The sequence below is a fragment of the Oreochromis niloticus genome, linkage group LG20, assembly GCF_001858045.2.
Source record: "Oreochromis niloticus isolate F11D_XX linkage group LG20, O_niloticus_UMD_NMBU, whole genome shotgun sequence".
In the NCBI taxonomy this organism is placed as follows: Eukaryota; Metazoa; Chordata; class Actinopteri; order Cichliformes; family Cichlidae; genus Oreochromis; species Oreochromis niloticus.
Genome location: NC_031984.2, coordinates 28,531,377 through 28,656,107, shown reverse-complemented (window position 1 = coordinate 28,656,107; position 124,731 = coordinate 28,531,377). Strand labels below are relative to the sequence as shown.

Sequence of the window (124,731 nt, the reverse complement as noted above, 5' to 3'; positions counted from 1 at the left end):
CACATTCAGTCATTCACACACATGGGTGGATGACTGAATCGTGACTCAAGAGTTGACAGTTCGTCTTATAATTGGAAGGTTGCCGGTTCGAGCCCCGGCTCCGACAGTTTCAGTCGTTGTGTCCTTGGGCAAGACACTTCACCTGTTGCCTACTGGTGGTGGCCAGAGGGCCCGGTGGTGCCAATGTCTGGCAGCCTCGCCTCTGTCAGTGCGCCCCAGGGCGGCTGTGGCTACAATGTAGCTTGCCATCACCAGTGTGTGAATTTAAATCTAGTTATGCTAAATATTGGCTGTGCTCTAAACCAAATCTGGCTGAGAATACATGAAATGTGCAAACTGCAGCTACACTACAGGATCAGATTGTGGCTCCATAGACAATGCTTCTTTAATCAGTTTATTGATTAAAGTTTATTTTTCCCCCTATATTAACAGCATGAAAAAAGAGCATATAGACGTGGCTGAACAGGTTGCATAATTGGCACTGAATATCAACATCCACCTTTACCCAGCTGCCCAATGACTCTCGGCCAGTAACCTTTAATTGCTTACCCAGTCTACACAGTCTCTTTTCCAGGGTCCAGGACATTTCACCAAAGTATTGCCCCCCACAGCTGTAGCAGCCACTGCAGCCCCTTAAATATCCTAATATCTCTGCCATTACAATATACAATGTGAGAAATCAAACGTAAAGCTGAAGTGAACAGTACAGCAGCGAAATGTCAAAGACCCTGGTGAAGACATGAATAAACACAAGACACTAATAATATCAATGCTAGCTTGCCAGTTAGTTTCTCTGAAACCCAGACCAAATCCAGTGTCAAAGATCTTGTAATAATACATTTGGTGAGGAAAAAGTACACATGTTATCATGTGGCATCTGTTGTTTCATAGATGCCACATGTTTCATTTAAAATCCACTGTGGTGCTGTCATTATTAAATTTACTAAAAGAAACAATGCTAACCTTCACAGTCTTGAAAGTGTGTGAGGGATCTTCCTTTAGAAAATGAGGTCCTCTGTCCTCTTCCTTTGTGTAGGGCTCTGGTCAAAGAAGTCAAAAAGAAAACAAAAACACTTTTTAAACAGTGTTTATGAAGCATGTAGACAGCTCCAAATTCACAGCTTTTTGATACATAATTCCATCAATATATGATTATCATTGGAGATTTTGAATCAGGCTTATCAGGACATTCAAGTAGAATATGATATCCAACCTACCACCAATATACATAGATTCTGTAAAAGTTACCACACTAAATGTCCAGTTGTGAAATATGATGACAGACTTTACTTATCAGCTTTCTTTCAATGAGTTCATCAGTTGAACTGGATAACCTAAAACTTAAACAAAGGAGAACATTTCGCAGTTGAACACTTACATCATCTCCGAAGCATTTTATGAGCCTAGTTAGCCCTCCTATGCCGCTCTTGATTTTGTACAGCTCCACGAACCTCTCCATAATGGTCAAGCACAGCAAAAAGGAACCCTTTCAGGTCAACAGATGTAAGACGGGCAAATTCTGCTTCAACCTGAGCAATAGAAGAAGAGGGGTGGAGAGTACAGGCAGAATAAAAAAAAAGATTCTTTGAGACCCAAATTTAAGCAAACAGTCATCTGAGGCCCATTAGAGAAAACACAAACACACAAAAGCAAACAAACAAAAAGATGCACTTTACCTGCCGTTCAGCAAACAAGGAAGTTCAGAGAACAATAAGCTCTGTCTTGAAATCTTTTAAAGTAGAATGATTGTGAAAATGACTTATGTGATGTAAAACTTTAGTAAACGTGCGATTAAAAGAACACTGAGTAAAAGGACAAGTAACAATTTCCTTATTCCTCAGATGTTTACCTTGATGAGCAATACTGTTTTAGTCCAACTGCCTCATTAAAGTTACACAACAGGCTTTTTACATTAAAGCCAGCAAGTCCATTACATACTCCCTTTTTAGATCTGAAATACTGTGCACATTCTGTGTATATGTAGTGGACAGCAATTTACCCAAAAGAGTGCAAAGTTTGCAAGTCCACCTCATTTAAATGACAAAGACAGATGTGATCATCTAGACCTGTGAAAATAAATTAATGACAAACTTGCAGTTATGGATGTTATTACAACAACAAGAACCTAAACAGTCTGCTCCATTGCTTTTGTTAATGAATCACTTGTTGGTAACAGGTCTGAATATTTAGTTTATGCCACCTGCATGTGATCATCAATAGTGCCATATTACTTCTTAAGAAGTACCCTGACACTACAATCTTTATATCATTTGTTCTACAGAGCTATTAAGTTACAATATAATCTGTGGTGTTTCCAGTATGACAAAATGCACAAATTGTAACTTACCATTTGACTCCACTGACAAAAATAAATCCCCAGCATCAAGTTTGGCTTCACAGACCTAAAATAAGTAAAATAAAAATATATGTTATAATTATATTGTTTTCGCCATTTATTCATGTTTGCTAATTTTCTGACATATAAACAATGTTAGTTTTGTTACAATACAGAGAATGCAGTTTAATTAAAAGGTAAATTATGCAAAAAAAAAAAAAACTTCTGCAGTATACCATGCCAAAAATCAGTGTCTCTGATGCCAATTATTTTATCACTACAGCTCTTTTAGTATGGAAACTCACACAAACTAGTCATACTGATCACAAGAGTTCAAAAATAAGTCAAAATAGTGAGCTGTTGTTAAGCATAAAGCATTTCAGGGTAACAAATAACTGCACAATAGAATTAAAGCAAAAACTAAACACACTGGAGGACTATCTGATAAAAACTAATATAATGCTGGTTTGTAGACCATATTTTGTCTCAGTCCTCAGTGCACTCTTGCAGCTTAGCATGCAGCAGTTCATAACAACTTAAGTGATTACATAGGGGTAAACAGATGACAACAAGCATCGGAGTCCTGCCAAAAAGTTCTTTTTGAACCCAGTCAGTTATTGGAAATATTGCCAAAATGAACTTCCACCAAAATACAACAGCCTGTGAACTTGAAAGAAATTTACAAGTACAGAGACAATATGAAATAAGCTTTATTAATTAGCTGAGTTAGCTTGCTAATATCGCAACAGTGGTTGAGTGCACAACCTTAAAGCTAGCGGCACAATACTTGTGATTTGGTCAGTGCCACATTAAACCCATAAAAAAGGCCATATGTCAGTTTATTAGCTCAAGTTTGGTCATGACATACAAGCTGGACCTTGTCCGCTAAAGCTACATTAGCTAAAGCAAACATTTCGGTAAAAGAGAAAAACACACATCATGCCATAGATTCAAAACATGTTCCAACTTTTGTAGCTCTCTTTCCTTATAGTTATAACCAATGTTACTCACCTTGAAAGCATATTCCAAAGAAGACGATTAGAAAACGTCCAAGTAAAGTGAGCATGTCGTTAACCGCCAATTCCCCATGATGCACCTCGGTAGCAGTCACGTGAGGCAGTTTTGAATCCTGCTGTGCTCAACTTACCCACATTGTCAAGTTCACATAAGTTGCTGATTTAGCTGGACATGAGTTTTCAAGTTAGCTTTTTTTGGTGTAATTGGGACGTTTTTAACTTGTAATTCTATGTTATAACAACAACTTCAGTCATCTATCGTCAAACTGATATAGAATAATATGTTGAAATAACAAACATCTAGAATTACATTTTACAGTGTGCCTTTTGGGTGCTACCGCAGGTGCCTTTGACGGTGCAAAACGTTTCGTTGACATTGTTGTGTTTGTTGGGGAGAAAACTTACAAACATACAGTGCAGCACTTCAGAGTCACACACATCGAAGATTTATGTAAATTTGACAAGCTGAACGCATTCTGTACTGTACAGGAGACACGGCACAAGACTGATTAACAATGGTCTCTACAGCCGATCAGGACACAGAACAAAATGCGCTGTTAAAAAAAAAAGCATGCCATATTGCACAAAAAAATATCAGCGAAACAGCGAGGCCGCGATAGGTGAACCGTGTTATAGCGAGGGACCAGTGTATGTCCAAATCTGTAAATTAGTCGATTCTTTCTTCTGTAGTTTTAATCATAGATTTCCTTATATCACTCACTTTCCCTTAAATTTGGTAAACTAAAAGACTTCATTCTGACTGTTCTTCTAGCTGAAGACACTGAATTTAAAATGTATTTGTTTGTTCCAAAGGGCCCTATCATCCACCAAAGCAGAAACTGCATCCCATTCCCTTTTAAATTATTGAGACAAATAATAGAGATTCCTTGCGATGTTTAATTTTCAAAAACCAATTTCTTCAATACTTTTTGCTTATTCAGACTTGCTTAAGTCTTCTGCTTAAAAAAAGCCTTCCATCCAGTCTTTGATACCTAACTAACACGGCTTAATCATTAATGTTTGGTTATCATTCTTACTGTATCACATTATTGGCCAGAGTTTAACTATAAATGTTTCCATTATCATAAAAATTGACACATTTATTGCCCCTAAGCCCTTTAAAACCCTTCATAAAACCGTACTTTTTTTTAAATGCCTGTTTCCTCATTCTCCTTCTCACATGAGCAGACCCCACCTTGTTATGGGTAATACAAAGCCTTTGAAGTAAATAATTTACTTTGAAGCTTAGGTGACAAAAGTAAGGAGCTAAATAACTCTGTTCTTTTAGGCCATCTCATCTGACTGAGGATTTATGAAATCATGATTTTTTATTAAATCTCGAGATGGAATCTAAGCGAGCCCCATTAGATCCCCAGTGCAGATGGTGTTCATGTGGGTATTATTTTCATTTGGGATTCACATCATAAATAATAGTACTGCAGAATTTCTCAGTGGTACACGTGGATTGTTTAAATGTGTATTGTTCTTCAAGCTACAGACTTATAAACTGGAACCAGTGAGGGAACTGGATGAGTGGTGGAGAAGATGGTGGAGACAGAAGGTCATTTAATGAAGATAGGTGTAAATTTGTGGTGTGCTATTCATATGGTAGCCTGCTAATGTAGATACTCCAGCTCCACATCAAATGTGTTTTTACTGACATTAATGACTCTGTAAGATAAAGGCAGATTATTTATGATTTTGGAGATTGCATGAACTTTGTGGTCAATATTAAAGTCAGGTCACAGAAAGATAAGACAATAAGACAGCCAATGAACCAACTTACTTGGTTTTCAAAACAAAGATATGTTAATCGAATTTTAATAAGAAGAATACTACAAAGCAGTTCTAAGTTAAATGTTACGTCATGGTGTTAAGTGTTAAGAGGAAGTTCAAAATTAACAACAAATTAAACAAATTAAAAAAAAAGACAGAATAAATACACAGACATACAAGGAAGGTAACAAGGATTAGGTAGAGACAATTAGGGCCTGACAAATAATAACAAAGGTGGGATAAGAACAAAGACAGGAAGAGAAAACACAAGATGAGACACAAAGGCAGTGACTTCCACAATAAGACAGGACGTAACTGAAAAGAGAGACAGAACTCACACACACTGACAAACAGGAAGGCACAGGCAGGGAAGCACATGGAAAAGGCAAACATCCAGAAACACAGAACACAGAAACCCAGAACATGGCGGGATGTTCCTGTCTCGTGTGCAGATACTCATCTAGTTGATGCTGAAGCTGATCAGTAAGATCCTCCAGTCAGGATGTTGTCCTAACATCTGGTGTAAAGGTCTCATTTCACACATTCATAGGAGAGGAGACAAATCAGACCCCTACAGCCTTAGCATCAGTGTCAGAGACTGCTGAATCATTCAGATGTATTTCAACAGACAAATAAAATCAGTGTAGCTTCAGGCAAGGACTCTATTCACACCTACAGGTGAGTGGACACTCTTTCACTGATGAGGATGTACAAATCCTGGACAGGGAGGAATGCTGGTCTTAATCGAGGAGGGGGCCTAAGGGTACATCTGTTGCCATCTTACAATGTTCGGAGTGCAGCCATTCCCCAACCCTGTGAATGGGACTTATGGCCATTGATCAATGGTCTTTGATCAGTGGTTGTTGGTCAATGGTCATGACAATTAGCATATAAATGATCAAGAAACTGACCTCACAGCCCATTGGTTGCCAGTTTTAGTCTTTCTCTTTCTATCACTAAAACGCTACATCCAGATGAAAAGAATAAACTTTTAGGGAACTATTCACACTGGATGTTAAAACTCATTCATGTCTTAATGTTTTCTCTTACAGGTAGTCTTTAGTAAATTCTACAGAGCAAGGGCTGCTATAAAAGCTGGACATAATAAAAAAAAAATAGTTTGGCCCTGAAAAAGAAAGAAAGAATATGATTTGGCAGAATATTGTTTTACTACCAGGGATAAAAATGAAAAAGACATATTCTAGCCAAGTACAGATTGAACTAGAAAAAGAAGATCCTGGCAACCAACAGATAAAATGTTGGAATGAAATGCTGAGATAGAGATTTGCTCCCTCCTATAATATAAAACATTCAGTAACACAGGAAACATTTCACTCTGGACACTGGATTCAGTTGGTTTTGATTTTGTAAAATAAATAAATAAAATAAAAATACCCGGTCTACACAAGCAGACCGGGTATTTTTTGCTGTCCACTATATACAATCATGCCACAGCCCGAGGATCAGATGCATTTAGTGTCTAAATTCACACACATAAGCATGCACACAGACACTTTAAATACTATACATCATTACACTGTTAATTTCAACATTAGTACTATTCAAATAATTATTATAGATAATAATATCATTTAAAATTTGATGCTAATAAAATGTATTTGAATTCAATCTAACTGGGCTGAACTGACGTGAGAGAAACAAGAAGATGCAAAGTGTTGGTAAAGGAGGTGGAGTTACCCACAAGGCTCAAATCCATACATTCTTGTGGACTCGTGCACCACACCACTGTTGACGTCACTACTGCAAACGCAGGCTCTGCGAAGAGCTGCAAGGCATCGTTTAGGACGCATCCAACCACACTCTTCTTTCGCCTTCTCAACCAGTCAGCATTCCCTGTGCTGACCCACGTTGTGCTGATGATTATCGGCAGCTGTAGGAGTAAGAGGTGTCCTCAAACTGTGCCGATGTACATATATATATTGGGTTCATTAATATATTTTACACATCTTAACTACATATGTTTAATTTTAAGTGAAATTTAAATATGTCAAAGGCTTTAATTTATTACCACATAAAAACTCCTGACAACAGTTAAACCCAGATGTAAACCAGATGTGCAAATTACAAACACAACCTCTTGCCCATTCTCCTTCTCTTTCTGTCTATGGGACAAAAGTAATATATTGTGATGTTTACGCAGAAACTGCTAGCAAAGTTTGTGGCTCAAAGTTTAATCGGCTGTCAACAAACTTACAAACTTGTTTGTTAATTTGCTTTATAATATTTCTCTAATAACGCCTTTTTACTTAAAGTGTTTCAGCTCATGCACAGATCCCAGATTGCATCACGTGTGCAGAAAAGCACAGGGGCGTCGACGTCATGACGTCCGCACGTACTCCTAATTCGAGAAGTTACGCAGGATGTGCAGCGGTTCTAAGAGGAAGGAAGATGGCGGATAACAAAGGCGAAGAGGATATGGAAACGTCTGCTAAGTCGGACTCCGTGCCTTCACTGCAAGATACCGAGCCGCCAGAGACGAAAAACGATAATGCAGTAATAGTCATAGAAACAAATACAAAGGGGGACGAAGAAAGCGAGTCACGTGAGAACGCAAACGAGGCTCCTACACCCAGCAGTGAAGGTGGAGACGTTAGCAGCAGCAGCAGCAGCAGTAGCAGCGGGGCTGCTGGTGCGGGAGGAGAAACCAACGGTAGCGCTAGCCCGGCTGGGACCAGTAGCACTAATGCAGAGCCGACTGCGGCTGAAGCTGTCGGGGATGCTCCTGTCGGTGGACTCGCCGCTGAAATGTCCCCCCCTCCCGCGGCTTCTGCGGCCACGCCGGTATCCACTCCTATTAATTTACTGGATACGTGCGCAGTGTGTAAACAAAGTCTTCAGAGCCGAGACTGTGAACCAAAACTTCTGCCTTGTCTGCATTCCTTTTGCCTGAAATGCATCCCGCAACCAGACAGACAGATAAGCGTACAGGTTCCTGGACCGCACGGGCAAACGGACACGCACATAGGTGAGTTTATCCTCAAGTAAGCAGGCCTCGCCGCTTTTTGGGTCGGTCATCTGTTCTCAGTTAAGATCAACCGCTGTCCATCGGAAGTTTGGGATTCAGCACCTGGAAGGGTAAACGATCGCGATTGATTGTATGCTTATTTTGACTCTTGACCTTTCAAAACTGTGAGCTTGTTGTTGGGTAGATAGCCAGTCTGGCCGTGGTGAGAATCCTAAGTGCCACGAATTAATAACGTCCACCTTAACAAATATAGCAAACGGCAGTAAGCAACACGAATTAAAAGCGCTTGAATTACAAGAAGAAGACGGCGATGCAGGGGTCTCACTTCCTTTCAGCAGGCTCCTTTCCATACTTATCATTAGACAGCAGCTAAAACATAGGATGGATGCTGATCACAATACTGTGGGCTGCTGCTTCTCATGCACCACTGCGTACTCTGTGCATAAGAAGCATAACAGGAATGACTACTCTACCGTGGTGTTTCCATATGTCCGTGTCTGTGTCCGCATCCGAGTATAATCGAGGCTTCAGTTACAACTTTTAACAAAGAAGCATTCATCTGCAGAGAGTTGGAGTTGAAAATGTTTGTACACATGTATTCTGATTTCTAGAAACCCAAATGTTTATCGTGTGTACACCACTTCATAGACATGTGCGTGCTAAGTTGTCATTGAAATGCAACTGCAGGGACTGCTATAGAGTGTGGAATTTATCTTTTTATGTATTTAGGAGCTCTCTTGATAATGATATTTTCCCTTATCTTCCCTGATTAGCTCACTTAGTACGTGATGTAAAAATCATAATTCCAAGATAAGGTCTTGTAAATGCGGTGCAACATAGTGATGCAGGAAAGGTGTTTCTTGTCACCATATTTGCTACCTTTGTAGCTGTAAGAGTGGACACATCCTAAGGTCTGACTAATGTAGGCTCCTGGGTTCTGATAAATTTTTGGTAAGCCTGATTGTCAGATGCTTGGCAAGAGCACCCCAGGGCTGATCGCTTCAGCTGGTGTACCAAAAGCTTTATCCTGAGAGCAGAGTTAGACTTTAGATCAAAACTGCAGCTGTGTCACGTCTGCATAGTGAAAACAGGCAAGCAGACCAGGCTTTGTGTTGGTAGACTTTGGCTAATGATACCTTGATGGACAAGACTCGCTTTTCACCCGCTGGTTTTTATCCACAGTCACGAATCAGCATGTGAGGTTGGCAGTCAAATAATGTTCAGACACAGTTTCCTTGGTGCAAAAATGTCATAGCTTGTCAAGGGCTCTGGGTTGGCTGGTCTTTCCAGACTAACACTGTAACAGCTCACTGTATGCTGGTATACAGCTGTAAACATGCTACTACAGCAAACTATATACAGGATGTCAAGAATTTAACAACTGTGTGTCTTTTCTGTCATTGTTTGACATTTTGTGGGATGGATTAACTGGTAACCTATTGGATTGGACTGATTTTTATATTAATTTGAAGGTCACCCATGAGATAATCTAATTACTGGAGTTTACTGTGCAACAAAATACACTGTGTGGGGGAAAAAAAACTACTGAGCCACCCACAGTGCTGCTCGGCCGTGGAATCCCTTGCTATGATGCTCCAGTGCAGAGTTTTTGTATTGCTGTTAATGCCTGACAAAGTTTAAAAGTCTGCCGTCTCAAATCTTTAGGAGTAGTGATTTCTTTGTACTATGCACCGCAGCACTGTGTGACCCTGCTCTGTAACTTTACAGTCTTCCCCTTCCCCTTTGTGGATAAGTTATTGTGGTTCCTAAAACCTGCTACTCTGCAATAATATCATTTACAGCTGATCGTGGAATGTCTAGGAGGGAAGAAATTTCACAAACTGACCCGTTGCAGTGGTCGTATCCACATACAGTACCACACTTTAACTCACTGTGATCTTTTTAATGACCCATTCTTTTACAAATGCTTGTAAAGGCAGACTGCATGGCTAGGTGCTTGAGTTTACACACACATGGTAATGGGATTGAAACACCTGAATTCAAACCTAAGGCAACAGTGTTGGCCAGTACTGTTGTCCATAGAGTGTATAACTAAACCAATTACTTTCCTGTCAGTCTATGCTAGACAAGTGTTGTATTTCTTGCTTCATCCAAAAGACCTTACAAGTTATACTCATATAATTCTTCATTTATCTTTAGCTATGTGAGCACAGTTTGATCACTTACAATACCTGTCACCAAAATCTTTTTTTTTTTTTTTTTTTTTTTCCTGAGTCATTAGTCATTAGGAGTGACCCTAATATTGCCTTCTGTATCACATGGCCTCTGACTCATCAGGGAATATACTGTTGTTCAGTGGGACTTTTATATTTTCAATTCTGAATGTTCCTTTTGTGACTCTAGCTGCCACACTCGGTCATACCTGGGCTGGTGTTTTGGAAAACAAAGCAGGGTTGCTTCCCCTTGTTAACATATGGTGCCTTTTGGATCTTTTGTTAAGAAAAGGTTTTATAGCATGTGGAGGAAGCCCCCCCCCCCCCCCATTTCTGTGTCTGTGTATTGGAGGAACTAGGAATGGTTACAGTTCTTAGAACCCTTTTTGTCAGGGGGAGGTCCTATTTTAGCTCCTTCTTCTGTCCTTCTGCTGTCCTGAACAGGAGGAACTATTGAGAGATTTAAGTGCATGTTCAGTGATGCAGTATAGGCACCTCTTAAAGTGACCACTGTCACTTTAAGAGTTACATCCTGTAAAATTTTCTTAGTAACCAGATTTTAATCATTGATTAATATGATATTAATATATGAAACATTACAAATGTCCCCTCAGCCCCAGTTACAACACTGAGCCAGGCTACTGACTGATGGATAATGAACACTTTGCTGTTAGTGGTTGCTGGGAAAATTCTTACTAACTACCAAATATTTTATAAACTTTGAGGTTATTACATTGCATCAAAACAGTTTTTTAAAGAGATCAAAGCTACAGAGGGTTTTTCTTTTTTTGTTGTTGTATTTATTTATTTTTAATTGATAGTTTTAGTTTAAAAAAAAAAAAATCCATTTGTTTCAGTTATTTTCCAGATGATTTCAGTTTTGCTATTAATGTTTAAAATTGTCTACTATAAGCTAGTATTTGTTTTTTATTTTTGTTTATTATCCTCCAAAGGAAAGAAGTATGTAATTGGTTGTATTTGTTCATCTGTCAGTCCGTCAAGAATCCAGTTTTTCTAATTTCTCCACTCATTTTCAAATTTTTTCAATAACAGCGTGAGGTGATTTAATTTAGGTAAAAATTGGGTCAAGGTCACACCAAATGTGAAAATTGGTTACATTTCTTACCCAGTGTTCTTCATGGATCGCCTTCAAACTTCACAACAATATACTAAGCCTTGGGGGACATGAGTATCAAGGTTGGCTAAGGATTTGACCTTAATTGTCTGCACAGAAGGTCAAAGTTGAACTTGAAAGAAAATTTCAAGAAACCATATTAAGTAATCAGCAAACTACCTCATATGAAAGGTCATGCAGAATCTGTATGAATCAGTTGTTGTCTATTGTTATCACAGTGATTTGTTAAGATCTGTTCTTTTTGTGCACAGGGTTACCCATAGGGCCTGATTCATGAAAATGACTTTGTTTACATTTAGCAGGCTGACATCAGTATATTGTAATAAAAACAGGCTGACAGCGTGCTGTCATAAAAACGTAATAAAACATCATAAAACATCAAAGTTTTAATTTAGGCATTGCCCTTTGGGGCTAGTTATGCTGTCCAAATGCTCTTGTATGTAGAGGTTACAGTATATGCAGGGGGTAGAGATTTTAAAAGTTCAAAATCGGTGATACAAGATATCGTTAAATGACAAAACTTGCTTAAAACAGATCACCTTGTTTTTACAAGTTTAACTATAGCTGTAGTAAATTACACATACAGGAAGAAAACAGATGCTTCCAATCTGATACAGTTAACCTAAACATAAACTATAGTTTAAAAATGTATTATGAATTTGTTATTATAATAACAATAGTAATAATTGTCAACACCAGTTTGCTTAATGGTGAGGTGGGTTTCATTCAAAGCAGTGGGTAAAGGAAAAGAGTAATTGGTTTGGCATGTCTTGAATAAAACACAGTGCCCGCACTCCCAAATTTTTGGGACTGAATTGAATTGTGACACATGGGATGACAGCTGTTCCTGTTCCTCTTGTTTTATTTCCAAAGTCAAATTCGCTAATGTGGGGAAAGTTAATAGTTAAGTATGCTGATGAATTCATTCATTCATTCTTGTGTCTGAACCTCTATACTTCTTATTTATAATGCTGGCTGTAATAGCTGTTGTAATTTATTATGAATTTTTTTCAGACATGAACGTGAGACATCTTTGGAGAATCAGTTTGGGATAGTATCCACAGTTTTCCTCTGTCATATCCAGCACATAGCAAGAAAGTCTGGTTTGTTTCAGATGTGGTCACACATTACTGGAAATACTCGATTTAGGCGAGTGAGCTGCCTGGATACAGCTTTAAGGAGGCAGGACACAAGATGGTGGCTGTGCTGGAGTGTTGCTCTAGTCTCATATCGATACAGACTATGTACTAGTTAGCTGGCAGACCCAGTAATAAGACCCGATAATTTCAGACATTTGCATTTCAGACCTTTGTTGGGTAAATTGACCTGAACTATGTTTGTGTCTGTAGGTGTTTCACTCTTCAGAGTGACTGATGCAGCCAATGCAAATGTGCTTGAGTGCGGTTTTCAAAATAAATAACACAAAACAAACAACCGGGAAAAATGATGACGGCAAAGCTCATATTGAAGAGGTTTAGTATGAAAAAGTCCAAAATGCCAAAAGTCACATCAGAAAGTGGTTACAGTGGACTGTGTTTTTTCTTGCTCGGTTTCACTTCACTGCGAAGAAGTTCTTGGTGCATTATGACTTCTCTGTTCTCTGTTGCTCTTCTGAGCAAAAACACAAGACGAGCCAACATTAAGAGTTGTTCATATATATATATATATATATATATATATATATATATATATATATATATATATATATATATATATAAATAAATAAATATATAAATAAAATTTTTTAACACTGCCCCCTGCTGACAGTGCACGTGTAGACGATGCTCTCTGCATGGCACCATTGCCAAACCATGCTGGCACCTGCAGTCTGACAGAGGGTCAGGGCTGCAGTACATGTGTGAACTGTGCTGTAGTGCTTCTTGCAGATGTAATTACTGAAATATCCAGAAGTAGCTGACAGTGTTACTCAGTAATGCTTTATCTGATGTACAAAGTTAGATGTGGACTATTAAGCTCAGCGTTGCTTCATACCCAGACTTAATTTTCTTGGTATGGATCTGTTTTGCCAGGATCACTTGTGGTTAACCTGTTGTTGATTTGGATAATTAATTTAATTAGTAAATCAACCTGTGTGTGTGTTAAAGCATGCTGTAGCTTTATTTTCCCCTCGTATTTTCTTTAGCAGAGAGCCCTGTCCAGTTTAAAATAAGCTTCTACTTGTTTATGCATATATAGAGTTGTGGAGCTGAGCTCCAGTTCAAAATGACATCTGTGTGGTGCATTTGTTTGTGTGTGTGTGTACTTTTGTGTATGGTTGTGTGGGTTCCTCAACACAGTTCTAGTCCATCTGTTCTCACAACCAATCACACAACAACTCATGCAGCTGGAGCTCACACGAACCGGCCGTATGCTGTTCAAGCCAGTGTAGACCAGCTCAAACCGGTTTACACTGGTTTTACCTCAGCTGGCTTGAGGGAGGCGGTGGGGGGGATTTATGTTTATGAGGTAGAGGAGGGGCATTATGTTACACTACTTAATTTTAAGTTTAATTTTGGGACTAATATTAGATTTTAGAGATTAAGTGGAAAAGTGCTGAACTAATTATTTGCTGGCGTCTGATTATGGCAGTAATTCCATTAACAAAGCCAGATAAAATGATTAAGTGGAACAGTCGTTGTTTTCTGGCCATGTGATTTAATATGCTAATAAAATGCCAAGAATGATGAGATTGAATCTTCTGCAGACAGGCACTAAATCAATTAGCTTCCATGAATAGGCATGGATATTCCAGTGTGCCAAGAATTCATAATAACAACAGGAATTCACCTAAAAGAAATTATAGTCTGCTGAAGGACAGTTATTATTCCCTTTTATTTGAAACAGGACTTTTCTTAGTTAATAGTTAAAGAGCTTAATAAGCCAGGTAATAAATTGGATATGGGCCTGTCCTTGATGGTGACTGCTGCTTTGGCTTGTTTCCATTTTTTTTCCCTAAATATCAGCCAGTATCACTTGTATTGCTTAACACTTGATCTGCAGTCCAGTGTTTGAACGTTTGACTTTCTTTGACCCATGTCTGTCCTTGTTTTCTCTCTTCTGTCTTTAGTTAATGTCATGCGGTGTTCAGTTTGCCACCAGGACTACAAGCAAAGTGATATTATTGACAACTACTTTGTCAAAGATACTACAGAGGCCACCAGCACATCAGATGAAAAAGCTGCACAGGTATGTAGACATGGTTGGTTTGTTTGTATTTGAACCACTGCTTGAAGACTTTTTTTCTGCTGTTTGGCAAGATCTCAGCTGAGGTTGACATTATTTAATTTCTTTAAAATAATGTCAAAAAGCATCTGGTCCTTTTTGTTGTGAACATATAAAAACTGAAAATTACATCATGCACATACAGTAACACTAACTCAAGTGAGTTGGTAAACATGGATAATATAGATTCATTACTCATTTCTCATTACACATTTGCTGGCTTTAATGGATTGTATCTCAGACCCATATTCAACATGTTATATTTTGCTCATCCTGTGCCACAAGTTCATCTGAGTAAGAATACATATTCAACAAGTGGTAAAAAAGTTCGACTGATTATGCAGTGTTGCCTTCATTACACCAACTCATTCCTGTTGTCTGCATTTGGTTAAACAAAATAACAGAAATATTTCAGTATCGTACAACCATAACTTCCACTATCCACATACCTGTCCGTTTAAACAATTTCACATCCACCACACCTTCCACTGTCCCATTGCCTATGGATCTTGATTCAAAAGTTATCCATAGGCAGCCGTTTGCCACTGCAGCAATAATTTGGGCCAACTAGTTGCAGATTTCTTCCTTTTGCAGGTCTCTCCTATCTGACCTAGTACCCATGTTATCACAGTTGCACTTCATGCCCCTCACTGTTCCAAGTGCAGTCCTCCTTCATGCACTATATTGGATGGACATATTCAGTTTGTCGTGTATGAAAATGTATGATCTTTTTCTAAGCTGCAGTTCCTAAACACAGTTGCTCATTGATGTTTATCAATAAATAGTTGGAAATGTCACATAAGTAGCTGTAAACAGTCCTGAGGTGGCTGCCAAGCAACAGTTACACAGATCAAGACGTGCTCTGTTTAAGGCTTGCAGACTCTAAATCTCCACGCTAGCATATCCACTTAAGGTTGCTGTCATCTGATTGCTGTCTGTGCAATCAATAGCATGGCTTTTTAAAAATCTTTTGACTAGAAGGATAGTTAAGGTTCATTAAAGTTATATACATTGACACTAGGGCTGTTTGATATGACGATATATATCTGATGACGATATTAAACATCTATCATTTCGTATTATACGCTATTGTTTGTAGTGTCGCAAAATACACTGTTTACGGCAATATTTTTTCATCGTTTTGATGGTCACTGTAGTGGCTATATTAATTTATTAAAGTTCTCTCTTTCTCTTATATTTAAAATAACCACACTACGGATGGATAAGTGACTGTTTTTACGTGTCGGTTTGTTAGCAACAAAGACGGTAAAACCATCGTGTGCCGTCTACTTGTTTATTTTCCACATAAACCTTTCACAATAAAGCTCAAGATCCTGTTGAGATTTTTCAAAATAAACTGAAATGATGACAAAATACATTATTCTCAATCACTGAATTTCAGAATATGTATCAAACAAATTACCTCAAATAAAAACATTAAGTAACTATAAATGGCTCCTACAGTCACCATGTGGATGCAGGCATCGGAGAATACCAGCATGGCCAGTGAAGATGAGGAAGAACCAGGTAGCTCCAAACAGAGAACCTTATTTCCAAATGGGGGGCTACCTCTGTAGCATGGACATGGTTTGGTAATGAAAAGTCTGACATGGACCAGAAAACTGTACTATGCAAATTATGCCACAAACTGGTCCCCACCACAGACTCAAACACGGCAAACCCTTCAGTCACTTATGCAAGAATCATGTGAAAGAGCATAGAGATAGTTTACGGATGAGAAGCAAAAAAGAGCTGTCAGGTGCTAAAAAATAAACCTTAGACTCAAATGTTAGAACAGGCTTTTCCCCCAGCACGCCCTGTAATAAATACTCACAAAGAAAATGGCGGCCGTTACAACTTATGTCTAAAAATATATAGTTTCATGCATCGGTCAAAACACTCAACTCCAGGAAGACGGCGCTGAAAACACAAGTCAAGTTGCCCAAGATTCACTGAATTTACAGAAAATGTAAAATTTTTATGATATATATCATTATCGGGATAAGACCTGTTTATATGGGGATATGAGATTTTGGTCATATCGCACAGCACTAACTGACACCTGTTCTTCTGGTTCTAGTTAATGTTCAACCGTCTGTTACCCACTTTGGTGATTTTGTTTTTTCTTCTTTGTTTTTGTTTTTTCAAACCACTTATCCAATTTGGGGTTGTAAGTGTGGGAGCTTGAGCTTATCCCAGCTGGCACTAGGTGTGAGGTGGGATTTACCCTAGAGAGGTATCAGTCTATCACATCACTGATAGAGAGAGATCCATGCTCACATTCACACTTGCAACCATTTCAGAATATCCAGTTAACTTAACACACGTGTTTTTGGATGGTGGGAGTGATAGGTTTGTAGCTTAAACCCATTCGCTGGAACGTTGAAGACAATGTAATTACACAGCAAAAGCATTGAACACCAAGCAGAGCTCTTCATGATACTCGTATACGAGGGAGACCAACTGGACAAACGCCGTTCCTTAGCTTGACCCCAGTTGCTCTCGTCCGCTCCCTCATAACACTGCTCTTTTATTGAGGTTACATGAATATGCATAGGTTCATTAACATACGACGTATACATACACACAAAGAGTACCTTGCCTGTGCGTTGTGTAAGTGTGTGGCCGTTTATCAATGCCCAAGTACGCGAGTACGTACTCGCGTTCTCGGTGAGTACGTACTCACCGAGAACGCAAGGGAGTACGTACCCGCCAAGAACGTGAGCATGGACTCGTGGGCCGTTTCTCAATTCTCAAGTACGCGAGCACGGACTCGTGATTTGTACAGTCGGAACACCAGCGTACGTGATGATGTCACAGGTCCGGAGTTTTTACTGCCGTCCCCTCTTAATGTAACTGTGAGTAACATGTTATGAAGCCTAACTTTAATCACAGCCAAACCGGTTTACTCAGGAACAAATAAAACACTGAAATAAACCAAACATTAACATTTAGAAGTGATCTAAGTGACTTATATATCATTTGTAACCACACTAGCGAAACCTCTAATAATAAAAATAGTGCACATGTACATACGTGTACATACCTTAATAAAAACAAGCAGGTGAGATGTTAGAACGCTTTTATTTCTATTCTAGTGGACACTCAATACTATAGACAGCTGCTGGAGTTTCTTTAACCTGAGTAGTGAGACGTCCGCAAGCGGGGGGGGTGAAAACGATGTGCCGGGAGTCCGCTGTTGAGTTTTGGACGAAATGCATTCTGGGATATATAGCTGTCCCAAGTCCACACCGATGCATGCTCGATAAAACGGGCGGATCGAGAACACATCCGGGACTTTTTCGCGTTCTCGGCTTGATGCGTACTTCGAATTGTAACAGTACTTGGTCTCCGACTGATGACGTATCACGAGTACACGAGAACGCAAGTACGCACAAGTACGCATATTGATAAACGCCCTGTGTGTGTGTGTGTGTGTGTGTGTGTGTGTGTGTGGGGTCAGAGTGTGACCCCATAAAGACTTCCCTAAACCTGCTGGTCTGGAAGTACAACAGTTCATCTAAACAAAAGGCACTTAGACTAAAACTAACATAGACTCGTTTATCCTGCCATAAAACAATAAGAGAAGGTACGACCTCTCCCATGCTCCCAGAATGTGGGTGTGAAAGCCAGAACACTCTGGAATGCACACAAAGTTTGCAGACTGGTAGAGGTTTGATCCTTAATAGTCTACAACTAATTATAAAACTCTAAGCATATATGAGTAGATATTTCTAAGCATAAATGACAATCATCAATACAAATCCAACAGGGAGGAAATTGGAGGAAAGCCAAGCAGGCACAGGGAGAACATGCTCCACACTGTGACCTGTGACATGATGAAAGCCAAGTAAAAACACCAAGGCTCCTTTCAGAAGCTTTATCTTCAGATGTTAGGGAAGTTGTAAATATCAGATGGATTTTAAATTTTCCCTACCAGGGTCCAGTTGTTCATAAGTAATCTGGTAGTATTAATCCAATCAGACAGGATCAAATCCTGAAATCTAGTTCAAAGGAACAACAGGATCATGTAATCAGATAGGATCAGGTGACCCAGCCAATTTAAAAAAAGAATAAAATATCCAGATCGAATCTCTAGTTTGAACAGGATAATGATTATTGTGATGCAGAGTATCAAGGATTACCATGATCCCTGATTCACACTGGATTACAATGGGGGGAAAAAAAAGAAAATCAAAAGGTTGTCAAGAAAGAAAACTAGAACTCTTAAACGGTGTTAGAAGAATGTCAAAATGATACATGTTCTTTAAATGCTAAATTTAAAGGACATGTAAATAACGGACATTTTATTTTTGTTCAGTGGTTGTCAGCTCACTACACCGAATGTTAAAAAGAAATGTACCTTCACAGGTCGTCTTTTTTTCCCCCATTTTGAAATAAAATTTCTTTTAGCAATATTACGCTATGCTAGCTGTTGTTCTCCTCAATATTTTCAACTTGAATTTTTGTATTTGTATCATGACAGAATAGATGCGTTCCAGTTAAAGTACTTGTAATCTGGGTTTGGTAATATTTAAAAGTCTGTGCGTGAATCAGAGTGATCCTATTTAGTTCTTGTTTTAAACAGGCAAAAGTGACAAAACTGAGCTACATTACATGATCCGTGGCTTACCAAAACTAGGTAATTTTTATCTGGATTATACCTTTTGAACAACCATGCCCTAAAGTTCCAGTTTCACTCTGGCTCTCCATCCTCGTGCTGTTAAAAACATATGAAAATGGTCTTGATTTGTTTCAAAATTACACCATGACAGCATTAGTTCAGTCTCCCAAAACAAGTCTCAAAGAGTCATTTAGATTTGTCAAGCAGGAATTTTGCCAGCATGTAATTGTGGAAGACTTGGTTAGTTGTAATCCATATTATTTTAATTTTCAGTTATTTGTCAAAACAAATGCGAGTATCTTTCAGTGATGACACAAAAGAGAAAAAAGCACACAAGCAGAAAAAAAATCAGCTATTGGCTAAATTATTTTAAAACATGTGTATCAGCTTAAAATTTGACTACCAGATCATCCTTAAAACTTAAAAATACCGATTTATGTTGCAGTGAAGAAGCTGAATATTGTTTGAATTCATTAGTTTTCTTTTACTGCTGCAAGTAAAACCACACTCCTGCACCTTGTGACCCACTAAAATGACCCACAACATTTCAGAATTAGATACCCCAATATATTTTAGAGTTTACTTGTGTATAATTCACACTTTTCCCAGATTAAACCTTCACTTATTTTTAATGTTAATGTTAGAAAAATAAATTGTAAACTATTGTCAGTTTTAACCAGTTACCTACTAAACAGTGACTGTGAGAATAATTCTGTATTAATATATCTTTGGTGTATTTGCGCCATAGAGCGAGAATTTGATAGTTCATGTTTTGTCAAAATATGTTTTATAATGGTGGATTATTTATTTATTTTTTTGGTAGCACAAAATGTTACATTTGTTTTAGGTGTTAATTGGTGTTGTCTTTCCAAGGTGTGCACAAGTTGTGAGGACAATGCAGGAACCATAGGGTTTTGTGTGGAGTGTGGAGAGTGGCTGTGTAAGACCTGTGTGGAGGCCCACCAGAGGGTGAAAATCACAAAGGACCACAAAATTCGTACAAAGGAGGATGCTGATGCTGCGTCTGGTAAGAATCAGACCCTTACAGTGAAGTTTTGGCTGCTGCTTAGTGAGGCTAAAATTACAAAAGACTGAACGAGGCAAACTGTAGCTGACATGCAGTGAATGTGGTAAAGCTGATTGGTTGTTGCCATGGTAATAGTGCAGATCTCATTGATTAGATGGAACCCCTCAGGCTGGAGAGAGGATCCAATCTCTAGTTTCTTATAGCTTCTGTCTTATTTTCTCTTTCTTTGCAGTCTTGTTTGATCTTCCATTAAGTTGTTTTGTTTTGTTTTTTTTCCCCTTGTGGTAATTTTCACTCCTTGCCCGTATCACTCTTTTCCTGAGTGTTCATGATGTCTTCTTCTGGTGTGTATTTACAGAGTCTGTCAGTACCTCAGGACAGAGGCCTGTTTTCTGCCCCATCCACAAGCAGGAGCCACTGAAGCTTTTCTGTGAGACATGTGACACTTTAACCTGTAGGGACTGCCAGCTGCTGGAGCACAAGGAGCACAGGTAGCTTAGCATGCACATGCTTTTTTTCACCTGTCAGCTGCTTGTCTTTCAGCTTTCGTACGTGGTAAAGTGCCTCTATCTTGTGTGACTAATTGCACAGTGTGTTTTTGTTTTTACCCCAATAATCCTAACATTGGGCTACCGCAGTAACCCAGTACACATTAAGGTTTAAGAATGATTGTCTATCTGCAGGCAGCCACTGGTGTCTGGGCATTTCGCACCTCTTTCATGTTGACACACCAAATTTAATGTCCATACTGCCATCAGGCTTTAAAATGTTTTGTTTATAGGTTAGCAGGTTAGGATTCAGTAGTAATATAATGAGAATATTGTTTTTGTCTCAAATTATTATTATCAGGTTTAATTATTCCAAAGAGAGACTCATCTTTAGGCACATCAACCTTTTTTTTTTTCATTCATTTCATTTTCATTACAAAGCTAATAAATCCTCTGCCCTCTAATTAATTGAAAGTTGTTTGCAACTTGATGGTATCAAAGTCTATCTAGAACAACCGTTCCCACTCAGCAGCCATCTTGGCCATCTACACACTTATTTTGAAGCAACTGTGACAATGAATGGGGAGCGATACTTTTAATGTCAGTGGTCATAAAACAGGACATGAAAACATGAATAGAATAACTTTATTAATAAATTTATTTTCCCCACAAGGGAAAATCCAAGCATGTGTAGCATCCTTGGAACTACACAACATTATGACTTTATTAATACACCAATCCAGAGATCCGAAATAGTCAGCGTCTCTGGCTTCTTCTGATGACCTCTGAGCACGTCATGCTAATTCACTTTAAAGATGCAGTAAGCCAAGAAAAACGAAAAGTACACAGGGTTCATGGTGGTTCAACCTGCCATGAACCCTTATTGTGTGCATCTACGATTGCAAAGGGAAGACTGGCTCATTTGTTTCCTGGGGCTAATTAGTCAGTTTGGTGTGTCATTTTGTGTCATTTTCTCTTATGTTTTTTTTTTTTTCTGATGTTATGTTTCAACTCCCAGGTACCAGTTTCTGGAAGAGGCTTTCCAGAACCATAAAAGCATCATTGAGACCACTATGGCCAAACTACAGGAAAAGAAGAACTTTGTCCATTATTCTGTCTCTCAGGTGCAAAGCAGGTGCGACTTTTTCATAACCAGTGCTACCTGTTGATACAGTTGGGGGATGTATATACTTCTGGCTGGTATTTCTATGTAAATCATTTGTGCCCTCTTTTTGCTTACCTTAACCCAGGTTAAAAGAACTGAATGAGACACACAGGAAGGTGGAGCATGAGATCAAAATTGCAGTATTTACTCTTATAAATGAAATCAACAAAAAGGGCAAGTCTCTGCTGCAGCAGTTGGAGGTAAGAGAATATCAGTGGAAGCCAGTCTGGATCAGAACTTAATAATGTGCTGCAAATTCATAATTGGTTTGGTGGAATGGATTGAAATTACAGCAGCAGTACTCGAACGTATTTATGAGAGCTCAGGCTGTGCCTGTCGACTCACTGTAACATAGTAATTTCACTGAAATTGCACAGTTAAAGACATGTGGTTGGCAAAAGGCTTTTCGAGAGTTTTTATGTCTGGACCCCGGCCCATAGAACCTTTTTCACATTGTGTTTCTACACTTCATGTCTTGTGCCTATTTTCTTATTTTTTCTTTGCTATTTTCTGTTAAACTCTACCGCAGTAACCCAGGCTCCCTGCGGGGATTGTTAGATTTTAATCTAATCAAATCTAAGGATCTAATCCTTTTCCATGCATGTGCTTTATTTTTGCCTAGAGGGGGATTTGGCTTGATCATGACTTATTCATTCAGCTGGAGTGTTTAGACTCTTTGAGTAGCAATTTCTTAACCACTATAATCTCTCTTTTTGTCTTAGAGTGTGACCAAAGAGCGCAGTATGAGGCTTGTGTCTCAGCATAAAGACACTACCCAACTGGCACAACAGATTCATCATGTGCTCAACTTCTGCCACTGGGCCATCACTACTGGCAGCAGCACAGCACTGCTCTACAGCAAGAGGCTGGTATGTTTCTCAAGAGCTCCAGATGTTCAGCAGTGGAGATGGTGGAGCTAACTGTATGGCCTGAACAAAGCGGACTTGAAAAAGCATTGCATTTGGCTTTAAGCGGATGCCAAAGCCCTGTACATCCAAAGAATCATACTACCGTAAATCCCGGACTACAGAGCGCACCTGATTAAAAGCCGCATGCTCTAATTGTAGAAAGAAAATACATTTTGTAATTTTGTACCGCACCGGATTTTAAGCCGTATGCGTTTCACTTGTAATATGAGATATTTACACAGGAATATCACACGTGAGGATTTTTAACGTTTAATTTAATCCGTAAGGTAACATAAACATGGTAACATAAACGTTATGGTAACATAAAAAAATACATACTGCAGATTTTGTTCCAAAACAACATTGCAACGTCTCTTAACAACCGATAGAAATATATACCGTATATATACTACTTATCATTTTGATTGGTCTACTGTTACCAGGCAAAATGTTTTTGGCCGCATGAAAAAAAATATGCATTAGCTGCACGTCAGTATAAGCCGCAGTGTTCACAGTGTGGGGAAAAAAGTAGCGGCTTATGACCCGTAAACTACAGTATATAAAGTGTTTGATCTTCTTTTAATGAATATTTTAGTCACGTGATCTAATGATAGTTATCACGTGTGACTTGCAATTAACGTATGTAGGTAGGTAGCTTGTATGTTAGTGTTTTTATTGCCTGCGGTTCTATGTAATGGAGCAATTTAAGAGTATTTTGTCCCTGTTGTACCCTGCTGGCCAAGCTGTATTGGTATAGTTGCAAAATGAATCCCCATGTATGTGGATGGATGCCTCTGCCATGTGAATTTAACCGCCTACCACAAGATAGTCAGCAAATGAGATAATTGAGATAAATTTGTTGTGGGATTGTTGAGTAATGCTCCCAAAGGGCCTGCTGATAAACATAATATTTGTTGCTTGCTTAGCCAGGCTCTGTAACTGAAGAACAATATTCTCTGTGTGTGCATGCATGCATGCAGATCCTGTATCAGCTACGCCAGCTCTTCAAAGTTAGACTGGAGCCAGCACCCCAGGCCAACGGAGTTGTGCGCTTCTTCTGTGACCCCACCTTCTGGGCCAAAAATGTGGTTAATCTAGGTGAGAGAAATTATACCTCATCAGCCACCATGTCAATGCATTAAGTATTTATTTGTTCTAGTGAATATTAAGACAGTTTATGTCTAATGTTTTTAGAAGCTGTTTATTTCTACGTGACAAACACTGCTGTATAGTAAAGTAAATAAAGGGATCATTTATTCTTTGGGCTTCTTTAAATTCAGCTCACTGGCTTCCATGCTCTTGTTTTAGGTAATTTGGTTATTGAGAAACCACCTTCACCTGCACAGCCGCCTGGCACCGTGATGGTAGGCGGACCGCCTATATCCCCAGTCCAAGGTCACCCCAGCAAACACCCAGGACAGATCAACCTGGCACAGCTCAGACTGCAACACATGCAGCAGGCGGCTTATGCACACCAGAAGCAGCAGCAGCAACAACAACAGCAGCAACACCAGCAGCAAATACAGCAACAGATGCGCATCGCATCCAGGCAGGCAGGCCCACCCATGGTTCAGCAGCAGGTATGAAATCATTCCCAGCTAAGGTGCCATTTCGGATTAAACTGTAAATCTAGTGTAGCAAAAAATAATGTGTTACTAAACCTCTGAGTCAGCAATGTGGATGGATGCTGCAATACCTCTTAAATACTTTTATTGGCTTCAAATCTGGCAAAAAACATTCACGTAGACAAAAAAGTTCAGTGAGACTTAATTCAAAAACATGCTTCCTGCTGGGAACAAGTAGAATTCTCGAAGTTTGAGAAGCTGTAGTAGTTGAAGTGTCTCCATAGAATAAATGATTGAAGTGATTGCATTAATCATCATTGACATCATTGACATGACTCTGGCGGCCATGTTTGCTAGAACAGTAGTCAGAATATGTCTGTAAGGTTTTTGTTTTTGTTTTCCACCAGCCCCCAAGACTCATCAGTATGCAGCAGATACCAAGAGGGCCTGGGGGTATGAATGGGGGCCCGGGCCCCCCATTGTACCCTTCCTCACACCATATGCGTCTACCTGGCCCATCGCCGGGTCGAATGCCCACCAGTCAGCCGAGACATAATGGACAGCAGTATCCTCCTATGATGCAGCCGCAACTACAGAGACAGGTCAGTACAAAACACACTCTAGTTTCACTACATGGAAATAGCTGAACAGGTGTAATTTTATTATGTAAGGCACTTTTAGATTGATTTACTACACGTGACTGGTAAGCAGCTGTTTGACCAAAAATGCCATTCTTAGTACCGTTCGTGTATAGATACACAGAGTGAGGCTGATATTAAGCAGCCTGATAGTTGACTTAAGAAAGTAGTTTGAACAATATCCAGTATATTATTTGTGCAATCTTTTCTATCTAAATCATGCAGTACCTGCAGTATAATATATGGGAAAAGGGTCTTATTTGTTTGTATTTGTGGCTGTGGAAAGTCAGACGAGTTTAGCTTGAATCTGACATGAATGAAATAGATTATACAGACTACAGAGTCTCACTGATATATTCAGTATAATATATATCGGAAAGTATGGCAGTATCTGCATATACACCTACCAGCCACTTTATTAGTTACACCTTTTACCTTCAGAACTGTATTAATTCTTCATGGCACAGATTCAGCAGGGTGCTGCAAACCTTTGTCAGACATTTAGATCCATATTGACAAGATAGCGTCATACAGTTGCTGAACATCCTTGATGTGAATCTCATGTTGCACCACATCCCAAAGGTGCTCTGTTGGATTGAGATCTGGTGACTGTGCACCCAATGCTGGAAAGATCCATGCTTTCATGTTGTTTTATGTCAAATTCTGACCCTACCACCCAAATGTCACAGCAGAAATAAAAACACATCAAATCAGGCAACGTTTTTCCAATTTTTTTATTGTCCGATTTTGGTGAGCCCCTGCAAGGACATGACAGGAGTGGCATCCAGTGTGGTCTGCTGCTGCAGCCTATCTTTGAACCTAACCAGGTTGTCTACACTAAGTCTGCTTGCCTGAGCACTGAGTTGCTGCCATGTCTTTCACTGATAAAATGTTGTGCTAGCAAGTGGTGTAACAGATGTACCTAATAAATTGGAGTGTATGCCAGCCAATAAGTAAGAAACTCTAGTATAAAAAAAAATAAAGAAATAAAGACATTTTTGAGGTAAAATAATGTTTAAGTTACTCAAACATTATTAACCTCATTAACCTCACCGTGTTTTCTATAAGACACTAGCAGGACATCCTGCACAATACAATTATGGACTTGAACCTTTACCGAAGAAAACATCAGCCCCACCTTTATCAGTCACAGTCTGAGTTTAGACTGATCTTGATGGGTGTCTTTGTACCTCTCACCCGTTAAAGGCTAATGGGTTATTGTTGTTGTCACCCTGCCGGGTCTGCCTCATGAACTGTGACAACTCCAGAACGAAACGACATAGGACTTTCAAATTGATGCCAAAGGTGTATCTACAAAAAATCTCTGACTACTTTGAATATCAGTGACCTGGGCCTCTAGATCAGGGAGTCACCAAATCTCGTGAATGCAATAACTTGAGAACAAGGTGACGTAAGATTCATAGAAGTCTGAGGGGTACCACTGGCAACCACGAGTATTTTTGTAAAAGTCATAGATTCATAAATGCATATTCATTTTAAATTAACAGCCGATGGTGCTGCCGTCTGTCTTCACTCTTCTAATAGTGGCATGGCTAAATTACATCATTTAATCAAAGCTGAAGTTCAATTTGCAGTATGTGCAAGAAGAAACTGAATTAGAAAAATGTAACTACAGTTTTCATGTAAGAATATGAAATATTAATAATCTAATTACACTGAAAACTCGACTGATCAAATTGCATAGAAATCTCTTCATTTTTATGTCACTCATAAATATAAAAATGGACATAATTTCACAGATGCTACTTTTTTTTATTGTGGGGAAAACAAAAACTCTGTAATCTATTCAACTATAAGCAAGCCACATAGAAGATAAGGGCAATATCTGTGAGTACCAGATATTTTTTTTTCTTCAGTTTTTTTATTTTGTATAATCATCATTTAACCAGATGAGCCCAAAGAGAGTGGACAACCATTTCCTTTTCTTTTTTTTGAATCCAAATTCACTTCATCCTTTTCCTGCATTGTTCCTTCACTGGTTTCAGACACCAGACTTGATATATTGTGTACTTGGCCAATTTGTGATGTAATGACACCTTTTAGATCAGTCATGATACCAGTCTCTGCAGTTAAGACTGGAAACAAGATTGAAATCTCAACAAAGGTTCCTGTGAGGGGAAACGGGCTGTTAGATGTGTATTTTCTGCCATCTGCTTTCATGTATGACTTTAATAACGTTTGTCTGAGTGAATAGTGGCGTTAATTTAAGAAATTTAAACTCTGTGGTTTAGCAAAATTCAAAAGCAAGTGTTGTGTATGTATGTGTGCACTATTAAATTTAATATTTATTTGCCTTGTTTGCTAAAATGCATAACGTATTTTATAGAAGCACAAGGAATTCACCTTCAGGAGAAAATTCACATTCATTTCCGTCATAAATAAAAGATTGTCTCCTCAAAATAAGAAATTTGCTGTTGGATGATGTTGGATTTAAGATGCAAAACCCCGACATAAACACTCATTTAGTTGTGAGTAGAGCTCCTGGATTGTGACCAGAATCATGGTTATTGTGGTCGATGTTAAGAGCATGAATAAGTAAGGCAATTATTGAATTGCTTCTTTGACTTTCTTTTAGAGATGTTACTAGTGTAGCATTGTGGTTAGCACTTTGAGTTTTAATGTTCTCCTTGTGTCAACTTGGGTTTCCTCTGTGCACTCGTGCGTCCTCCCACAGCCCAAAGACACACATATTAGGTTAAATGGCGATTCTAAATTGCCAGTAGGTGTGATGTGAGTGTGAAAGATCCCCTGTCCCTCTGTATTAGCTTGTCACAGACCTGTCCAGAGTGTATCTTGCCTCTCTACCTCCAGCCTCCCTGCAACCCATGGACTGCTCTTTTACAGTTGATTTCCTTGAACTTTGAAAATAAAATTGAATATAAATAATAATAAAACTCAAAAAAGCAAGGAAATTGAATTCTATATGACGAACATTGCAGGGTACAACTGGGTTTTTAGAGAAGGGGTCAAAGCCACTGTAAAGGAAAGGGACACATTAGATTTTTAACAGATGCACATGTAAAACCTTTTTTCATAAATTTAACAATCTTATTCATTCAGAAAAGCAGTGAAACATTTTTTCTGTCCTCAAGTGAATGCAGTTAATTTTGACTTTGATTTTCAGAATAATTAAGGCAGGGTTATTATATAAAGTCCATTTAAAACTATTTGTCATTCAGGTTTCAATTTCAAATTTAGCTGTGCGATTATGAAAAAATGAATTTTTACTTCATTCAATTTTCTGCACACAAATGAAAATCAAATTTGATAAAGTATAACATTCAAATACATCATTAATGATTCATTGAAAAGTAAATCTGAAACTGTTGTTTCAGAGAAGGCCGCAAAGGACTTCCTTCAGCTCTGCTTAACACTGCCTCTCCAGTGTATCTGTACACATGAATTTGCTTGAATATCATTTACTGTACAATAAGAAAATGTACATTTGCTGCCTGCATGCACGACTAGGTAAGAGAAGCTCCACTATATCCAGCCCCTTTTTCTTTGTGTCCAGATGTCTATAGAATCTGAGATGAGCCACCAAAGGTTTCGTTTCTTACTACAATCAGGGGTTTGGCACTTTTTTCTTACTTTGTCATTAATTTGTCTTGTGCAGCATGTGTGGTCATTCAAATGCATGATGATGCAGCCATGTTGTTTGCACAACAAAGTTTTGTTTTTTTTCTTATTTAAACCTCAGTGAGTGACCTGCTTCCCTCCTCCCTCCTTTTCCTCTATACTTTCCTTTCTCTTTTTCCATGTAGCATTCTAATCCAGGGCATGCAGGACCTTTTCCGGTTGCATCCCTGCATAATGCCAATCCCACGAGTCCCACCAGTGCTAGTATGGCCGGCGCCCACGCACACCGTAGCCCTGTAAACCCTGCCATGGGTTCTATTGAGCTCATCCCATCCGTCACCAATCCCGAGAACCTGCCCTGCGTACCTGAGATCCCTCCCATTCAGGTAAGCACATTTTATTGTTGTTCAGTTTTTAAAATAAAGTTGATTAACAATCAACATTTGTACATTTAAAAAAACAACAACAATGTAATGAAATGTAATCAGTATAAATTATATAAAATGTGTTAACTCTTTGTTAGGAAATTGTGTATCACAGCACTAAAAACAGGCACATAGTTGCACAATAAATATTAAAATGTATAAAGTCTGTATATGTTGTTTTCTGGTTGTATAATCACTACCACTGAAAGATGTTAATATCTGCGATGCTTAGATTTAAAAAAAAATAATCAAAAATTAGATATTTGAAAACATGATGAGCACTATGGTTACATAAAATGTGTCATGTGACCAGGAGTGGTAAAGTGAGTTGGGATTACATTTGTCTGTGGCTGGTGGTGTTTACCTTGGTTGGGTATCCCTATTTCATTATTTGTTTATTTTTATTTTTGGCTATTTCACTAACTTTTCTCTATCGCTCTACTTTTTTTGTAGGTGGAGCATGCAGGTACCAACTACTTTGAAGCCATTTTGCATCGCAGCATCACAGCCAGCAAGGATCAGCTGAATTCACAGGACCCCCTCCCCAGACAGTCTCCTGGATCTTCAGGTACCCACACGGGTATATCAAGAGTGGGATTACTGAAAAACATGTCTTTTTAAAATATCACTTAATGTTTTATTTAGAGCTGGGCGATATGACCCAAAATTCATATCTTGATATTTTTTAGCTGGATGGCGATATAAGATATATATCTCGATATTTTTTTTAAAGCCATAAAGTAAGAACAAAAAGAGAGTTCTTAGTCAAAGCTGTGTCCCAGATGTCACACAGGCACTTTTATTAACATACAGCATAGATGTACATGAAAAAAACTACTCAAAAATAAATTATGAGCATTTATTAAATAATGATGCTCTATAAATAAAAGAAAACTATGTTGTTTTGTGCATAACAAAGAGCTCACAATTGTGCAGTCAAAATGTAAACTAAAAGACGCTGAGCATAATAACATAGACAGATTTCACAGCTGCTCTGTTCCCAGCTTCTACTGCGTGACTGACAGCCTGGAGTTTGAAATCCGCTTCGTAACCATGTCTCTGAACAGGTGCCATTTATGGTCCTTATACACACACAATACGGTAATATTACATTGAAGCACAGTACGTGCATACATTCAGATTCAAGCATTCACACTGCAGTTTCTTCAGAAAATGCACTTTCTAGTTTGTAATAGTGTTGCAGTTTTAAATCACATACAGTCTATGGGGAAATTCGGGCGGCATTTATAGCTTTGGATTTTTAGCCTTTGAGCTAAATGACACTGATTTTTTTTTTCTTCTTCTTTCTTTTCTTTCCCTGCTTAAGTGCTGTGTACATGTTGAAGAGCTTTAATGTGTACCCAGAGAAAGAGGTGATCGTGGATGTTTTGTTCCTCGTTTCATTTATGTCTGCAGGTGTGCCTAATTTCCATACGCCAGCACGGCCTTCCAGCAACTCCAGCGCAGGCAGCAGGGGCAGGTAAGGCAACATAAACCAAAATTTTATTAGCAGGAACAAAGGATTTACAAGTGTTTCCATGACCTTTAGCATAGCGTTGGGTCCATAATAATGTAAAATTTTACATTTATATAATTTACATCTGTAGCTATAATATAATGATATAAGATCTACAATATGAATATGAATCTGTAAAGCCTCAGTTTTAATTTCAGTGATATTGTTTTAATATTGAAAGAACTTTGTGGGAAAACGCTTTTTATATGTGCAATAATCGGCTCAAAAATAATTGGACTAATCGACACTAAACTGGTCCAGCTCAGGCACAAAAAGGTGTCGTTTAGATTAAGATTGAATCCTGATGATGTGAAGAGCTTAAGTAAAAATCTGATGTGGATGTATTGACTATTGTTTTTGTTTTATGGCAACATCATTCACTCAGGAGAAAATGTTCTGATTGATGGGAGTGATAAATTGCTTTGTGAAGAAAATGACTGAACAGAACAGTCAACAATGCTTGATGAGTTGTTGTTTGTACAAAGATGTGAAGTAGAATTGTGGATTTTGGTTGATGCAATAAAAAAGCTACCTCTGTAAAAATGATGGAGAAAGGAAACTGTGGAGGAAAAATAGCAGCTACTCTTTATACCATCTCATCTTTTAAGCTAAGCGGAGCTTCTGTTATAGCTTGGGCAGTGGAAAGGCTCGCACAGTGATGATTTTAGTGCGGATGGAGGCAACAGGATGAATCCACAGGATGAGTGTACAGGAGTCTGCTGTGTGCTGAGATTCAGACAAATGTATTAAAACTAATTGAAGGACTCTTTAGCGTCTTTGAAATGCTGACGACACAGCCACATTAAAACAAATGCATCTTACTGGCTGATTTAGTCAGCTGTTGAAAGTCTGAGCTGCACTCAACTTGCTATAAGATGATGCTCCTATCAGAGCATCACCAGAAAACAAATAGTGTCTCCTCTGTAGATCCAGAATTTCAGGAAGTCTTTGCTTCTCCTAGGCAAGATGTATTAAAGATGCTCTGTGTCACATACAGTGTTTACAATTTGGCAACTGTAATTTTAATCTCTGCTATGTTATTTATATCTTAACATGAGAACTATATGTGGTCTGGAACGGGAGTCAGACAACTTTGCAATTTTATTCTTGCATCTCCATTCTTCTGATTTAGAAATCGTGTGTTTTTGTTCTGCATTTATTAATAGAAAGGTTTGTTTGGACAGCGAAAATAAGAGTGCAGAACAAATAAGTTATTTCAAATGAAATAACCCTCTCAAGCCTATCTCTTAACAATAGCTAGTGCTTCACAAAAACGACTTGAGTCAGAACAAAATTCATGTTCTGTTCCAGTTATGCAGGTTTATTCATATTAAGTTGATTATATGTCATAAATGAGTAAGCATTATAAGATTTGGTTTGTTTTTATCTCTGTTTCAGCTGTAGTTCTGCAGGAAGGGGAGGGCCAGGAGGTGGAGCAGCGGTGGAGCAGGTGACGGTGAAGCAGGAGCCTGGTACAGATGACAGCTATAGCTGTCCAGCTTCTTCTCTGAAGACAGAGCGGGGCAAAGATGCTGAAAGGAGTGCCTGCATGGTATGATATATACAGTTGTAATGTGATAATATCACATTGCAGTACAGCACTGCAAATTCAACAGAAAAAGTGATATGATAACACTGTTGACAAAACTGTATTGAGTTAAAACACTGCTTTGTGTGTGCTTTTCCCCTGAAGATGATCAGTCCAGAGAACAGCCCCCATCCTGTCCTGGGAGCTGTATCTGCAGGCCAAGACGCTCTCGAAGCTCTAGGCGAGCGCATCAAAACGGAACCTCAGTCTGAGACACCTTGTTCTGGACTCAGTGACTCCAGTACAGCCGCGTCATCTTCTTCCACAACCACAATGACCTCCACTACCTCGTCACCCACAGAGAGCAGCAGCACCACGACTGTCGCTCCACTCACTAATGGAAATTCAAATAAGGGGGGAGAGACCAAAAGGAGTGAGGCTTCTACTGGAACCGGGAATCTTGAAGGGAAAGAGGATGACCCAAATGAAGACTGGTGTGCTGTTTGCATCAATGGCGGTGATCTGCTGTGCTGTGACCGGTGCCCCAAAGTGTTTCACATGAAATGCCATGTACCCACCATAAAGATAGTTCCAAAGTAAGTGATTACTATGAGGGTTTTATTTTATTTTATTTTATTGATTGGACATCCCCCTGAAAACAAATAGGTCTCCCAAATGCTTTAGATTAAAATCTTATTTTTACAAGGTTACAGTAAAGTTTAGTGGCTGTGAAACATAGATGCAGTAAATCCTCAAAAGCACAATAACAGGTTTAAAAGTAAAAAGTAGTTGGGTGGATTTCAGGAAGTCACAGATACAACAGGAAAAAGTAAAGACATTGAGTAACATAATACCTGAATAATAGTCACAGGCTGTGATACCAGCAGACACATCGATCTCTTTAAACCCCAAAACGCACTTCCATGTGATTCTGAATGTACTGTGTGTTATTTGTGTGTCACAGGGGCGACTTTCTCTGCACGTTTTGTCGGAGTATAACCAACCCTGAAATAGAGTACTGTGATGAGAGCAGGAAGGGCAAAGGGGAGCAGGACCTGAGTGCTGAGGACCAAAGGGTCAGTAAAACAACCACAGTAATCCACATTGACGTGACTGATACAAGGCAACTAATTCTCTCTTCTCATGTCCTCAGAAATGTGAACGCCTCCTGCTGTACATCTTCTGTCACGAGCTCAGCGTGGGCTTTAGGGAACCTGTTCCTAGCTCTGTAAGTAGCACCGTGTCAGCTATGCTGCACCACCATTGCTGCTGTGAAGATTCTACTTCCTTGTGTTGTTAGCAAAATTTAATTGTTCCTCATTTCGTGTATTGTTTGACATTCACTCCTGTATTTTCTGTTTTTCTTCCTTAATGAATGAATGTCCGATTACTGTAGAACTGACAGTAGCTTGTGTGCTCACATGATACACTTACCCACTTTTTTGCAATCTAAAAATTTTTTTCTGATGTACTGAAAAATTTCTGTTCTTGTTAGGCTCTATTACCACGTACAGCACCACCTTTTATATTTTTAACTGCTTCTTTGGGAGGGATCTTCCTGTGTTCTTGTGGTTTGCAGCACATGCCAGTGTGACCACAGCATTTACATGTCCCAGCCATCTGCCTTTTGCACGTCTTCCTCTTTGCTTTCACCTCACACTCCTTACCTGTCTTTACTGTCAAGCTGTAAATGCAGGGAGAAAAGCTGAAAGAAAAGGTTTAACATTTTAAAAGTGAAATGGTATTTTGATTTTCATCTACTGCTGAGGCCAGAGGCCATCTAAAAACTGAGATCGTCCTCTCATTGCTCTTTCTTGTCCTTAGAATTTTAGAAATTTAGAAGTTGCGACACTAGGTCCAAAGGGTAGGATCTCCTGTGACAGACATGAAAATCCACACAAGTTTGTGTAAAGTAACATTTTTGTACCGTATTATTTCACATGTTCTTTGGTATGTATTCTGTATAAGTTACTCAAACATGCTGTGCTAATAATGGGTTTCATTTTGTTGTATGCCCATTTATATTTGACTGCACTATAGCATGGCTGCAAATCACTGCTACCACAGTTGTGGGTTATGACAATGTTTAAATGCGTCTTTGTTTCTAAACGTCTGATCTGCTGTTGGGGATTGGGGGAAATCTCTAAATTCTAAAATCTTTACAATCTAAAAACATTGTTGTTTGCGTCTCACCAAAAGAAAAATATTTGGAGTCATGTGAAATAATTTGAGACGTTATCTGACCTGCTTTTTTAGGTACCCAACTATTACAAGATAATCAAGCAGCCCATGGACCTAAAGAAGGTGAAGAAGAAGCTGCAGCTGCGGAATTCCCAGTACTACCAGTCTGTCCAGGAGTTTGTGTCCGATATTCGCCTGGTCTTCAAAAACTGTGCAAAATACAACGAGGTGAGCAGCATGAGTCTTGAGACCGCTTTGGGGAATGGCATCTGCTTGTGTGTGTGCATGCAGACGTGGGTTAGACTGATATGGTTTGATATTTGAATTGCCTGCTGATTCAAAAAATTGAATTATTTGACCATTTTCATGGTCAAACAATAAAAGGCAAACCATCATATTTGTCTAACCTGATTATGAACACTGCCTGGTGTTTCGAGGGGAAATTGGGTGTTTAAGTAGTGTGTGTTCAGTTTCGTACACTAACACTGGCTGTTGAAGGATGGAGTGAGTGTTACTGTGCTCTTTTTACACTGGCTGCAAGAACACCGTGTGACTCTGTTAACACCGTCTGCATTATAATGAAACCCCACATTTTTGTTTTTTAATGGATGGCTGTGATTACCTGTTTATTTTTAATACAGTTCACATAATGTTCATCTGCATTCTCCTTAGGAGAAATAATGCATTTTTACACATGGATGTATTTATTTTTGTTGTTTCGTGGCACTGAAATGCTGGTGGTTTATCAGGAAGTCTGGTCTTGGCCTACGGTTCTGGCTAATAGTGACTGTGAACACTGAGGCTTGTAGCATGACTTCACTATATAGATGCAGTGTAATATAATGTGACTGAAATTAACAGCAAGTACGGTTCTTATCTGTGAAGGATGTTGGTCAAAACATGTGATTAGCTGGAATGTAATATTATGACAGGAAATACATTTCAGCTGGACCTCATCACTGTAATGTAATAAGAGGACTCAAGTGAAAGTAATTAGTGAGCTGTTAATTACTGAGTAATGACTGATGTGAAAGTCTTGGCAGTAATAAGGGGAACACATGTCGAATCCTAGATTTTCTGGATAGATTTAATCCCTTTTATTAATTAAAACCTGAGAAATCATTCTTACTCAAATAAATTGGATTCCTTTAATAAGAATCAAGAGCTGAGGTTATCACAGAATACAGAAAAGCCAATGCAGAAAATGCTTACCGAGCCTGGTGAGAATAATCTTCCTACAAGTCTGGAATAGAGGTTTTCAAAGGCCCTATGAGGTTATGATGGAGAACTTTTGGGAGTGGCAGTACTAAAGTGTAAACTAGCAGCATCTTAGGTACCACCTGGATCACTGAAGCAAGATCCTCGAGCCTTTATTTGAAGCCTTGGATAATGCTATTAGGTTTTTGGAAATACTTTATGGTTTTCAGTGAGAGTTGCCAAATATCAGTGAGTCATTCCAGTGATTCTGTTAGTCGCAAAATATAAAGTTAGGTAATTCATTTATAGTTTTTGGCATTTTTTTTCGTCTTTATTTGGATAGAAGTGAGTATAGAGGGGAAACAGGGAGAGTCAGGAAAGAGGAAAATGGTAAAGGTGTGACCAGCTGGGAATTCACTGCCGCTTGATGGCATATGTGCCCATGTTAAATGCTGTGGTCGCTTCCAAAAATACATTTATTATATACCAGTGGTTGAGACATCAGAGATGCGCTTCTATTAGAGGAAGAACACCAGTTTAAAAAATGTATGGGATGCTGTGTAAAAAAAGCCAAAAAAACCAAAAAAACCAAATGCATTCATTTGTAAATCTCATAAACACATATTTCATTCACAATGGAACATAGAAAACATAAAATGTTTTAACTGTGACTTATTTTCTCATTTTCAATTTGATGTCAGCAACAGGTCTCAAAACGGCTATGATGGGGCCAATAAAGGTCTGGAAAAGAAAGTGGTACTAAAAAACATCGGCTGGAAGAACATTTCGCAGCTAATTAGGTTAATATCCAATCAGTAACATGATTGGGTATAAAATGCATCTTAAAGAGGCAGATTTTCTCAGACCTAAAGATGAGCAGAGGTTGTGGTAGTTGAACAATCTCAGAATAATGTTCTTTAACATAAAATTGTGAAAACTCTGAATATCACACAATCTACGATACATGTCTTCAAAAGATTCTGAGAATCCAGAGAAATCTCTGTGCGCAAGGGACAAGGCTGGAACTCAGTACTGGATGATTATGGATGATGACATTGAAATTGACACATATGGAAAAAATCATATGAACGTGATCCAGAAACTCTGCTGTCTCCTCAGGGCCAAAGCTCATTTAAAATGGACTGAGACAAAGTGGAAATGAAAATGACAATGAAATTCAAGAACATTTGAGCAGGCTGGAGTCCTCCATGAGATAAGAATGGGACTGCTTATTCCTTTCCCAAACATCCAGCAGCAGCTCTCCTGAGTTCCCATATGTTTGCAGATTATTGTTGAAACACGAGGGGATGCTAAACAGTGATAAACGTGGTCCTGTCCCCACTTTTCTTTTCTTTTCTTTTTTTTAGATGTGTTGCTATCATCAAATTAAAATTGAGCTAATATTGTTTTATGGAACAGTAAAATGCCTCAGTTTGAACATTTGATGTTTTCTGTGTTTCACTGTGTGTTTATGAGATTTACAAATAACTCTCATTGCATTCTGTACGCTTTACATTTTAATGTAAACTTACATTGAAATTGGGGCTTTATAACAAGATATGTGACTGTTGTTGATACAGGAAAAAATATACCAGAGAGCTAAACTTTCCTGTATCCTGTGCGATCTTTACCTGCTGTTAATTTCTGCAGTAACGAGATGGGGATGCGCACCTTTGTATTCGAGCACAGAAGGCCCGAACAGATTTCTGATCTGTTATTATTTTACCTGCCTATGCTGTGAACTCTGTTCTTCCCCCCTGCTGCTTCACTGTCTTTGTTGTAATGTTATTGCCCCTTTTTAGATGTCTCGAATAATCCAGGTTTATGATGAGGAGAAACAGATTAATACACAGGTAAGCCGTTTCAAATGGAGTGCAGATCTCCTGCCCCCTCCCACTGAGGCTCCAAGAAATGTTGTACCCCTTTATTAAAGAGTAGAGAATTTCCTTAGATGATGTATGAAGATTAAAGTTTCATTTTGACTGCGCACTCTTAAGAACAGTATGTTAGATGAGAGGGTGTTTGGAGGTTCAAAATAAATCTGTTTAAAAGTGTTTCTGTTTGATTGTGTTGATGGCTTCAAGTCTGTTTAGTTTTATCGTGTAAGCCATAGAGCATCCAGTGCCTATCTACTACTTTCTTTTGTTTGTTTGTTTCTTTGGAAAGGGTGGAGGCTGTTACATTTAGGCTTTTTTTGTTTCTATTTGACATGCACGTGTGTGCTTTGTTTGTGTGCATATAGTGAGCATCTGAGGTTTTTTAACAACCTTTAAATATTCAGATACTGTATTTGACCCTACTGGCTGATTAGATCACTAAAATTTTGCAACTTCCATTTATTGTGGAAATACTTCAGGGAGCCGCAGTGGGACAGGGAGGCAGGAGATCCCTGCTCTGTACAGCAAGGTTGAGCCGGGGTTACCCCACCATCAGGAGTCTTAACCAGATCTAATTTGTCTCCTCATTCTCCTCTTCCTCTTCCCACTTCAACCTATTCATTCTTCCTGCCCAATGGCGCTCTCACACCATCTTCCTTCATGTCACTCCTTTTTCCACCTCCTCCTCCTCTTCTGGCAGGTGGGATCAGAGATGGCGATATCCGGCAAGGCAGTGAGCCTGTACTTTGAGGAGAAGTTGCAGGAGATCTTCCCAGGCCAAAGCTTTCCTGAAACAGCTGAACCCGAATCTCCACAAGAAAAAGAAAAGGAGGACGACAATACAGACGACTCAGAGGACGACTTCATACAGCCCCGACGCAAACGGTTGAAAACTGATGAGAAAGTGGTCCACATCAAGTGAGACCCTCATCACGAAGGAAATGAGAGAAGTGAAAAACTGTCTCATATCCCACACTTCTCTTTGGAGAAAGGAAACACAAAAAACAGATGAGAGATTCTGTGCAAGAAGCTTGGTTTATTTCATCCTTGGCTTTTGAAAGAATTTCTCTTAACTACACTAGACATCTGCTTTTCTGAGAACTCTTTAAGGACCGAAAGATTGAAGAGCTGCGTTCCCTTATTATTTCATGGACATTCAGATTCGCTTGGAAAGATTTTGAAGTAGAACTTGTTTTGCAGTAGTTAGGAAAAGGTTGTTTCTTTTCTATCATCTGTTTTCATATGTAGATTTGTTGTGACAATTGCTTTATAAAAACAAAGAAATCCCCTGTTCTGTTTAATGTATTAAATATATACTTTGACAAGAAGCCTACCAAGTATTTGTATGACTTTGTGGAAACGTTGTGTAAATAAGAGAATCTAGCCCACTGAAGGTGTTCCTGCCGTATTAATGTTTGGGTGCGTCATCAATAAAACCTGTTCTTGAAATATAACAAAGAGAATGTGTTGTGTGGAGTAGGTTTGAGGTTATCAGAGTTTGCCATATTGTCATTATGATGACGGATAATTCTAGTTTAGACCCGTCACGTGTTGGATTTCAGGATATTCCTTTGTCCAGAATGGTGCCGCTCACAGCAGTCACGGCTACATTTCTTTATAGAAAGCCTCCAGTCCAGTTATACACCTGTCACAAGGAAAGCACAAAAAGCCTGACATTTACCAGCATCAATAGCGACTATACAGATAACATCAGCTGTCAATAATAATTTACTCTGGCACATCATCAGGCTTACTAAAGCTGCAGGCTCATTAATTAAGGAGTAAGTAACTATTCTATTAACCTACAACCTTCGTCATTCCAGGTCTACATTAAAGTATCTGAAAGGCATTAAACAGATTTCAGTCAGTTAAAAAAGAATCATTTCCTCTTAGATTCCTTTGAGCTGATGCGCTGTTCCTTTAGAGGAAGTCCGACACCGACCTCAGCGTCTCCTTCGTGTTGTAATGACTCTGACACATAAAACTTGAGCGTCTCCTCACGGCTTAAACTGCGCTCCGAGGACCACGTGACATCGGAAACCTAGGAAGCCTGTTAATAAAAGCCACGCGAGCTGACAACAGAGACTTTAGATGCTGAGTCTGCAATCTGACAGTGTCAGCTGACGCTATCGTGGAGTGTTTTAAAAAATTAGGAAATGAGTCCTCTTTCTGCTTTCCCGTTCAACATCTGACGTTGGAGTTCATCGTGCTTTTCAGGTAGGATTTATTTGCGGAATATACAAATAAACAGAAACATTTTTATTATAATATTTGGTTATTTTGCCACCTCTAATAAAATTGCCTTAGTTGTCCTGTCGAAGTTTAAAGTTCACGAGTACATTTGTCCTTTGATTTTTATTTTTTTTTTTTAACATACAGCAGGATTAACTTGTATTGATGTGATCATCGTGTGTATGCTGCTTACTGAAATGCAGTAAATTTATTGGTCACGTGGTCTACTACAAAAGCTAGAATAACTAATGGAGGCAAATGAACCACTTTAACAGGACTTGGTAATATGTGATGAGAGTATGTGAAATGTGTGAGCCTCACTTCTGCAGGTATGTGACAATAACGGGAAAACATACTGTGAGAATGTCCCTCCGTCTAAATACACTTTTTACATCTAAATTGTGTGAATCAGAAAATTATTTATTTATTTATATAATAATTTGTCGACATTATAAATAACCGAAATACAGATAAATTATGTTGGTTTAAAGTCAATGCGTTAACGTGTCTGGGTCAAATTGAACTTTGTTTTTTAAAGGACCAGCTCATTTAATTTGCACCGCAAGTCATATGACAAGTATGTAATCACGTGACTCGTGACTCACGGCTCTTTGAGGCTCGACCAATCAGCTCACACTGAACCTGTTTGTTTCTTGCTTGCCTCCTTTTTACCTGCCATTTCTGAGAAGTTGTTCTTCTGAGGACTCCGCTGACACCTCACAGGCAAGATAAATTTAGCACTTTGTTTACTATGAGTGGGGTCGTTTGGTGATGTTATCCACCTAAAAGCCACGAGATCCAGTAAACGGTTATCAGGTAGCTGCCGCTTAGCAGCTTAAGCTAACAGACTGTTTCTTGTTATCTGTTTTTGTATTACGTCTGAAAATAGTTTTAGGGCGATGCTAGCTGAATGTGGAAGTGAAGCGGCTGTTTTCATTTTTGTTTCTAATGGCCTTTAATTCAGTTTGAGGTCCGTATGTGATGTTGTCGGTGGTGTCCTCCGCGCTTGTGCTGTTATAGTGACTGTGTAGTGAAGATCTGGTTTCACGTATTTGGAGTGCCGCTTTCTTAAGCTGAAGGTGTTGTTTTTACAGAGGCGTCGGTCAGCTTGAAGAACAATGTCCACAGACGGAGTCCTCACACGCACCACCTTTGGATGGACCTCTTCACAAAACTTCACTTCTCTGTGTCCTAATGGGTCCGAATGGGTTTGGGAGGGCCTTGGGGAATGTGCCCAAGATGCCAGAGATATGGCCAGCGTCTACCTGGGCCTCCTGTCCATCCTCTGCTTTCTGGTGTCTTCATTTCCGTAAGTGTTTATGTTGGTCTCTGTGGCTCTCAGAGCAAACCCTAACTGAACTAAGTGACCTGTATAGTTCCATCTCATCTCTCTCTGATTAATCAGAGATTAGTAATACTGATTATAATACTGCCTCTGATTACAGGCAGTATTACAACTCGTGGAAAAGTGGGAATATGGATCAAGCGCTCTCCATTTGGTTTTTGCTGTTGTGGTTGGGCGGTGACTCTTGTAATCTGATTGGGTCCTTTTTGGCAGATCAGCTTCCGCTTCAGGTAAGTTGTAGGGATGTGATCCTTAAGTGGATTTTAATGTAGAAAATATCAAAAGCAGTGGAGCATGCTCAGTGGTGTTTGTAAAACATCAGAAATTATGTGTCATTATGAAATTGTGTTTGTTTGTTTTTTTTAAGCAAATTCCATGACAACAGCTAAATCTGTGTTAAGAAAGTCGTTTTTTTCCATTCATGTCTGACTTGTTTTGTTTGTCTCGCTTCTTTTCATCCAGCAATACACAGCTATTTATTACGTTGCAGCTGACTTGATCATGCTGAGTATGTACACGTACTACAAGCTGAAGAACAAAGCTTCTCAAGGTGAGTTTTTTTTGTTTTGTTTTGTTTTTTTTTGGCCGGCAGTTTTCAATAGAAGAACCAATGCCTCTCCTTGAATGTTGTAGCCTCTTTAGACCTGTGTGCTATCGACATGACGAGAGGTTGATCTGTGTACCCTGTATTTATCTGATGAGCTGTGGTGAGGTGTCGTCTGTTCTATTGATTGAGTAAGTTGCATGTTGTCCTTTCACCAGGCAGGACGCATTTACTCATGGTTGGTGTATCCTGCTTCTTATGCTTTGCCACAAGCCTCACCCAGCTCCCAGATGTAGGCCCCCACAAGGAAATCATTCCTTCTGGGTTTAGAAGTCGCTCCTTGCTCTCAGCCTCTAGCACTAGCTCTGTCACAGTGAGTCCTTTTTAATTGCTAAACTGATTTGAAGAAAGCTTTCTTTTTTTGTATGTGTGTGTAAAGTAGCATCTCCCCCTTTGTTCCTTCAGCCTTTTACCACTAAAGAGATTATTGGTTTCTGCATTGGGTCAGTGTCTTCAGTCCTCTACCTCTGTTCCAGAGGTCCACAGATATACACTAATGTGAGTATGACAAAGTACGGTCTGGTATAAATGTGTAAATGATTCAGCCCGACATCCTGCAAAGTGTAGGCAGTAGTCAGTAATCCATAAGTTAATGTCAATAACAAATAACATTGAAAACTATAGTTTACGTGATGGTGTGCTGCAAATTTTGATAAAGAAGTGTAATAAAGTTTTTTTTCCCTAATTGTTCTCACCTTCTTGTTAAAATGATTTCGGTAAATCAATGTCTGTTACAACAAATATAATTAATTGTTGTCAGTTTGTGGATACAATTCAGAGTTCAGGAGTAAAGAAAAAAAACATAATTGAACAAGAATTAAAATAAAAATTGGAATGAAGTAATGTTATAAAGAGGGAAAAATTACCTTAATTTGTCTCAAGGTTATTTAAATCCTAGTGCCAAGTAAGAGTAGTATTTCCATGACTACTTACTGCTCCAAGTTTTAAATGATCTTTAAATAAAGAACATTATCCAGATAAGTTCAATATGTAAGCTAAAGCATGCTCGCAAATGTTTACTAAAGTGAAAGAAGAAATTCGCTGTACCTGAACAAGAGAAAATGCAAGTGAAAAGGCCTGTTTCCTTTGCTAAAAAGAAACTAAAAAGCGCTATACTACTACTGCTTAGTCTCTTACCTGATGTCAGCCTGATTCAGTTGCATTTTAGTTGGCAAACCCACGTCGTTTTGCTCACCTACTTAAACTGAGACTGTAACTTGAGCATGTTTTGGTAGATGCCTCAAAAACTAAAAAGAAAATGTAAAAATGTTTCGGTGTCCAAGACTTTATCGATCTAACCGTGTACTTATTGGCTGTTGAAATGTCATCCATTCCTTTTTAAATAGAAATAAATAAATAAACACAACATTTTCCTCACTTCCCTTTTCTGTTGTATCGTTTTCCCCCACAGTTCAAGAGGAAGTCGACACAGGGAGTTTCTTACTTCCTGTTCGCGCTGGTCATCCTGGGAAACACTACATATGGCCTGAGCGTCCTTTTGAAGAACCCTGACCTGGGCCAGGGTGAGAGCAGCTACATGATCCACCATGTGCCCTGGCTCATCGGCAGCCTCGGCACCCTCAGTTTAGACCTCATTGTATCCTTTTAAGAGAAGCGAAAACATGGACGGGGAGGCTGGGCCTCAGGCCTCTGCTGCGTGTGTGTGGCACATTTTTATGAAATTCTGACTGGAAGGGCAGCAGAGCTCTTTAGTGGGGATTAGGTGATTGTGTATTGAAACACAATATGGCGTATTATTAGTTGCAGGGAAACAGTTTCATGGTTAGGAAAGAAACAAGTCAGTTAAAGCTGCCTCAGTGAAGCCTGTAGGCTACTTCTTTCTTTGCACTGCACTGAAATGCTAGACTGAAGCCACAGGCTGTTTTGTTTTTAGTTAACAGTGACAGTGCAAAAGCGAGCAGCCTGATGATGACTGACATTTAGCAAACCTACACCATGATCAGTGTGGTTCCCTAATTGTGGGTAGTGTGTGTAAATATTTATCTTGGGGTACATCTCTGCTGTCACTGTCTTATGCAGTTTATTTAAAGCTAACCCGTCATCAGCACTAGCACATGGGAGGATATAGTGGACGTGTTTTTGTGAACGCCGGTTGATCGTTTCAGCCCAGTTAGGAGTCGGTGTTTGCTCAATAGTAGACTGTATTTTTTGTACTATGAATTATGGTGTTTGTCTTTAATTACTTTGCGGTCAAATATTTACTGAAATGAGTAATTAAGGAAGCAGCTGGAGTCTGTACTCTTCTGAGTGAAATCCTCTGGTACTGTCTGCTTTTGCATTTAAAAACAAACAAACAAAACCGAAACATTTTTATGTTCTTTAACGCTGTGGTTCAGATCTCTGTCCAGTTCCTGATATACCGTAACGCTCGGCCACGGGTGGAGGTCAACCACGATGAGACGGCACCTCTTATCAGGAGCTAAACCAGAGCTCATTGGTGGCGATCGACCAAATGCTCGCTGTCAGTGGGATCCTTACAATCATCTGTCTGACGCCATCAGGATCTGAACTGTAGACTTGGTGTTATAGATATATTTATTATGCTGTCAGCCTCTTTAATGTTTACAATCAAGTTTTGTATGTGATTAGTACAGCAGCAGCTGAAGTTCTTCACTTTTAGTGAGCTTTACTTTTAGCGTTAAAGGGACGGTTAAAGGTTTCAGGTGTCAGACGTGGATGAAAATATCCCCCTGTCATGCTGAGATTGAGATCTCCAAGCTCAGACTTGAAATTTCTAGTACAAACATCTCAGCTGCATGTGAGCAAGCAAGGGACTGAAACCCATCTCCTGTCGAGTAGGCTTGGTGGACTCGTAGCAAAGTATAACACATCCTTTCAGAAAAGGTGATCAGCCTGTATTTGCTTATATTGATTACCATTATGATAATTTTACTGTTTAATCAATTTTATTATAACAGGGAGAAAACCATTAGTCAACTTCCTGTAATTAGCTTCCCAACAGCAGCAGGGACGCCTGGTTTACTCATTAATGGCCTTTTGTGAGCCTCTATGAAAGCACCGCGGCACACAATGATACCGTGGAAGCACTTCAGTCACTTCTAATTTTTAAAACATGTGATAAGTCTAAGGATTATAACAAGCCCACGTGTCTTTTGTCAGCAGGAGCCACTCGTTTACTAAGAAGTTACGTGAATATGGCCCCTGAGCTGTCAATATGATGCCAACGCTCATGTGATATCATAAACTTGCTGCCTGGAGTGATGACACCACTGAGAGGTTTCTCTTTTAGTTTGGTGCTTTAAGTTGCCAAACCATTTGTCAGCTAGCTAACCACTGCATGAAGCCCTGATCTCTGTAAATGATACCTCCTGTAACTTGAATCCGGTGTTCTCCGGGGAGGGCACACATGACTGTAGTGATGTGTCTAACTGAACAAAAAAGTCATTTGTATTCGGTCAGTTTTAATTGACGGTCGCACCAAGTGCCATGCATATTTGTTTGTCTGGACCAGTTTTTATTGCACTGGTGATGAAGTCACATCACTTGGCACAGATCTTCAGTACCTTGTTCATGTTTTACATTTTCATCTTCAGTGTTTTGCACAAAAGTATGTACCTGCAGGTTTGGTAAATGTTCACCGTGGGATAAAGTACTGTAAAGATTAAACTCATCAAGACCATATTTTCTCTGCTGCTTTCACTTTGAGTAAAGTCTCTTTTTTATTGAGTCATTTAGGATGAGAAAGGAGAAAAAAACTCTCTGGGGGTTCTCCGTCTCCAGCAGTTTACTTTCTTGACAACGCACATTTTTTCTTCTTCTTTTTTTTTTCCACCCAGTAGAGGTCAAGGTCTGCACTTGGCTTTAATTTTGACCTTTCGGCCTTTGCCTTTGCTGACCTGAATCCCCAGTGCGACCACGTTTGACCTGCTTCTGGGAGGCCTCGACAGCTTTGTTGTTTTTCTTCATTAGCAGATTCACACTGGCCTCTGAGTTGCACACCCACGCGCACCCACACATTTTCTCTCACTATTAAACATATATAATCCGCTGAAAACACTAAGGGCCCACCCACAGAGGAAGTAAGGTCAGAACAAAACATATCAAGGGTTCAGTAAGTGTGTGTGTGTGTGTGTGTTTGGGGGGGTGGAGTAGTGTGTGATTGTGAAACAGTGGCAGAGAGACTGTTAAACATGTTGGGGAGTTAGCAGGAAGAGTCAGTGATAGGGCGCATCCATCCATCACCAGACATGAACAAGAGGCTGTTTATAAACACGACATACTGGGAATTTCTTAATGAGACGATTCCAGTTCGTATGAGCAGGGGAGACGAGGGGGGAGGGAGCTTTGTGGCTTTTTGTTGCCAGTTCAAGTCCCGAGTGCAACCAAAAAAAGGCCACTTATGGGAAATATTAAGCAAAGTTTGTTTTTGATCTGTCACGCTACAATAACTAAAACGTTAGGTTTAAATTGAAACGTTGCCCATTTTTAAAAATGCATATCTTTATCCTGGTGTTCCTCGAAGAAAAAAAAATAAAGCTTATGAATCCTGCTTGACACTAAAGATCTTTGATCAGCATGTGCAGCAAAAACATCTCACGTGAAAGGTCCTGTTTACTCTGTGTGTGAGGGACAGAGAGTAGAGGCTGGGCTGCTGTCAACACTACAAATGGGAAAAGCTGGACAAAGTGACAGGACGGTGAAACAGTTGGCACAGCAGGAAAACTCAGTGGTGAGTCCGCAACCTCTAATTATCCCCAAAAGTAACCAAACTAAACCCTAACACAGAGCTTCCCAACTACAGCGGTGCTTTCATGTAGCAAATCTAGATTTCATACCTCATTGTTTCATTAGAGCCAATATGGTTTTTGTGGGTTCGTGTAAAAGAGGAAACCTGAACAATGAAATAAGCGATCAAATGTCGATGCTGTCGTGCACTAAATTGTCTTTTGAATCTTGTAAAACTCTGGAAACAAAAGGAAAAACATGTACATTTTTCCTGGCCGCTTTTCCAACTGTAGGGCTATGAGTTGCTGCAACAGATTATTGCTCATTGCCTGTATCCGGCAACACATTTCACTGTGATAAGGATCATTGTGCTGTTATGATAGCTATGTTTCAAAGTGCTGCATGAAAAGGTGAGCTATCATGTGCACTTCTAGCTCTGCATTTTTATTCTTGGGCTCTGCTAAAGTGGTTTTGCATGCTTCACTATTAAGCTATTTACCTTAGTTAGTGTCTGGGTGTACCCTCTCAGTTCATCCACTGTCTAAAACAAGACGTTTTAGCACACTGCGCTCTCCCTTTAAGCCAGTTTTGGCTCTAGGTTTGAGCAGCGGGCGAGGGGGCCTCATTTCTACTCTAAATGAAGTCAGAGAGAGTCAAGAGGAAAAAACAACAACAATGTAAAGCGGACCGTTTAGGGCAGTCTGTACTCCGATCTTTTGGCTTTTATGGATACTGGCCTATTTTTTGTTTTTTTAAATAAAATTTTGTTTGTGGCTAGGATCAGCTCCACCACCCCCCGAAGAGAAGAAGAGGATGGATAGAAAACTTTGCCTGTTTTAATGGTTTATATTTCAGAGGCGGAACATAAGGAAAAAGTATAATGGGTTATAATGGGGACCCCTAACTGGTTGAGGCAGATGGCTGCCCCTCCCTGAACCTTGTGTTTTTCCTTCCCACTGTCGCCAAATGCTTGCTCAAATGGGGTCGTTTGACTTAACAATATAAAGAACCTTGAGGCGACTGCTGTTGGGAATTTGCACCAAATAAATAAAAGTGAACTGAATTGAAAAATAATGTAAGTAGAACAGACTAGATGACCAGTAGCTTTCACAGAGTAGAGAATACGGTTTCAGACAAATGCTCTGAGCAGACATGACTAACGTTTGACAATTTACATTCCTCCTTGTGATAGCTAAATCCCCCCCAGCCACTCTCACTTACATATGCTGAGGCGTAAGCTATGGACTTTACTCACAAAATCCAGAGGCCACTCTTGTATGAGTGTCAGCTTCCTGCGAGGATCAGTAAACAGTTCGGGCTGTTATCGAGCCGCAGCTACCAGCCAGCAGCTGTCTGATAGAGACGGGAGCCGATCGCACGGAGAGTACGTGCCGAACACGATTTATTATGTGCTGAATTTATCTCTGGGCTTATACTGTGTGAGTGATTCAGGACTAATGAGTTGTTGGTCTGGAGGGAACGCTGTGTTAATTGTAGTTTTCAGTGCTCGTGCTTATTTAGACATGCCAGACTACAGTTTACTCCCTTCTCATGTGGTTGGAGCCATGTTGCTGTACAAAATCCCCCCAAAGAAGTTCACTCCAGAATCCGACTGAACTAACCACACTTGATGTGAACGTGACCTAAAACTCTTTCCCTCCTGACCCTGCCATTTTCCTATTTTAATTTTATTTTTTTACGATACTCCCATGGGGGCCTGTGTTCAACAGTCTGACACCTCCAGAAGATCCATGGTGACATTTACACGCTCTCAGATATTGTCCCCATCATTTAGAGTCACTCTCAGTGCCGCTGCCTGCTCCCTGTTCCCCTTCCATTCTTCAGGGGTCAGAGGGAGTCAGAGGGATGGCTTGTTATCGTGGTTTTTATTGCGACATACACTCGCATGTTGAGATGCGACACACTGCCTTTGACAATGAAATAGCTGTAACTCACCTCTTCTCACACCAGAATCCATCAGCAACCCACCACCGAGATGCTTTTTAGTTGTTTTAGTGTAAATTGCAAACTGGCTAAAAAGTATTTTAAAAAGGCAGAAAAAAACATTCCTCTCATTTCTTTAGCTGAATCTATGAAAAGTACCAAAAGTGTTTGGGAACTGGATAAGTGGAAGACAAAGGAAAAAGTGACAGGGCTACAAAAAATATTTGCAGCAAATGAGCACTATCTTAAAGATGTGTCCTTAAGAAACAGGAAAGATCCGACACAGGACCTGAGATATGCATCTGGCCTTCAGCTGATCCATCTACTGTTCACTGAAGCCTCTACGGAAATGGTCTCAGTGGAAGCGCAGCTGTCAAGAAGCCATTCTTAAGAACAGAAAACAAGGAGCAAAGGATGAAATATGCCAAGTTACACAGGAACTGGACCAAAAGCCAGCAGCAACATGTTTTATGTGGAAAAGCATTTAAAAATTGATGCACCATACATTATCAACTGGAAAGAAGCTGATTGGCAACAGCTTAATTTTTCATTATGAGGGTGATTGCAAAAACACTGCCAATGCAGTAAAAGCATCCTCCACAGTAGTGTTCCACTGTGGATAGAAAAACACTGTGGGACACTGTCCCGATGCATGCTCAATCATCCAGGTAAAGAAATCCCAAATTTGATTCTGTTCACAGAGGTGGCAAACATTCGGTACTTAGGTACAAGTACAGATACTACTGTTAAAAAATACTCCAGTAAAAGTCTTGATTAAACTTCTCTACTCAAATAAAAAAAAAAAAAGTACCGTGAAATATACTTAAAGTAAGAAAGTGAAAATAGCTTTTTGAAGGAGGTTTCTAATTTTGTCCAGAGCTAACTGAACCTTGTGCTATATTACCTAATGATAAAATAATATCAGCAGATGGGAATACAAACTTTAGTATAAAGTTTTATTATTCTGATTATATTTAGCTTGAATCTAAAGAAAAAGGAAAATTCAAAACAGTCTCTTTATTTTCTGTTGCCTACATTGTATAGAGTGAGTTTGCCTCTAAACAGGAAAATGTGCACAGTCAGGGGCTAAAGTGTTATTGAGCAGGTGGGGGAATCCTAAAATGGGTTGCAATGGCTCAGCGTGGGGAAAAGAATCACAGCTCACAATAATTTCTATTGAGAACTCAGTAGATTTTATTAATGTACAGGCTGTGATCAGCTGACCTGCTGCTCTGTGTGGATGTACACAACTGATCTCAACAAGCTGTCAGCAGATGGTCATGAGTTGTCCTTTATGTCCGTCCTCTACACTGACAGTATTCGGTTTATGCTGTCTTTTTGGTTCTTACAGAACAGTGTGTTCTTTATTTTTGCAGACATTCATGTTCCCTCCATTCATCATCATCTTTGTCACTAGTTTGCTTGCAGTGATTTTTATTCACTAAATCAAGCAAGAAAGGTTGTTGTTTTTTTATTTTTTTACCTTTTTGTTATACCCTTTATATGAAAAGAGATTTTTTAAATTAAATACATATTCTTTAAATAATGTTCCCTTTTATAAAAGTAGGATCATTTAAAAAAAAAAATAACACCAGGGATGTTTGTGGAAATTAATTTCTTAATCGAATAAACGATCCTTCAGACGTTCGACCAGAGAAACATTTGGAAATATTTGGAAACCCTTTCAAAGTCACCGTGTACAGATTCCAACGATGTACCCAAGAAAACAACAACAAAGAATAAAAGATTACGCCGCCTCTCCTCTCCTTCCTGGCTTGGCCGGCCAATTTCCCCAGATGACGCCTGATCCATTCAAAGGGCATTACGGGAAAGTAGGAGGGAAAACTATGACCTACAGAACAAAATTAAACAAATTGAAAAAGAGAAGCTTCAACTTGAGGTGAAGTGCAGACAAATGGAAGCACAAAATAAACACCTTGAAGAAAAACAGCAACGCCAGCCTGACATAAAAATTATTAATGAGGGCTGGGGAATAAAGTTTGGTCAAGCACGAGAGCAGATTGTGTACCTGATGAAAGAGAACAAGAAAAAGATTGCTGAACTAAAAGAAATGTCTGCCCAGCTTCAAGACAAGAAAGCTACTATTGAGGTGATGCAGTGGGATCTCCAAGACATCGGCCAGAAAAATCAGGAGCTCCAGGGAAAGCTCGTTGAAGCCCTGGAAATTTTTTTAAATAATCCTTAAAGAAAAGGTAGAAGAGGACAAAAAGAAGAAAGAAATGCAGCGCAAACTCAAAGGCATGGAGGAAAAATACCAAATGCTGAAAGTAAGGTTTGATGAAACAGAGTGCAAAAATATACAGCTGCTTCAAGAGAGAGAGCAACAGAAGGAACGACAGAAACAAGAAAAACTTATTCTCCAGGACTTTGAGAGGAAAAATGCACAACTGCAAGAATTTTGTAATGAAATGAAGGACAAAACAACCGAACTGGAGAGAGAAAAGGAAAAAGTGGAAAAGTGATGCTCGGAGATGCAGCGTAGGATCAATGGAATGGCGAAAAATAACTCAGAGCTCATTAATGGGATTATGTTGAACTTCAAAAACTTGAGGCGCGAAAACACTGAAATGCAGGCGGAAAAGCAACAACAAGAGAAAATACATGAAGACCTGTAGCTTATGCTTCAGGTATCCAGAGAAGAAATGAGCACTTAGAAGACATGCACAACAAAGCACAAGAGCGAAATACTGACATGCTCAAGGCAAATCTAATTCAGGAGGCATCCAGTGAACTGAAAGAAAAGCTTGGAGATACACAAGCAACATTAGAAGAAGTGAAGCAACGATGCCAGAAACTCGAGAAGCAAAATGCAGAAACAATCGATGAGTTGAGAGCCCTCATCCTGGAGAAAAAGGCCCCTGAAAAAGGAGAGAAGGTGCTTCTGCTTGTTCCAGGGGAGGGACACTGCTGCTTCCCTACCTGATGTAGCTTCGTCTTCCTCCACCTCTGTTCCATCTTAATTTTCACCTCTCCTCTGCCCTCTTTCTCCCCTCTCTCCCTTCTTCACCCCTTTTCTTTTTTCACCCTAACCCCCCAACCAGTCCCAGCAGTTGACTGCCCCCTCCTGAGCCTGGTTCTGCTGGAGGTTTCTGCCCGTTGAAAGGCAGTTTTTCCTCCCCACTGTCGCCAAGTGCTTGCTCAGAGGGGATTGACGGGGTTTTCTCTGCTCTGCCTCTTTCCTTCTTTCTATCTATCCCTTCTTTTCCCCTCTTGTCCCCCTTCTACCTTTCCTTTAACCTCTTCTTTACTGGCTTTTTAATGGATAGTTTTAACACCATTCAATACATGTGCAAGTTACATCGGGTGCAGACATTCATGTTCTCTCCATGATTCGTCATCTCCACCTTTTAGTTTACACATTTCTTCTGTATACAGCCGAAACCCTGCAAAACAATCCTCATCAGCATCATGTAAACTTTGATTCTAAACAGCAAATGTTGACACGATATTCACACTGAACCTAGATGGTGGTGGATTATTGTAAACAATCCAACTGCTGAGACAGTACAGTTTCAGAGAACAGCTAGCATGGCCACAGAACTACGGTTTGCGCTCTGTGTAAGTCTGATTTTTAAATGAACCAAAATAACAATATTGATTAAATAACACTTGATCGTCTTTGGAACAATTCAGATAAAAGTCATATACCATTAACAACAACACAAGAAAATGTAAAGAAGAAAAATAGAAAATGTGAAGAAAGTGTCCACAGACTCACTAGACATCACCGCGCACTCTTCTGCTGCAAGATGTTTGTGGCTTTTCATGATGTCCATTTCAAATCTCACTCAGACTTTGACTGAGTCATTCCACTGAGGATTTGCTAATGTGCGTAGGTTCAGGTATGCCTCTTCAGTGTTAACTGGCCTCACTTTTTCTTTTTTTACACTCTCTACTGTGATATGGAATCCATAGATGAGGCTACCTAGTCCTTAAGGAGAGGTGAAACAAGACCAGAGTGTAACATTTCAACCACCAAGTTTCACAGCTGGTATTAGGTTCTTCTCCTGAAAAGCTGGTTTGCTCTGATCATCCATCAGATCAGCCTTTTCATAGGAAAAGTCTTTGGCCAAGGATGGTCAGATTTGTGTAGCCTCTGTTGCTTGCACTTTGATAGCAGCAGGGGATTGAGTTACCCGGAGATCCTGTTATGAAATTTGCTGCCTTATAGATTTTTCTTTTCACAAAGTACACGTGCAAATCTTTTACATAAATTGTGGATTTTTTTTTTCTCCAAGTACTAGAATGAATTCTAGGATATTTTGGACAGTTTTTAAAATCCATTGTTAAGGTTCAAAAATTGGAGAAAAGGAGTACGGAGGGCTCACAAGCAAATAACAACTCTGGTCCAGAAGATGTGATCAAAGCAAAGATTTATTGATTACACGCGCGGAGTCCGACGCTGGGCAAAGTCAGCGATCGAACTGAACTTACAATAATTAGACAAAGGTTTTATATGGGTAAAACAACAAAGCCCCCTCTTTTGCAAAAACAGACACAATACAGCTTACGTCAACCTAAACCACAAAATGTTCCGTTAACTTTTACCATAGTTTTAAGAACATTACGTCTCATCTCCATCCCGGTGTCGCACCATGAGCGCATTCTTATCTCCCAGAACATCAGGTGCACTTCCTGTAACCATCTGACAGTATGCCGGCACAATTTGCACTTGCAGCAAAAACACATCTTAACTTCTTACCTACTAAAATGAATCTACTATGGTGTGTACGTGTGTGTGAGTGTGTGGGTGTCTGCTGTGTATGCTATGTATGTGTCATGACCTCTCCTGCACCCCGGCTCACCTCACACCTCTCGTCCTAGCCAGACATAAGGCCTGCGCTCATACACAGCTGAACTATGTGTGACTTCTAGACTAAATGTCACACTCAAATGATGCTACTCAAACCATGAAGGAAACTTACTTAAACTGAACATAAATGAACCTTAAAACTTACTTCAAAGGATATAAGTGATAAATGATACAAACTTAAATCTTAGCTCTAAAGGATATAAGTAATAAAAGATAAAAATAACTCCAGGCGTATGTCATGTAAGCAGGTGTGTTGCAATTCCTTTCAGAGCTCCTGTCCTCCTCACCGTGTATTGGCTGATCATTAACGCCCGCCAAGAGTTTCTGACCCTCAGTTGACCAGGAGCCACAGCTCTTTAATAAGCTCAAATGCAATCATGTATAAAAGATTAAAATCATTTTCATGACAAAGGTTCTTTCTTCTCAGATCTGTCAATCTGTTTGCTCGTCTCTACTACAGTTTAATCATTGAAAATTACACTGATCAGCATACTATGTGGAAATTACAGATTACATAATGGCAAAAGCATTTTGTCAGACCCCTCACCATTCACTAACTTTACTCTGAAGCCCTTGCAGAGCTTTTTAGATCCTGGCTGAATGACACCAGACCCTGGATATCAGAGAGTTAAAAAAAAAAAAAAAACTTCCTGTAAGTAAGATCGAATCACTGACACGTGTATTTATGTGAGTAAACACTTCTCCGATGATGAATAGCTATTTGCTTGTTTAAATCTATCGGAAAAAGTCAATTTAAATGTAATTATCTTTTCTAAACATCCTATTTTGCACACAGAAACACAATTATTTCACAAAACCCCAAAATTACAATGGTCAAAATGATTAGCCTGTTGATAATATTTAGTTGTATCCTTTCGCTGGATAATAGTTCTCTTTAGCATGCTTCAGTCTGGCCTGAATGTGTCTCTTCTGCAGAATTGGACTTTTTCTTGGTCTGGAACCTCACAGCCCGTTCCTCTGCAGGGTTCTAGTGATCGTCTTCTTTGAGAGTACAATTCCTGACTTGGCGATGTCATTCACGCCGGTCTCTGCAGCTGTTCTGTAATTGTTAGTTTTTAGAAACATCTCCCCCTAGTTTTATTTCTAGAGTCTTTCCCTTCCTACCTTCCCAGTGTTGTGTGGCTCTCTTTGAATGTCTTGATGATACTTCTCTCTCCAGTTCTTGACACTTTGGAAATGGGTGGATAACTTTGTATATCCATCTCCTGCTCTGTGAGCAACAGCGATTCTTTTTCTCAAGTCTAAAGTGATTTCTTTAGTTTTTGGCACGTTGATTTCTCAAGTGCCAGCTCAAACACTCGCTGAAGTTTTTATAGTGTGTGTAAAGTAGAAGATAACCCTCAGTTTTAATTTGATTTTACAAACTTTGAGCATCGCAAAGTTATAACACATCATTGCACAGCAGTGGTTTGTGCTATGGCTCAGTATAAAGGTCAGTTTTTCAGGGGGCTAATAATATTGATCCTGGTCATTTTTGTTTCTAAACAAAAATCTCCAGGCTGCTTTAAAAGAAATCTTAGAAATGCTACAATGAAAATCCCTTGCACTGTTGAAAAGCACTTTGACCCCCCTGGAAATTTTTTGACAAATTTCACAGCGGGTTAATCAGTTTGTCCTTATTTGTTAGTCCGAGTCAGTCAAAGTTTTCAAAAGTGGGACACATCTCTTGTTTTATGTACTTTTTCTTTAGGCTTTAGTTTGTACTTTTCCACAGTGCTGTGACCACATATGTATCAATTTACCCTTTGGACATCCACTTAAAAAAACACTGTGTAGCCAGCAGCTACATTCCTGTTTCATTTGTCAGTGAGACTGATCGTGATTGCACCAGTGAAGGCTACAGTTTCATTGAGAATGATTGGCTCTCCCCTAGCCCTCTGCTGTGCATAAGTCAGTCCTGATTCCCATAATGAGCCAGCGAAAGAGATGATAGGCGGGTGGGAGGACACTATTAATCCTCAATAAGCATGTTGCATGTCAACCAGCCCTGCTTGGAGATTTACAGGCCTGTAATGGGGGTCACTCTTCCGTCTTTTCCGGGTGGTGCAGGCCTCGACTTCTTTTGCTCTGCCCTGGTCTGGTTAACTATTTGTGGGGGAGGCGGAGGACCCCGAGAGCCTTAAATCTATCTGATGTTCAATATTAACCACAGCACAAACAGAACAGTGGTAAACAAAAGGAAGAGTAAACACACTCCCCAAGGCCTTTAGGACAAACATGGACAGTTATGTTCACAGCGCGCAGTTTAGGTACAACTTAAATTAAAGAAGCGAGGTTTGTTTAATCTGAAGGGGAACTTTAAGGAGGATTTCTTTTATTTGAAACGTGAGATTAATAGAAAATGTTTCTTTCGCCCAGTCCAGCTGTTGCACTCTTGTTACACAAACCTCAACACGCAAGGAGCAAAGCCATCATCTTTCCCCAGCGTTTTCTGATCTATGACGTCCCAGTCAGGTCCAGCTGTTTGGACACACAGTCCCATCCCTGTCCCTCCTCGGTGTCCCCCCACTTTCCCTTTTGTCTATCCCCCTGGGATGTGTAATCCCTCCTCCACCACATCATCCACCACAGACCAAGAGGCTCAGCTGCACTGCTGCTCTCTGCTTTTTAAAAATAGGCTGGGATATCAGCTAAGAGACCTGGACGCATCCTGGGGATTGAGGAATGTCTCCACACTTCCCAGATCCTTGATATCTGCTAGAATTCTCTGAGTAATTGTCTCTGTGTGTTTATGGATGTATGTGTGTGTGTGTATGAAGATCCTGTATTACTAGTCAAAGAGAGAGGATTTTCTGTCCAGATGCGAGAGTGGACCGAGCTGGAGATGAGCTTCACGGCAGGGGGGTTTCTCAGCACCTCAGATGGTTACTGCTCCGCTGAGCAGCTCCAGTACTACGGTGAGTCCACAGTCACGCTCGTGCTCCTGCTTCTTTCTCTTTGGTGTCTTCATCTACTTTTACTTCTGTTTTCTCTCCAACTTCTCTTAAAAGAAGCACGAAATTGAAATATGAAACACTGCCTGATGGGATTTTTGATTCTCATTCTAAGCTAAATCTCATTCGTGGGGCATTAATACATCTAAATTGACACTGGAAAAAGGAAAAACTGTCATTGCGCGTTGAATACCTTATGCAACTTGAATGTGTGCAGACATTTGCTTTACAAAGAACTCTCTAAATGATGAGTCAGTGCTACTGTAAGGAGCTCAAAGGGAACATCGTTTTTCAGAGCCAGTCTCCATATAAACCTGTAATCCACAGAATACACTGTCAGTGTTTGTATAGGGATTATTTCTTCAGGAGAAAGCAGTTACTATGGACACCGTTCACAGGATTTTCTTCTGGCTCACCTGAGCAGATGAAATCCAATCAAAGTACGAAATTTAGTACGACAAGTATTAAGAAGGAAAATGTGGTTTCTGCTGTCTGCTCTAACCAAATCGCCCTTTGTATAAATTTTAATTTGTACTTTGAGAGGTTCTGAACTTCCTTGAAGGTTTTGGACAGTTCAGCATTTTTCAATCTGCTGATCTAAACCTTGCTGGCTTGAAATGAACATTTAAATCAAAGAGAGAGCAGAATTTCACAATTTCTAGGCAGCAAAATGAGCATCCATGCTGCATAAGACACTCGAGACTTGATGACTCTTCTACTGCTTTATTATGTCTACAGATTTGACACTGTGTACTGGTCACACAGACTGACATTAAGTAAGTGGGCCATAAATATCTTATATTGTTACACGCTGATATACGACTGCCTTCTGTGTGCAGTGCAGCCTCATTCACTCTGACAGCTGATGAATGAACGCTAAGCCTTTATTTACGGCGTTTGAGAACTCAGTGACATGGAAAAAACAGTTCTTGAGGGGGATCAGCCGGCTCACTGCCTTCACGACATGCAGAGAGGCTGAGCGTGCATCGGAGGATCTATTTATACTGACATGTATCATCAACAAAGTCTCCCTGTTGTCTCCCCTCCTGCCCTTTGGAGAAGAAGAAGAAGGAGGAAGGGAGGAGGAGGGGGAGCTGCGGGGGGTGCTTTGCCGGTGTTGTTTGGCTCCCTAGCGTGCGTGGGATGGAAGGGAGGCTGAGGAGTGTTTAGACAGCGTTCAAATGGTTTACAAACACTGCAAACCGCAGCTCAGTCACACAGTGAGAAAGCAAGGACCACCCCCCCACCCACCCCCCAGTTCCCCCTCCACCCCCCACCAAGCCAACCCATCGCCTAGTCGGGTAAAGATAGGAAACATCTGCAGGGAGAATGAAAGCGAGGAGGGGAAATTAAGCACAGAGAAGAGTTCATTAGTAGGCTTTCAGCTGATCAGAGCCGGGACATTAGTCCACTAAATGTGAGCTGCAGCAGCTCTCAACATGTTCTGTCATTTATCATCAAACATGCTTGTGATGTAGGCTCAGAACTCCTCGGGATGCTTTTGAGGAAGCCTCAGTTACGACTGATGATTGATGACACGCATGTGGTCTCTGAGGAGAAACTGACCACACGCAGGGTGAAGTTTTTATGTTGCTTATTTTTGAGGTCACTAAAAGAGAGAGTTGGGGATAGGAATGGATTTTACATAACTATGATATAACTATTCAGATTTGTCTATTTGCCAAAGATATAAGTTGAATTACTTCCTGAAACAAAGGTAGCTCTAACAATTTTATGTGTGGTGATCAATTTACTCAAAATGGGAAGTCAACTCTAAAAATGTAACTCAAGTGGAGTCATCAGCATGGTCGGGACTGCTCGGTTGTTATCTGACACGTACAGAAAAGCCTCTCATTCATGCAGGCTCTACAAGTCACTCTCTGTTTCCTTTTATCCTGTCTTTGTTCTAAGCTAACTTAATCTGCTGCTCACTCCATGCATTGTGAAAGAGTTTAACACTTGGCAAACCACACTGAGTGTTAAAAGGCAGGATATGGTGACCTTTGCTGCTTTGATTTATTTGTTTATTTTTGAATATTGTCTCCTGGAAATTCCTCTTTATGTGGATGTGCTACAGCATCACTGCAGGATGCCTGATTTTCTGTCAGAGCTCTCTGCACAATACTGTGCAAAAGTCTCAAGCTATTCTTCATTTGTTTATATTTTGGTGGGAAAAGGAGAAAAAACATTTGCAGACACATTTAAATACAGTATATAATACAGTATATAAAAGGCACAAATAGAGTTTGTACAATTTTGCTAACCTCTAAAGTTAATATTTAGTATGATCATCTTTGTTCTTTGATACAGCCTGAACTCTCTTAGGCAGCTTTCTTTAAGTAGACGTCAGTAATAGTTCTTCAGGCTTCTTCAAGGACGTTCAAAGTTCTGCCTTTTGTTCTGTTCTCTGTTAAGGTGATTCCCACACTGCTTCAATAATAGAGATGTCCGGACTTTGGGGAGACCAAACCGTGGCTGATAATGTCCCATTTTATGTTTAAAAAAAAAAAAATCCAGAATATGCATTTACTTGATTTGGATGAAAGTCTGATGATCATTTTGTGCTTTCATAATTCCATTCATTTTGAGAAGATACCCAACACTACTGGCTGAAATGCCACTCCCAAACCATGACCCAGCCTCCACCATGGCTGTACATACTCACTGTTGTACCTCCCTTCTGACCTCTGAGGTATACTCTTTTTTTCTGCTCCACTTGGCCAGTTCCATCTTTCTAAGGACACCCTGCATGCACCATGCCATAATATGCCACATTTTCAGCTAACAGCTCTTTGGGAATCACCTTGTTGGACATTTATTGTAGATTTTGTAGATTTTTGTGACAGGCTGCTCTTAAAAATCGGTTATTTGCTAAATTGTCTGTTATGTGTGAAACAAGTCTGGTTCATTCCTTGAGTAAGGTGCTTTTTTGTGCTTGAATGATTTATAAGTCAGTATATTTGGCTTTGCAATTGAAGAAAAAACAATGCAGTTACTTGACTGAAAATGAGAGAAAAAGCAGCCAATATCCAAAGCACTTTGAAAGACTTAGAAAGCCTTTAGAGCTATTGGCTAAGGCCACTTTAATACAATTACAAGCAAAATGTAGAGAAATGAGGCGTGGCTCAAGACTTCTGCACAGTACTGTATATAGAGATACCCATTTTACTACTATATATACATATGTCTGTGAAGGTTCTCAGTCATCGAGGTCATCGTAGTCTAAGGAGCTTGGAAAGAAAAGCGACTGGACTTCTTTAAGTTGCTTGAAGACGTTTCACCTCTCATCCGAGAAGCTTCTTCAGTTCTAGGGTCAAATGGTGGAGAGTCCCACTGGGTTTGAATCTGGGACTCTCGGCCATTTGACCCTAGAACTGAAGAAGCTTCTCAGATGAGAGGTGAAACGTCTTCAAGCAACTTAAAGAAGTCCAGACGCTTTTCTTTCCAAGCTCCTTAGACTATGATGAACTGCATGACTGAGAACCTTCACAGACATATGTATATATAGTAGTAACATTCCTATGTATATATATATATACTAATTTTTCTACCATATGTACATACACACAGTTTATACACATTAAAATCAATGCACTAGTCCTTCCTAATCTTCATCCAACATGTTTTACCCCGTAAGTTCCCATTTCCTGAAACTCCTGAAGGTTGGGTGGGCTCTCTGTTTAATCAGTGCATAACAGATCCCACAGCAGTCCCAGTCGAATGGTCCAGCTGTACTTTAAGAGGCTGCCAGTGGTCACACATGTTTTCTCAGCAGAGTCAGTGCTTGCAAAACACAAGCGGCTGACCTACACTCTGAGATGTTTTAGGTCATCCCAACAATGAACTGAATGAATGACGGACTAAATGAAGAATCCAGAAAAAGGGGATAAAAAAATAGAATAAAAATAATAATAAAAAAAATCCTAAATGGCACTGGGAGTTCTCAGCTGCATCCTGTTTCAGCAGTCTGAACAAGTTCACAGGGTCTCACTCTCAGCTTTTTATTGTATCCCATAAGAGCCATTAAAGCAATCACAAGTCACGTAAAATCACATTCCTCTGAACGCTTTTTGACTTCGACCAGCGTCACCGAGTTTCCTTAAATGTTCATTCATGTTTCAGTCACGCTAGTGTAATCACTTATTCCCTGTAGGTTAGATGCTGTATGTGTGTGAAAGATTTACAATACTGACAAGATTTTCAATTTGGGAAGAATATTTGCTATACCTAAAGTCATAAGTCTCACACCATGGCACTCGAACATCATTTAAGTTGCTCATAGCCTGATGTAATCATAACAATATCCTACATACAGTCAGGAGGAAAAGAGGAAGACCACAGAGAAGATTAATGGCTGTAGTGACAGAAGGAGATGCTAGGGATGGTCCAATGTGGTGACGCAGGAAGGAAAGAAGAAGAAGAAGGAAAAAAATTATAAAGTGTTGTGAATTATGAGGACCGGTTGCAGCACAGGTGTGTGATACTATAAGATTACCTTAAGCATGATCCTGTATTTCACTTAAAAACAGCTGTTTGTCTCTCATCATTTCATCATCGTGACTCCAGATAAAAGTTCATTTGCTCCTAATGAAGATAGCGATCTTTAAAATGGATGATCTGTGTTAGCTCAGTTTGTATAACCCCAATTCCAAAAAAGTTAGGACTCAATAAAAATGGAATGCAATCCTTTGCAAATCTCATAAAGTGATATTTTATTCACAGTAGAACATAGAAAACATTTCCAAAGTTTAAACGAAGAAAAATGACCATTTTAGGGAAAATATGATCTAATTTTGAAAATGATGGCAGCAACATGTGTCAGCGGGATTGGGTCAACAAAAGTATGTGGTACTAAAATGAAACGGCTGGAGGCAAATTTGGTTAACTGGCAACACGTCAGTAACATGACTGGGTATAAAAAGTGAATCTCAGAGAGGGAGAGTTGTACAAAAAACTGTGTCTATAAACTTTAGAGCAACATAAAACTGGTAAAAACTCTGATTATCTCATCATCTTCAGTACATGTTATCATCAAAGGATTCACAGAATTTGGAGAAATCTCTGTGCACAAGGGACAGTCAGCGTTGGGTGGTTATGGATATCGGGCCTTAACAGGCGCAGTGCCTGTGAACAAAATTTACCGTGCCATCCACAAGTGGAGGTTAAAGCTCTGTGATGTGAAGCAGAAGCAACGTGTGAACGGGATTCAGAAACTCTGCCGTCTTCTCTGGGTTGAAGCTCGTTTAAAATGAACTGAGGCAAAGAGCAAAACTCCTTTTCTGGAAATGCGCATAATGAAAACAAAACACAACAACATAGGCGTAAATGAGGCTCTGTCCCAGCTTGTTTTAGGACGTGTTGGTGCCATTCAAAATGATTTTAGTTTTTTCTTTACTTTTGATGTTTTCTATGTTCTGCTGTGAATACAACAGTAGTGTATGAGATTTGCAGATGAATGCATTCTGTTTTTATCTACATTTAACACAGTTTCCAGATTTTATTGGATTTGGGATTGTTACAAAAGGTTCAGTGATTTGTCACAGCTGCTGAGCACTGCAGCTCCAACTGGAGTAAATGGTTCATCTCCTGGTGGATAATTCTTTAACTGTGGATTAATAGAGGGTTCCTCCAGTGAACATTTCCTTTAAATGTCATGTTTTATACTTGAATCATTTCTCACAGTTTAGCACAACCAAGGGAGTGAAAATCTGAATGCAAATTTTGGACGTATGGAGACAGGGTGGGTTTAAACTGCAAGGCCACATCAAAAAGTCAGCTGTCCGAGTTATGTATTTAAAGAAAACCTCATTGTGTTCTTTTCAAGCTCCATATTTCCGTTATTGGACTCTGCTAGAGAAGCTTTGAATCACACTTATACTTAGTTTATCATCTGTCTGAAACAAGCCACCCTTCCTTCAGTCAGCTTTCTTCTAACTGGCCAATCTTGACAAACACAAAGCAGAGCTGCTCTGCTCACAGGTGGACCCGTGACTTATGTGATCCTACATCAGTGTCATCTCTCATCGACATCATACAGAGCCAGTTAACACTTTTGTCCCCGGACTTTGATTTCAGATATGCTGGCTGACCCCCTGGGCTATCCCCTGCAGGACCCTGACCTCCAGCTGCTCCCTTACAGCCAACAACAGTATAGTCCCGCCAACCTGCCCTTCTCCCACTATGGTTCTCCACCCTCCTCTGCCCCCTCTCCCTCCTCCTCCTCCTCTTCCTCGCAGTTCTGCAACCCGCCATACCCTTACAGCCCTCACTGCCTGGAGGCCCCTTGCGATCCGAGCCCCGAGCCCCACTGTGGGGGCCTCTTTACTCAGGGCCTCGGATCTGTAGGACTGCCACTGGGGCGGAGGTCCCGCATGGGCTCCGGTGGAAAGAGTAGAGGTCAGGATGAGCTGTGTGTGGTGTGTGGCGATAAAGCGTCGGGATACCACTACAACGCTCTTACCTGCGAGGGATGCAAAGGTATTTATTTGATTGCTTTCTGATCTTCATATTTTTCTACTTCTTAGCATCAGCGGGTCATGTTTTACCTTTCGCTGCAGGATTCTTCAGACGCAGTGTCACCAAGAAAGCTGTGTATCACTGTAAGAGTGGTGGTAGCTGTGAGATGGATATGTACATGAGGAGGAAGTGTCAAGACTGCCGTCTGAGGAAGTGCCGAGCTGTGGGAATGCTGGCTGAATGTAAGGCTCAAATACAAGAAACTGATTGACTGAGGTTGTAATGTAATCAGAGAAACAATGAGGGAGATTCCAAAAAGCAATATGTCACTTTGTGCTTGTGCAGAAAGTAATACCCCCCCCCCTTCAGGTCTGTTGACTGAGGTGCAGTGCCAATCCAAACGCCTGAGGAAAGGAGGTAAAGGCAGAGGGCAAGAGGAAGAGGAGAACACGGACAGCAGGAGAGTCAGCTCTACCAGCAGGCTACCCGGACAGGTGCGGCACACCCGTGCTCGACTGGATGCTTTCCTAACTTCAGAGTTCAAGTTTTAAGATTGATTCAAGATTATTGTCCCATATGGGCTAAAAGTATTCAGCATAGCAGCAAGAGTTCACATAAAACACAATATACAGGAACAACATTAACAGCACCAATATGGGTGAATTATACAAACGATTACATGGTATGCTAATTCATAAGGAAATGAAAGTGCCAGAGTAGTGCACAGTGATAATAAAGTTTATCTAAAGCTTGGAAGGAAAGCTGGCAAAATCTTAATAGACTTATCAGTATAACTGCGACCTGATTAAGGCACTAGCTCAGACTCCAATTACAGCATTTCGTTAAACCCATGTATTGCAGAGTAGGTGCTCTTATGTGCGTCGGACAATGCCTTATTCTTTCTCCTGCTACCCCAGTGCTGTTTAAGTGCCCAAGAACAAAAAAAGACCAAATTAAAAACATAATTTAGATCTGTAAGGAGACTTTGCAGCTTTATGTGCCTTGTTTTAGAAGTATATTGCTCGATTAAGGCTTATAGAAGCATCAAATTGCCTTAAAATTGCATGCAGCCAGTGGTAAACAAAACAAAACAAAGAACAACCTGAAATTGCTCCTAAGAATCTATAATTCTTACTTTGGCTCACCGGGCACAGCCTTTAAATCTATAGATTGTCTTGCTATCTGCACCCTGAGATCTGAGGGATCACCCAGGAAGGGTGACACTATTCTCCCCAGCTATTCTAACCTCCTGCATGTAGTACAAGACCTGAAAACCCAGGATTAAACCTGAAGTTAACGTTGCTAAGCCTCGGATCCTGTGTAGTGGTGCAATCCTCCAGTGTCCTTAAACTATGCTAACTCAACTTTCTATGCCATTAGCCCTCCTGAGGACCTGCCAACCTTTTTTTTTCTGCCTGTCCCATTTGGTTCTTTAGCCATCAGAATTGTTGTCTGAAGGCCAAGAAGGATACCCAGCGGATTTGCTTTACCAAGTGGATCGTCATGGCCTTGCCGTATTGGTCCATTTGACTGACCTTTGTTATTTTATTTTATTTTATTTTATTTTATTTTATTTTATTTTATTTTATTTTATTTTATTTTATTTTATTTTCACTTGTTACAGACAGGACAGACATGGGGGATAGGAAAGGGAAAAAGAAAGAAAGAGAGGGAAGGAAAGAAAAACAGAGGGGAAGAGGGACAGTGAGAAGGGGCACTTAAAAAGAAAAAAATCTCCTGGATCACCTGTTGAGAGAAGAAAAAAGAAAAAAAAGAAAAGCAAAAAAGAGAGCAACATAATAAACACAACACCACCGCATAAGTGTAACAGTAAATACTAAATATCGAATGTTGTTGTGCAGCACGCAAGACCAACAGCGCACAATGGGCTTTGAGGTAGCTGCCAAGAAAGGTGTTGTTTGTGTCTATGAATCGTGAACATCCGTGTGCACAACTGTGTGGATCAGCGCGCTTGTATTCAAAAGGTTTCTCCATGTAACAATCTGCTAGAGGGTGTGGAGAGCCATAGCCCCGTCCCCAGGGCATGAAGCAAGCATGGACGAGATCCAGACCCCAGACATCCAGAGGCCCCAGAGTGTGAGAGCCCAAGGAGGACCATTGGATTGGCAACCGTGCCACTCTCCTGGGAAGAGCTGAGGAGAGCCCCAGATGGGGGGGTCACCCAGCAGCCACGGAGCAGAAGCCGGAGGGGCTGCAGTGACGTGCCTGCGGGCTCTGCCGGCAGCCAGCTGCGCCAGAGTTAACCGAGCCACCGGCCCAGAGGCCTGAGGGCCCCCAACCCCCCGGAAGGGGCCCCATGGGGACCAGGCCCCACCAAGCAGCCACCAGGAATAAGCCGGTTGTTATTTACACAAAGGCTTGCAGAGCAAAAAGTTTGCTCTGATTCCTGCTGAACATCTTACTGGCTGTTCTGACAAGACTTCCAAGTCCATTCTCACTGGATGTTTTTAAAGCTTCTGAACCAAACAGCAATGCAAAATGGTCATGTGAAACTAAAAAAGAGGCGCTGTCTCAGTGAAAAAAAAACCCTGCTCAGATTTCACTATGCTTAGTGCAAAAATATGATTTGCTGGACCTTTTCAGAGAAGCATTAACATGGTGCTCAAAACAGATCTAGTTTTCAAGAACTAAGCATAATTTTGGGGGGACTAGCACTGGATTTTTTGGTATTGGTAACACTTTATAATACAGCCAGGGACTAAGGGTGCAGTTGCCTGAGAGTTAAAATGTTCTTCTTTCTTGTGAAAACTTGAATTGTTACCTCCTCATTCTGATGTATCTACTGGGAAGCATTTGTAGGTACACATTGTTACATTGTAATTTAAGGTAAAATACATTGAAACTCCCCTGAATTCTTTGGTAATTACACCCTTAGTCACAGGCCACATTATAAAGTGCTGCCTTTATATTTACGTGACTCAAAACATAAATTACTTCGAGCCTCAAAGTCAGCCGCCACCAGCCCAGCAGCTGCTGAAGGCCTTCTAATGAACGAATCATACCAAACTGTTGCCATGGCAACTGCTGATGTTCATGACGTAAATAAGCGTCAGCCTGATGGTCAGTCGCACCACTTTGGTTCATACTGAAATAGTATATATAGGACATAATAAATATAATCTCAGTTACTTGTATTTACTCGGTTATTTAGTCAATGATTTCTGGTTGCATTGCATTTTCAATATTTGCTTCGAACCCAGAGAGGCTGAAATATCACAGACTCTTCCTCTGCTGCCACCAGGAGGTTCAAACAGTCATTAGACAGACTGAAATAAAATGTGTTCCAGTTATTCACACAGCTCTCAGTATCAGCTTTAAAAGTCTTAGGCTCCCCTCATTATTAATCTGTGTCTAGTGTCTCACTCTGTAATCATAAGTGCTTCTTTGTAAATCTGTGTGCTGTGCTCGTTTCCATCTGCACCAGGCTTTGTCTGCCAGTTTAACCCGAGAACAGAAATACATCGTGGACAGGATGGTGGAGGCCCATCGGCTCTACAGAGCTCAGGACAGTAGCAATTTTAGGGTAGGTTCCAGTCCAGAAACATACAGTGCAAAAGTAGTTTTCTTGTTCTCATCTTGCTTCTGTTGTGTGTGCGTTCAGGCATTTGAGTGGCCGTGTCCAGAAGAAGTGGAAGGCCTGTCTGATGTTGTATCACCCCGCCTACAAAGGCTGCTGCAGTTTGCCAGGACAGTGCCAGGTGAGATGAAAGAGGGAAGGTGTCAGCTTTATAATGTATTTGCTTGAAAAAGAAGCAGGATAAGAGGATCAGAGGGGAAATGTTCTCCCATTTAAAGGAGATAAAAATACAGGAAAGTTACAATCTGTTTACAAGCTTCAAGAAAGTTTCCAGAATCTTATTACCTACAGTCTCTTCTCAGTCCTCAAAATTGAATCAGTATATGTTTCTGCTGGCTCAAGAGATACTGGTTGTAGAAATCTCTGCTTTCTCTTGAATATAATGGAAGTAAATGAAACTTTCCTGTTGGTGCTTTGCAGCAATATGGCTTTCCAGAAATCATGACCCAGTTTCTTAAAAAGATAAATAAATAAAAATCCATAGAGCTTAATGTTAGTGGTTTCGTGTTGGATCTATTTTCTTTCTACTATCTACATCCGCCAACCAAACGAAACCCATAGCGCGTTAATCTCACAGCTCAGTTGAAAGAAGAATGGGGATTATTGTTTGCATCTACATGCTTGTGTGTAATTCTGGGCAGGGCCGTGCAGAGATGTTTAGAGGGGCGGGTGCTCAAAGTTTAATAGGGGCACATAGAACCAGGCTGAATAACATTAACCAACATTCATCAAGAATCTAATATGGAATCGCAGCGTACTATATCAGTGTCGTCAGGTGGGGACGTAGCTCATGTTTTACCCGATGGGGTATAATGTTCCTGTTGTGGGGTTGCTGCTGTTGCTGCTGCTCCTGCTGCTGGAAGGCAGGGCAAGGAAAGGTGCCCCCTCCGCCCCCCTGCGTCCCTGATTCTGGGGTTTTCCGTGAATAGTTTTAACATCTTGAGCCAAATCTGCTGGGGTCTCAGATATTTGAAACACACAGCACATTTGAACGGTGTATTTACCATAATCTTTTTAAAACCTTTGTGCCATTTGTAGGAGTTTGATATTTATTTTATGATATTTAATAAATGTCCACTTATTATTATTATAGCCAGTGTCTCCAGGGAGGGACTTTGATATCAGTTCAAAGTTATAAAAAACGATTCCTTGTTCTGTATTTAAAGAATTAAAACAACAATAACAACAAAGAATCATCTTCTCACAGGTTTTGACCTCCTGGATTTCTCAGACCAGATTTCTCTGCTATCCGTCTCTTCACTGGACGTCATGTTCCTGCTCTCTGCCCAGCAGTTTTCCCACAACCCAACAAGCCCCAGTCCAGGTGAAAAAACCACCAGGAGAGAGGGAAAGATGATGAGACACAAGTAGATAACTATATAAAATAACCATTCTTTTTTTTTTTTTCTCCATTAATCAGCACTGCAGCTTTTCAGTATGTCAACACACAGCTTTCTCAGAGACGTAGAATCAAAGGAAAACATCCACAGCAGGGCACTCATCAGTTCAGGTGGGTAAACACACACACACACACACACACACACACACACACACACACACACAGACGCACCCTTAGTCTGACAGGTTGTGGAAAAATTGCTCAGACAATGAATGAATGAGATGTTTTTTTCCACATTTGCTGGTGTGAACAGAGAGCAGTGAGGATCTCTTTGCACCAGTGCTCAACTTCTTCCACAGCATGGTTGCGCTGCGGGTGACGGAGGCTGAGTACACCTTGCTTACAGCCACAGCGCTGCTCTGCTCAGGTCAGACCAGGAATAAAATCAGCAGTCAAGTTAAGACTTGGCAAAGCTCAGTTTAGCTGTATTCCCGGGATGCTGTTGTAAAGCTGTCTCTGTCTTTCTGTCCCTGTCTGCAGACCATGCATCCCTGCAGGCAGCCAGCTGTGTTGAGAAAATGCAGGAACTGATCCTGGACCTGCTGTCCAGGTTGTGCGGGGCCCAAGCTGGAGCGGCACGAGGAGGAGCGCAGAGGTTTGGCCGCCTGCTGGGCAGACTGACGGAGCTGCGAACCCTCCGCCACAACTACCTCCTCCTGACAAGACAGCAGTCTGGACACTGACAGTGAAGATGTGCAGGAAATGATGAAAATCTTCAGTCTTTTTTGTCGTCACTTCAATTCAAAGACTTATTTGGACAAACACTGTATTACAATGGTTCTGATTGGGTATAAATGGGACAGTGTAGGAGACAGTTACTCAGCTGTCTTTGTTTTCTCCCCTCAGTCCTGAGTCATTTAGGAAGTTTAGCCTCTATAACAGGACTGAGAGGCACTTGTGGGCTGCTGCAGTTTGTTTCATCAAAGAAACTTTTATAGGTGTTTTTTTATATTCGTATACATTTAACATTCACACTTTCAGTATTTTTCACTTTGCTGAACAATGTTAAAATAAAGCATAAAAGGAAAGCTGTAATGATAATGCAGTTGTAATGAACGTACACTCACTGGTCACTTTATTAGGTACACATTACTAGTACTAGGCTGCAACCTTCAGAACAGCCTTAATTTCTTGTATCTAAGATTTAGGAAGGTGCTGGAAACATTCCTCAGAGATTTCTTGTCTGTATTAACACAATAAGCAGCATACATGTAGATTTCTTATCTATACATCCATGATGTGAATCTTGTGTTCCACCACATCCCAAAGGTGCTTTATTGGACTGAGATCTGGTGACTCTGGAGATTGAGTACAGTGACCTCACTGTCATGTTGAGGAGAAAAGATGGATCCATGCTTTCGTGGGGTTTACACCAAATCAGAAGAGGTGCTTTTCAGGTCTTTTCTTAATTTTGGTGAGCCTGTGTAAACTGTAGCCTCTGTTTTCTGTACTTAACTGACACGAGTGGGACCCAGTATGGTCTTCTACTGCTGTAGCCCATTTGCTTCAAAGCTTGACGTGTTGTGTGTTCAGAGATGCTCTTTTCCTTATCAGGTCCCAGAAGTGGTTATCTGAGTAAGTGTTGCCTTCTAATCAGCACAAAGCAATCTGACGCTTCTCCTCTGTTGCAACAACGTCAATTTTTACAGAGAACTAGAGGATTTCTTTTTTTGGAGGTCCATTCTCTGTAAACCCTAGAGATGGTTGAACTTCAGCAGGCTGCCATGTGATTGGCCAATGAGATAGTGCCAATAACGAGCAGTTGAACAGGTGTACATAACAATGAGTGCTTTATCGATCAGTATTAAATAAGAAAAACACAAAACTCTAGGTAAGTATCCCAAAAACTTTTCTCTTTTTGTAATATAGAATTTATTTCCCCAAATAAGGAAATACTGGTTACAGACAAAATATTTGGTGAGCAGGTAAAATATGCAGGTAGTACAAGCTTATGAAGGTGTATTTGTCCATTTGATAAAATTGGGCACTCTGTAATAAATAGAATCCTCTGGGAGGTGGGGACAGCAAATGTTGGTCTAAAGTAAAATCATGATAAACTAAACATGTGATGTCATCCATTTAAAAATGTTGGCTGCATGGTTTTAAATCCTCACTCCATTAAATAAGATTTTTGTCAACTTTAACCAATATAGCTTTATTTCTATAGTTCTGTCTTCCATAAATAAATTATTTCTCTCTGTATCAAAAAGAGAATACAAGTATAAAGAACAACGGCTCATTGTGTTGTATGCCCAGAATGTACGCACACATACACGCACACAACACAGTTGAAATTACATCGAAGACAAGCTAAATAAACTGCAGCAAGTCAGGAATTATTAAATCTCCACAAATATACACAGCCTGGCTTTGTCCCTTGTGGGTTGATTGAAATACGCATTTTAAAACGGCAACATTAAATTAAATTCAGTTTGATAATACACTTACATATGTACACAAAGTGTGCCTTTATAATATACAAGTGTCTCTGTAAAAGATTCAAATGTAAAAAGCTATTGTATAAAAGATGGCAGTGATCCATTCATTAGTCTTCTGCAGCTCATATAAATATATCAAATCTCTTCTGACTACTTGATTCCTTGGCAGCAGTAGCATTATACAAAATAGACGGGAATTCTTTTACATCAGCACATCCAGGAGGAGTAAGCAACACCTCAATACATCCCTGAATGGGGAATTTACTGCAGCAACACGGGACCTAAAGGTAACTTCATTCACGTCAGGAGTTCCACCTCCTCAACAATGACACAAAGGCAAGCACCAGTCCTCTGTGTGTCAGACACTAGTGGTTTGGTAATAAACTACAGTCCAGGACTCGGTGCCACGGCAACCTCTTTTTCGGACCACAGTGTGAATATGAATTCGACCGGCAACAGGAGTCGCTCCACCTGCTGCTTTAAGACCAAAGAGAAATGCATAGTGGCCAACTGTGGGTGTACAGTGCTCACAGAGGCCCCCTACAGGTACCCGGAGGCCACAAAGCCGTGGCTGTGGCTCACCCGGCTCTGGTGAATCATGGCGCGGTCGTATGCCACTTGGACAGATTTGCGGATGCTGGACTTGCGACCTTCCATAATACGCAGCTTGTCAGCTGTGTCATCTACGCCCAAGGGTGTCACCTTGTCACGCGGAAGCCACTGCCTACAACACCGATGACAGAGGTTAGGATTATTATTACAGCCTTTTATCAAGAGTGATAAATTCTTAAATCTTAATCTCAAAAATAAAATTCAAATATAAAGAATTATCTACAAACATTTTCAAATTATCTGTAAAAACAAACAAACTTTCCACCATTTGTCTTTTCATCACATGATACACCTGTGGAAAATGTATCAGGTTTCACTAAATACCTCCATGTGATAAATGGAGCATTGCATAACAGCAATGTTTATGTTAAACTCACCATGTCCGCTTGTTGTCAAAAAAAAGCACCAGGTAAAGTTTCTCATTCATCTCCTCCTGCCGCTGCTCCCCCAGACGGAGGACATCTTTGGGTGGGACGGGGATCGGCACCCCATTGTGCAGCAGGCCCTCCTCAGGCATCTCGGGGTCAATGATCTGAAACAAACAGTCCAACAGGGAATTTAAGCTACACCCTGAGCTGAACGCTCATATTAGTGATAGTGATATTAGGTCAGATCAGCAATTACCAGAGCAGGATATGAGGGATATCCCCGACACTTGGCCCAAACAAGGTCTAGTGGTTCCAGCTCCATCTCATCCTCCGATGTTTGACTACTATTGCCTGTCAAACAACAGTGACACTCAAATTAGTTCAGCGACTAAATATATAATCAGGACACAAATGCAACTTAGCTTCAAGAGAACGTGGGATACACCGGGAAAAAAGTACCGGTGTAATCCAAATCGCCGTTGACGATCTCCAGAAAGGGAACTTTAGAAAGAGCCGGTTTCCCAAGGCTACGTTTGGGTGGCGAGTTGCTGTAATACAATACATTACATTGTCATTTTATTATCAGTTGTTAGCAAAACAGACCACAAAGAACACCAGACACACAATGTCTTACATTTCTTTGTGGAGAACTGGGCAAGAGCTAAACTCCACGTCGGATCTGCTATCTTTGTGCGTGTTAAAGCCGTTGGTCAATCCTGAAAGCAAGAGGGAGAGAAATCAGAACAGCAGCAGACAAGAGCAAAGGAGCAGGAGGAGTCAGAAAAGATGACTTTTAAAGAGCACTTATGTCTGCTCTTGTCTCAGTTATATTGAAATCCATTAAACAATACAGGGCTAACTGTCTGACCAATCAGGTAGACTTAGGAAAAAAAACATAGAACACTTTAAACTTAACGTCAGTAATCAAGCCAAGTTTCTCACCACTTTCCAGCGTGTGATTTGGTGTCTTCTCTGGCTCGCTATCTGAACACATGTCTCGACTGGAGGTCCATAGTTCATTAAGGTCGAGGGGTCCTGGGCTCTTCTGTGGGGTTTTGCTTGGAGTGGTCAAAGGTGTGGAAGATGGGGTGCTGGCTGTGGAACTGAGTGCTGAAGAGTTGTTACTTGTATTCTCGTCCTGTGGTCCCTTCCCATTCAGCACAGGATTGTCTCGCGCTTTGAACAACTTAGCTCCATTTTTTGCCTTCTTAAACAGCACGGAGGTCCGTCGCCCGACTCCCCCGGTCGGGGGCCGTGAGGGGATGCCTAGCTCTGTCAGACCGTTGGTCACTGTCTGTCCTTCACTGTGCAAACTGGGAGGTGGGGAAGTTGACCGCTCATGTGCACGAATGCAATGAATGCTCTCTGTGGTGCCGTTTGAGAGGTCACCGTCCATCTTAAGGCGTTTGCAGGAGTAGCTGGGGGACTGGGGCTCCCCTGTGATTGGCCGCAGAGTGGGAGGCTCAAGAGGTGTGTCCCCCTGACGTGGAGGAGGAGCCGGCCCTGTAGGTTCCAGTGTCGGGGGCGAAGCGGGTTTGAGGTCCTCTGAAAGGAGAGGAAACGAATGATATTCCAATTCACTCAGCATCGGTTTTAAATGAATCGCCATTTAGTATGTAGTGTGATGTGGTGGTGCAGTATTCACACAGGAAAATGGTGTCACTCTGTAATGATTTACACTTCATTCCAACACTCTAACCACAGTCCAGAGGGAATTGACAGATTCTGTAGATATGGAGGACCTTATCAAGACAAGTGAAAAAGTACTTTGCTCTCACAACTGTACACCATCAACATGGTAACATGGTAGTATCTTTCGTTTTTTACTCAAATAGCAGGAGTTCTCCTGCCATCTTCTATGGTGACACAAGACTGTTTGACTAGACTAGCCTTTAGTCAAAAGTGGGATGATATGGCATGACTGCATGTGGCCATGGAGAGTGGTGAGTCCATGAGAGTGATGTATAGAAGAGGTGCAGACATAGAGTTCACTGGGAGAGAGGAGTTGTGAGGCAACCATGGCTAACGAGACTCTGTGGGCCCCTACTTACTAGACTGGAGACAGTGGGGTGGTTGGGGTTGGTGCGTGGGGGGGACCCTGGCTCAATTACCTGAGGACAATGTTCCGTTAGCTCATGTTCACAACTGGTCTCATTGAAAAAAAGTGGCTTTTTAAAGGTTCATGAATTGGCAATTTAATATTGCTGTTAGTCTCTCTCAGTGCCCACCTTTATCTGAAGATGTAAGGCCATTATCTGCCTTGGCGTCTTTGTCGTTGTCCTCCTCATCTTGCTCATCATCGTCCTCTTCTTTGAGATGTCCATTGTGTAGGATGTGTCGGTGAGACTGGCCCTGCCTGCCCGCTCTGATGCTGTTGATCTCGCGACGAAGGAGGCGGATTCGTCGAGTTCGGGCACCGCTGCATCGCATGGATGTGACAAAGTCCAGCTTTTCCAGCAGCTCCTTCAGTTGTTCTTCCACTGTCATATGCAGCCGGTTCTCTGGATCCAACATGCTGTCAACTGCACACAGCAGGGAGTTTGGTTAGCACCCAAACAGACACTTAGGTACAACAAGATAATAATACTTTAATGCTGACATTTCACAAAGATGACCAGCCAGGCTTGTCTACTCAGAGAGCTCAAAGGTTATAAAATTTCTCCTGTTTGCAGTGCTATTTGTATTTTATTTGGAATAATTATTTAGCATGCACCGCATATATTGTACATGATAGAATGAATACAATACTCATTTTCATCTGTAGTCCCTGGTCTATGACTTGCTTAAACATGAGTCAACTATAACTGAGTATAAAATGTGAGAAATACTAATTAAATCATCTGTGCCTCCAAACTCATATCCATCTCTTTCAGTCGATTTATGGACTGTTGAAAAAAAAAAAAATGAATAAACTGACTGTACCGGCAGCTTTTAAAGGAAAATATTTTCCTGCATGTTACTCAACCCATTATTTGATGATGTAAATTAATAAACACACCATTTAGTTTGTGTTTTGCTCACTTGCATGTCATATATTTTAGTATTGACTGGATTATTAAACGTCCAAAAGCTTAAAAATCAGACCAACTAACCAGAATATGCAAAATACAAAATATCCTACTATGAAGAGTTGTTTCAGATTTCACTGCCAGCACTACACTTCATCTTTCTGCCATTTTCTCTCTAAGAAACTCAGCCCAAGAGCTCTCTATTTTCCTGGAACTTCATCAACTACTCAGCAACTATAAGTACTATGAAGCTTTGCGAATATATTTCCAGGGTTTCAGCAAATGTATTTTAAGCCCAACAACTTACTAAGCCTAGGCAGAAATAAAGTTCAGTCAATAAGTTAGCAAATGAATCTTATTAGCCTACTATTCCAGTTAGCACATATAAAAACAGTTCAAGATTTAATAATGCTATAAAGATGTTTACAAAAAAAACCCAAACAAAAAACAATTACTGAACCTTTTTGCTTTCAGTTGTTTGTCCACTTTTCATGTATTAAAGTAGATTGAACCATTCATATCTTTAATGTGATCAAAGCCGACCTTGATTGGATTCTTTTCTGACTACCTTATTTTCCTATTATGAAATGCAGGAGAAAAAACAACAACTAACAAACTCTAAAGATATATTTGTATCCCAGACTGTTTTCAGCTCTCAGGCATTACAAAATCTTTGGTTAAAACCCTGATAACTCCTCATTTCTGTTGTTGACTACAACTTCATTACTTAGATGCAGTACGTATTAATATTGCTGTTGTAGCAGTGGCATTTACTGCTACATAATGGTTACCAGCCACAGCGTGTACACTGTATACACAGAATAGTGTGTACTCTCTACACAGTATTCTTTTAGTAAGGTGTTACTGGTATTTAAGCATTAACACGTTACAAAACTAGAAAGTCTGAATATACTGACAAAAAACCACCTAATCCTTTGGCACAGAAGAAATAACAGACTGAACTACATACACAACAGCTTCTAAACCACTAAAGACAGACACAGTATGATCCTCTGACTCACCATCCCCCCAGGTGCAACTGTAAAAGTCTCTTTTCTGGGGTGACTCTGGAAAGTGCATGCCAGTGTCTAGGTCCAGCCCAGTGTTGGTGGCTTGTCGCTGTGCATGTCGTAGTATGGCCCCTCCAAGGTCTCGAAGACGTAGTGCTGCTCGGTGGAAGACAGTGTCCTTGGCATTGTAAAGAAGGCAGTTTGACACCATCAGGTTGAAGTCGGCCTCCAGGTCAGCCACTGAGCGGTAGGAATGACTTTCTAGTTTAGAGCGCATAGTGGAAAAGTCCATAGGGTGGCTAATAAACTCAAGGTAATCAGGGACCTGAGGACAAGACAGCATGAAGTTTATCATCAGAATGGATGCATGTTTTAAACTACAATAACATCTGCACTGTGCAAAAAACAAACAAACAAACAAAAACATGTAAATTCTTGTAAACTGTACTGTTATGTATAATTCTACTAAGTTCTCAGACAATATGATACAAGAAACTGAACTATATGGAGAATGGGGAACACACTTCCTCTCACTTTCTGACACAACGTAAACTGTGTGCATGCGTATCTGTTATAATAAATGTCTGACCTCCTTGATGTCCACAGGCTGTGCAAAAATCTGGGCTGTGTCCTTCTCCTGTAGTTGGTCCAGAGTGGAGCGTAGCAGAGCCAACATTGGGGTCAACTGCATCTCCAGAGCTGCCTGGTGAACTTTGACCTGCAGTTGACAGAGGATGTGTATGTGATATCTGCGCAGAAATTGCAAATCTAAAAAAAGTTAGGCTAGACAAACAGAGTGATCTGATTTAATATTAATCAACCAAGAAAATGGTTTTGTATATAAAAACATTTTTTCAGTATCTCATATGGATAGCTTTCCTTTCAGGACTGCCTCCTTATCTGTTTATAGCAGCCACCTGTTTATTATCATGTGGCAAAGACATGCCAACATATAATATACATGCTATAGGACAGGCCAAGAATAAGCAGAATACCCAAACATAACAGAACTAAAGATTACACTGGAGAGCCATTTAGGTAACTGCATTTTGAAGGTACTTCAGATCTTCATTTTGCCAACATTTTTTTTGTTATTCAAAATTTACACGATGAACTGACAGCACCAAATATGAAGCATCCAAACCAGTGAGGGTGGTTCATCTTTGTAGGTTACCTGCTCTCGTTTGAGTTTCTCTCGCTTGCGGATGAGCTCCACTAGAAGTCTGGCTTTTTCAAGGTCGTGCCGAAGCTTCTGCCAATATCTCAGTGCGTCTCTTGCTGCAGAAATCTTCTCATCCACTTCAGGCTATAAAGTACAATTCATTTTAAAACTTCTACAAAATAGATTTCCAAAACATATTTAAAGGCAAAAATTTTAGAAAAACAGCTACAGAGTGTTAAGGCTTCATTTCTATGTAGTGCTCTTACCTGTTCAGTATTCCTTTGGGTCTGGATGTTAGAGTGCAAACGCCGAACCAGCGGCACACCGTTCCTCGACTGTCGCTTTAATAACCAGTATTTATAAAGCCTCTGCATGAACTGATTTTTCTTCTGGAGAATAATTCCTTTACAGATGATATTCAGCCTATATAACAGAGGGAAATGCAGTATTATGTTACTATCAACAAGGCAAACATCAATTCAGGCTTCTCACTGTAGAATGTGTGAATTATGCTTATTTGAAATAGCAACTAGATCAAAAAATCTCCAACAATTTTCTGCTTTTGATAAACTTTGTTTTATCAGATGTTCAAGGTAACTGCAGAAGACAATCTTATTTCGGGGAAAAAAGGAAAAAAACAAAACAAAAAAAACAACCTAACCTGCTCGTGGGTATCTGAGGCACTGTCACTTGTGGCGATGCTGTGAGTTGGGATGTTGAGTCTGAATTCTTTTTCCCTTTCTTTTTATCCGTCTTGGCATCATCGTCAGACTTTCTGCCTTTTTTCGGTGTTGTCGGACCCTCAGTGTAGGCACTCCGTCCTCTGCTCGCCCTCCCTCTGCTGCCCACCACTCGTCCCTCGCTCTCATCATCTGACCCAGGCTCTTGTCCTGGTGGAGAATGGGCCTCACAGAAAGCAGTCTTCTTAACTGAGAACGTGGTCCCGTTAATGTTTGTTTCTCGCACAGGCTCTATCTTCATAAAGAGCCCAGCACGCTGAGCACATGTAACATGAAATGCAGTGTAACAGTTGGCTTTATGACACTGAATGGATGCACCGCGACCCTTCTGCTTACACAGGTAGCAGGTCAGTTTCCATCGTGCTGGGGGAATGTTATTAACCCCTTCCACTGGTTCCAGAAATACTGTGTTAGCAAAGCAGACCTCGGGAATCCATATAGCACAGACTACATGTGCCCAGCGGCCATCACTAGTTTGTTTGAATGCGCCGCCACGGTTTGGACACAGAACACAGTCAACAGGTTTCTGAGGGGACTGAAGGCAGCAGCGGCACAGCCACTGACCCTCAGGGATGTAGGGCACTCCGTAACACTCCTGGTGCACAGCCAGGTTGCAGGAGTCACAGAAGAGGATGACGTTGCTGTTGAGGCACTCGTCATCCAGGCACACGCAGCAGAAGGCATCATCGTCAATAGTGCTTTGAGGAGGCGCTCTGCTTCGGGCTTCCAGATATGCCTCCTCCTCCAATCGGTCCACCAGCCGCTCAAACGTTTCTGCTGAGACAGTCGAGCAACCCTCTGATGTCCGATCAGCGTTGACCATCTCCAGCCAGGCAGTGTCCTCTTCGTCCATGTCATATTCTGCCTCAGTTTCCTCCTCAGCTGAGGTTTCAATATAACGATAATATGCTGCTGGCAGAGGAGGGGCCTCAACTGGCGTAAAGGTTTCCAGCACTCGAAACTTAGGTTCAGGAAGGGTCATATGATGATACTGTGATTTGTTTAGCTTTTCCGGTGATGGTGGATGAGAATTGGGGCAACTGTTCTTGGAGGATGGTGGTGACTTATTAGAGGAACATTTGGGGTCTTTCCTGCGGCTTCGTGGTGTGACAGGTTTGCGGGCTGTTTGGGCACTGCTGGTGGGAGGCGATGACTGCTCACTGTTCTCCTTGTTGCTGTTACACTCACTAATGTCCTGAGCCATCATCTCATCTTCAGTAATGACTTCCAAAGGCTCCAGAATAGAAATTCGGTGAAGCCTACCATCTAGTTCCACTTCAACCACCTTCTGGGCCTGGGCATACGTCAACGTTTCTCTGCTTGGAGAAGCTTTGAGGCTGTAGGGGGATGGTGATCGTTGACGGGCCCCCCCACGCCCGCCAAATGTCCCATTTGACTTTTTCACATCTCCACCTCCTCCGGCCACTTGGCCTTTTCGACGTGGCTTCCTCATAGGCCACCAATCACACCTTTCCTCCTGTTGGTTAGAAAAGGAAATAAAATAAGAACACTGACTGACTATAAAAAATTCAAATACGACACCAGCGTTCTCACTCAAAAGTAATATATATCATAAACTCAATTCCCAATCCCAATCACAGTTATAACATTCCTTATTATTATGAGTCTATGTTGTACTAGCTGTAACTACCTATTTTCTACCTATACTTATGTTCTGCTGTCTCAATACTTCACTAATGCCCAAGTGGCTAAAGTTCTTTCCATATTAACTCATTGAAATAGTCCTTTGACGTACATTACATAATACTGTGGCGATATTAGGCTGTAGCACCTGTGGTAAAAACATTCCGTCATATCTAAACTCAGAAAACTCTTACTCACCTACAAAAGCTAACAGAACAACCCATTGTAATGACTACGTTAGCTGCCGAGCAGCAGACTTTACTGACAAAAAACACATGGCCAGTAAAATCTTGTGTAGATTATTCTCGACTATATGTTAATAACTGCTGGCATCTGCTATCAGGGCTTGACCCAACACAGTGGTCAAATCCAATCAGCTTTCGGGAAAGCTTAAATGATCCGACTCAGAGCCAATCAGATTCAAGAATCCTAGAGCCTCAACAGAGCGGTGTCCTTATTTCAGGAGTAAAATGTCAGCCATATTTACAGTTTTAAAAACACTGTCCAAAGCTTTTCTACTGTTTAATTTTTAACAGTTGTTGATTTAGTACGATTGATGCAGTGGGTTTCATTTCATCATGCCGGTATAAGAACAACACAGTAATGTGACGGCACTAACATGAAAGTGCCGAGAGAAGTCTATAAGCAGGCTAGCCTGCTAACTTTATAAGCTGGGTAGTACTAACGTTAGCTTGTCTGATATTTTTAAACATTGACAAGGTGCATGACACAAAAAATCCTTACTAGCTAAAACTTTTAAGCCTGTCAATGATCAAAAAACGGTAGTAAAATGGCAAATTTATGCCATCTTACCAATTATGGCAACTGACTGACAGGAGTAACTCGACAGCCCCGGTGGGTTGAAGCCGCTGTTGCTGTAATGGTTGCCTAGCCAGGCGGCTTACTTGCTATACTCTCCAAGCTAATAGCTACCGTTAGCCATCCACAGTTTGCTGGTACAGCCGGTATATTTCGCTGTTTTTTAGCGCTTCCGTTTCTTCACAGCACGGCACTTGGAAGGCACGCAGTCAATCCCAACGGCTTACTGAGACCAAAAGTAATATATCTGCATTAAAATATGAGAAAGGCCCTACTGTCGGCCCAATTTTAAGAGAAGGAGGGATACTAGCCTCCTTCGGCTAGTTGGCTAGCAATTTGGAGCCCAGAGTAAGCTAAATTGACATCACCCAACGTAATAAGACTTCCGGTTAGATTTCAAAATAATGTCCAAGATTGAACGAGTGGATTTTCTTCTGCCACAAACACGACTCTGAATAACGCCTACTTATGTCATCGACCTTTTTTCCCCCATCTAACATGTCCTTTTAAGAGTATTTCACTGTGTTGTATTCTAAGGAAAAACAGTAGTCGATACACAAATGCGATAGGTTGGGGGAGACGTCGTCCTGGGTATCTGGGGTTGGGATACTCTTTCTCATGCTTTTACTTACACTGCTTATTGCGTTATTTCTGTGTTGTCTGATTTCCATGTACCACACGGCATTTGTAGAACTAGTCTGATATAAAAGTTGGAATATCGCATTCCAACGCGATTACATCCATTTATTTTGAGAGAGAACTGTCTCACTTCCTTTTTAGACTAACTTGTGGGCTACCTTGACAACAGTCAACCGAGACAAGTTTAGCCATCCCCCCTGACGTCACTAGACCACGATTTTCGCGCGCGAGATCACAGGGTCAATGAAAAGTGTATTTTTTCATTTAAACCAGGGTATCAAAAAATTTTGGACGATTTACTAACTTATATGTGTTCAGTCACTTTGAATATACAAAGCATTTGCACAGAGGTGCACCGTCATTAATTACTGTCAAGAATGTGTATTAAAATACATATTTATCTTGCATTGTGAAACAAAATTCATACATAAATACACATACAGTCTCCTAATGTACCAACCTAGTCCAGTGCATATTCAAGCAATGTCACAGACTGCTTCAACTCAGGTGCCTCCTTGTGCAAATGAGAAAGGCCACATCATGTCTTATTGTTTAATTGGAAAACAACATTACAGTAAATCTTACAAGAAACCCTGTAGCATTTAGTTACAATAAATCCACACCACAATTCACTGACAGGGAATGTGTAACACTATGAACAAGCTACATTTAGGAAACAGTTGCACGTTACGTAAAAAAGGGGATGATACAGTTTTAAAATGATTACTCTTTTGAACACTGATTCAGGATATTAACTGAGTAAAAGAAATATAGTGAATCCAGGCTTAGAATCTACAAGGGCACAATTGGTTGTATGCTTGTTGTTTGGGGCATCAGTAATTACATGACATTCATCAGATCATGGAGACATGGTCAGAGTGTTTTTCCTCTTGGAGTCCCGCCGTGGGAATGGCACAAAGCTTTTCACCTCCCTGAAACACAATCCTGTGGGAAAAAAAAATAAAAAGAGGGAATGGGGTGTCAACAAAGTACATCATTTAAAAAATATGACGGCATTATGTTCATTTATTAATATTAATCTTTTTATCTTTATTATATCACCGTGTATAGTTAGAAAGCAAAAATGGCAGTTTGTAAACAAAAGGTATCCATAATGTATACATATATTTATTATTCTTTGCAAGCTATGTATTCATTGTGTAAGACAAAAATCAACAACAGGCACTATTTGTGTCAGTGTCTGATGAATAATTATTTATAGAAATGCATAATAGCACATTCCTGTGACCCCCAAGAGCCACTGCATAAAAAACTGGTTAGCAAAAATTACTTACAAACAAAAACACATACGTAACATAGACGTAATATCACCATTTGTTTTGAGATCAGCATACGGATTTGTAAGGATGTGAGTGTTATGAAAATAATTCCCAAAAGTTATATAGATGTTGATAATCCTGGTACCCTAGGCAGTCTACACAGTAAGTTTCATTCAGATTGATGAACATGTGTCAGAGGAGTTTGGGAAGAGACATACAGACATGATTATCATAGTAAGATTTTCACTTACGCTTCCACTCATCTAGGGACAACGTGTCGTTGTCATGACTGTCATCATACGGCAGTGGTTCGGGGAAATCATCGGGGTCCCGCAAGTTGTCAAAATATGGGTGCTCTAGAGCTAGTTCCGCTGTGGGCCTCTCATCTCCATCCAGAACAAGCATCTTCTCCAGCAGATCGACCCCTACAAAAGGTCAGCAGTGTGGAATAATGCACCAGTTTGCTATGATACAAAAACCATGAAACTGAAAAAGTAAGTGAATATTTATCACTTAGCAGGCCAGAAAATGGAAAAGCTTTCATTAACAGGGTATCGTGAATGATTTTTCTAATTATAGCCATACAAAGAAGAAAAACACCAAAGAAAGAAAGAAAAAGTGTGATTTTAAAAAAAGTATAAAAATGTGAAAAAAAGGCGCATCTCACCATGTGCACTGGCTCTGGGAAACAACATTGAGAAGTCTTTTCGGGGATATCGAGGAAGGCCCTTGACATAATTTCTGGCCTGTTTTAAGATATCAAACATGAATACGCAGACACAGAATATTTGTTATTCAATCTTTAACAATGATTAACAATGACTGGCAACAATGATTAAGTTTACCTGTGATTACAAAATTAAATAATAAAAAGGTCTTCATTTATCAAAGACAGGCTGATTGTTTCATGTTGGCTTATTTTGTAAAAGTGAACTGTTTGTCATTCACCTTGCAAAAATGAAGTAAATCCAAAGATAGATTCATATTTGATTTCATACTCATATACAGTTATACACAGTCCTTGTGCAAATATGACTTCCAAAGATAGAACTGTATATTCAACTCATCACTTGTGCATGTGAGCCATCTTGTCTAAGGCCATTTATAAAATCCTATACAGTTGCAAAACAGGACTTTCCAAAAGCCTTAACTTCCTTCCTATCAATGCATCCTGCTACAGGCTTTTATTAATGCCCTGACTGTTCCTCTAGTGCCACCCTCAGGACAATTTCTAGATTTTAAATACTCACATCTAGTAAAGAAAAAAAGGACATGAGAGTCCGGCAAAATTTCCAGTATGTCACTGTAGGTTGCAGTATGTTGTACATTTCTACCTAAGAGGGCTGTCGGTGGAACTTTCACTTTGTATGCTAATTTCATGGGTTTCAGTGAAGGATTTAGTGCACCACAGTTCAAATGCTTTCTGAGATATGATGGTTTTTTATGATCACTCTGAGAGAAATCACTTATAAAAAAATGTTTAACATTAAAGGCAATGGACATTTGTAAAATCTTCTGTGCAGACAGTACTCCCACGGCATAACTGCATATTTATGACAGACACATACTGTTCTTCCTACCTCTGGAGTGTCCAGCTTTTGGATGAACTCTGGCCCAGGCACACCAGTGACTTTCATAATCTGAGTCAGCTGGTCCATGTCTTATAGCGAACAGATTAGAATCAAGGATTTTTACACTTACATTCGTGGTTCAGTGAGCAGAACATAGAGATATGAAGCAGGCATGCAAAACAGAATAATAAAGGAAAATGAAAGCCACCTGTGATGTCTTTATTTCCTAGCAGAGCTATAAATCAGTTTGGTGCATCAGAAGCAAAATAAGAACATAAAAGAGAAATATAACAAACACAGGACCATATATAACAAGGTAGGGGGAAAAAAAGTGACTCAGGAAATGTGCCGCTTTTGCTCTGTGTTAATATACTGTAACTGCCTCTTGTGCTCAATTTTGTGTCTGATTTATAGAGCTTGTCATCAAGCACCTTTCCATCTCCTTTATTATTACAGTGGTTTAATAAAGTGATATTAAAGCTTTAAAGGGATTTCACACAGTGTGCTTGATACCATTCTCTTTGCATACTGACATTCATTATTCAACTTATTATTTATCACACAGGCTGGTAAAGTTTAGTAAATGGACCAAGCTGAAGAAAGGATACAATCTTTCCCTTTGAAGAGGGTCTTTCCATTGATCATTTCTGCCATTATGCAGCCCACAGACCAGATGTCCACTACAAGAAATAACAAAGGAAAGTAACATTAGTGAGAAATCATGAAGAATACATAACACCAAGAGGGTTATACGTTTAGCTGAGTGCAGCAGGAATGAGGAAGGTGGCATTTATATGCCAGAGCACAGTTCCTATTCACAGCAGAGAGCTGAATCTGTTGTGCGCTTTGAAAGGGGGAATATTCAGTGAGTAATACTATCCTAAACCTGTCAGAGCTGCTTTCGCAGCTACACTCCACTCTGTGGATGCTATGTACAAAATGAAAAACCACTATCTCCTAAAGGAACATGAATCCTGGGTTTGCAGTGACAGTTCTGTCATTGAGTCTCAGCACTGTCAGACCCATCTGTGTCAACAGATTAAGAGGAGAAAAAAAACCCCAAACATTTCTTTTCTCAAGATGACATCCATGCAACTTCAAATACTTGTCAGGAACTAGCAACAGGATTACAAAAATTGCTGGCCCTTGAAGTACCATACATGCAACAATGAAAGCTGGAGTGTCGAGACGTTTTCACGTAACAAACAACAAACGGTCACAGCACCAAGAGGCCAACTCTAGACGACAGAGAGAACGGTGAGAAAGAATATGTAACAGCTACAATTGTCTTGCCAGTCTGAGTGTAGTGCATCCAGTTCAGAATGACCTCAGGCGCCCGGTACCAACGGGTCACCACGTAGCCTGTCATTTCAGCATCAGTACTGCGAGCCAGCCCAAAGTCCAGGATCTGTATCAGCAGCAATGAAACGGATCACAATCTCAAACATGTACTTAGTGTCTCACAGGCTGTTTACTTTTAATGAAACATACATATATATGGCAGTCTGATATAAACAATAACAAATGATTCTACAGTTACAGGATTATTTCGAGTAGGTTTGCACAACTGTATGTAAATTAACTTCTTCTTCTACCTCCTGTATATTGTTAAATACATCGACTGCTGAGTCCTATTGTGTCTGCTGCGTGTGCTGCCCTATCATCTCACTGCTTCTCATATGCAGTAACGCAGAAAGTACATACCTTTAGTTCACAGTCTTGATTAACAGCCAGGTTTCCAGGCTTAAGATCCTGTTAGGGAAAATGAGTCGAATGACGGTTACTTAGTCCAAATAGTAATTAACAAGAAATTACAGTGATTGGACCACAGGCGCTTACTAGAGCCAGTAAGAGCTTTAGTGCACGTGCTTCCTGTGGTGTCACATGGTTCAGCTGAACTCAAACACATGAATGTTGTGGGGACTTAAAACAAGGACTTCAATATCGTGACTCAACTACAAGATGACTATAAGACACATTGCCTCAACTCTGCAGTCAGTACTGCAACATAAGGTGTGAGAAGTGTATCACTGTCAGTAGGTGTTGATAAAAATTTATCTGCTTTAAGTGTTATAGGAGTAACAGCAGGGTAACACTTCACAGTGTAGTGATTTGCACATTTGTCTAACAAGCCAAAGATCCCTGGTTTGAACTCAGGAGTGGATACGTATCCCTCTGAGGCTGTGTCATGAAGGGCATAAAAATCTGCCCTCCATGCGGAGCTACCTGCTGTAGCAACCCAGTCTGAATAAGGAAGCCAAAAGTGGCTCTTACTTTACCCACAGGTCTTTGACGTCTTGGAACTGGAGTTAAAGGGTGTGGCCTAACAGCTCCAGACATGCACACGCATTAGAGGAGTGAAGTCATCCTACCTGTTTGGGCACGGTTTCATCTGACTGCTTAACAAATGAATTACAAAATATATTTCCAAAGAACATGAGGAATACCAAATCTGCAACCTGAGTCACAACATTGTGCGGTACAAAATCCTACTTTTAACAATCAGTCTGAGGAAATCAGGTCGGAGAAGTGAGTCACTTCCTCCGACCTGAGGAAGTCGCCTATTTCTCGCTACAGTTTATTGATCGGAAATGTTTCAGTTTTTTATTTTGTGCAGTGCCTTGTTTATTGTGTTACTCTGGTGAAGCACATTGTGACACAGATTTTAAAAAGTGCTATATAGATAAAGTTTTCATTATTATTATTAACAATAACTGTAAAGGTCAATTTATCATGAAATGGGGAAAAAAAAGTGCTCCCAAAATATCTCAGCTTCCTGTAATGGGACAATGAGTTGTACTTACCCTGTGGATAATCCCAGCCTTATGAATGTACTGCAAAGGAATACACAGAGCAGGAACACTTTAGTTTACGTTGTCATTTTTTACCAGGCCTAGTTAGGCTAAATTCAAAGTAAAGTTTTATAAGAGGAGTTTGAGGAGTAACTGTTTGGCCACACAGCAAATACCTTTTAATTAATAACTAGGCTTGTTAATAATTATATCCATTGCATTGTGTGTTTCATTGACTCATTTAAAGCAAAAAAGGCTAACTCTCTTGTAATTTCTCTGTACGTATATGTGCTACATACACAATGATACATACAGTCATGTAAATCATATTCATAAATTATTTATGATAATTATTAATAATCTGTTATTATATCTTTTATTATTAATAAATAATAAAACATGTGATTGCAGTCTTTCAGCTTTAATCCAAAGGGTTTGACAGAAGTGTTGCAATAACTGTTTAGGAATTAAAGCATTGTTTATACACAGTCCTCCATATTCTGAGGCTCAAAACAAATTGACGGTTGAATCATAAGCAACTTCATCGCAGATGAGGCTTGAAATAACATTTGACATTGATTCAGTTGAATTTGTATTTCACAGCTGTTCACTCTCATTTTAAACACGATAGCCCACGTGACAGAGGCCATCATGAGGCTGAAAACAGCTTCACAACATTGAGCCAAGTCAAAAAAACTTGTGAGAAAGCAGCTGTATCATTTTTTAAAAGTTGATAATCAAGAAAGTCCTTCATGGATGGAAATACAGAGATTTTACAACAAATTGTGCGCCACTAGACTTAAGAACACATGTGTCAGGTTAGACTTTGCCAGAAAACATCTAGAAGAGCCTGTAAAAATTCAGGACAAACATTTTTTGGGTCAGAATGACACACCTGTCCCGACAGATTCCACTCATGCATTTCTTTATTGTATACACTATTAATTATTAATGCCATTTCCACTTTTGCACAATCACAGTCTTTTTTCCTTTAACTTCGCTTTATCTTAACTTTTTATTTCCCTTTTTTTATTACTGTTATACATATCATTTTTTGGCACTACCTCAAATTATAGGGTATTCACTCTGGGCCTGTGGCACTCTTATTTTTAACAATGTTGTTTTTTTTATTGTAGAATATACTATTTTTTAGTCTTCATCCTGCAGCTGTATCATAGTAATTTCCCTTGTGAAATTGACAGAGTATGCATCAATCTGTCTGTCCTTCTGTCTGTCTGCCACTGAAACTGGACCATTAGTGTTTATTGATGATGTGTCTGCTGATAGAAGCAGCAGGATGAATTCTGAAGTTTACAGGGCTTTGCTCTTTGCTCTGATTCAGCCAAACGCTGCTGAACTGATCAGACAAATGGGAGTTTCTCAAGGCAAGGAATATAGACATCCAAGTCAGTCACCTAATATCAACCCAACAGAGCAGGCTTTTTTTAGTTATTAAATATAAATAGGAAGACCCCAAAAACCAATCAGCAACTGAAGATGGCTGCAATGAAGGTGGTGGTGCCATAGTGGTGGTGTACAGAGGCAAACTACAAAAAAATGTGTCTTTGTCCAATAGATTTTGGAACAATATATACAACAGTATTATTCTGACATGGATATACTTCATTTCTGAAGTTTAGTAGAGATCTTTGGCTCACCCTGAGTCCACAAAGCATCTGGTAGACAAGAAACTGGACTTTGTCTTCTGAGAGTTGACCCCGCACCTTTGACAGGTCAGTAAACATGTAAGGCATTACCAGGTAGCTGGGGGGGACAAAACAGAGGAAGAGAGGTGCAGTGAGACAACCCTAAGGCAGAGAGTAAAGTAATTACCTCAGCCTAACAATCCAAACATGATACACAACACTGCCTCAGCAAGTCGTCCTACTCTTAACTTCCACACCCTGTCTGTGCTGTAATCTATCCTGTCTCCCTTTGACCAAGGAGCTTGGTGGACTTGTGTATGTTTACATAACTTCTAAGTAAACTATTCTTCCACCTTTTTTAGATTCTCCTTATGTGATGCAGCAGCAGCTTAAATCTTAGCTGTGCATGTGAGAAAGCAAATGTCTGTCTCTCTCCATTAAAATTAAACTACCATAACAATTACAGATTGTTCACTTCTTGGTAAATGAGCAAACTTACAAATTCAGCAGGGAATCAAATAATTATTTCCCCCCACTGAATAATACATGACAATTAAAGGACAATATGTCCTCTTTAAGGTAGACAGAAAATGCGCTTTCAGTGTGGGAAAGGCTCTTTCACAGGCATGCTCACATGTTTCCTGGAAAGTGAAAGAAAAATTAAGTTTTCATATTTTTCTTTAACGTTACAAGTAGATGTCGCAACATGTCTCACAGAGTAATCTTATATGATCCTGACTATAAAATTTTTCCCTATTCGCTCTAAACTAGAAAAAAACCCACAGATTTTTTCTGCAAGTGCTGCATTCCTCCAAGAGTTTTAGAGGCGAGTGCTTAAAGAGAAAAAACAGATTTCTGACAGCATGTGCACCATGCTAATGTGGCGACTGTGGCAGGAGGCAGAGGAGGTCGTGCACCAATTAGAAGGTTGGTGTTTTAATTCCCGCCTTCTCCAGTCTGCATGTTGATGTATCCTTGGGCAAGATACTGAACCCCCAATTACCCCCGATGGAGCCATTGCAATTTGAGTGTGTGCGTAAATGTTAGAAAAGCGCTTAGGGATAGCACACACATGCTTTTATAAATGTGTGTATGTGTGTGTGAGTGTGTGTGTGAGGCTGGGTGACTGAGGCTTTAGTAGTAAAAAGTGCTTTGAATTCTTAGTTAGACTAGAAAAGTGCTGTATAAGCACCAGCCCATTTAAACCTTCAGATCATTTAAAGTGTTGTCTGCCTTTCCCCGAGCGGTTTGCTAATAAGGTGAAAAATACTCACAAGTCCTGGAAGTCATCCAGGCTTAGGGCAGGTGTAAACACATCGATAAGTCCTATCACCTAGTTGGAATGTAACAAGCAGGTCACAAATACTAAAACATACAAGCAATGGCTCATTTACAGAATATTACTGCATCACAGTGCTGTTACAATGCCAAAAACACAACTTCCTAAAAGCGACTGAGCATAGTGTATAGTATACTCACATTTTCATGCTTCATGTGTTTGAGCAGTCGGAGCTCTCGGTAGGCCCTCTTAGCAAAGATCTCTGACTGGAAGGGCCTGTGGAGCTTTTTAATGGCCACCTTTTCTTTATTCTTCTCATTTAGTGCTGAGCTGTGGGGAACGATAATGTAATAAGTCATTAGCTGGCTGCTGTTGCTTGGGCCTTTTAGTCTCACTATAATGTTCACCATTTGAAAACGACTGAATAGTCTATTTTTGGGGGGTTTCACTCACACTTAGAGGCTGTGCATGAAACACAAGGCAAAAGCATAGATGATGTGCGATAGAGATACTGTACGCGGGACTCATTCGCTAAATGTGTGGTGGTCTGTGGTTTACTGAGTTATCAATATGTAAATGTTTGGCAGCTCTTGACGTGCATGTTTGCAGGGCACCAAATCGTAGGAGGACAGGCCTGTTAGGCTATTTGGAGCCGCATCCACCAACACACACTGCACACTTCACTGTGTGCTGTGAACAACACTGATGCAGTAATGTCAGATATTACAGCCAGCTTTACATGAAGCAGCTAATCCATGCCAAGCAAATAGCTACAATAAAAATACACGAAACTGCAGGCTGTGCTTCTGTTTGTTATTTCCTTTGCCTCCTCCATTTACAGGTAGGTTCAGATAATGTTCACGGTGTTCATGAGATGCTCCTTCTTTTAAAGGTCGACCAGTCTGAGCTTTTTAACAGATCGTAACTCCCACACTATTATGCTCAAAGCCTAGTCAGAATGCCTGAACACTGCAGCTGTGACAACAGGAGCTTTGAGGTCAGTAAAGGATTTTTTCCCCGTTCATCTAGGTTCTCAAAATTTTACCCACTAAGATTTATCCGTTAATTCAGTTCATTTCAATTTCATGTATATAGCGCCAAATCACAACAACTATCGCTTCAAGGCCCTTTGTATTGTAAGGTAAAAACCCTACAGTATTACATTAGTGGGCAAAAACACAAAGCCTCCCTAAACCGCCTCAATAGTCTGAAAAGAGAGGGGGTGGGGGCTGAGCCTCAAAACTAGACATAAATGAATAAAACGGATGTCTTTCAGCATCTGTGCTCTGCTAATATCTCTGTTGACATGAAACAGAGTTTATGTTATGAAATTCAGTCTACTTTAAACTAAGTGCTGTCATAATTTATGAGTTTATATTTTTAGTCAAAATAAGTTAGAACAATTGTGTGATAAAGTTCATAAGGAAGGCACATTTGACAGTGAAGAAAATCAGGGTTAATGCACACAATAATGGATAAAAGGCAAAAGGCTGCCATTTTTTTTTTTCCTCAAATAATATTGACCTATGGTTATTCTTAAGAGCACTTACGTGACAGCAAAATGAAACGTAGCAACGGCCTTGTGTGTTTGACAGCTGCCACTGTTCCAGCATTTGCACATTTTATCCCTCATGACATATTAATATAATAATAGGCTTTAGAGCTTTCTGAATAGCTCTTCTCAAATGGCTCTTTAGAGTTATTAACATTTTATGAAGGCAGCTATATGCCTAATCTTAAAGCATTATAAATGTGCAAACAGAAATTATTTTAGAAACCCTAATCAGTGATTATATGTATCCAGCCAGCCAAATAAAAACCAGGGAGGCTGTAAAAAAGCAATGATAAGTGATGTTGCCTGTATCTAGTTTCCTTAATGGTTTGACACCCGATCCCCCATTTTTATGTAAGCCTGAAAAAATAATTGTATTGCTAAACAAACAAACAAACAAAAAAAAGAACCCAAAACAACAAAAAAAGAAAACAAAACATTCAAATTGCTGCACGTTTTTACGTAAACAGTCATTCTGGTGTTTTACTGTATCCTGTATGTAACTGTATGATGCCATGAAATGGAAAGTGGCCATCTTTAATGGTGACTTTCAATCATAACTCCTACTCCTACTGTAGGTAAACATATATAAGACTGTAAGGTCCACATAACGGGCTGTGTGGTCGTCGTGCTATAATATGACACTAGGTGCTTACTTGCTACATAAGTTGACTGGCTCTGCCACCACTCTATGTTAGACTGTACAGGATATAACGCAGGCCCACTACACACTGTGTGCAGCCAGTCTAGCTAATGAGCCCCAAATGCGACACACACTTCTTGCAGTCCACAGTAAATGATAAATCACTCACCACACCGAGCCGTACGCCCCGGTCCCTATCTGTTTCAGGTGCGTGTATTTCTCCGGGACTTCCCACACCGTGCTGTTAATTTCCTCACGGGTGAAATGTGCCCGAGTCTCCATGATGAAGAGGAGCAGGCGAAGCTACAAAAAACTTCTCCTCCCTCCTCCTGTGTGCCTGTCACTTGCTCAGAAGGTAAAGCAAAACACTCACTGTTCAAGTACCAGCTATTAAGCCTTACATCCCACTTCCGTTAACAGTTTTCAAAATAATTTCTAACCGTCGCTGCGTGGGAGTGATGCAAGAAAAAATCAGGAAGCTAGCAAGCTAATGCGAGAGGGCTATAGTAAACAATCATTGATAAATATAGACTGAATATATTATATAGAGCTCATTAAAAACCCCCAGAAAGAAACCTAGCAGGGCCGCTAATTGAGATACAAGCCATCTACTATATATATCATATCTGATCATAGTTTATTATAATGAAACTTTACTTTGAAAGCAAAAACGTACTTCCGGTGTAATCCTCTGGTGCGCTTTACACAGCGTCCTCAGTACCAGTATGAGGCATCTGTTTGCAAGCAACTAGTTAGACTGTACAAGCATAACCTGATGTAGGCGTTGCTTTGTAGAAGACTGTTTGATCAGAAAAAATGACACCTCCATCCAACGTGTGGAAACATAACTGAAAAACCTGCTAAAACCACGAAATTAGCAGTGTAAAGAATCAGACGAGCGGAGGGCTTGCTTGCTGAAACATGTCGACATGACTCGATGTACTCCCACCCACACACAGTAGGTGTCATTTGTCATGAATAATTACTGTACGTTGCCAGAAGTTTGTGAATCATGACAGCCTACAGCAGGCCCCATTCACACATACAGGAATCGACGAAAACACGAAGCCTGGAGATTTTGACTTTCTATACAATATATTGGTTTTGTAGCTTTAAAAATTCATAACCTGTTACTGCTATATTATGTACATTTTTCATACAGTTTACATACGTTTTAATTTCAGCACGATTTTCAGCACCTATGTATTAGAGCTTTCAAAGTCTGCAACTGTAGGGTGTCATCAAATCATACCTCCACATCACCTGGATCTGCCCTCTAGCGATTCCACGAATTTATTGTGTGTGTTTTCCCTTTCTGTCTGAGTGGGAATCATGTGTTACAGTGACACTGGCATGTGTTAGTTTTCAGAACTTATCCAACAAAATTAGAGTTTCCTTAAGTATTTTGATAGCATATTACCTCTAAATCAATAAAGAAAATCTCAATAAATAAATCTTTTTTTTAAAAAACAGGATTGATTAGGAGGGCAAGATATACTGAGAGATAAAGTATTAATAATAAAGTAGTATTAATAAAGAGTTATTAAAAGTACAGTTTTACAATCGCAGAAATAACCAAATGCAATGATTTATACAGCTGGATGAAGTGATTACACAGTTAATATATAGATATATATAGATATACATGATTTATTCAGAGGTATTGACCTGTGATACCTGTTCAGGATGAGTCAGTGAAGCCCTTCTGTTTTAGGCAGTCGAAAAGGGATGATGTGACTGTTTTTAAGTGTTTCTGCTGCAGAGCACAAATTGATCATAATGTACCTGTGAGCGCTGAAAGGGTCATGAATCAGTGTCGATGACTCAGCCATTTGGCCAGCTGTTAAACTTTCTTGCTTTCAAAAGCTACTCTGCAGCCTTTTTTTTTTGAGTAAATACAAACACCTAGAGCTTTAAGACCTAATCTTATCTGCCGCTGTTTAGTCAGCTGACCTGCAAAGCAGACTGACATTAACAAGGTTAAAAACTGGACCTGATAGTTGTACTATATGAAAAGTATAAGGACCATTGAGATGATGACAAGTCATCCTGAGAGGATTTTTTCTCAAGAAGATTATATCTACAATTTCCACAATATGTGTGCTTCTCCACATTCAGTCATTAAACTGTACTGTGGTAAATCAAGCAAGTAAGAAGTCTGTGAAACTAATGATGAGTCAGATCTCTGTCTCAGATGAAACTAAAAGTTCAGACAAGCATTTTCATGACACAAATTCTAATTCTAAGCCTCCTGTAATGATCCTCCTGACACAACAAACAGCGCTCACCTCGTCTGCAGGTTATACATATTGCAAAGTCATGCAGCAGGGTGCACTAAACTGCCACGATGGATCAGATCTGGCATATTGACACCCCTGCACTAGCTGATAAGGCATATAAACAAACCATATATGTGAGTCTCATGGAGGCACTACATTACTGATTCTTTCATCTCTGAGTAGAAGGAGCACATTTTAGTTTTGACCATTTTCAGCTGCCCAGGCAGTATAAGGGAAAAATTATTATACACTATATTACCAGAAGTATTTCCTCTTTTGCCTTCACACACATATAACTGACATCCCATTCTTATTCCATAGGGTTTAATATGGTGTCGGCCGACCCTTTGCAGCCACAACAGCTTCAAGTCTCATTGGAAGGCTTTCCATAAGGTTTAGGAGTGTGCTTATGGGAATTTTTGACAATTCCTCCAGAAGCACATTTGTGAGGTCAGGCAGTGATGTTGGATGAGAAGGCCTGGCTTGAAGTCTATGCTCTAATTCATCCCAAAGGTTTTCTATCGGGTTGAGTTCAGGACTCTGTGCAGGCCAGTCAAATTCTTCCACACCAAACTCCATGTCTTTAAGGACCTTGCCTTGTGTGCACTCGTGCACAGCCATGTTGGAACAGGAAGGAGCCATCCCCAAATTGTTCCTACAAAGTTGGGAGCATGAAATTGCACAAAATATTTTGAGTTTCTTTCACTGAAAGTAAAGGGCCGAGCCCAAATTCTGAAAAACAACCCCACCAAAGTTTACACTTGGCAAAATGCAGTAAGACAAGTACTGTTTTCATGGTAACCGTCAAACCCAGACTTGTCCATCACATTGTGAGAGGAAGAAGCGTGACTCATCACTCCAGAGAACATGTCTCCACTTCTCTATATTGTGCTCAGCCATGGAAACCCATTCCACGAAGTTCCTACACACTGTTCTTTAGCTAATCTAAAGGCCACATTAAGTTTGGAAGTCTGTACTGACTGAATCTGCAGAAAGTTGGCAGCCTCTGTGCACTATGTGCCACAGCAACCGTTGACCCCGCTCTGTGATGTAATGTAGTCTACCACTTTGTGCCAGTTTTGGAATATTTAATAATGAGGACAACCCATTCTTTCACAAATGTTTATAGAAGCAGTCTGCATGCCTAAGTGCTTAATTTTATACACCTGTAACCATGGAAGTGATTGAAACACTTGTATTCAGTTGTTTGGATGGGTGAGTGAATACATTTGAACCCACAATTATTACCCAGCATAACACTAATATGATGACAATGCAGGAGCATGAAGACAAAGGTGTGTGCCAACACACCTTATATCTTTCTCTCCCATATCATTGTGTGTGTGTGTGTGTGTGTGTGTGTGTGTGTGTGTGTGTGTGTGAGAGAGACTAATTCTGCTTATATGTTTTAATAAAGCGCTCTCCTGGACACAATCGAGTTGTCACTCACCTGTGTGCAATCCTACGATCACTCACCTTCCAGTTAAGGCTGAAGATTTCTACGTTTTGCTCGTGTTTGCCGCTCTGTTGTACTTTTGTGCTTTTAGTGAGGTGCACATGTCCATGGAGCCGTGTGTCCTGTTTCCCTGGTATTCATGGATGCAGCTGAAAGTCAATAAACCGGGTACCTTCGAAACCTCAGAACACATTTGAATGGTGACTAGTAGTTTGTCATTAATTCATCAATTAGAATATGGTTACTTTGTCTATGTCTCATTTGAGGCTACTATACTATACTATACTATACTATACACTATACTATACTATACTGCATTAATAATAGATTATTCTTATTTTAAGTTAATCCTCTAAGGGCAGTGCTTCAAATTAGTGTTTACCACTCTGCTGAGTATACTGTGCCCTAAAACAACCCCCCTTTATCTTAGCCATGAGTACATGAGCATCAGTTTGTCTCTCTGTCAATCAGAAAGCATTGTGCAGCTTCTCAGCTTGTTGTTCCCCTTGTCCTCTCCATTCCCTAAGGCTTTCCTTTATCTGATCAATAGTTGTCCTGGGACCTCGCTCTTAACTGGCTGCCAGGCTTCATGCTCTCCAGGTGGCTCAATCTCTATGCTTCTTTCTTCCTTTTGTGTGACTGGTGTCCTTGGTATTTTGTGCAGAATGCAATCTTCATTTATACTCTCCCTAGGAGTTCTTTCTATTTTGTCCTTAAAGAAATAACATTACCCTCTCTTTTCTTTAAGTGAGTCTAGTCAAGCAACCTATGTGATGAAATCCAACAAGACACTCTGACATTATAAGAACATTTCTGTATTTTAATTTGTGGTTGTTGTGATTTAAAAGATATATATATATTCTCCTTGTCCTTCGCTTCCAGTCACATTTCCAGGGGCTTGCAAAGAAAGCAAAACATTTCTTTTTTTTCATTTTGGAAAAAAAGACCCCAAAAAGATAAAAACAGACCACCATATCCTGTAACACTTTGTAGTCTGGCGGCACATCACAACACATTAGCCTTTTATGGCATGGTGCTGCCTTAAGGCAACAAACCACATTTTTTGGTTTACACTGTCCCCTAAAATTTGTATTTATTATTTTTTTCTGTTTAATGACACAAGACACAACACTGTCTATTAAAATGAGAAGTTGAAGAGGGTTTGACCTTTGACCTGGTAGTCCTTTCAGGAAAAAAATTCATGCAGTGTATCAGCTGCTGCTAGGAATAACATCATTTTTATAGATAAATAGAAATAACTACATTAAAAATATGTGGATGTACTTGAACATCTGAAGAACTATATTTGGTAGTTTGAAGTCAGATTTTGATTTCAGCTATTTAAAATAACATTTTTTGATTTGTTGCCTCAGGACACTGTTATTTCTCTGTCTTAAGTGCGGACAGGAAATTGAATAAGAGTCAGTAAGAGTTGGCCCCATCAGGTTTAAGGAAGTGTTAGGTCAGTTAAGGGTCATACAAACTTAATGTGTAGGCAAGACAGTCAACAGTCATCAAAATTGTAACAGTAATCGTAATTAAAGGCCCTGGAAAGTCTGAGGTATAACCTCTTGGCATCGGATGAAATATAATGTTGCAGAGGTGCTCTATTGGATTCAGGTCAGGTGAGCACGGGGTTCAGTCAGTGGTGTCAACATCCTCCAGGAACTGCTGGGGATTGCCATGCACCAGGAGGGACCCAGGACCCACTAAAATATAATCAAAGTAGTTGATTCAATTTTCAAGAGAAACCCCTGAGCTCTCAACAAGTAGGGTGAAATGTTTCTTTCTGAAATGTACTGACTCAGGGGGCTGAATAATTACGCACACCCCACTTTTCAGTTATTTATTTGTAAAAAATGTTTGGAATCATGTATGATTTTCGTTCCACTTCTCATGTGTACACCACTTTGTATTGGTCTTTCACCTGGAATTCCAATAAAATTGATTCATGTTTGTGGCTGTAATGTGACAAAATGTGGAAAAGTTCAAGGGGGCCAAATACTTTTGCAAGCCACTGTATACAGGATAAAGAGGTAAAATAAATAAGAACGGGATACAATATAAATATAAATATAAATAGAGTAAGAAGATAAAAAATGAATAAGAGTAAAATCAATAAATATTAGGTAAAACCTAAATTAATAATATAAATAGAATAACAGGATAGAATAAATAAGCATAAAATAAATAAACGTTAAGTAAAAGCTAAATTAAAAAGGTGAGTCTTGAGCCTGTTCTTAAAAACATGTACATTCTCTGCGGCCCCGAGCTCCTCCGGCAGGCTGTTCCACAGTCGAGGACCATACCATTGAAAAGCTGCCTCTCCGTGAGTATGTGTCCTGACTTTAGGGCCAATCAAAAGGCCAGTACCAGAGGACCTCAAGGTCCGCGAGGGTTCATATGGTAAAAGCAGATCTGAAAGATAAGAAGGCCCAAGACCATTAAGACATTTAAAAACCAATAAAAGAACTTTAAAATCGATCCTGAAACACACAGGGAGCCAATGCAGCGATTGTAAAACCGGTGTAATAAGCAGTAACACTTACCTAAGCTCATTCAAATGTGTTAAGTACAGCATATATATTCTGCTACTTGACTTATACAGCATTTGATACAGTAAACCATACAATTTTAATTTAGAGGCCTCTGGGTTGGTATATCTGGGATGCTCTGCAGTGGTTCATTGGTCATATCTGACCAATCAAAAATGTTTTGTTTCCGTTAATGACTACAGCTTTCTTTACTCTGCCCTAAATAGTGGAGTTCCTCAGGGGTCTATACTAGGACCTATCCTTTTCCCCTTATCTATGCTCTCTACTGAGAAACAACATTTCATTCCACTGCTATGCCAATGACACAGGTCGATCTCCACCGATTCAACTATCCTCTCAAGCCCTGCAAACTGCCTTAACTGATATTAAGAATATAGGGTTTGTGCACATTTTTTGAAATTAAACTGGGATAAGACAGAAATAATTTTCATTGGTTCAGACGAGCTGCTTCCAAGCACCAAGGCTTCGCTTGGTCTTTTATGCATTTACGTGAAATCAGCTGTCAGAAACTTGGGTGTATTATTTGGTTATAGTCTGACCTTCAGGAGACATATATGCAAGATCTAGAAGATCTGTTTCTACCACCTAGGGAATATTGTTAGAATGCAATCAACACTGACACACAGACTATTATTAACGCATTTATTTCCTTGTTGTTAGATTAACAGGTATCAATTAGAAAGCATGAAATAGACTTCAAATTGTGCAAAATACAAGAACTAAGGAAAATTAACATATTATACCAGTCTTAAGGACTCTGTAATGGCTGCCCATAATTTTAGAAGAAATTTTAAACTTACTGGTCCCCTTTACAGCTTTTCATGCCCTCACTCCAAAATATATATTTGTATACTATTATTTTTATTGTTATTAGAACCAGAATTTAAATAAAACTGGCATAAAAAGGCATCACGGACCAGAAGCCAATCACAACACACACTCCCAGAAAATTGGTGACCTATCTATCAAAGGTGTAGTACGCACAGAGCAACGTGCAATATATTTTTAATGTGGAGAGCAGAAGAAAGCAGGAGGTTCAAACCTAAGATCTTTTTATCTTTTAATCTGTGAATTTTACTAAAGCAACAGTAATCCTGAAATCAATAAACTTCACATTCATTCTATTTCATAAAACACACCCGATCCTACTGCCATAATATAAGATTCATGTATGTACTTTACAACAGGCTTTCTCCTGTGGACACAATTTCAAAGAGTAATCTACTAATGGTTGAGCCAGTGATCTTCAAAGGACAATTTAGCATGTGGCACAGACTTAGTTTAATGGTCTAACTGTAACTTTAAATACATTCTGGCAGACATACTGTCCCTCTGCCCTTCTGTGGAGTTTGGAGATATGCATTTGATTAGTTAAATTCCCCCTACCAGAGAGGCACATTATAAGTAACTTGGCATACTTTATTCTTTGTAATTACTTTAGCCGAGAAACCCAATTTGACAGACATCTGTTGTCTGCCTACTGCTGCCAATATTGATCATAAATCCATTTGCTCTTCTCTGTTTATTTGCATTTTGTCAATCTTTCTGGGTCATCTCCAAAAATAGTTCCCATCAGCTGCTTAGTGAAAGCCACTATCATTCTGTCTGTGCAAATGTCAGTGAAATGTCAAATTTCAGAGATGTTTTCAGGGTCTCTGAGATGCCACACATAGAACTTTGATTAAGCTCCAGTGAGTGAATTACATCAGCTTCTGACATCACTGTACGGAACCTAAATGTTACTCCATGATGTGGTATAGTAGTATAAAGTATAATTTACTATCATCTATACCCAAAGACTCAAATATGAAATATTTATAGCTGCAAATAAAAGCTGCAATAATCTTAATTTATGGGGATCTTAAACACGGCAATAAAAATTTTAAAGCAGTTTCATAACAATACTGACAGCTACCGATTAGGAGCTACAGCAATAAATGTGGAGACATGAGAAGATGTCACATCCAGCCTCCAGCTCAGAAGTCAAGTTTTTAAATACAGCCCACAAGATGGCGCTAATGTCTAGCGGGATGAGCTGAGTGCTGCGCATGAATGCTGCTTTTATTTATTCATTTATTCATACCATTGACCAGTGCAGCTTTGTTTAGATCAGAATATGTCCATAGTCATAAACTGGCCACAGGTTTAGAGAAAAGGATGAAATCAAAGTGATATGTGGCCAATTCGTTTTATAAAGATAGATTTATACAGTACGAGCCCAGAGGTCCATTTTTTTCCCCTTTCATTTCATATGCTGTTGGAGGTCCCGAGGACGCTGTTCTTGCCTTTCAGCAGTTGTGTTTTTCACTGCTAAGTTGTTGCGTCTGTTCATAATCAAATCAGGAATGTATCACTTCCCATGCAAAGGAGATTATTCCCAGGAAAGATATTGTAGACATTTACTTTTCAGAACAGCAAACGTAAAAGCTTTCAGTGACTGAAAACCAAACGTCTCCACTTTAATAATATTATAACATGAACAGTGAGACTGAACAAGACGGTAATAAATGACACACTTATTTATGCAAACATGTCACAGGGTATTATTTTCAAAGTAAAAGCCTCTATTGCATCAGCTCCTTTCATACAGCATAGATTGGTAGATAATAAAATAACCTGGCGTGTCCTCTTATTCTTGCTTGCGATGCAGATGCGCTGCGTGACTGGTGGCTTTTACATGTGAACAAGACAGAATCTGACACAAACATAAACATGTACTTATACGCCACAAACATATACACGTATGCCCTAGGAATAAAAAAGCACACATGCTGAGCCTGCTTGTCTGCGCTTTCCCCCCACCATCATGTGCCTCAACCCATCTGACAAGATCTTCTCAAGCAAAATCTGACTTGACATTTTGCAACACTGAATCAGCAGTCAAAGTAGGCTAACACGTTGATATGTAGAACAACATAGGAAGTGAGAGGAGGGGAAACGTGTGTATGGGGAAGGGGGGGCGTCTTGTTTCACAAAAGGCCACTGCTGGAGGAAGACATCCATTTGCCCCCCGTGCCACCGGAGCGCACTATGGCATTAACTTAATGAGTCTTTACAAAGTAATTAACGGTTCCCCACTGAATGATACTCTGTGTCGTTCTGTAACAGAGGAGAATTAATTATTAGTATCAATCAATGATGTTATCTGGGGGTGTTACTTGGTTAAGAAGGGAGACGGGCAGACAGTGGCATTTAGCTGTGATTAATGAAGTGACCTTCCCTACAGCCTTGGCTGAGATCTAGAAAAATCTATTCCATTTCAAAGTGACCTCCAGGGGGGATGGCTGGTTGGAACACCCATACACTCAGCATCCAAATGCAACAGAACACACACACGCACACACTCTCACGCAACCTCACTTTGAGCGCTGGACGAGCGTGCGGATGCAGAACTTAATGTCACTCATGACGTGAGGCGCTTGCTTTTGGATAATTCTGACACATGACTGAGGGTTAATTCATTGCATTGTAAAAAAATGAGTTAAAAAAAAACTTCTTTTTTTTTTTTTTTTTACAAAGCCTTAGCACACCATTCACTGGGTTGGAAGTGGGACAGTAGCAGAAGTGGTGATGATAATGATATTAATGAGAGCCCAGAGACTTTTAAGAAATTTCCATATTTTGTCCCAAGGGCCTGAGCATGACATTAAAATGTTCATATTGGTACCATTCTTACTAGAAAAGGACAACCGTGTCAGCTTTATTCACACTAGAAAATATGAAGGCAGAAGTGCGAGTAAACAAGGATTTTACTTGTAAACAAAAGAACCAAGATGGCTAAATGTGGTTACTGTGGTTACTGTATACACAGCAGAATGTAATGCATATATGGTTTTATGCTTTACATACAAGAATTAGCTTTGTTTTCCTATCATGTCTTTTGAAAGTGTGAACATGTATCGTGTCGAGGCACAAAAAAATGTGTATAATGGTGAAAGTATCTAGCTTTTACAGCTGCAGCACTTTCGCAGCTACAAACCCTATTATGTTTATTATACTGAAGGAGGTGTTTGGAGAAGATTGCTGGATGTTTTATGCTTTTATATTATAGCCCTTTATGCTTTTTGGACTGTACAGTGATACAAAGATTATGTTTTAATAACATTAGAAATACAGTTCATGGCTCACTATCAGATGTATGTAATAGATACAACCTAAAAGCCTACATTAACTCAACCTAATATATAAACTCAGAACAGATTGCTGCTCTTATGTAGTTAATATCCCTCTTGAATCAGCTGGTATTAAAGCTTTTAAATACATGTCCAAGCTCAAATTTGGCTGATGGCACTTTGTCATCCTTAAAGCTGCAATAATTTATTTTTGGCAGCAAAAAATGTGAACACACATCATCTCAGATTCTGTTATCCCTTTATAAAGCCACTATGTTCAGTGTATTTACTATTATTAGCGTTCTTTGGGAGTTTCAGGCCATTTGGCAAATTTGCATCCAACAATAAGTCTACCTTTAGCTCGGCTTTAAGTTTCTGCAAAGACTTGAGGGAAATGTCTTGACTATTTAGCTCATTCATTTAGCTGCTAAATGTTTATCTACTAAGAAATCTCATCTGTTTGCAGCTAGCTCAGAGTGCATTTGCAAGTTTTGTTTGTAACAGCCTTTAGCACCTGTGATAGAAATAGAGAGCAAAACAATGAGCTAAAGTAGTCTCAGAAGGTCAGTAGAAGTCAGAGAGACTCCAAGGTCATGTCTTGATTCTCTGGGGATTGTCATTGTCATCTAATTCATTGTTAATATAAAAAGTGATGTTCTGGGGTCTTTATTTTGTGGAGTTTGCATGCTGTCTCTATGCCTGCGTGGGTTTTCTTCTGGCTTCCGGCTACAGTCGAAAGCCATGAATGTGAGGTTAATTGCTGGTTGTAAATTGAGAGTGAATGGCTGTCTGTTTCTCTGGGTAGGTGGGTAGGTAGGTAGGTTATTTACTATAAATGGACATTAGGTACTGTAGCATGATAAAATGGTGCAATTACATTTTGGTTTGGCCCTGTAGAGAGCTTTCAGTGTGGATCATCAGTCACATTGTCTATGATGTTTAGAGTCCCAGATGTTTCAGTTGTTCCTCCTTTGGTGTGGCGTAGGATTTGATCAACACAGTTAAAATAACTCTCCAAACCTTTCAGATGTTGGATATGCTTCTTCAAAATATTAACATTTGGTAACAGATGGGTAAAACATGTGCATTCACATAAACAGTGCCATCAATATCTAACCAGCTGAGCCTGGTGCATTGCCCAGACAATGACAGCTCCTTGTGCAGTACAGGAAGTCCCTGTGGTGCCACTTTACAGAGCCTTAGAGGCATGCAAGTCATTGTGCCATCATCTCACCCACTCATTAATGATGGTCGCTGGCCAGCACATGACAGACTCCAGCTTTGCCACTGTTTGTCTGCTCAGTCCCTCTGTAGGAAAGTCAGCCAATTCTAATAGTATACATGACATGTAATTGCAACATTTCTGGCAATAACAGACTATAGGAGGCTGTTACATTGGCAACCCTTAGCATAATGACCCGATACAGGCCTTATAAAGTATTCAGGACATTGACTTTTCATTTATGAGTGTGAAACTGGGGGGAAAAGGAGATAATAATGAGCATTAGCCAGGCTGGTGTATTCATTTGTAAGAATGATGATCCAAATAGTGACAGAGGTTACAAAGCCATGTGAGTGAGGAGATATAATAAGACAGTTGTTCATGTCTGCAAAATGTCTCTATGTCTATATTCAACACAGCTTAAATGACTGTTTTATTGCAATAGTGGAACCATGTGATGTTATTAGGCGCCTCTAAGGAGAAAAGTGCAGCTAGTGCTGATCAATAAAATTTTACAATTATTCCTAAAGTGCCCTGGTAGCCATTAAAGTGAAGTAAAAATGGAGTGTTAGGTTTTCTTGTTCTCTCAGCACAAGAAAAAGGCTGCAGAAGTTTGGATAAACTGTCATCTGGATGTGTGTTCTGTTTGGTTTGAAAAGTTTCCAGAGTGAAATGATGAAGGCGAGTGAGATCTGGTCCATGAATTAGAAGATTTGTCGTTCCTCCTGTTCCGACAGCCCACACGTTGATGTGTCTTTGGGGAAGATACTGAACCCCAGAACTGCTGTGTTGTTTCAGCCAGAGTAAGCATGAAAGCAGCGTGTGTGTGTGTTGAATATGTAAAGGCCTTTGAGTGGCTGGTAAAACTAGAAAAACAATAATCTAATTGCTTCATTTTAAATTTGATCTTGTTTTCTCAGATTTGCACCAGTTATAACAATTCAGTTCAACTCAGCTTTATTTATATGGGACCAATTCACAACAACAGTCGCCTATGAGCACTCTGAGACACTGGGAAGGAAATACTCCCTTTTAAAAGTAAGAAACCCACGGCAAATCAGGCTCAGGGAGTGACTGGTTGGGGGTGAGGGGAAAGAGAAGAGCACTGATAGACAGGACAATAACAACAATGGTGATGTCACATGAATGAAAACCTTTCAAAGACTGTCAGAGACCACGTTAAAAAATGACAGGAAATTCTGGCTCCCTGAAATCAAAATATAAAGAAATGTGGGGCTCAAGACTTTTGCACTGTGCTGTATTACCAATTAGACAGTAATTATGTTAAACTGATGGCCCATTAGTCATTAGTGGTCTTAATACAGTCTACTAGTAATAGTGTGCTCACTGACGGATGTTACTGTAGCACAGCACAGGACTGTATGTAGTTAAACAACTACACAAGTAAGTAGGAGCAGGTGCTAGTAATCAAAACAAACTTGATTAATTGATCATCAGGAAGCCACAATCTATTCAGGAGTGGACATCGTATCAAATTCACCTAAACGTCAGACTGTTCAACGCTCAGAGAAACTGCAAAACCCAAAGAGCTACATCTGAGCTCTAAAGGCATCAGTTAGCATATTTGGAATAGTTACCAGGAGAAAGCCTTTTCTTTCTTGAAAGAGCATGAGAGCAAAGCTTAGGTTTGCAAATTTGCATCTGAACAACCTTCAAGACTTCTGAACCATTATCCTTTGGACAGATGAGACCAGAGTGGAGTTATATGGCTCTAATACACAATACCAGCACAAACACCTCATGCTAACCATCGAGCATTCAAGTATTCTAGAGTCAAATGTAAAGCCATCTGTCTGACAGCTAAAGCTTGACCCAAACTGGGCCATGCAACAGGGCAATGATGTCAAGCACAGCAGCAAATGTAACAGAAATAGAAAAGAGTCAAGTCCTGCAATGGCCCAGTCAAAGTCCAGACCTCATTCTGACTGTGAATGCTGTGGCAGGACCTTAGAAGAGCTGTGCATAAACTAATGCTTGCAAACATCAAAGAACTGAAAGCAACATTGTTAAGAAGAGTGGCCCTAAAACAGACTGATAAAGCCACACAAAAAATGAGTATCTAAAGTTAATGCTACTAAAAGTGGTTCTACAAACTATTTAATCATGGTGCATACTTAGTTTTTCACAGGACCTCACCTAGTCCTTTCTCACATGACTGTAAAGAGTTAGTATCTCTTGGATTTATAGAGATACATCAGCGTAAACTTGATTTTTATGCTCAAAGCCAATACATTCATAGAAAAAGCTGCAGCCACAGAGAACTCCACATTTTAAACAATCAATATTTATAAAGTCACAGCAGAGCAACTGTTGTTTTTGCAGTTACAACATACAAAAAGTCAAAAAAAAAAAAAAAAAAAGCTCACGGGCTTCAGACTGTCAAAACCCAAATATGGGTTTTCATTTGTTTCATGTGTCTTGGCACATAACAGACTGTGCAAAATTTCAATTAAGAACACCAAAATTGTAGTTGTGAGATGGTAACAGCTGCAAGCTCACTTAATCTCCCCACAAACAAATGGCTCATTACTTTGAAAAGTCTGCATTCAACTTAAGTACATGAGGAGATTTTACACGCAGCTGTACACACGCTCACACACACACACTAACACACAAACACAGCAGCAATAGCGCGCGTGTGCGTTTGTAAAATCCAAATTTTCAAGCTGAACAATGAATTGCTCCCCATGAGCTCCTGCAGTGTCCTAATGTGCTCCTATATGCTTATGTATTGTACATGGTGCATTGCACATTGCGTATGCTGATGCTTTGTGTGTTAGTGCGTGATTTCCCTTCACGAGTTACCAGACCTTTTTAATAATACACATTGACGTCTCAATTATTTGGTAAATCAAGCAACAAGAACAAATTCTATTGGAAAAAAAAACAAAATATCATTTGTGGAAAGCGATTGAAGTCTCTCACAGGAAAACATCATAACACTAGAGAATGGTACATTGTCCTTTTTATTGAAATTGAAGTATCAGTCACCTCAAGTATTTCCAACATGCAGTCAGTCTTAAAAGCTTATTTATTCCAGTAAACGCCATCTATAGAATATTATGAATGACTTTTTTGTAAAACAGTCATTTGAGTCCACATGCCTTACATCTTTAAACATCAGTGATTTGAATGGTTGTTTACAGAATAGTTACAAAAAATCATAAGCTGGGTTATAAAAGCAATAGCTACGGCAGATCCTGTTTTAAAAAATGTTTGTGTGTAACTGATGGATATTTCAAGGCAGAGCAGCAGTGTCTGTCTGAACTATGTCGTTGGACAGCTCTACACATTGGCCCAGAAGAGACAAGGAGGTCCAGACTTATAGCTACTAGCAACGTTTCCGTTTTAACATCAGGGTTAAAACGTAATACATCAATCAAACATTCACTGATTTCTCCATCGGGTAGGCCGGTTAAAATGTAGCACTTGGTGGACATGATCAACAGCTTTTCTTAAAAATCTGGAAATGAGCAGAAAATGCAGGAAGGTTTATCTGAACCAACGAGAACTTTATCACACCAAATTACTCCCATCACATTTTAAACATCATGGATTAATGATACACGTAACTGTATAAGAGGAAAAGAATTTTCCATAGATTTCTCTGCATTTGCATGATGATAGAGCCCATTAGATCCCATTATCTTTGTTGATTGAGTTTACCAACAACAAAGCATATAGAGGTTTTTTTCCCCCTCTCCTAAATTGCAACATGATTAAGAGAAACCGATGACTTATAACATCTTTGTTCTCCAAATACCTCATTTGTCATCTCTGCAAGTTCCCCCTACAAATACATGCGAGGCATTGTGCCCAAGACTTCTACAGAAGAAACCCAGAAATATGCCGCAGCACAAAACTGGCTGTACATCTCTGACAAATGTGCAGGAGGCATCATTCCAACAAGTTTCTTCTAAATCACTGTCATTTCAGCGAAAACATTGTGCGATGCCTATAATTAGTGCAGAAGCTGTAAGTGGTGAGTGGGTAGCCTGTGTGTTAGAGAGCATATGTCACAGTGAGTTAGCGTCCAAGCTAAAACGTGTTACTTACGCCTGTCATGGCTGTCCTGACTGCCTGTCAGACCAGCCGTGAGGTGACAGTGATGCGTCTTGTCTGTCCGGCTCAGTGGCCCAGAAGACCTGTAACCTGTCAACAAACACACACGCACAAACACACACTAATATTGATAGCATATATACACACATTTAAGTGCCGTGAGCTTGCAAAATTGTGTGTCAATGAAGCTTTTGCCAATAGTTTTAAAAGGTACACAACCTGGATATCGAAGTTGGCTCATTTTTCAATTTAATTTACTTCAATCGTATTTATATAGCGCCAAATCACAACAACAGTCGCCTCAAGGCGCTTTATATCGTAAGGTAGACCCTACATTTTTAACCCGCTTCATTTAGTTTCCACCTGGTTGTTCTTCATGTTGGTTCCAAAAGTTCATGATGGGCAAACGTGAAATATTTAAATAGATAATATTCTTCCTGTTTTATGTTTGCTCCCAGCACACTTGTTGTTTTCTAATACTGTGGCTCACAAAGGCATTACGAAGTTAATGTCATGTGAATCTCTTGTTTTAATTTAATGAAAGCACCGCCCTTTGTCGGGCATGAAGTGAAATATGATATAAAGTGCAGATGTGTGTAATGACGATGAAAATACAATGCAAGCAATTTTAGGGTTTACACTCTAATAATCTCTAATCACACAATTTAATGGTTATGATCACTAACAAGCAGCATTCCTGTTCTATTTCTCTATGAACTTTGTCTACTTACAGTATAGTGCCAAGCAGCCTTCTTAAAATCTTCATATTGTAATTGGTATTTTCATATTTTCATGTAATGCAGAGCCCCCACCTTTTTTTTTTTTTGCATGGGTTTGTGGCTTCATTGCATCTATCTGCAGCAACTTCTCCAGATATGAGTCACTGAGGTCACATCTTATCCTGCTCTTTCTTCTCCATCTTTCCTCCGTCCTTGTGGATGACCCTGGTCAAAACCTCTGCCTTCCATCCTGCAGCACTAACTACACTCAATGCATCTCTCTCACAACTTGTCTCATTTTTACCTCGTCCTCCTCCTCTCCTTTATCTACTGGCCCTTGTCTAAGTGTGTATTTTGTGTATCTCTCCTTGAGGCTCTGTGTGTTAGTGCCAGATGACCTGAAGCCACCCAAGACCAGTGGTCCATGCCTAAAACGATAAGGCAGGGGACTCCTTTGCTTGCTGTACCCCCTTGGTTTTTTTTTCATTTTCTCTTCTTTCCCTTTCCTTCTCATCCTTCCCCATCACCTGCCTTATCTTGCTGTTGCTGTTCCCTATTAGATATTCCAAAGCAAAAATGTCATTAGTTATCACCAGCGTTAATGAGTCACAAACAGATAAATATGATGCAATTTAATTTTTAGGAAAATCAGCATAGTCAATAAAATGTGCAGATCCAGATTTGTTTAGCTCAGCACTGAGTCGAACAAAAGCAGCAGAATTTAAATTCAAATGGAGGTTGCTTTCCTTTTTTGCACAAATGCATTAGGAGTAAGTATTACATTCATATCCTAAACAAGCTAAATGAACTTTTCCTGCTCATATTTGGCACTTATTATCCTTTTACAGATGCTGATTGGAAAATCACAAAGCTTTCCTCAGGCCTTGATGACCGATCTTTCAGCACGGATGTGAAGTTTTGAAGAAGCAGTCAATAGCTTCACACATCATGCGAGTCCATGGGAAATCTGTTTATTTTATCTTCATATCAAATCCTATGATATCTCTCTAATTGAACAGTTTGCAAATGATTTTGAGAGAAATGGCCCGTGTCCCAATTGACTTGGGCTGCAGCTTTTCAGCCCTGTGCTGGCTTCCAGAAAGCCCGGAGAGTTTTGATTAACCACATCTGGTCACGCTCTTTATCAGGATTCATCACTGCAAACTCTTTGGTAATTAGAAAGACCGTCCTTCATGTCAAATCAAAAACATGAGTGATGGTTATTTGTAATCTTATGAGTGCATGTGTTTGTTTGTGTGTGTGTGTGCGCGTGTGCGTGTGTGTGTGTCGGTAGGCCGCAATAGAAAATCTGATTAATGATGCTCATCTCGGCCTCTTTTGGCTGTCCAAATGTAAACAGAGGACTCAACTGTTTGCGTGCAGTGTAATTAGTCAACGGTGACAGGTCTTTTCTCTCTTTCTTTCTCCCTCTGTGTCTCTCTGCTCGTCTTGTCAACAGGACAGATACGCACCATGCTGTCAACAAGCCTGATAGCCAGCACTGGGAAAAAGGTTAAGATTTACATAAAATATAGCAATCTGCTTACACACACACTCCACATCAGACAGATTTCCCATTACTGCATTCCCCCCCTCCTGTTCATTCCTTTCTGTCCTCCTTGCCTTTATTATTTCTCTTTTAAAATGCAGACTGTGGCTCAAAATGACTCCCACTCATATGCAGAGGCAAAAATGCATGCCTGATTGGGTGCGCACACATACACACTGGCAGTCATAAACATTTCTCTTTGTTGAGCAGGTAGACTGCAGAATAACGATCATCTGTCACAGTCAGGGTAACATAATTCTAGTTCACGCTGTCCTACATAAGCCCGTATACAATATATATGTATTTTATTGTTTATTCTGCAGGCACCGCTGTCACTCTGTTATCATCCTTGTCAACAACCGAAAGAAAGAAAACCGTGAAAGACAGCAACGGATAGAGCAATCCGAGTTTTCATTTTCTAAATCTACATCCAAGGTGATGGAGAACAAGAAGAAAACTGTACCTGGAGGATGCGTGTACGATTGCCGTCCCCTTCCCTCAAAAAAAGATAAAGGTTTCTTGGTTCTTGTTTAAGGAAGGGAAAATGTATAAATGACAAAAATCTGATGAATTCTGGTAAAAGGAGCAAGATCCAAAAATAACCCTAATGTGTTCGGACCCTGGCAGTGGTAAAAGGTTGTATTTGGGGTTGACCGGTCACCGCGTTCCACTGAAATGTCAACTTCAGCATGTGTGCACACGGCTATTTCATTTTCACATTAAGGCGTACTTGCCCTTGACATTTTGCAATGCACTGAGTATCCCCTTTAATAGGGGCACCTCATCACTTATAGTAATGCCCCCCTCCAGTCATACTGAGTCATACTGAGTGACATGCAAAAGTTTGGGCACCTCTGGTCATTCACAACAAATGAAAAGTGAAAATAACATTTTCTTCTGACTTTTTAGGCAAAATTATACAAATATCAAGAGATATGAGGTCAAAGGTATAAATGATCACTTTTACCAACATTTCGGAATTTATCAACCTTGCTATTAGAACAGAATAGAATAGAATAGAATAGCTTTTTATTGTCACTGTTACAAGAACAGTGAAAGGCAGTTTGGCATCTCTCCATGTGTGTGGAGTACACAATAGCGTAAGTATTTACACAATGACAAATTTACATTTACACAAGAAAGATATGTACAAGTTATACATACACCTGCAAACATACACGCACATACATACATATATGTATATATACATATTTGCATCCGTACATGCATACACACACATATTTCCACATACACGCTTACATCTATATACATACACATACATGCCATCTAACTAGCAGGTGCATTGAGAGGTGCAGTGTGATCAGTGATATTGCACATTGAGGGGGGGGGGGGGGGGGGTGCTGTTGGAACTATACTAAATAATGTTATAATAAATACAGTTTAAAGTGGTAAGGGTGTTACCATGGCTTGTTTATAGTCGTCATTATAAAAGCCAAGTGATAGAAAGCTCAGGGCTTTTTCAGTACTTCTCAAACCTTGACAGACCAATCAGCCGCCATGGGCTCTTCTAAGCTGATTAGCACACAATTAAAATACTTGATGGCCATAAAGCAAGAGAAGCCTACAAGATGTCTTTTTTCACATAGATGTTTATTCAGTAATGTAAGTGAGAAATGGCTGTAAACGGAGGTCCACTTTCCTTTCACCCTCAACCAGCACCACCCTCCCTGAGCTTCATGCTGCTGAAGGTTTATCTCTGTTAAAGAAAGTTTTATGCCCGTTCTGGTTCTTAATCCTATACACGATTGATGGATTGCTGGGTTTTTATGAATTATTTATCCTATAATGCAAAGTGCTTTCCTATAATTATTACTGTGATTTGGTGATATATAAATATCAAATAAATCTATGAGAATTGCTCTTTGGTTCGCTAGAAATGCAGTTCAGAGCACCTGCAAACTAGCTTGATGCACTTTGGAAGTTTTCTAGACTTTAAAATATACATTTTTAGCCACAGTAGATAAATGGAGAGCTGTTCTTTATATAGAAAGAAGAGCTCTCTAAGTGTTAAGCAAGTGTTAGATGGCTCGTGCCTTGGGCTTGTGTTGTAGCTTGTGGCTACATTTCACTTGCAGAGAAAGAATGGATTCAATTAAATATTGGCAGATTCTTGAGGCAGACATCATTCCGCGCTAAAGCTGAAGACGAAAAAAGGATGACCTCTACTAAAGGATGACTGTAAACACATGTCAAAATCCACAACAGACTACTTCATTGAGGCAGAAGCTTAAAGGTTTTGCTGTGGCCTTCACCACCTAACCATTTGTGATCAAAAGTTAAAAGTGGATAAAGCTCAAAAGAGAAGTATATCCCACAATATCAGACAACAGCAGAATCAGTCAGGGCTGGAAGTTTTCCAAAAATGCCTTTTTATCACATGCAGCACACAGCAGGAGTTCTGACTTTTCAAAATACTCACTGTTGTTTAGACGAGCGTGCTGACTGAGTAGAGCATGCAGGAGGCAAGTCACAGGATGACCACCCGCTAGCGAAGAATTTATAGACAAGTGCTTTTTTATTCTCACATCGGAAGAATTGGACCACATATAGACTTTGTATCACAGAGCTGGTTAGTTAAAGATTGTTGGATGTCCAATCTGACCACCTGTGTCCGACTTCTCACACACATTACCTAACGCCTAGAAAAGCTGCAGTGCATGTATGAAAATAGTTAACCAGAAGCCATCACATAACACAATATTACCCAAAATTATGCACGCATTGTATGAATAATATAGATAAAATAATTTAAAAATCCCAGCACTATTGTAAACATGAAGATTAGGGGAAGTAATGCTGGGTGGACTAGCCACTACTGTGACAGGTTTTTGACAGAATCAGGCTATGACACAAAGCGCATAAATCCTGTCTTTTGCCAGTAATAAAGAGGGTTGTTGATGCTGAATACAATGCAGTGCATTCGCTTTATCTCTGTTTCCTGCAGGGAAAGCAATAAATACAGTTAATGAGCTATGAATCTTCTGAAACCAAAACTTCTCTTCAGCTACACAGTATATGTATCTGACATGAAGGGACTCGTGGAGTGTAAGGTCTCTAAGCGCTCAAAAGTACTTGTGGCCACGCTCCAAACAGGAGCCTTTGGTTGTTCTGGGGATTAACGATTTTCCCATAATGATTTTACTCTGCAAGAGAGAAGCAGAATTATTAGGAAATGTTATGTATAGACCAGTAAATGAACAGGGGTTAAAGTGGCCCAGAACGGCGTCCAGGCACCTTAAATTAATGAGCATTTAAATCTGATTAATGCATATTACTGTCCAATGAGCCAAATTTTTGGTCTGCTGTAGGCTGGTGTTGCTCCCAGTGACGACACTTGATCAGTAATAAGAAAACAATTAAAATAATGACATCCCACGGCACGCTCGTGCCCTTTTTTCCTTCTCATGCCTGTGATGCGTTCATGGTGTAGATGTAAATAAAGCTGGGGTACTTTAGCATCTAGCACAGAAGATGATCGAGCACAAATGAATGAAGCTTTTTTTACGTGTCAGCTAATTTCAAACTCAACTTTTCAATCAACTCAAAAAAATCTCCGAACACACAAACTGTTTCTGCGCAGCTTGTAACAAAATATTTGTGTACTAGCTAAAGATACAGCTGCTGTGTTGTCCACTGAAAGACAAACATTTTCAAACATAGCTCAGCATGTGAATTTTGATAAACAGGAAGTGTCAAGCATATAATGTCCACATTTCTTTTGAGAGCTTTTAAACCAGATATTGGATGTATACTAGGGGTGGGTTTTTATAATTGATTTATCGATTAAAATCGATTCTGGCTTGGATAACGTAAAATCGATTCATTAAAATCCTGAATCGATTTTTTAATATAAATTTATTTTGCCCGAAATGCCAGAATCTCTGGTGAAATCTCACAAAATTTCAACAACCACCAAACAGCTAAGACAGTAAATGAGAGCAGGAACACGGATTCTGCACAAAGACGTAAACACACAGCGCGACCCGCGGATCAGAATCAGTGAGATGTCGCCTTTCTCACGGTCGGGGCTGAAAGCCACAGCCGGCTGATTCTGATCTGTCGGCGGGTCCGCGCTTTGTGTTCACGCCCTTTTTGTGCTGATTCTAAAGCTGTTAGTTTGATCTCTCTCCAAACAATACTGACCGAACCAGCAGCAAAAGAAGATCCAAACTACGCTTCACATAAACATCGTCATGAATTCACTCTGACTTGTACTGTTTTGTTTCCACCAGATGCACAGCTCTCTCTCTCTCTGTACTTCAAGAACAGTTTCCCGTCCAAAAATCTGTTTTCTGCATTTTTCGCTTGCTTGTTACGCACAAGTCTACCGTTGTTTACAGCGCTGTCGGCCGCTGTTTTTTTTTTTCTTTTACATTCTTCCGAAAAGAAAACCTAATTTCTGCTGTTCAATACTGAACCAATTTAAACTTTTTAAAATTATGCAAAATGCAAAACGCTTAGCCCTGTCTCTAATAAAACCGCTGTAACGTCAGAGGTAACGTTCATATGTTGATTAATGGTTTTCTTTCGTTTTTGATGTACTGCAGAATATTTTTATAAAATCCCAGGCCAGGAAAACCACCTTCATGTTCTTCTGTGTTTTATCTTCAGCTACTTTGCCACAAAGGCATCTGCTGTGAGGCTCACACCTTTGATAAAGTCTTGCGTGTGTCAGCTTCCTTTTTATTGATACAAAAATATGTAAATGTACTGATCTGAATTATAATATTTCTGACTGTCAAAATTTCCCAGATTCAAATCGAATTGAATCGAATCGAATTAAATCGAATCGTGGATCGAATCGATTCGGGACCTTGTGAATCGGAATTGAATCGATTCTAGAAATCATTGACGATACCCTACCCAGCCCTAATGTATACACAATGTGTTGCTGAATTATGTCTCTATGAAACGTCTTTCAAAAGAAACTGAGGATCCGGCTGTTTGGAGCAGGCTGGATTCAGTATGCTGGACTGCTACAAAGCAGCCTCTTCATGGTCAGTGTTAGGGTACATTAAGAGTTGTTATGAATTTATATATTATCAGTTATAATATTTAATGATTATTTCATCTTTTTTATTAGATTCACTCATCTAATTCTACATTTTATACTAGCATTATACTGTATAGGAGTTGAAATCAGCCATGAAAAGCATGAAACATCTGCTTATACCTTGTTGAATTCAGTTGGAACCCTAAATCCAGCCCACCAATATTAAAACATTTAATATTGGCGTAGCAGCACCACTACTAAATATAGTTTTAAAAAACAAACCAAAATTATATTTACTGTGTAATCCTTTTGCCCCTTGATATTAAAATTCCTACACCTGCCAAATCCATTTTAACCTTTGATAGTGAATAATGATGAAAATCAGCTTTGAATAGCTCCATTATCTACATTAGTCATTCCAGTAGAAAGGACAATAAAGGACAATAAGGACAATAACTCCGATAAAGGAAACATTACATAAAACTTGGAAGATATAGAGCATAGGTGTCAAACTCTGGCCCGCGGGCCAAATTTGGCCCGCAGCCTAATTACATTTGGCCCGCGAAGCCATACCAAATTACTATTAATGCTGGCCTACTGGTATTATACAGCTAATATATATATTGTTTAGTATTAAGCTTTGCTTGTTCCATATTCAGTTTTTCAGCAAAACTTGTTTGAATCCATAAGAAAAGATTCATTCTTATATCTGGAGGAAGATTTTTTTTCAATAAATATTAATGTTGGCCCGTGACTTTGTTCCAGTTTTGAATTTTGGCCCACTGTGTATTTGAGTTTGACACCCCTGATATAGAGAGAGGCACGGTTAGAAAATGAGGAGCGTAATTTTGTCATGCATTTTCATCTACACTTGGAAGAATGACAAGTAGTTTCACTTGATATTAAAAATACAAGCATGGACCTGTGTGAAATGCCAGAACAGAATTTAAGTGCAGCCATAATACATAATTCATGAGCCTTGTAACTGCTTGGAAAAATCCAGATCAAACAAAATAATATTTACTCAGCAAATAAACAAAAATGAAGAGCAACCAATGATAAAAACATTTTTTAGCGAGTTTACAATCACTTGGCTAAATTTAAAGTGTGGAAACTGTAAAAATGGTTAAAACATAAATTAGTTCAAATGTAATAAAACTCATACTGTTATGAAGTTTAATGTCTTGGTGATAGAGCAAAACTCATCATTTAATAAGAATGAGAATGAATTATTTTATGAGTAGATCAAGCAAATTCATCAGCAGGTTGAAATCAATACCAGCAACACCCACAGAAAAACTTGACTGTGGCATTATGGGACATCGTGGATTATTCTTACTTTAGCCTCATGGAATAATCTATGAGGATCCCATGGAATCAACTGCACACTTGTAATGAAGGAGGAAGCTATCTATAGAGGCTAAAACCATTTCTGTAAACACGCTTTATGATTTTAAGTTTTAACATTGGAGTCTATGGGGACTGACTCATTTAAGTAGCTATTAGAGGATGTGAACTTTGGGCACTTTGCTTTGGCCCCAGAAGTTTCATCTTGATTCAGATGGAGTAATTAGATTGCACGTGTTGTGAAGGATCTTCTAGCATCTCATTTCTTCAGGTGATCCATATAATTCACATCAGGTTTAAAAAGTGAGGCATTTTTTAAAACGTCCTTGGGGATTAAAACAACAGAAGGCAGATGCTCCTTGCTTGTCATCATGGCACACTGAGAGACTGGATGTGTTCATTTGCTGCTTCTCTCCCCTGGTGAGTGCATCTCTCAATTACAGAATAACGCTGGAGTAGAAGTTTTTGGCGCAACTTCACCAGATTTCACGGTAGATGGAGAGGTGGATCAAATCTGAGGGGTCAAAATTTAAGCAACACTTTAAAAATGTAGAACAGCTTCACTGCTCGATAAACACACACATTATTCCTTGACTGAGGGTCATCAGATGAAAGTGCACTAACAGGTATTTCTGGAGCATAACTAAAATGTAACTAACAACTAAAACTTAGTTAACTAAAACAAAAGTTTAAAAAAACCAAAGCTTATAAACAAGCTTGGAAAATGAACTAAAATAAAATAATACATATAGAGGAAGTAGCCTTTGTTTGTTGTAATGACACACCTTCAGATGCCAACCTATGGCACATCCTCTATGGTGTGTCCTGAGGTCATTGGGTCTCTTGAACATCATACACCTTCACTCAGGTGACCCAGCTGATCAAGCCTTTGCTTGTCCCCCACCGGACACTCTCATAGAGCTGCTCTCTTTATCCAGAGCCACATGATGCCTTTTTTTCCGCTGCCTCTATGCTGTTAGAGATGGCCCTTCTCTGTCAGTGAAGACCCTGAAGTGTTTTAGTATTTGTTAATTTAGCAAAATGATCCCAACTTGCCTTATGAAGCATATATAGGACATGTTTATTGAGACTTTGGATCTCTACAAGACTGCGAGTCAACTAATATTTCAAAATCTCTCCTCTGGCATATCCCCTAAATATAACGAGACTAAAACTACCCACTAAAAATTCATAAGAAACAAAAGTAAAACTAAACATTCTGAAACATTAAAAACTAACCCTGGTAACTAACTGGAACTAAATTGAATTAAAACAAAAACTGAAAAAAATACATAATAATAAAAACTAATTACAAAATGCAAAACTTTAATAACTATAACTCTGTTTTGGGGTTGTAGTCTCATGTGAAAGCAGCAGAAATAAAGCATGGATGATAATTAATCTCAGTAGGAAAAGGTTTTTTAGTGCTTAAACATTAATACATGTAATTAGGGCTCTAATGAGTATAGCACTAAACTAATGTACTACTAAAGGCTTTCCTTTTTATACTTCTTTACACTTCTACTCTTATTATATGCCATCTTTCATTTATTTACATATATTTTATGCACATTGGGCTACTCTGCAGTTTAAAAGCCCAGCACACCTACACAGGTGTTTTCACTTAGACCTCTAGTCTGGTGTAAATTGAGTGAAGCTGTACCGGGAATTAGCGATATCACTGAATGTCAATCAAGCACATCACTTATTAGGTAACATAAGTGAAAATGCCTGTGTGGGCAGACTGTGGGCGTGCAGGGCCTTTGAGATCACACATATAAATGATGTAATATTTTTATATAACCAAGCAAATTGCAATTACGCGACTAAACTCCTAAGCAATGTAACAAATCGTTTGCATTATCTCCATCTCATTCAGCTAAAATGTCAAAAATCATTAAGCAAAAAACAGCAAAATGTAATCACATAAAACACCGAGATCCACTTTGTAAAATGAGTTTTTTTATGCTCGATATCTAAAGTACATTTTAGTTATATGGGATACGGTTTCCATGCAGTATTGTTATATTAAATAAACTTTCTAAATATGTTCTTCTGCTGCTCTCTCAGCTCTGCAAGATCACAGCAGCAGACAGATAAAGATACAGTCGTGTGAAAAGGAAACTCTGTGAAGTCCTGTGAAAAACTAAGTACACCCCTTCCATAGGAAGTAGGAGGGTATGTAGCAGCCAGGAATTGCTAATCAAATGCACACTTGATTAGATGACCATCAGAAGGTGTGAGCACCTCTATAAAAGCAGAAATATATGTGCACATCAGCACAAATACCTCATAACAATGATCAAGCGATGTGGTTGAGGGGTGATGATTTGGGCTTGTTTTGCAGCCACAGGACCTTGACTCCTTGCAGCCATTGAGCCGACCATGAACTCCTCTGTATAAATATTCTAGAGTCAGATGTGAGGCGATTTCCCCAACAGCTGAAGCTTGGATGACACTGATTCATGCAACAAAACAATTATCCCAAGCCCACCAGTAAATCTAACAGAACGGCTGAAAAGAAAAGAACCATGGTCAAAGTGGAAACCTCAACCTGGTTGAAATGCTGGACTATAAGAGAGCTTCCATACGTGAATGCCTGTAAACATCAATGAACTTAAGCAATGCTGTAAAAAAAAATGTGAGATGCTGATAAAGTCATACAGAAAATGAGTACTTAAAGTTATTGCTGCTAAATGCTTTGAAAGGAGTCCAATTAGTTTTAAACAGTAACACTGTGTAACACTACCTGCTACCCAGGAGTGCACTGACCTGATAAAGAGGCAGTTTCTTCTGCCGGGGTTACCTCAGGAATCCACTGCATCTGCCATGTCTGTTTCTGCATCTGTGTAACACAGTTTTGTGCTGCTCTTTGAAGGATTTCATATCACACCAGGAGCATTTCAAAAGTGGAGCATTAAGTCTGCATGAGGTCTTTTATTTAGAAAAAAAAGGTGTTAGTGATGAGTTCCATTGCTCCAGATAAAATAAAAAGTTTATCATTAAACATCTTTATGAAATATAAGAAGTAAACACAATGTTAAGTTAAAAATACACGAGCCATTTCAATGAATGAAACAAAGACAATTATAATATTATTGCATATTTTTATCAGCACCATATCAACACCTACCTTCTTGGACTTAATAGTAAGCATGCCATACATGATTTTATCAATTTTTTATTATTGACTATTACTGATGAGTGAATGTGCAAACCGCTTTCTAGTCTTGGATAAGGTGAAGTTCACTTTGTTTACATTATACATTATACGTACATTATACAAAAATTGTATCTTAAGATTTTATTTGCTATGTAATTCACAAAGTAACTGTGACTCACACATAAATATAATTCATATTTAGTTCAATATTACCTTCAACATAGTAAGCAGGAAGAGATATAAATAGATATAAGTTGGTATAACATCATAGTACCTAACTTACTGTAGGGGAGACCGGGGATAGTTGTAACGTGGGTCAGTTGTAACACTTCCAATTTCTCCAATCAGGGCTAAGTTTCAAATGATGTGATTCATCCTGTACATGCCCAATTCAGTTCTGCTATCACATGTGAAAAATCAGCACATTTTGTCAAACACAGACAATTTAACATGAAAAAAAGTAATTTGTATGCCAAAAAGTAAGTTTTTCTACTTTATTTCATTTTCTAATAGCATTATCTGCTTTGCAGTTAAACTCATCAAACTTAAATTATGTTATTTGTATGTCTATGGGGATATATTCTGTGTAGGTCTTTAGTGCTAATGTTTTAGCCGTTGGCTGTAATCTTAGCTAGTTCATGGCTATAGGAGTCTGGGTCAGTTGTAACAGCAACAGTCTGGGTTAGTTGTAACAATAATGCAGATGTTACAACTTGCCACACTATTACTTTAACTTATATTAAACAAGTTGGGGCAACGACATCAGCAGAGAGAGGTTCACTGGTCGCCTTTGTATATGCGGTTAATGCCATTGGCAACACAATTCCTCCACTGTTTGTGTTCCCACGCATACATTATGCAGACCACTGTGTCAGAGATGGACCAGTAGGAAGTATTGGTAGTGGAAATAAATCAGGATGGATGCAAGAAACAGATTTACTCATCTTTCTGAAGCACTTTGCAAACCACACCAAGGTAAGCCATGATAAAAAGTAATGGAATTGCGATGCTGGTGCACAACTACATTTTTTCAGCTTCATTGTTATGTTCAAAAGTTGGTGCAAGAGTTGTAGGTTATAATGCCCACTGAGCCAGTGAGGCCAAACTCAAGGAAGACCAACCAAAATTAATGAAATATTCAGTTGCAGAAAATTCCATCATCTGTCTTTTTGGGGGGTTGGAATATGTTCAAAAGCTAGATTTCTGCATTCTGTCACACACACACAGCTATATAAATGGCTCTATGTGCATTCATGTGTTGAATAAAAAAGATTACATGTTAATGTTTTGTCAGTACCCTTATTTCATTGTGTTACATTTCACCCCAGGATATGTTACAACTAACCCAGACTATGGGCTTAATTGTAACATTTCACTCTTTGTGTTTGAGACCATACCATCCAATGGGTAATTGTGCTGCAGAGAAAATAGCTGCATTATTTAATAGCAGAGACATGTAAATACTTTGCATTAAATTTTCAATCGACTACCTTAAAAGAGCTCCAATTTACAGACAGAAATGTCAAAAATGTTACAACTATCCCCGGTCTCCCCTACTGTATTAGACAGTAAAGTTTTATAAGTAAATGTTACAGAGCAACTTAAACTAATCACAGAGCACATTTGACTTTCAAGCCAAGTATCTCCCAGGCCTCCACCCTAGAAGCCCCCCCCCCTTCACCATGCCCACTGCCTTCTTAAAAAATACCCAGACACCCTGCTGGCTCTGAATCAGAAGAGTGAGCGAGAGAGCTGGCATTAGTCAACATTCTCACTTAGATTTCTCCCCACTGATGCGCCACCCACTCCTATGAATGCCAAACAGTTCCTTTATTATCTCAGCATTTACATGATTTTCGGGAGCAGCTTAAGCTTTATTCCTCCACCCATCCTTCTCCTTCCTTTCCGTTCCCCCCCCCCATTTGTGCCTTTCCCTTTCTGTTCTATCAAAGTGCTGTATCATTACGCCTGGGATAATCCTGATCCTCTCGCCCCTCCCGCCTCCTCCAAGAGATGAGCCTCACCCTTCAGATTCTTCTGTTTTACAGAGTGTTCAGACTCGGAGGGGGTGGGGTGTGGGGGGGTTCAGAGGGGCCAGGATGTCTTTTTCTTGTGCTACTGCAAAATGATGATGAAACCATATGGAGGCTGGTGGTGGTGAGGTTTGCAGGGGGTGGGGGTGGGGTTACGCAGCAGCGTAAATGACTTCTTAGCAGTGCAGCGAGATGTGAAGGACAGACTGACGTGAGACGGTGTGGCGAGCAAACTAATGAGCTACACATTTCACGCCGAGAAAGAAAAGGAAAGAGGAGAGGGAGGGGGAGCGCGGTGAGAGAGAGAGGAGAGATGGAGCAGGAGGGGTGAGATGATGACAGAGATAGAGGGAGATGCAAGGAGGAGGAGAAGGAGGGAGGAGAAGGTGGGAGAGGGGTGGAGGAGGAATGATGGGGGGAAAACGAGAGAGGGCGAAGCCTTACATTTGCAAAGTTGGCAGAAAAGAGGGAGACAAAAGAAAGACAGCGAGGAAGTACGAGAGGGGAGAGGATAAAGAGTGACATGAAAAATGACCTTTCCTTGCCAGCTTCTCTCATTTATCCTTGCCATGACGATCAACAATAAAGTTAGCTTCACTGAAATATTACAAGGATACACAATCTCACAGGCTGCTCATACCTTTCATCTTTTTTCATTTTGACTTTCAGAGATTTCTATTTCATTTGACTGCAAATGAAATTTGTGTTTCATGCAGAAAAAGTTCCAAAGCGATGCATAGTGGGCTATTAGTGTAGCGCTGATATATTGCTCCCAGATGGACTTAAAGATCAGATACCAGCAAGTCAGCAAATTCCACATCTAATGCGATACAGTGCTTCATTGTAGGTAATTAATCAACAATACATTTGTTGTCTGTGAGACAAATGAAACATCATGGAGCATTACTTTTGCATATGAGAATGAAATCTCCAAAACATAATTTCCCTGCAGATGAAGAAGGTAAAGTTTCCATTATGAACAATCCATACAGTATATTAGTTGTAAAGCTATACTCACAGGCTCATGTAGAATCCAGTTAAATTTACTTTGAGAGCACAGAATAAGGTGATCATGTGCTTTACTAGCACAGAGTTTAAAATAAACACCAATCCTCTGCACCAGCTCCTGAAACTTTATCATTTTCAAAGGAATGCAAGTAGCAGCAAGTTTCAGCAGCACATTTTGGGGCTTTTTTCGTCTGCCACACTGGACAAAACTTCCTTGTCCTTTCTCTCCTTCACGGCTTTCTGTAGTGCCAGTCATTCAGTACCTGGTGAGATGGCTTTAGGAAGATGCCTGTGGTCCTCTGCTGAATGCAGGCTTGCATCCAGCTCATCTGAGTCACTTCCAGTGTTTGTTCTGGGCCAGCCCTCCCACCACTCTACAGTCCCTCAGCGCATCAAAATTTAAAGCACAGAGCACAGATAAAATATACTAAAAAGAAAATACAGAGTGATTCTTGGAGTGAGCTGACAGAAGGCTGTGTAAGAAAACAAGGCCAGAAAGGCTTGTGGATCACAGTCTTTCTAATTAAAGAGAAATCTAGCAAGTTAGCATAATGCTGAGGATGTACGATGTAAAATAATCGCAAGAGTAACATCTGCATTACTTTATTCACACCACATGGTCAGAGACAAATCAGAAAAGGATATGACTTTTTGTCTAATTTCAGAAGCAACATACCCAACAGTAAACATTTTACCTGCTGAACAATTTCCACATCTTCACTGCCAGCAACTGTAGTCTTGCTAACTTGTAGTTTTGGCCATGAGTTGAATGCTGAGGTATGCTAGTGCGTTAGTAATACAGTACCAAGAGCGCCCAACTGTGTTCGCAGAGCGATCAGTACATTTTGGGGCTCAGCAGTGGGTGACATGTTTAAATATACAGGTATCTGAGTAAAATCAGGCTCACATTTATCATCAGTGAAGCAGGGCTTGATTTTTGATTGTGATGATGTTCACGTTCATGCTTCCCATGTAAGGAATACATAGGCTCCATATGTCAGTGTGATTGACTTCTCACACTTATACCTTTTAATTGTCATCATAATAATGAGCTGTAACTTAGGCCCTGTTTGATCAGCTATGTGTTTTCAGGTGCCCTGTTACCATCGCTGTCTCCATAGTATAATTGGTTCATCCTAACTAGAGGTTAAAAAGGGCTAATGTGTGAATAATCAGCTTTTCCTCTCTCTCTGTCTCTATTTATCTCTCTCTACCCCCCTGTGCTATGCTGATATATTATGCCATTTAAGTCTGCCTCTTTTCCTCTTTTAGTTGAGATAAGAGTTCATTTCCACTGCCTCTTCTGCTTCTCTCATTATTGTAAAAGTCCTTCTTTTCATGCCAAGGAGCCTGGCTAAGAAGCAAATTGCTTGTCCTGCTAATACTTTATTAGTGGCTTCTAGTGTGCACGTACTCCTTCAAACTCAGTCGGACTCAGTCATTCACTCAATCAATCACACTCGCTCCCTTCAGCTCGCCCAACTATCTTGTGACCACTTGTGCTAAAAATGGACGTACACAATCAGGCCTGAGCAAAAAACAAGCTGCAAAAAACTCCCAACACATTTTATGCAGTTAAGCCTCAGGGGCCCATTATACTTACCATGTTGGTTGTGCTGTGCTCAAGCAGTGATGCCGCTACAGCTCCATGTTTGGGATGTGGTGGCGATTCAACACCTTTGTCCAATATATCCACTATCCTTCCTCTGCATGTGTCTTCAAACTACTCAACCTGAGCTGTCCCTGCTGTCTCTGCCACCTCCAGTCTTTTTGTTATTGCCACCGTCTTCAAAGCCATACATCACAGCAGGTCTATCTTCCATCTTGTAAATCTTCCCTTTGACATTTGCTGCTATCCTTCTGTTACAAATCACCCATGCCATTCATCTCTACCTACTCCACCCTGCCTGCACTCTCTTCTCCACCTCTCTCGTGCACCGTCCGTTGATTTGGACAGTGCACAAGAGAGGACACTGTTGCTGAACGAATGCCATAAGGATTAAGGCAGTTTGAAGCCAAAGATGTAGTAGCCAGGTGTACCACATTAAGTGTTCAGTGAGTATCATTTTGATTTGAATTTGGGTTAGGTTCAGGTACCAAAACTGCTTACTTAGGTTTAGGTATAAATACTACTTGGTTAGGCTTAGCCAAAGATTTTGGTTGGGGTAAAACGCACATTTAACGTGTTGCAAATCTAATTTATTTTCGGTTGCCATGGAGCTGAGTTCTGCCCCATGTAAATTGATGACATTTATTCACACAGCTGCTGGAAGTCACTTAACATTAAAATACAACAGCAGGTCTTAATGCGCACACAAATGACTTATGGGGTGCTTTTCTGTGTGCGGCAGTCTCACTCATTCAGGTATGCCTTTCCAAAGCAGCTCTCTGGGGTTTCAGAGGCACTGCTGTTGTTGTGCAATCCTGGCAGCTTCATTCAGGCGCTCGGGACATTCACTTCTTGTTGGGTTGGAGAGAGGTAGGTCACTTTGCAAGATGGGCTCATTTTTATGAAGTAAATGTAGAAAGTTAATGACAGTATTGTGGTTTTGGAGGCACTTAATGCATATGTAATACAAATATTCAATTTATGTTAAAATACAAGTTTTGAAGTTGTGCTATGAGGAATACAGTGAGCGTTTGAGGATACTTTTCGGCATACAGTTCACACAGACTTGAACACTTTTGTGCTCACACTTGAATGCACCTTGAGTACCACACAAGCAGAGGCACATGCACACACAAACATCACATCACATAACCTCATGTAGATGAAAACACTGAGCAACAGGAAGCTTGTCTGAGTCTGAGTGGAGGAAGACGAAGACCTGCTATGACTGCTGGGGGCTTCAGCCAGCATCTGACAGGAGGAGGTGAACCATCTCATCTAATTGACTATAGACAGGATCTCTGCGCTCAGGACTGCCGCTGCGGCCTCCAAGACGCAGCATTGATCTGATGGAGAACACTGTCTGCCTCTTTGTTACTTACTTTTTTTTCTCATTCATTTGTCCTCTATTCCTCTCGCTTCATTTCCTTTCTCTCTCTTTCATCCAGTGCCCCTCCTCCTCTCCTCCTTTCACTCTGCTAATCACTCCTTCCTCCTCTCTCCCTCGCTGCTGCTTCTTTCCTCCTCATCAACATATTTCACTACAAGGGATCTGAGCCAAGCCTTTAAGACAGATGGATGATGATGAATGGTGAGGCAAACCAGATCTCTCTCCCTCTTTGTCTTTTCCTTCCCCTCTTTCTTCCTTTCTTTCACATGGTCTTGACTTTGTTTTCTTTGATGCAGTTTCGAAGCTAATGAGAATGTGCCTTCGGGAGGGAGATGATGTGCTTTCAAATGATCGGGGCCAAAAGCTACTTCCTTGGCCATCTAACATCAATAAAAGAAAAGCCAGTTGGACACAAACAGGGTTGAGATTGAAAAAAAGAAAAAGGAGAAAAAAGAACCACTACTATTAAAAATTCGGTTAAGGATCCTCTTATGGAAAACCAATGAGGATTGTCGCCGACTTGTTAGTGCTTG

General features: G+C 39.9%; 5 protein-coding genes across 13 annotated transcripts; 3 read left to right on the top strand and 2 right to left on the bottom strand.

Moving 5' to 3' along the window:
- Positions 1-7,466: 7,466 nt before the first annotated feature.
- Positions 7,467-38,837, top strand: trim33 (tripartite motif containing 33). Of its 4 annotated transcripts, XM_005454104.4 has the most exons (21): positions 7,467-8,113; positions 14,490-14,608; positions 20,142-20,295; positions 20,654-20,786; positions 21,802-21,918; positions 22,034-22,148; positions 22,671-22,817; positions 23,837-23,954; positions 24,165-24,436; positions 24,829-25,023; positions 28,595-28,651; positions 28,845-29,045; positions 29,538-29,652; positions 30,501-30,564; positions 31,999-32,152; positions 32,294-32,724; positions 33,093-33,204; positions 33,282-33,356; positions 34,385-34,537; positions 37,309-37,359; positions 38,084-38,837. In XM_005454104.4, exons 1-21 carry the CDS (start codon positions 7,468-7,470, stop codon positions 38,303-38,305), a joined length of 3,651 nt encoding a protein of 1,216 aa, XP_005454161.1. In that variant the 5' UTR covers position 7,467; the 3' UTR covers positions 38,306-38,837. The 4 variants fall into 4 exon arrangements, with proteins under 4 accessions (XP_005454161.1, XP_003449176.2, XP_005454162.1 ...); XM_003449128.5 differs by lacking the exon at positions 28,595-28,651; XM_005454105.4 differs by lacking the exon at positions 37,309-37,359.
- A 607-nt stretch (positions 38,838-39,444) lies between these two features.
- Positions 39,445-45,227, top strand: slc66a1 (solute carrier family 66 member 1). 4 transcript variants are annotated; one of them, XM_019349353.2, is made up of 9 exons: positions 39,464-39,600; positions 40,305-40,338; positions 40,710-40,924; positions 41,061-41,190; positions 41,423-41,510; positions 41,723-41,877; positions 41,970-42,062; positions 42,976-43,161; positions 43,922-45,227. In XM_019349353.2, the coding sequence occupies exons 3-9, from the start codon at positions 40,734-40,736 to the stop codon at positions 44,006-44,008; spliced, it is 930 nt and encodes a 309-aa protein (XP_019204898.1). In that variant the 5' UTR covers positions 39,464-39,600; positions 40,305-40,338; positions 40,710-40,733; the 3' UTR covers positions 44,009-45,227. The 4 variants fall into 4 exon arrangements, with proteins under 4 accessions (XP_005454165.1, XP_019204898.1, XP_025757799.1 ...); XM_005454108.4 differs by lacking the exon at positions 40,305-40,338 and having other exon boundaries at positions 39,445-39,600; XM_025902014.1 differs by lacking the exon at positions 39,464-39,600 and having other exon boundaries at positions 40,107-40,431.
- Positions 45,228-46,159: 932 nt separating this feature from the next.
- Positions 46,160-69,102, top strand: nr1h5 (nuclear receptor subfamily 1, group H, member 5). Of its 3 annotated transcripts, none has more exons than XM_025902013.1 (11): positions 46,160-46,275; positions 55,830-55,967; positions 62,079-62,480; positions 62,561-62,701; positions 62,829-62,953; positions 65,905-66,003; positions 66,082-66,178; positions 67,265-67,381; positions 67,478-67,567; positions 67,710-67,823; positions 67,937-69,102. In XM_025902013.1, exons 2-11 carry the CDS (start codon positions 55,871-55,873, stop codon positions 68,137-68,139), a joined length of 1,485 nt encoding a protein of 494 aa, XP_025757798.1. In that variant the 5' UTR covers positions 46,160-46,275; positions 55,830-55,870; the 3' UTR covers positions 68,140-69,102. The 3 variants fall into 3 exon arrangements, with proteins under 3 accessions (XP_025757798.1, XP_025757797.1, XP_013129181.1); XM_025902012.1 differs by having other exon boundaries at positions 46,161-46,275; positions 55,871-55,967; XM_013273727.3 differs by lacking the exon at positions 46,160-46,275 and having other exon boundaries at positions 53,775-55,967.
- A 432-nt stretch (positions 69,103-69,534) lies between these two features.
- Positions 69,535-79,626, bottom strand: brpf3b (bromodomain and PHD finger containing, 3b). Its single transcript, XM_005454111.4, has 13 exons — positions 79,252-79,626; positions 76,716-78,271; positions 76,321-76,477; positions 76,067-76,198; positions 75,482-75,610; positions 74,905-75,217; positions 73,103-73,396; positions 71,817-72,419; positions 71,509-71,590; positions 71,334-71,422; positions 71,131-71,225; positions 70,884-71,038; positions 69,535-70,618 (listed from the first exon to the last, which is right to left on the bottom strand). Exons 2-13 carry the CDS (start codon positions 78,245-78,247, stop codon positions 70,435-70,437), a joined length of 3,765 nt encoding a protein of 1,254 aa, XP_005454168.1. The 5' UTR covers positions 78,248-78,271; positions 79,252-79,626; the 3' UTR covers positions 69,535-70,434.
- Positions 79,627-80,434: 808 nt separating this feature from the next.
- Positions 80,435-91,066, bottom strand: mapk13 (mitogen-activated protein kinase 13). The gene is made up of 12 exons (XM_003449154.5): positions 90,829-91,066; positions 88,665-88,794; positions 88,460-88,518; positions 87,198-87,303; positions 85,552-85,581; positions 84,452-84,499; positions 84,041-84,155; positions 83,356-83,427; positions 82,757-82,836; positions 81,844-81,922; positions 81,428-81,601; positions 80,435-80,841 (listed from the first exon to the last, which is right to left on the bottom strand). The coding sequence occupies exons 1-12, from the start codon at positions 90,939-90,941 to the stop codon at positions 80,756-80,758; spliced, it is 1,092 nt and encodes a 363-aa protein (XP_003449202.1). The 5' UTR covers positions 90,942-91,066; the 3' UTR covers positions 80,435-80,755.
- Positions 91,067-124,731: the final 33,665 nt, after the last annotated feature.

What these genes read in the sequence shown, in the direction of transcription:
- trim33 (XM_005454104.4), top strand. Translation starts at nt 7,468, where the DNA reads ATGACGTCCGCACGTACTCCTAATTCGAGAAGTTACGCAGGATGTGCA. An exon ending in CTGGAGCACAAGGAGCACAG is followed by an intron (nt 20,787 to 21,801) that starts GTAGCTTAGCAT and finishes TTCAACTCCCAG; the next exon opens with GTACCAGTTTCTGGAAGAGG. An exon ending in ACCATAAAGATAGTTCCAAA is followed by an intron (nt 32,725 to 33,092) that starts GTAAGTGATTAC and finishes TGTGTGTCACAG; the next exon opens with GGGCGACTTTCTCTGCACGT.
- slc66a1 (XM_005454108.4), top strand. Translation starts at nt 40,734, where the DNA reads ATGTCCACAGACGGAGTCCTCACACGCACCACCTTTGGATGGACCTCT. An exon ending in GAAGAACAAAGCTTCTCAAG is followed by an intron (nt 41,511 to 41,722) that starts GTGAGTTTTTTT and finishes TCCTTTCACCAG; the next exon opens with GCAGGACGCATTTACTCATG. An exon ending in CTAGCACTAGCTCTGTCACA is followed by an intron (nt 41,878 to 41,969) that starts GTGAGTCCTTTT and finishes TTGTTCCTTCAG; the next exon opens with CCTTTTACCACTAAAGAGAT.
- nr1h5 (XM_013273727.3), top strand. Translation starts at nt 55,802, where the DNA reads ATGGATGTATGTGTGTGTGTGTATGAAGATCCTGTATTACTAGTCAAA. An exon ending in CAGGGCACTCATCAGTTCAG is followed by an intron (nt 67,568 to 67,709) that starts GTGGGTAAACAC and finishes TGGTGTGAACAG; the next exon opens with AGAGCAGTGAGGATCTCTTT. An exon ending in CACAGCGCTGCTCTGCTCAG is followed by an intron (nt 67,824 to 67,936) that starts GTCAGACCAGGA and finishes CCCTGTCTGCAG; the next exon opens with ACCATGCATCCCTGCAGGCA.
- brpf3b (XM_005454111.4), bottom strand. Translation starts at nt 78,247, where the DNA reads ATGAGGAAGCCACGTCGAAAAGGCCAAGTGGCCGGAGGAGGTGGAGAT. An exon ending in AAATCACACGCTGGAAAGTG is followed by an intron (nt 71,591 to 71,816) that starts GTGAGAAACTTG and finishes TCTTGCTTTCAG; the next exon opens with GATTGACCAACGGCTTTAAC. An exon ending in ATCCCTCATATCCTGCTCTG is followed by an intron (nt 71,039 to 71,130) that starts GTAATTGCTGAT and finishes TGTTTGTTTCAG; the next exon opens with ATCATTGACCCCGAGATGCC.
- mapk13 (XM_003449154.5), bottom strand. Translation starts at nt 90,941, where the DNA reads ATGGAGACTCGGGCACATTTCACCCGTGAGGAAATTAACAGCACGGTG. An exon ending in ATCAAGACTGTGAACTAAAG is followed by an intron (nt 84,156 to 84,451) that starts GTATGTACTTTC and finishes CTGCTGATACAG; the next exon opens with ATCCTGGACTTTGGGCTGGC. An exon ending in CCTCTTCAAAGGGAAAGATT is followed by an intron (nt 82,837 to 83,355) that starts GTATCCTTTCTT and finishes GTTCGCTATAAG; the next exon opens with ACATGGACCAGCTGACTCAG.